This window comes from Gymnodraco acuticeps, unplaced genomic scaffold (genome assembly GCF_902827175.1).
Source record: "Gymnodraco acuticeps unplaced genomic scaffold, fGymAcu1.1, whole genome shotgun sequence".
Lineage (NCBI taxonomy): Eukaryota > Metazoa > Chordata > Actinopteri > Perciformes > Bathydraconidae > Gymnodraco > Gymnodraco acuticeps.
The window spans coordinates 286,360-430,538 of NW_022990004.1; the positions used below are offsets into that span (position 1 = coordinate 286,360).

General features: G+C 41.9%; 2 protein-coding genes across 2 annotated transcripts; both read left to right on the forward strand.

The window, feature by feature from the left end:
• Positions 1–5,384: 5,384 nt before the first annotated feature.
• slco4a1 (solute carrier organic anion transporter family, member 4A1) lies at positions 5,385–115,029 on the forward strand. The gene is given in 13 exon segments (XM_034213001.1): positions 5,385–5,535; positions 82,671–83,786; positions 103,502–103,592; positions 104,886–105,007; positions 105,146–105,257; positions 106,352–106,506; positions 106,925–107,195; positions 107,294–107,453; positions 113,009–113,184; positions 113,938–114,002; positions 114,128–114,276; positions 114,543–114,587; positions 114,589–115,029. Coding segments are annotated over 12 exon segments (2,316 nt in total). The 5' UTR covers positions 5,385–5,535; positions 82,671–82,942; the 3' UTR covers positions 114,715–115,029.
• Positions 115,030–124,942: 9,913 nt separating this feature from the next.
• Positions 124,943–127,852, forward strand: LOC117544193 (zinc finger BED domain-containing protein 1-like). Its single transcript, XM_034213035.1, has 3 exons — positions 124,943–126,132; positions 126,476–126,814; positions 126,938–127,852. Exons 1-3 carry the CDS (start codon positions 125,664–125,666, stop codon positions 127,645–127,647), a joined length of 1,518 nt encoding a protein of 505 aa, XP_034068926.1. The 5' UTR covers positions 124,943–125,663; the 3' UTR covers positions 127,648–127,852.
• The last annotated feature ends 16,327 nt before the right edge of the window (positions 127,853–144,179 follow it).

Below are 144,179 nucleotides of genomic sequence, written 5' to 3' on the forward strand. Positions count from 1 at the left end.
AAGTCTAACCGGACGCGAGAGAGAGAGATCAGAGATCCGATCAGCTGCTGCTGACGGAGAACACGCAGCTCTGCATGATCACAGCTCCGCCGCTGTGACTGACCGTTGAGCCGAGCAAAAATAGACTAAGAGTTAGACCTAACACACTTAGCTAGTTTATCTACTCTGGAACTAGCTAAACTAATTATATTTATTTGTTACTGTCGGTCACTTATGAGAGGTTCAGCGGCTGTCAGGAGAGGAAAAGAGAGCACCCGTTTATTTTTCCCATTTTATTATCCAGAATTACTGTAAACCTTTGAATTAAGTAGTTAAACTACTATTCGTAGTTTGTGTAAATGCATGTGCATAAAAAATGTTTTTTTTTTTCATTAACATAAAATAAATCTCACGTACCCCCTGCAGTACTCCAACGTACCCCTAGGGGTCCGCGTACCCCCATTTGAGAACCACTGGTCTAAAGCATTTATTATTTTCATTTTCCCCCTCTCATATTCAGTGTGGACGGATTGAGACAGCATGGTGTCCAGAGAGCTGCAGAGACTTCAGGGAGAAACCTCTGTGTGATGGACGTCCTGTCTGTTGGTTTGGAGAGGACTGAGGGTCTTTCCTCTGCGAGGAGGACCAGGGCTGATGGAGGAGCCCATGCTGGGCAAAGCTGATACCAACTGCACAGGCCTAGTCGGTCACTTTATTTGACTAAATGTGTTTAATACATTTAATAGGTTTACACCTTCTATCCATATGTGCTTTTTATTTAAAACATTTGATTAACTTTTGGTTCACATTTCAATAAATTGTATTTGTATTTGCACTCCTTTTGTCCATTATTCTTACTGAAAATGTTGGATTACACATTCACATCTGACTGAAGATTGGCCCCATTTATTTGTGACGTTGCAAAACAAGGTACATGTTGTGAAGCTCATAAAGTGAGGCAAATAGAAATAATCAGCTGATGGAGTGTAGATGTGGAAATAGCTGCATTCGATCAGCTGACTGTTTTTACAATAAAAGTAGTTTCTTAATGAATGTCCTGTACTGGTCTTAAAATCTCATAACATCAGCTTTTAATGTTCCTCTTGGATGTTCTTCTTGACCCTCAGAGAAGGAGAAAATGTTGTGTCTTTCAGGCATGTCCTTTCCTAACAAAAATGACAGGAAACATAAAACATATTATTGCAGAACAAGTGTGTTATTTATGAAAGCAGTGTGTTTGTGTGTTTAGGGGCTGTAGATATAATTATTTTGTAATTGTAATGTTTTTTTTTTATTTCAACAGTGAGCTACAAAGACAATCAGATTATGAATGAACAGTATGAAGTTCATCAACATTGAAATATATGTTATTATCAAAATAATATTTAACTGTTATCAAAACGTAGTGCAAATGTAGAAGCTTGCTCTGCTGTCTCACTGAAAGAATAACTTTTACCACGTTTTTTACAGACAATATTGAGAGATAAATAGTAGCAGTTCTCACTATGTGTTAAATATTTGTGCCTTCAATACATTCAATTAGAAAGCTGACAGTCATATTGCTTGTTAACATCTAAATGTAACTTTTTGCATGGAAAAAACACTCAACTTAACTGATGTGTAGGTGATCTAGTATTTAGTATTGTTTAATGGAATGTATATCAGTGTATTCAAGTCAATACTTCATTTATTTAAACCAATATCTTTCTTGATTCTTTGTACAGTATGAAAAAAGAGTCTTTGTACCTGAGCTGAAGTTCACTGCTGTGAGGAGTCCAGTTCTGTCTCTCACTCTCTGGTCCAGCCTGTCTGCATCACCTGGACACCTTAAACAAACAGATATATATGTAAAGTACCATGTGTACAAACAATATAACTGATTCTCTTCTGTTGAACATGTTGGATTGTGTATTGTCCGAGTCAGGGGCCTTTTTATGTTACTGTAACTTTGGAAGTTGTGTTACCAATGCTTACTGTTTATTTGATACCCATTTGGTAATGCAATTCATAAAAACAACAAGGTTCGTTCGTTCTTCAGATGACTGTGACGTTAACGTGTAAGCTCAATAATGAACTCCAGCTCAACCAACTATATTGTAATATCTAAGTAATCATCTTGAAATATGACATTAATAATTGTAATATACACACATCTTATTGTGAGGTTGATTTCACATACACTACTTCGACATTAGCTTGTCTACATACTTGAGCATAGCCAATTTAAATTAACCTTAGCGATGCATACAGTTCCTACCTACATAATAAAATATCTCTAAGTTACAAGGATGTAACCTTATTTTATCAACCTCAAACAGAAGCCGTTTGTTCAACAGTATTATCCCACTTAACACTTGTCTATTTCGTTTTAACCTTTATATATACAGTCTATGATTTTAACTTGGAGGCTACGATTACAATCGTTAGCACCGATGTAGCTACCACTAGTTTACATGCTAACCCAAGCCTTACCATTCATTACGTAGCTGATTAAAATCATTAACACATAAATAAAGCACTAGAATTTCACTTACCGCAAAACCGCATTCATGCACCGTCTGTTTTAACCGCAGAGCGAGTCACAATAGTCCGATATATAAGCATGAAGAACAAACAACCACGGCCGGCTACAAGTTGTGTTTCCTGGATGAGCTGAGCAGGCAGAGTCCCTGTAGCTAGCTTCACGGAGCAGCTAGCAGAGAGACAAGAAGCTAGCAGCGGACAGAGCCGTCACTCAATGTGACCACGCCCTAATTTATGCACAAACTTTAAGACCTAATATAAATAAAAGGGTCGCGTTAGAAAACAATTCACTCACAGATCCATAATCATGAAGGTGGAATCTAACTATATCGATAATAAAAATGTATGGAGCCTGGGGTAGAAACATGTTTTTTTCTGCTGTAAAGTTGGGCATTTTAACATGGGGGTCTATGGAAATTGCTCCTTTCTGCAGCCATCGCCTATCGGCCAATATATGAACTGCAGTGTGTGGCACTTCCGTATTGGCTTCCCGGCTCTACCCCACAGTTAAACCCATAGTTTCAAAATTCTATCATAAATCTAATCTAATCAATAGATTTATGATTCGAAAATTATAAAAGTAGGGTAGACATGTGGATATTATCCAGCTGAACAAAACATGCATTTATCTAACAGCTACGTTTTCCACAGACCTTATTTGGAGCTATTTTCTAAAATTCTATGGAGAAATCTCATTGCTTTTTTGTCCATGCGCAGCTTACTTCCGGGTTTTAGGACGCCTCACTGCAGCTCTCTCGTCTCCTCTTCACACACCACACTTTTCGCGGCACACATACTTACAGCCAATCAGCTCGGAATGATGTGAGATGACGTATGGTGGGGATGGCAGCACTATGCCCCTATGGTCATTATTTTTTTGCCACACACATTAAATAGGAAAATATTCTGAGCATGCGCAGTGTAGTTTTTACAGTCACCGTTCACTTAGACAGAGAGAGGGAGGGGCAGGATCGGGTTTTGTCCCACATGGCTCTAAACAGCTCAATAGGCACACACTGTAGACACTAATTAGAAGAACACAGACTAAAACAGCAATGTACAGACGAATCAGATGATTAAACGTGATCTTAAAATATATTTTATATATTTTTTAATTTATTTTTTGCATTTTGTTGTAATCATTATTTTTAATACTTTCTGCTGACACTAGGTGGGGCACCTGCCCCTAATGACTAGTCGCCACTGCCTGTACTACAGCAAAAGTATTCTCCGTTGGGACTTCCTGCAACAACACCACGCCGTTATCTTGATTCTGATTGGCCAGAAGACATTATCAAAGATGTTCTATTGAGAAGACGATCACTACGTGACAAAAGTTTTCAAAACCATTTCTGGTCTTCGGTATTTCCAGACAAAGTGGCTACTGGAATCAATCTTACTAACTGCTGTCTGTGCAATTCTCGGCGCGAGTTGGCGGACTTTATTTTGCGGACTTTATTTTGCGGACTTTATTTTGCTTACTCTAACATCATTTTTCATGGTGGGGCTAAGCCATTTCTTGGTATGGGTGTAGCCTACCCCAGCCATACCCTGGCGCTGCCACTGGTGGGATGTATGGGGCGGGCCATTCTGCATATGCGTTAAATGCGTTAAATATTTTAACGCATTTAATTCAAAAAATTAATTGCCGCCGTTAACGCGATCATTTTGACAGCATTAATATATATATATAGAGATATATATAGATATATATATATATCTATATATATAGAGATATATATATAGATATATATATATAGAGATATATATATATATAGAGAGATATATATAGAGATATATATATATAGAGATATATATATATATAGAGAGATATATAGAGATATATATATATAGAGATATATATCTCTATATATATATTAGGGCTGTCAAGTTAACGCGTTAATAAAAAAAATTAACGCCACTAATTATTTTAACGCGATTAACGCATGTGTTTTTTTTTTCCTCGGCCGCCCCGTAGTTTCAGAGTGCATCTAGTTTAAAATACCATCTACAAGCTGATGCTGACAGCCCCCGCTCCTGCCGTCCGCTTGTGGCAGACCACACCGGCAGGCACCGACTGGCCATCTGGAGGACCGGGAGGGTGTGTGTATGTGTGGCCCGAGCGAGCGAGAGAGAGACCTTACGTGTATTGTTGTTGTTAGCATCTGGTGCTAGCTAGCTGCGCTAACGGATATAAGGAGCTGTTTAAATGAAAACAGAGGAGCGACATTTCGCCACAACTGCGCCGAGCACTTGACTTTATGCAGGAAGCCAGACAGTGGGACATTGTACGGAAAGTCAGCACACTCAGCACGGATAGTGCGCGCAACATGATTGCAGCATCCAGGCAGCTCCCGTTCAAGCATATGCCTTGAGTTGCACATAGCTCCAACGAACACACACACACACACACACACACACACACACACACACACACACACACACACACACACACACACACACACACACACACACACACACACACACACCATTTGTATTGTATTAATGTATGAGAGATGTTCCAGGTTGAGTTGAGGCGAATATTTGTAATGTTCAGAGGTTGTTATGTTTAATATTCATGAGAATATTTGTCATTGTTCAAATGATAATAAACATTAGCATAAAGCATATTTGTCCACTCATATGTTGATAAGAGTATTAAAAACTTGAAAAATATTCCTCTAAGGTACATTTAGAACAGATCAAAAATGTGCGATTAATTTGCGATTAATTGTGATTAACTATGGACAATCATGCGATTAATCGCGATTAAATATTTTAATCAACTGACAGCCCTAATATATATATATATTGTTCCTGATCTGAAGCTACTGCTACCCTCTGTGGTGGCACTAATCACCTTCCATACAGAGAAGGCTTTGACCGCGGTTACTACTCATCCGCTCCATAAAAGAAGGGCGCTAACCAGGGCTGCAATTATTGCCAACACATCTGTAGCCTTCCAGCACGACCCCCAGCTCAGATGGCAGAGCATTCTGTGAGAAGAGAGGAGTGATATACGTGTGTTCGAAGGTAAGCATGTTTATTTCCCTGTGGAGGATGCGCTGTGTGCGGGGCTGCTCAGCATCATGTGGGTTTAGTCACATGTTCAAACTTGATACTAAACATACATGTACTGTGTCATCTGCAACATCTTTACCATCCGTGGAGTAACGGGCACAGCTTCCCTCCACTGAGTCTGTCGACTGCTCGCTGGCTCACATGAACAAAGGCTTGTCTATCATCTGTTCATTAATCCTCACATGGAGCTTCCTCTCATCCATGCTCTGCTATACTGCTGTGTAGCAGGGACACCCATGTAGCCGCCCCAGCCTTAAAATACGTTTCAGTGTGTCACGATTATGTTTTAAATGTCTTCTGTGTCATTTCAGTGTTATTTTTTGCAATTGAGAATATAAACCTCCGTGTCCTTATTGAGCCTCAGATTGATTATAAACCTACAGTGTTCCAGACCCTGCCATGTGCTGTGATTTGTTCGATAATCGATAACTGTAGCTCCAGCTATCTGCAGCTCCACTCAGGGAGGTGCCCTGCTGGGTACATGCTACCGATGTGGACATCATGTGACCATGTGTTTTCATTTCTGATCAGGAGACAGCTGAACTGTGTGTTGGGTCCTGAGCAGCAGGGTGTGTTGCATCAGCTTCCTGAAACACCTGCTCAGTGTTGTGGTTTCCTACCAGTCATACACAGCTTCATGCTTTGTTTGCTACATGATGATGCCCACCGCTGTGGCCCCGGACCCCCCCGCGCGCCCAGGGGCCTGAGCACGCGCTGCGTTATTCCGGGGGATTCCCGAAGTGCGACCCTCTGACGCCTGATGCGTCTAAAATAAGTTACATTTAATTAAACAATTATAATCGTTTTGTATTACTATAGAGCTTGAAGACATTATTGTTGCTTTGTACTTGATTATACACCTGCTGGGTGTTATGATGTCCACAGGGACAGTCTACATCCAGCAGTGGACGAGTTATTGGGCTACTTGGTTCAGCTATTATGAATAAATATACAGCTCTGAAAAAAATTAAGAGATTTCAAATTGTTCTTGAATCTCAATATCTACATGTATGGCAGCCATTCCATTCCAGTGCATTCCAACACAGAGAAATGTAATTAGGTTATTGAATACAATAAAAAATCATTCATTTAACTCAAACACATAACTAAAGATATAGTAAAACCAGATAAATTGATACGTTTGCAGTGTTCTCTTCATTTTGTCCAGAGCTACATATGTTGCATTATGTATGTGGCATGAATGTGTTCATAACATTAATGTTTCACCTGTTAATGCCATTCAACAAAATGGGCACTTCTATTTTTGGTACCTTAAGAATGTATGGATCCTGATAAGTTTTGAGTACACACATTACTTAATTACATTGTAAATGAGTACTTCTTCAGCCTCTGTTTACGTATCTGAAGGTTAAGATCATTTGAAAAACCTAAAGATGCCCTCTAGACATGCTATAAGATATGAAAATGATCTATTAGTGGTGTTTCTTTCAGAATATATTGCCTACACTTGAAATGACATTTACTTCTTCCTTCTCCAGTTATCTTCAAAGTTCAGCTTTTCATTTCTAACGTTTAACTGCTAAAATAAAAAAAACTCTCCTATACTTAATAAATGGCTCCACATTACATACATTCACAGGTGAGAAATAGAGCTGCGGTGATTATTCCACTAATCTATCAACATAAAAATAATAACAAACTTTTTTCACAATATATTAAGCGTTAAAAGTTATTGCAAAACCGACAGAAAAATCTGTCTTCAGACTCCAATTATGGAGATTGACTACCTCATTTGGACTGACAGAACAAACCATTTAAAAACATCACTTTGGACTTTGAGAAACTGGATATTTTACCCTATCTTCGGACATTTATGTCAATAAATCCAGAAAATAATCAAAAGATTCATTGATAATGAAAGTAGTATTTAGTTAAAGCCCTATTTTGCACAGAAAAAGCTTTCCCTTTCAGCAGCTGAACTTTAAAACAGCCTTCTGTTGTCTGTGAAGAAAGACAGCTGGAGAAACAGAAAAGCAAAACCATTTCTAATAAAAGAGGGTCTGTAAGAAGCTCACCAAATCCAACCACGGTTTGAATAGTTCCTCTGTGCCCCTCTATAGTTTTCTGTACTGTGTAGTAGTTTTCATTGTTGGTGGGATATAATGACCTACACAAAGCTTTGACAGGAAACAAAGCGCCATGTAATCCAGCTTCACTGATTGTCATGTAATCAGCCGTTTGTCCTGACCTAGTTTCACATGTGTCTGAGGTTACTTTGCACCACATTGCATTTGTCTTGCAGAACATGGGGTGACCATCAACATCATCAATAGAAAATGTATTTACTGACAGCTGTGAGAATGTGTTGTCATGCACAGAAGAGAGTGAGGGGTGAGTTAGCAGGGAGCTATTCAGATCATCATGCATCCCCTTCTAGCATTCTCTTATCTGATAATGTGGTGAGAGCTACAGAATAAAGAATAAGCCTTCTCCCATTAGTGAATAAGCATATTCCCAAAACAGGAAATGACTCATGTTTTGCTTCTTAATGCTGCAGCATGAGGATGCTCTCTACTGGCTGACTGTGGGGATAAAGGCTTTTATTCAGATTCAACTTTAGTGTCATTGCATAGAGTACAACGAAATGCAGTTTGCAGCCAAAAGTGTCACGATCTGTCTGTGTTGTGTTTTGTCTTGTCTAGATCTGTCTTTGGTTTTCTGCCTGCGTTGTGTTTTGTCTGGTTTAGATCTGTCTGTGGTTCCCTGTCGTTAGTTTCCCTGGTGCATAGCCGCGGGAAGTCATTTTTCTCAGGGGGTGCTGCCAAAAGTAATGACGGAGCAGCTTAAAAAAAAAAAAAAAAAGGCTGTGCCGGGCCGGGCCCGGCTGTCAGCGATACGAGCCGCATAAATTGTTTGTTAAAGGCGAGACACGGCAGGCAAAAACATCGTTTTTCATGCACTGGTCAATTTTGAGATGTTGTGCTATTTTGATTCCATAACTTGTTTTCTTTCAGGCTTTTGGAAGGAAAACGTACAAAATACACATTTAAGTGTTGATTTTACTATAGTTTGTCTATTTGCGTCTGTATATTTCTCCTAAATTCACCAAAAGTTAGCATTCTAACATAACATAAAGTACCGCGACCGCTGTTTGCACAATGTCATCGTTGGAAAAGCTTCGTCTCTCCTGCACAATCTCATCGGATCCAAATATGGTCATTTCCTTTGTATCAGCAACCAATCGTGAAAGCACAAAGGGGTCTTAAACCAAGAAACGAAATCTCATTGGCTGGTGTCAACTTCTGACAACGTGATTCGTTCAGATGCGTCACGTGATGTGCTAAAACACTTCCTGGTTAGCTTTCCGCTAGAAATTTAAATCTCAAAATGGCAAAAGAACGGCGAAAAAAACTTTCACAGAGAAGACGACAACAATTGTCACTTGCACGAAACAAGATTATACAAAAAACAAATGACCCCAAACATGAAATACCTTCACGGAGTGCGTCGAGGCGCAAGCTGTCATCCAAAGAACAGGAGGGTTTAGCTAGCGCCTCACTGCAATCTTTAAAGGTTGTTTTCTCAAAATGAGTTTTTTCTCCTACTCTGAGTTCGAAATGTCCACTTCAGTAGCACTTACATACACCAAACCTTCCAGTTATATTCCTATCAATATTATGAAGGCTTTTACAGAAGAGTTTGTTCATATGTCATTCATAGCCTGAATTATATAACATTTTATACCTAGAAACATGGCGAAAATTGATATTTTAGGGCTGTTGACAGTATTTACTGATTTATGGAGTGATACAAAGAGATATCCAATATCCCTTCTGTGAAAGCCTTAGATGCTAATATGACTACAAAATTAAACGAGAATTTTGAACCTGGCTTTATCCAAAGTTCAGATTTCGATTCCTGAAATGTGTTAAAATATGCGCACATTTAATGAGATAATGGCTCATTTGCATATTCAGAAAACTTGTAATATAAGAAACAATTGCCTTATTGTAGGTAATTAACTGGAGAAATTACCCTATTCACCTGGGGTGTCTCGCCTTAACTAGGCTTAATAAACCATTATAGACCTACATCACTTAGCAACAGCTGCACATGCCCACATGCTAACTATGGGTCTTACAAACCTACATAACATTACAAATAGTCAGAAAATATTATTTACAATATTAATAAAACTATGAATTCAATTTTAACTGATTGACAAGGCAAAACACTGCACAGCGGCAGCAGCATTAAAGGAAATGCTTCACAAAACTCCAAATGTAGCCTGGGGTGGCACTAATGAAGACTCTCATTAGAGCAGATACATCCACATTGTCCAAAATATTACTATGGACATCAGTGGCGGCCGGCCCATAGGGGCGCTGCCCCACCTCTTCCCACATACTAAAAAAAATATAAAAAAATATATATACCAATTGTAAATATCATACAATTGGTATCAGTAACATGTATAATCTACAATAAAATCTCGTTTAAAATTGTGTTACGATGTCTAAAGTTACTGATAAGTCACATGTTTCCTGCCTGGCCTTGCCCGTGGCATTAGTTTATCATTACCGGGCGCCGTGCAAGGAGCCCCCGAGCCAAACAGCAGCAACCAGCACATTGCAAAAGTCTCAATAGTAAACTGTGCCGCCGAAACATAATTTCAGCCAATCAGCGGCGTCAAATATTTTGGTCACGAGGGCGCTCACGTTGGCGCCCACGTTGCTTACGTGCGTTGACGTGAGTTGTTTTTTAGACTCGTGAGTGACCAAGGGGACGCAGTAGTAGTTGGATGAGAATGGCTTCGTGTGCAGGTGGAGTCGCCGGACCTCGGTCCCCGCCCAATTCCGTTCAAGAGCTAATCTCCAATCCTTTCGAAAGGAGAAGTTTGGGAGATAAACTGTTGCTTAAAGACCTTGGTCCGGACCAACCCGATGTGTATATATCGCAGCAAGCTCGTGAAAAAGACAAAACTTATCAACGAGGCTTCTCACGTAGCTGGTACACCAGAAAGGCATGGCTAGCTGGATGCAAACAGGTAAATGCTGTCTTTTGTTTCCCATGCTTGCTCTTCAAACAGCCGGGGACAGATACGATCTGTTCAGAAACTAGACAAAAGTACAAACAAGTACAAACCACAGACTGTCTGTGTCATGGAGAATACAGTCGCTGGTTTATTTATGTCTGTATAGGCCGTTGTTGTGAGTGTGGACGGTCGGAGCATATATAACGTTAGCTTAGCCAAGCTCCATTTAGAAAACACGCATTTTAACCTCTTAAGCCCGAAGGTCCCCCCAGTGGACCCCTCCCACCGTTTTTTTACGAGACTATGTCTCAGGGCTTCTTAACATTTATGAAACTATTAATGTTTCATACACTTTTAAAGGTAAGAAACTCCGCTAACTGACAATAAGAACAATTGTCAGCTAAAAAAAACACAAGAGTAATACCAAGCCTTTGAATTAGCATTGAGCGAAAAAATGCTAACTAATGCTAACGCTTTTTTACACACAACACACGGTAGAAATGCCCTTATTACTATCTTAACTGCACAAACAAGATATACGATTTAAAGCTGAGACTCCACAGATTCCACACATGTAATGTCATCACTGTCCGACCTCGAATTCCTGGAGCTATCAGCCAGAAAAGAGAAAGTAAACAACATCCGGTTTCAAAAATATTACAATAATTACGTCTTATCTTTTTTGATTTGTGATCAAAAGTTGTGTTCAACGGAATAAAAACGCCGCTCAAGGTTAATCCAATGTCTTTGTGTCACGTAGAAATGTTTACTGATAATCCATCATCATATTTATGGCAATATACTGGGTATAAAGTTTTGCCGTCCAGGCTTGTACTTTCAGATATGTTTCGTTTGCTTCTCTATTACGTCCGCAATGGTAATGTTTACGTGGATTCTGGAACTGCCCATCGATTCTATTGGATGTAATGGTTAAGAAAAAGGTGTAAATCACCCAAATCGACCAATGGGTTCCAGAGATATGGTCCTGCGTAAAGTATAAAGAATGCCAGCCAGCTTAAGTACATTACGCAGGAGACTTTACTTATTGTTTACTACGTAAGGAAGCAGGAATTGCAGCAGGACCCGCTCTGAGCACGGAGCGGACAGCAGATAACGGAATTGCAGTTTTATTGCTTATAGATTATCAGAACATTTCAAAGGGGACACAGCCACATTGGATATTAACCTATGGATTAACTACATCGTTTTTATCGTTTTAATGCCATTGAAGACCAGTTTAGACCAGACAAAGAGGAAGGTAAGCCATGTTAGCCTAACGCATTAGCTCTAGCGCCATTTGTTTTGATGTACGTTTTTGGTTATTAACGTCGCGAGTTTGTATCTTTCAGTGTTGAGGTGGGCACCGTTAGATTCTGTGTCTTTACGATCATAAACAATGTGTTGGATGTGCAGCTAGGATAAGTAATAAGGGAGCTAGGAGTGATTTTCGGTGCAGTAATAGGTTAGCATTTTTCGCTCTGGCCTAATTCAGAGGCTCAGAGGATAATAGAGTAGGCCTATGTTTGTTTTTTTTTTTCACAACAGTTATATTTGGATGGAATGAATACCTATAGTGATAATTCAAAGTAATAAAATGATTTTTACAGTGAAAAAGTTAAAATGGAACTGATGGTTCCCAAATTACCCAGAGGTGAGTCCGCTTGGACTTTATTTTTCTAAACCTCTCTAAAAAGGTCAAATTTCACTTGTTTTGCATCAATATTGATACAGGGTACTTATTATATGTTATAGTTTGGATTCCTAAAGCTTTTAGTCTACTAGCCCATCATTCAAGGGTGGTTTTCACTATAAGTAATGTTTTTTTTTTAGGCGGACATTAGAATTTACATGTTTTTACTGTGTTCCATCTGAATTTACTTTAAAATAAAAACATCTATATTGATTCTGACACTTCTACATCCAACTCACAGATGTAACCTTGCTTTGAGAGAAAAGATTATTAATTTACCCCTTTTAGAAGTGAAGATATAGTCTTTGTTGTGTTAGTGGCATTTTCGAGCCTGAAACCTGAAAAACAGGCTCAGGGCTTAAGAGGTTAAAAGGGTTTTTCGCCTGCCGTCTGTCTGCAGACTTGTCAAAGCATTAATTCATGGTTTTTACTAACCGGTATCAGTATGTTGTTACTTCGGCATCATTTTGAAACGTGTAATTAATTACAATTAAATCACGGTCAAATATGTTCATCTTGTTGTAGTTGTAGCCCCCTTGCCAGCGATTCTCTCTCTAGTTTAGCATACTCAGCCCGACTCAGCCTGGTTGTTCCTGGTCCTAGAACCACGATTTTATGGGGCCAGAAAAACTGTGAATTAGGACCCGCTAGCCGGTACTAGGCCAATTTGAAACGCAACCAAAAACGGGCCCCGCACGGCTCGGCACTGTCTGTGTCATGGCGAATACAGTCGCTGGTTTATTTATGTCTGTAGGCCGTTGTTATGAGTGTGGAGTGAGCATATACAACGTTAGCTTAGCCTGGTCGACCCAATCTCCATTCAGAAAACAAGCATTCTAAAAGGTTTTTCACCTGCTGTCTGTCTGCAGACTTGTCAAAGCATTAATTCATGGTTTTTACTAACCGGTATCAGTATGTTGTTACGTCGGTATCATTTAGAAACGTGTATTACAATTTAATCACGGTAAAATATGTTCATTTTGTTGTAGTTGTAGCTCCCGAGCGCGTCTTGTTTGAATGATGCGAGTAAACACAGCTGGCAGCCGCGGTGAAACTCGAGCGACTAGAGTGATGCGATAAGAGCGTTTAGAGCGAAGCGAATATTCGCATCGCGTCCGGTCTGAACGCAGCATTAATGCGAGCTCCGCGCTGCACTGGAAACGCGCCATTACATCACCAGAAGTCCTAATTTAAGGGGTCATTTCTCCCCAAATTTGTACTCACTATATCAACAGCCCCACCAAAAATATTTTCAACCAGCCGCTACTGATGGACATGCATTCAAGTCAGATGTGTCAGTCTCTTCTGTGTTATATTACTCTAGTTGTAACAGTGGTGGTCCACTATTTTTATTGGGTTGTTTGTTGGAGAAAAAAATCCAAAATCCTTTTTTGCGCCATTCTAGAAAGTTGTCACTCTGCAGTGTGTGTGTCGCGTCAATTATGTCACTCTCCCACGACCTACGACCGAGATGACTCGGATTTTATTTATTTGGAAAATAAATTCAAACCACCTGATATATACAAATATATACTATGACTATTATATGCTACTGTATACAGCTAATTTTATTTTTTAAGTAAAATCATAACTATGTTATCTAGTTTTAATCATTTTTATTTAGGTGATCACTCAGTTTGTCAAATGTACACCACTCGCCAACAGGGGGTGCTGCAGCACCCCCAGCACCCCTACTTCCCGCGGCTATGCCCTGGTGTGTCTAATTTACCCAATTGTGTTCACCTGGTGTCCCTGTGTTTTCTCCTCCCTCCTCACCTGTGTCTTGTGTGTATTTAAGTTCTGGTTTTTCTGTCTGTCTTTGTCGGTTCGTCTTGTGTTTTGACTTGTTCCTTCAGATCCAACGGCTGACGAGTGGTAGAGAACGGAGAAGTGGTGTACAGAGTACGATTTAAAGCGTTTGTGAGGGTTTCTTCACGGAGCCTACATATTCGTTGTTTTGGTGAACGGTTGTGGGGGTTTTTTTTTAACGCCCCCCCCTGGGGGTTCTTCCTCTGAGCTGGGATTTTGTTTTGATGACAGATTCAATGGCAACTGAGCCAGGAATGGACAAGACCACGGCAACACGGATCATGGACAATGAGAAAGAGGGGGGCAAAGCGGACGGAAAGGAGGATACCGACGAAGAACAAGGACAAAACAAGAAAACGGGAGAGGAGGAAACAAGAAAGGAGAAGGGGAGTGAGAGGTACAGTGTATAACTAACTGTGGAGGTAACTGTGGATGGAGGAGCCGCGGTAACAATGATGGACTTACTAAAAGGAATACAAAAAAAATGTGGGGTTGTGGACGGGTGCAGAGTGAGAGGGGAGAGGCTATATGAAGTCACCATGCGGACCTGTCTGGGGAAAATGAAAATAATGGAGGGGCTGAGGGTGAACGGGGTCATGGTGCACGCACAGGACCTCTTGAACAAAGATCTGACTGTCTCGTTCCTAAATCTGCCGGTATAAGTACCCGATAGGATGATACTCAAGAGACTGGAAGAGTGGGGGGTCGAGCCCATCTCGGCAATCAAAAAAAGAGTGTGGCCGGGCACAGAAATCACAGACGGCACCAGATTCCTGAGAGTAAGGTTCAATGACAAGGTCAGCTCCCTCCCCTATTCCACAAAGTTAGACACAGTGAGGGGGGCGGAGTACTTCAGAGTATTGCACAATCGCCAGGTTCCTGTCTGCCGGCTGTGCATCCAGCCCGGTCACTTCTTTAGGGAGTGCCCGGAGTTTAAGTGCCACAAATGTGGCCAGACAGGACATTATGCCAGGGAGTGCAGGTTCAGGGCGGAGAGAGAGGAGAAAGAGGAGGAAGAAAAGGAGGACAAGGAGGAAGACGAGGAGCAAGATGAGGAGGAGGAAGACGACGAGGAGGACGACGAGGAGGAGGAAGAGGAAGGGGCGGAAGGAGCGAAGAAAAGACCCTTTGAGGTGGTCAGCGATAAGGATGGAGGCCTGAGTGGGGGGGGAGCGGCGGGAGGTGAGGATGGAGCTAAGAAAAGTGCAAGGCAGAGCGGCGGAGGCGCCGAAGGGAGCGGCGGCGGGGGAAAGAGGTGTCGGAGTCCTGGAGTGGTGGAGGACATCTCGGAGGCATCAGAGATGGATGAGGGAGTGCTGGAGGAGGACCCTGTGGGCGCCATGATCTTCGGGAACCCTAAGGATGAGCAGAGGGACCACGGCACGAGGAGAAACGGGCGTGGGGATGAGAAGAAGACCTCAGCGGAGAACGCCGGGCGGAGTGCTAGACGCAAAGAGGACAAGGAGATGGAGAAAAGGAGAGCGAGCTCAACAGAGGGGGAGCTCGGGAAAGGAATCAGCTTAAGGTAACGATGTTAAGGACGCTTATTATAACAACATCCCTTTTGATGGCAACCATCTCCTCCTTTAACGGCAATGGCCTCAAAAATAGGATTAGAAGAGAACGTGCGCTAATTCTATGTAGGGCCAGTATAATATGTCTGCAGGAAACACATTGGGATGGGGAGTGTGTGGAGGAGGTAAAAAAGGAGTGGATGGGTGAAGTGTTTGCAAATAATGGGAGTGTACATGCTAGGGGGGTGGCGATACTTATCAACTCAGGGGAGGTAAGGAATGCAAGAAAGGTTGAGGATGATGGTGAAGGGAGAATGATTGGAGTACAGTATGAATACATGGGGGAAAAGTTCAAGTTGATAAATGTGTATGCACCTAATAGGCAAAAAGAGATAAGGATTTTCTTTGAGGGGTTGGGGGGCAAATGTGGGGGGAACTGCATGATTGTTGGGGACTTCAATGTATGGTGTGGGAGGTTGGATGCGACAGCGAGTGCTCGCTTTGGGAATGACTCCTCTAGAGCAGTGGTTCTCAAATGGGGGTACGCGGACCCCTAGGGGTATGTTGGAGTACTGCAGGGGGTACGTGAGATTTATTTTATGTTAATGAAAAAAAAAACATTTTTTATTTTTTTTAATTTATTCTACTAAAATCATACAAAAACAAAAACGTATAATTCATACACACATGCATTTACACAAACTACTAATAGTAGTTTAACTACTTAATTCAAAGGTTTACAGTAATTCTGGATAATAAAATGGGAAAAATAAACGGGTGCTCTCTTTTCCTCTCCTGACAGCCGCTGAACCTCTAATAAGTGACCGACAGTAAAAAATAAATATAATTAGTTTAGCTAGTTCCAGAGTAGATAAACTAGCTAAGTGTGTTAGGTCTAACTCTTAGTCTATTTTTGCTCGGCTCAACGGTCAGTCACAGCGGCGGAGCTGTGATCATGCAGAGCTGCGTGTTCTCCGTCAGCAGCAGCTGATCGGATCTCTGATCTCTCTCTCTCGCGTCCGGTTAGACTTCACTCGCGTCTATGTCCAAATCTATCAGATCTAGCTAGTTCTAGTTAATTATATGACTGCCTGCTTATCAAAGGACCTAAACAATAAGCGTTGCTTGGCAACGGCGTGTGGCCGCAAAGTATAGCGCAGCATTATGCATATGTTTATATGAGGGGTCAAAATCCCATGCTCATAAAATGCTACTATATGTTTTCTCTTCATTCCCCACGCCCCAAAACAAATAAATAAATATACCAATTTTAGGAAAAGTAAGGAAGTTTGAGCAGTGTGGATTTTATATTAACAGAGTTTCACATATTTCAAAACGTGAAGTGTAATAACTGCAGTTTGCCTCCCTGTCAGAATGACAAGGATCCTCAGTGAAGCTCAAGCCCATGTTTCACTACCAACCTGATCTCACCAGAATGCGTGACTCCACCACGACTCCTTAACACCGCATTGCGTGGTGGAGTCACGCATTTTGCTACATTTACGTGTCGGCACCACGCAAAAAACCCCAATGTAAAGTGAATGAGGCTCTTTTGTCGTGGTACACACACGCATTTCTACAACGTCCCGCAGTGAGCTTTTATTCTATAAAACGTTTTTTAAATCTACTTTATAGCTTGTAGTAACTCACGGGAGGCTTCTTTTATTTTATTTGTATTCATAATCATTTTTATTTTTCGTCAGAATGTAAAAATTACATTAGTTACGAATTTTTGTTCTAAAAAAACAGTGCATTGTGTGTAATACAACTGTGATTTTTATTAAATTAGTTAGTTTTTAAGGAAGGCCAGAGCTTCAGCTGTGTCAAATAGATTGTTCCCTTTAGTTAACGTTATTTAAAAGATAATGATCATGTCCCCTTTATTGTATTACGAGCGTCCATTCCCATTGGATAACAGAGAATTGTACACCCAGAAGTAAGTATTCTCCTTACTGTCGATTGATTTTACAGTGATATCTGCACTACTCATCAACTCAAAAACACAAAATTATCCTTGTTAATTACACAACATTGATTGGTTTAAATTGTGTACAATGCTTTTGTATTTTTCCCCTTCGATTCGGAGAAAGGAATATTTTTTCGGAGTTTTAGGATGGCAGAAGACACTACACTACCCAGAATCCTCAGCTATCGTTTGGGACTACACCATGTGCTTAGCTTGACAAACTCCGTGATTAGATTAGATTAGAAATAAATGAAAATAGATAGAGAGACGGGGAGGGATTTAGGAGAATATACGAGGATCAAAGATGAGCTGGAGGGTATAGAGAAGGACAAATGCAGGGGGGCGAAGGTAAGGAGCAGGGCCAAATATGCACTGGAGGGGGAAAGGTGCACTAGCTTTTTTCTAGGGCTGGAAAAAAGTAAGCAGGAAAGGAATTATTTAAAACAGGTTGAGGGAAAGGATGGTAGGAAAATAAGAGATTTAGTAGGGATAGCAGAGAGAGTAGAGGAGTTTTACGGGGAGTTGTTTAGGGCAGAAGAGACCGATAGAGAGAGTGTAGAGATGGCGATAGACACAATGGACAAGACTTTAAATGAGAGTGAAAGAGAGATGTGTGAGGGAGAGATTGGCACAGGAGAAATAGATCTAGCAATAGTAGGGTTGGGTAGAAATAAGAGTCCGTGGTTAGATGGGTTAACAGCAGAATTTTATATTACATTTAGGGAACTGCTAATACCGGTGTTGCACAGGGTGTTCAAACACATTGAGGAGGAGGATGACTTGCCGGCCAGCATGGCAACGGGCGTTATAAGCATGATCTTCAAAAAAGGGGATAGGGACAGATTAGAGAACTATAGGCTGTTGAGCATGCTTAACAATGACTACAAAATTCTGGCCAGGGTACTGGGGAATAGAATCAAGAGGGTTATCAAAACAGTGGTGGGTGGGACTCAGGCGTATAGTGTACCGGGGAGGGATATAAGCGATACGACAAGCAGTATCAGAGACGTCATAAAACACATGAAGGAGGGAAAGGGGGGCATAGTAATGAGCCTTGATTTGAACAAAGCGTTTGATCGTGTCAATCACGAGTATTTATATAGAGTGTTAGGGAAAGCAGGATTTGGAGTGAAGTTGGTGGGTTGGATCAAAAGATTATACAGTCGGGCGGTGAGTTGTGTCAAGATAAATGGGATCATAACCAACGTGTTTAGGTTAGGGAGGTCGGTCAGGCAGAGATGTCCTCTCTCCTCCATGTTGTATGCCTTGTCAGCTGAACCATTAGCCACAATGCTAATTCAGAACCAAAACATTAGGGGGGTGGAGATACCGGGGGGACAGGTCAGTCCCCTGTACCAGTATGCAGATGATACCACGGTTACGGTCAGAGATGGGGATAGTGTGAGGGAAGTGTTAGAAGTAGTAGGGCAGTATGGCAGGGCGTTAGGGGCAAAGATAAACACGGACAAATCAGAAGTAATGTATATAGGTGAGGATGGAGTGGATAGGACAGGAATAGAGCTCAGGGAAAGGAAAGATTATTTTAAGGTGCTGGGTGTCAATTTGGGTATAAAGGAAATGGAGGGGAGGGATATGGAATCAGAGAATCATTAACAGCATAAAGAGGACGCTCAGGTTTTGGAAGCTGAGATGTTTGAAGTTAAGAGGGAAGGTAGTTGTTATAAATGGGCTCATAGGGAGCAAATTAGTCTATATCATGACTGTCATGGAAATGCCGGAGAGGGTTCGTAAGGAAGTCGACACGGCAATAAATGAGTTTTTGTGGGGTGGGAGGGGCATTAGAATTGCGAGAGAGGTAATGGAGAATGAGCATAAGGATGGAGGGATGAAGCTGATCAACTTGGAAAGGAAAAATAAGGCATTAAGGGTCAAAATGATACTTAAATATATCAACGACAAAGAAGATAAAAAAGATCATGCTTGGAAAGTATTTTTAAAAGAAGCAATCAATAAGTGTGGAGGCTGTGGTGACAGCGCTTTATTCATGTCTTTAAAAAAAGAAATGCTGAGCAGTGTTTCGGAGTACCACAGAGAGGCTCTATTGGCATGGGGGAAGTTCTTAAAAGGGGTGAAGCATGAGTGTGTGAATGTTGAACAAGTGTGGAATCAGCCTGTATTCCTGAACCATATGATCGCTGTGGAGAAGTGCCCTGTATTCGATCTCCAAATGTGGGGGGCGGGTTTCAGACACATCAGGGATTTGGTTTATGAGTATGTACCGGGGTTTATGGGGGCACAGGTGATAGTGGATGAGGTGAGGGGTAGAGGGGGGAGAATGCCTTTGAAAACAGCGGAAGGGATCATGAACAGGGTGAAAAAGAGAATGCCTGGTGGGTGGAAGGAAATGATTGAGAGCGAAGCTGTAAGAGGTGGAGAGAGTGTGGCAGGAATGTACGTGGGGGAGGGAGATGTGTGTGTGAAAATAGAAAAGGTAAAGACTAAGACGATTTACAAAATACTGAGGGGGAAAAAAATAAGAAGGCCTGCTTCTGAGCGTGTGTGGGAAAAGGTTCTTGAGAAGTTTGATGTGCGGAAGATATGGGGAAATGTAAGGGTGAAGTGGAATAGCATTGAGTGTGAACATTTCAATTTTTTTTTGCGTCACAATAGGGTGTACAACAACTTGATCATAAGCCAGTTTGATGTCACAGTGAAGAGGGAATGTGATGTGTGTAAGACAAAGGTTGAAACGTGTATGCATGAATTTTTTTGAATGTAGCAAGCTGGGAGTGTACTTTGAAAGACTGAAGGAGCTAATTGATAAATGTTGGGGCGGGAGGATAATAAAAGCGATGGTATGGAAGGAGTTGTGGCTGTTTGGGGTGCATGAGAGAATGAAAGGGCTCAATGTGAATCTCTGCAATTATGTGCTGAGCCATGCCCGGTATGCTGTGAAGATCAGGAGGGACGTAGCCCATAATGAGAGCAGAACAGTAGATGTATGGGATGTTTTCAAACGGATATTAAGCAAAAACATTCACATGACATACGCATACCTGGAGAAAGAAATGTTTCTGGAGAGCTTTGTGGAAGGGTGCGCTCTAGTGGGTGTTATGGACGATGACAGCCTGGTGTTTGAGTATGATGGGGTTGGCTAGCATGTGCGGTGGGAGTATGGTGTGGAGTGTAGTGATGTGTCGGTCGCGAACGAGCCGGCTCAATGAGCCGGCTCTTTTAAGTGAACGACGGGAGCCGGCTCTCGCCCGCGAACGAGCCATTTTTGCGGAGGGATCTAGATTGGCATGAAGGCACATTATGCAATGTGCACATTATCCCGCTTATTACATGGCCACATTCTCAACAAAGTAACGACATGACTCCCAATAGTAATGGAACTGCTTTTATGGATTTAGAAAATGATTTTATTGATTTAAAAAATAGTTTTATGTATTGATTTAAATTGACATGCATCCGCTAAGAAAAGTAGTCCGTTGTTACTGTTTGAACTAACGTAGCAACAGCAGGAACTGCTTCGATAGTGTTTTTGAGGAGCTTTTTGATTACAGATTTGAAAACATCGTTGCTTGCTTTAAAAGTAACACAATTCATTATGTCAAACCTTGGAAAGTATCTAGATATCCCTGCCCTAATGCTAAAGTAACTGGCAACTGAATATGTGTCGCCGTTTGATGTCTATGTCTGGACCGCTGCGTAAAAAGGAGGGTTTCTGCCCCATTACTTATCTTCTTACTTCTATAAGAATAAAACACGGAGGACGAGATCTCTTTTTCTCCCCCTCTTCTGACAGCCCAGCAGCTGATCTCAGAGCACGCTCCCCTCTCCTGCAGGGGGGCGTGGTCAGCTGCAGCTCACAGAATCAGCCCCCTGCAAAAACAGCGCTGGATGGAGCAAATAGAGCGAAATGAGGCATGGCTAAAATGCAGGATCTTTTTGGTATTTTGAAAAAAAAACTATATTTATATACTTTATATAGGTCGATACAGTAGCCCCTTTTTTAAAATAGTTTTTATAGGTGTTGCTATCTGTTTTGTGTAGTGTGGTTCTACAAGCAAGTCAATGCATTCATTGGGTGGTATCAGAGAGTTGCACGGGTCTGTACATGCAATGAAAACAATTGGCCACAGCAAATCATTTATATTAAACATGTAATTTTTACTTTTGAATACTTCAGTACAAAGGATGTATTGAATAATTTAAGTGATATATGTGTACAAATATAAATCATTAGTCAAAACAGGGCTACATTTGATTTAATTAAAAGGTATAATAAGTGGTAAACTGAAGAGCCGTTTGGGAGCCGAAAGAGCCGGCTCTTCTTGGTGAGCCGAGCCAAATGATCCGGCTCACCAAGAAGAGCCGGAATTCCCATCACTAGTGGAGTGGCTTGATAAACATAAAGTGTGGCTTATGCAAAAATGATTACCTTATTATTAATTAATTGTGTTTTTGGCTTTTGTTGTGTTTTAAAAAATAAAAATTGTTTCTCATATTGTGGTTTTGTATCATTATTTACTGTGATTGGACTATCAAAATGAAGTCCAATGGGGTTTTTGGTAGTCTATCCCGGGCAATTGCATTTAGCTTGTTTCTCTTATCTGTCATGCGTTGCATGATTATTGTTTAAAATGTATGGCCACAGTTACGGTATGTAAAGACAAGGTATCGCAATAAAATGTAAAATAAAAAAACGTAATGACTTGGTACGGAAAAGTGGAAAACAACGATATTTAGAATACAAATAAGTTGCTGTTTGTACGATCCTCTCCCCTAACAGCTTTGCTGTCGGGGGGGCCCTATCTGAGTGTTCGTGATGGCTGAAAGAGGTGAAATAACGAAGGAAATTGACGTGCATTCAGGAATGCAGGAAGCTGAGACAAAGAATGCGGAAGTGGAGCGGGAGAAGGGGGAAATGGCGGCGGAGAAGTCTAATAACAAGACGAAAAGACGTGAGGGCGAATGAGAGAAAGCAGCGAAGGACACAGAGGCTGGAGAGGCTGTCGGGGCTGCATCTCTGGAAAGAGGGCAGGCTGGAGTGAAGACGGGAGTGACGGCCGCGAAAATGGCGGAGGTCCCGCGAGGCGGAGGTGGATGAGAGAGAGCGGAGGAAAACAAAGATTCTGGAGAAAATAATTGTCCGAACGGCGGAGTGAACGGGGGAAACAGCAGAAGAACAAGTGAAGATGGAAGTAGGAGTGAAAAGAGAGACGAAAAAGAGCAAACGAGCAACGAGGAAGAGAATGCGGAGGAGCAGGTGAGCTACTCCGCAGAACTGACTTTGAGTGTGTGCGTAGAGGGGCAAAGAGAAGAGATATCAATGTTGGACTTGCTTAAAGCAATAAGGAACTTGTGTGGAGTAATAGAGAGGCGAAGTCCCTCCCCTTCCGGGAGCCTCCATGGGACCCCGGAAGCGGAAAATTATACATTGAAGTCAATGGAGAGAGAAAGGTTATCTTTTGATCCCGTTTGAATTGTGCCACGAATGACACATATGATATTTGTCAATTTAAAAGAACATTTTGCAAGTCAAAAAAATAAAAATGTGTCGTAAAACTGTGAAGTTACACATTTTTTTGTGTGAAACCGCTCAGTGAACTACAGGTCTCTGGTCTCGCACAATACGCGTCACCATCACAAAGACGGCCGTCACGTTAGCAAATTTCACCTGTTTCTTTCAGAATGAGGCGAAAAGTATAAAACGAGGTGAACATCACTAAAAGTCTGGGCATGTTGAGAGCTGTACATACACGAAAGGGGAGTTAGTCGGTTTTGTGAGAGCCAGCATGCGGGACCGGCTTTACAAGGTTTCGGTGAGTAATATGAGTGCAATGTGTAACGTTAATGTCAGCTAGCTAACATTAGCTAACAAGGTACACTAACGTGTTTTGTTTTAGTAACTAGTTTTCTCCTTAAGAACTTTGTGGTCTCTGTGTATGCTGTGGATAACATTAGTGTTCACAAGAACAAGGTACACTCCCGTGTTTTGTTTTAGGTGCTCTTCAGATTGAAGCGGCCAGTTTTATATCGACTATACTGTATGTGTGAACTCCTTTTTCTCGTTGTGTCATTTGACTTTATTTGCTGTGTGTAGATTCAAGGATTTTGGTTATCTAGGCACAGCTGTGTGTGACTCCCTCTGGTACACTGGTATGTGTTTTCCTAATGTAGAGAGCATTGATTAATTAATAAACTACACACTGAGTCTAGATCCTGACCAAATCCTTTTTTATTGTTGATCAAATGTTTTTCAAAAATGTATTCATACACATTTAGAAAAATACAATGTACAATCACAACCAATCCAACACAAATTACAAAAAATACAGAAAAAACAAACAATAACAACAATCAGACAAGAGGACAAAACTATGGAAAAATAAACCCTCCCACCCCCAGATCTGGACCATCCTTGTATTATTGCTCATTCAATCTATTATATCATGCTAACAAATGGTACTTACTTTATATTTACAGATCTGCATGGGAGACGATGGCGCGATGCAGAGCGCTGTCTGTGATTGTGCACGGGGGATGTACAAATGCAGCCACGCTGCAGCATTGGCAATATTTGTCATGTGGCAGATCAGCTCCACAGATGTTGAGAGCCAGTGGAGGAAGCCTGGCACTTAAAAAGTAGTCCAGCCGGTGTCTCAACTTTACCAACAGCGAGAGGAGACATACAAACCACTGGCCAGAGACATCGCCAACTGTCAACTGGGGGGTTGTAAACGAGGCCGAAGGGGTGAAGGCTTTTGTGCAGGCCTATCGGGTGACAGTGTTCGAGTCTGGTCTCTTTGTGAGTGAGTCGGGTGTTTTGGGAGCATCACCCGATGGACTTGTGCAGCCATCTGCCCTGCTGGAGGTGAAGTGCACACAGCCAGAGGAACATGACCATCGCGGAGGCAGTCCAGTTACCATCCTTCTGTCTCCGTGAGGAGGGTGGGTCATATATTCTCAAGGAGAATCACCCATACTGGCACCAGTCCAAGGGCAGCTGCATATCACAGACCGGAGTCTCTGCTACTTTGTTGTGTGGACCACGAAGGAGGCGATCATCATCCCCATCCCCAAAGACCCTGCATGGCATGGAAGTCGCCTCCTCCTGGAAACATTCTACACCCAGCATATGCTCCCTGTGTTGGCCAGTAGAGAGGAGGACATTTAAATAAACATACTCTTAACACCCTCGGACTCTGCGTTGTGTTTCGTATGTGTGATGGGGTGTTATGCAGAGGGGAGGAAAACAGGACACAGCAGATTGGGATTGTGGTGGAGATGCTGAGCAGTTATTTAATTGTTGCATGTAATTATTATTATACTGCGTGCTTCTTAGTTATTCCATCTTTTGCTGTAACATGGATCTGTATGTAACTCTATATTTACTTGTTATCTACCACACTTCCTTCTACATCATACACCATCATTATACATGATGGTGTATATAGGATATCAGAGATGGGGACTCGAGTTTGTGACTCGGACTCGAGTCGCACTTAAGTCGCACACACAGAGACTTCAGACTTGACTTGGACTCCTGCTCAAAAGACTTCGGACTCGACTTGGACTCGTGTTTTGGGACTCGTGAACAATCATTGTGTTTTCTATTTTTGGCATATTAAAGGTGGGGTAGGTACATTTGAGAAACCAGCTCGAGATCGCTAGAATTTGAAAATACACAACCGGAGAAAATCTGCCACTTCCTTAGAGCCCCTCCTCCAACACACACGAACGCGCACATGACCAATGAGGGCACGAGTTAAATTTGTGCCCCGATGGAAGGCTGACAGGCAGGTAGGCCATCCTGTTACTTTAGCCGGGCCGGCTATCGGGATGTTAAGAGCATTCCATGGAATATAACAAAAAGTGTATCTCGAGCCGGTTTCTCAAACTTACCTACCCCATCTTTAACATTAACATTAACATCATGGTCACACCATGGCGACCGGCGGCACACCTGCAGCTGTACCGCTTGTAATTAGGTTCAACTATAAAAACTTCGAACAAAACGCCGGCGGCACCAACAAAAGGAGCGCACACTGCAAAGTCTGCAATATTAAAATCAAGGATGCTGGTGCAACAACGTCAAATTTCATCAGGCACTTGAAAACTCACCCAGAGAGGTCAGTTACATTAACGCATATGGACGGTTAGCAAACATGTTTAGCTCAGCATCAGCTATATAATGTTAACTTAGCTTGCTACTAGCTTTGTAACTGAATATTTGAAAAGATGAGTGAATGTTTGCTTGTCACACTTGTTTGCGTTGAGTGGCGTTGACATCCAACTCTTGACATGACATAAAAAAGGTCGGTAACGTTAATCATTACGTTCCGCTGCCACCATCTACTGGCTAACGTTAAACCTAGAAAAATACATAGTTACATACATAAATACATCTGTCGGTTTATAGGCAGGTTACAGGTTTATTGTTGTCCACGTAACGTTAATGTTATAGGTTTATCAGGTTACCATTACACTGGGTTTGAGTGAGAGGATAGAGGAATATGTTTATTTATAGTAGACTTAAAAGATGTCATTAGAGACCCAGTGTAATTAAACAATACGGTTGCAGAGGTCACATTTTAACATTTTTGCCCACTGGCCAAATGGCTAGCCTAGTGAATGTTGACATTTTACCAGCCACAGATTGCCATTGTTATTTTTGGCTGGTGCGTGCAACATACAGTACCAGCCACTTGCATGATTTACCAGCATCTGGCTGGTAAATGGTGTTAATGGTAGATATCTCTTTTGGAACAGGTCATGTTTTAATATCACCAGTTCAGTATATTTCAGATAATATTGCAGCAATAGTTTTTTAGTTGCAAATGGCACAGAACAAATGTATACTTTTAAGTACTTTTAACACAGTTTCCCTGCGGGGGATTAATAAAGTATTTGTGATACTGATTTCTGATTATGAAGTGTTTTGCTTATAAGTTGTTTGCATTTAGCTAAAGTGTGATGTTTTTCCTCATATTGCATTGCAATAGCCTGTTTAAAGTGATCATATAACAAACAACTAATCAGTACTGATACTGTATGCTAATAGATATAGGAGTGATAATAATACAGTAAATGCTTTGAATTTCTTAGATATAGCTGTGCAGTATTCTTAACAGACTGGATAGTAGCAGACAATAGAAGGCTTATTACAACCAGAAGAGACATGAGACTTTTATTTTTTAGAGACTTGAGACTTGACTTGGACTCGTGACCAAAGACTTGAGACTTGATCAAGTCTCACCCCACAAAGACTTGAGACTTGACTTGGACTCGTGACCAAAGACTTGAGACTTGACTTGGACTTGCAAAAAAAGACTTGTGAACATCTCTGTAGGATATATATATTTGTATACATATCTGTAAATTGTATAATTTTATTTAAACGTCTTTTTGATCTCTCTGTCTATAAACACAAACTGAGTAAGATTGACAATAAAGTTGATCTTGAAAAATATATATATTCTTTATGAAAATAGTTGACTGTTGTCAAATGAATCCAAATGAAACGTTGGACTGAACTACAACTACGCCTTTAAATCTCTACGGACTGTTTTTCAGTGCGATGGCAAGTTCCTATCTTTAAACATTTATTAGTTTTTTCTCAGAACAGATTTGATTTTCTGAAGTTAATTTAACTTTGCCGACCATAAGGTCATTATTAAAAGGTACAATCAATTTGTTTAGGGTTGACTAAAATAATGAAAAACATTCATTTGGATAATTTACTGACAGAATAAGAAACTCAATGATGCTCTACTCACCTGTTCCCTTTTTATAAAGTGAAACAGTTGAAACGATAGATTTTAGTAAACTTAAAAACAACCTTCTCCAAAAGCTATCAAGGAATATACCGAATACATGTTTTAGAACTTTATTACATATTTTTATATAAATAGTTTGAATGATCCATAATTGACAGAAGCTTGTGTTTACACTGACCTGTTACTCATATATTAATGTCTTTGTAACTTCAGTAAACCACTACCTCACTAATTTCTTTCATTCATCACGGTTCAGTAAACTAAGTGATACATGAACCAGTTTAATCATTATAATAACGTAGGATTGCAACTCTTTGAAACTGTAGGTGGCTCTTAAAAGAGCCGTTGTGTTTGGGTGTGCTGGTCTCAGGTCAGTCTAAGCCCTCTCTCCGCGGATGCGGCGGGCCAGCTGGATGTCCTTGGGCATGATGGTGACCCTCTTTGCTTGGTTCATCTTACTGGGGGGCAGCTACATGGATGTCGGTGCAGTCCACAATCATTGTGCAGTTGAAGGCAGAATGAATTTATTATTGACTCCGAATGAAGCACAACTTCATGTCATACATTGACTTTATTTGTAATTGTGTAAAAAAATATGAGCATTGATTAGCAAGCAGGACCTGCAGGAACAGAGAATGGTGATGGATGGAGCTGGGAAGAGAGAAGAATAAAGAAAACAGATCAACTTTATTATCGGATATTAAAAATTCAATTTCAAAACAAGTTGCCGCTCCTACAGTTTTCTAGTATGTAAAGATTATTTCACATGACCTATGCAAAATATCACACTCAATACATGTGTGTCTCTGGGGGGTGCATTGTGCCTTTGATGTATATAAATAATATACCATAACCAAATACTATTACGTACAGTGGAAATCAGGTTGCCAGAGCAGGTCAGTGTGCATGTTCCTCAACGTCTCAGCAGTTACAGGTGAGGTAAAGAAAATAAAAGAGAAAAAAGTCAGTAACAACACTTAGTTTAAAGTAACAACACTTTGAAACACTTTGAATAATTATCTCTTCTAACAATTTTCTCTCAGTAAGCACACAACGACTGTCTTTCCAACAAACAGATTGACTCACCCTCACTGTCATCACAATGAAACACGTCCAGAAGAATGTCATGCAAAGCTCCCTGCCTGCCTTCGACTCTCCCTGAACTGCTTCCTTAGCACCCGGTGGAGGGCGCAGTAGGCTACTCTTCAAAAGTTTCACAAAATACTTACCATCATGTTTGGTTACTGTTTAACATTTTGGTTTACTTCATGTAATAAAATAATAACTTCATGGTAAGGCTACTAAAAATGACAAGGCTAAGTAATGTGATGCTAACTAATGTGCTCGCTACTCGTCGCTACTAGCTAGGTAGCTAACTTAACTATGTTCCATGCACAACATGTATATTACCTATGATATTACCTGATATGTCTGATCCAGCGACTCCTGGTCCTTTCATCAGACGGGAAGCGATAGAACGAGCAAGTGGTATGATCACTTTTGTGATTACAACCTGGTACAAAGCACACAGGCATCTTGTAAAAGTGAACCAACCACTTGGAGCATTATCGCCGGTGACATCACTTACGCGACCCATAATGGGATTTGGGATTTGTAGTCTTTGTAGTCGCGTATTTTTCATAGTCTTATATTTCAACAGTTTTACGACAAAATGTGACTTTTTTGACATGGAAATTATTGTTTAAGATTGACAAACATCATATGTGTAGTTCGTGGCACAATTCAAACGGGATCAAAAGATACGTTTTCTCTCTCCATTGAATTCAATGTATAATTTTTCGCTTCCGGTGTCCCATGGACTGGAAGTAGATGGGCGTGACTTTGCCTCTCTATACTGGGATGCAGGGTGAGAGGGGAGGGGAGATATGAAGTGACAATGAAAACGCTGGTAGGGAAGAGGAGGCTGTTGGCGGGATGCATAATAAATGGAGTAAGGGTGAGAGCACAAGAGCTAAGAGACAATGAAGTGACGGACTCCTTTTTGCACCTGCCGGTGTATATCAGTGATGGGGATATTCTGTCGAGATTGAGGGAGTGGGGGGTGAAACCAGCATCAAACATTATGACGCGCTTTCTGCCGGGAACAGGAAGATAAATAATTGCTAATGGAACCCGTTTTCTGAGGGTGTTGTTCAATGACAAGGTCCGATCCCTCCCATATTCCACCAGGTTCGTCACAGTGGGGGGATCGGAGTACTTCCGAGTCATACATGGGTGTGACCCTAGATAACAACCTGTCCTTCACTGCAAACATCGCTGCTACAACCCGTTGCTGCAGATACACGCTTTACAACATCAGGAAGATACGTCCCCAGCTGACTCAGAAAGCGACTCAGGTTCTGGTCCAGGCTCTCGTCATCTCACGCCTAGACTACTGCAACTCCCTCCTGGCTGGTCTACCTGCATGTGCCATCCGACCTCTGCAGCTCATCCAGAATGCAGCGGCTCGTCTGGTCTTCAACCTTCCTAAATTCTCCCACACCACTCCGCTCCTCCGCTCCCTTCACTGGCTTCCGGTAACTGCTAGAATCCACTTCAAGACACTGGTACTTGCTTACCATGCTGCGAATGGATCTGGCCCTTCCTACATCCAGGACATGGTTAAACCGTACACCCCAGCGCGTGCACTACGCTCTGCATCAGCCAAACGACTCGTTGCGCCCTCGCTGAGAGGGGAACCCAAGTTCCCATCGGCGAAAACACGTGGGTTTGCTGTCCTGGCTCCAAGATGGTGGAATGAGCTCCCCATTGACATCAGGACGGCAGATAGCTTGCACATCTTCCCGCGCAAACTGAAAACTCATCTCTTTCGACTCCACTTCGAGCGTTAGAACTATTAACGAAGCACTTTTATACTAATAAAGGACTGGCTTACCTAAAGCCAGTTGAGTAGCACTTGAAATGTTTGGCTCTATGAAACCTGATGTACTTATATGATTCTGTTTTCTTCAAGGTTGTATCTTCCTGGTCGAATGTACTTATTGTAAGTCGCTTTGGATAAAAGCGTCAGCTAAATGCAATGTAATGTAATACATGACAATCGAGAGAAAGTCTGCAGGAAATGTTTTAAAGCTGGACATATGATGAAGGAATGCCCAGAGGTAATGTGTTATGGGTGCAAGAAAATGGAGAATTTTGCAGCTAACTGTGGCGAACAGGGCGGGGGAGGAGCGGAGAGTGGGAATGAGGAGAGGATGGATGGGGAGGAGACTGTGGGTGGGGAGGGGGAAGCAGGGGAAAAAAGACCACGAGAGGGTGGGAGTGATGATGATGAGGATGCGGGGAGAAAGAGGAATGATGAAGTGGTGGTGAGGGAGGTGGAAGAGAAGGAAGAGGAGGTGGAGGATAGTGAAGGACATTCGAGCGATGAGTGGAATACGAGTGATGGATGGGAGAGTGAGGATAGTGAGAGGGAGGATAGCGTGAATGAGGAAAAGGAGGTGCAGAGACAGAAGGAAAAGGACAGTCTTTTTGAGAGGGAGATGAGGAGGAAAAAAGAAGGACAATAAAAAGAAGCCACAAGAGCGAGGAGGGAGGAGCTCAAGGGTTGGAAGCGTATCTCAGTTAACATAGGGAAGGTCAATGATAAAGGTGTCTGGGTGGAATGCAAGGAGAACGTGCATCACCTCAGGGTTAGGCAAAGGCCGTTTGGGGGGATAAAGGGGGAAACGGTGGCGATGTGGAGGGACAAGTGGAAAAAGGAAAAAGCAGAGGCGATTGCTGTCACTCGGGAAGAAGTGGATGATGGGAGTTGGGGATGGTGAATTGAAAACAATATGATGTGTTAAAGTGTTAAACTGTTGGGAATGATGTTGGGATTAATGATGTTGGAAAAGAGAAAGGAATGGGCGATTACTGAGACTGTGAAAGATGTGGAAAATGGAAGATGGGATATAGAGTAATTGATGGTTGTGATGTGTGACAAAAGTGTGTGATGGTTTGAATATGTTTCTGCTATTTGTGGGAATGCTGCATGAAAGCTGAGATTTGGTTGAAATTGATTTGTTTGAAAGCCTTGGGGTCCTTTCTTTTTGGGGATCAGTAAGGTGGACTATTATGTTTTAAAATGTAACTTTGTTTATATTTTTCTATTTAAAAAAAAAAAAGTAATGACTTGGTATGCGGTGAGTGTTCTGTTCAGTCTCTGTTAATAGTCTAGCCTTTAAATAAAGGGGTTATTTTTGTCACTTTAAATCTGCATTTGGGTCCTGCTTCCTTCACACACCGTAACAGAACGAACCGACCCAAAGATATGGGCCCAGCAGATCCTTTTGAGCAGGAACTATTGGATTATACCTTCTCTTTGACTAACTGCGCTCATCGATGGATAGGAGCGGTCAGGGTTTAGCAGCGAGATGCTGCTCTGGCAGAAGCATTCAACCTTACAATGAAGAATCAAGATTTGGTTAAATTATTACCTGCCTGGCTTTTGGATTACCTCACGGTTTGTTTTCCCGATCCTGATAGACCCAGGTCTCCCAATTCCCTTTTTGATACCACACGCATCGGTGTGGTCCGTTTGGCGTCAGCCCCTGCTTCTCACCCAGTGTTTGCTACAGTCCAGGAGCCATTCGCTGGTACTCGTCTGGCTTTTGGAGGTCCACGGAGCCTCCAAACGGCTCCTAAAAGAAGGAGTCGCAAGACCAGGTTAGCAGCACGAGCCCAAAGGGGCATGGTTACAGACCCGGTTCTGGCCCCAGCAGCCATGGTTCTTGCTCCAGAACCGGTCCCAGCTGCCAGGATTCGGCTCCAGAGCCGGCCCATTCAGCCATGTTTCCGGCTCCTGAACCGGACCTTACAGCCATGTTTCCGGCTTCAGAACCGGACCGTACAGCCATGATTCTGGCTTCAATTCCGGCTCCAGAGCCGGCCCATTCAGCCATGTTTCCGGCTCCAGAACCGGACCTTACAGCCATGTTTCCGGCTCCAGAACCGGACCTTACAGCCATATTTCCGGCTTCAGAACCGGACCTTACAGCCATGATTCTGGCTTCAATTCCGGCCCCAGCGGCCATGGTTCCAGACCCAGTTCTGGCCCCAGCAGCCATGGTTCTAGACTCAGTTCTGGCCCCAGCAGCCATAGTTCCAGACCCAGTTCTGGCCCCAGCAGCCATGGTTCCAGACCCAGCTGCCATAGTCCCATCTCTTGTCCCTTCTCTAGTCTTTTCTCGAGTCCTAACTCAAGTCCCTTCTCTAGTCCCTTCTCTGGTCCCCTCTCTATTCTCTTCTCGAGTTCCCCCTCTAGTCCCTTCTCTAGTCCCTTCCTTAGTCCCTCCTCAGGTCACTTCCCTAGTCCCTTCTCCAGTCCCACCGCTAGTCACTTCTCTAGTCACTTCTCAGGTACCAACTTCTAAAGGGAACGTTATAGACATGTTAATACATTTTATTAAAATTTGATTATTTCAAAACTGTTTTAATAAAACAGTAACAAGTTTGTTTAAAAGCTCAATACATTAACATACATGGAGACATATGACTTGATGGTTATTCCAACTGCATCTGGCTCATGGGCAACGTATCACTTCATGCTGTGCATCACAAGCCTGTTGCACTTAGACCTCTGCTGTTCCCTGTAAATACAAACAAAACATTACATTGAGTACAAATCAGGACACACCATGTGTTTTCCTCAACAACAAAAATAAAATCCGTCTTGAAAACAAAACGAGCCAGTTTACATTAGCTGTTAACAGACGGTAACAGAGGTGCTATTCACATACATTACAAGGGGTTTAAGCCATCAAAAAAAAGGCTGGTTTGCAAGAAAATGAACCAAATAGTCATGATATTATGATAGTTTATAAAATGTCCAACTACTTATTTTTAACCCTACCTCATGCTCAGAGATTTATATAAAGTGGCACATGTGTACTAGAATAAATAAGAACAGACGATTATTTCCACTTTTATCTTGACAAGTGAGAGCACAGGCCAGTCTACATGAATGCAGGACAAGGCACATTACATTACATTGCATTTAGCTGACGCTTTTATCCAAAGCGACTTACAATAAGTGCATTCGACCAAGAAGATACAAACTTGAAGAAAACAAAATCATATAAGTACATCAGGTTGCATAGAGCCAACACATTTCAAGTGCTACTCAACTGGCTTTAGATAAGCCAGTCCTTTATTAGTATATAAGTGCTTTGTTAGCAATTCTTTGTTAGTAATTATATCGCTCAAAGTGGAGTCGTTTCTGTCCAAAGGTTCCATGATGGAGTCGATAATGTTTTAAAATATCACTTTGAGTGGTGATACTAGTGCTGCATAGTTTACATCTCCATCCCATCTGTGATTCAAAAAATAGAAATGAGTACGTTGACCTGATGCTCATGTAAAATGTAAACATAACAGATCTTGAATTAACCTCTGAAACAACAACTTTAGTCTGACACACTCAAGGGCTTACCTAATGTGAACCTGAAGTCGATAGCAGGAGGCAAAATGTCTTCAAGAGGAGGTGCGACTGTTTTCTGGTGAGGCAAATAAAATAACAAAATAGTTACATGATGACAATGTAACAATAATTTCAGTAGAATTCATTAAAACATCTTTAATTCAATTAATGGAATCAAACATAATTAAAACACAAGTATCATTTAAAACGGTATTGTATTTATATACATTTATAAGGATGGCATTTATTAAGGATGGTATTGTTAGATACCAGTACAATTCCATGATTCTCTACACAGCGGATCCTAATTACTTCAATATACACTCCTTTATCTCGTTTGCATACTGTCTAATATCTACTTTAAAGTGGACCAATCATGCTATATTTGAAATATATATTGTAGGGCCATACCTATATAAAACATGTCTGAAGTCTTTTTTTCAAAATACCAAACAGATCACCCATTGTAGCCATGTCTCATACTGCTCAAACCCCTCTTTTGAAGCCCTGTTAGAGAAACGCGAGTCTTGGGTCCTTAGCTTAAAAAAAAAGAAAGAAGAGGAGGCGGAGCTAATGCCTGATCAGAAATCTACCGGAGATAAAGTTAAATTCGGTTGTGATAAAACGCCATCCTGTTTAAACCACGTCAAGGATTATTTCTGAAACAGTATGGAGCTCAAATGCTTTTTCTCTTGCGGGTTTATCACAAGGTGAGTTCCTTTTTATATTTACTGCTTTTTAAACACATGTGCTCTACAGTACAGGTTAGCTCTGAGTGATAGCAAGGCTTGCTAATGTAAACAAAGACGAGATTACGTCCAAAACACGAGATTACGTCCAAAACACGTCAGGCATTGTTTCTGATAGCAACTTTCTGTGGGTCCGCTGCCGATTTGACGTCAGTTCGGATGGAATCTGTATCCGCTCGTTGTACACCCGTTTTTAAAAGATTTGGGTACGAAGGAAAAGAGAGAGGGTTTTATTTTCTGACGCTGCGTGAGTTCCCCGACGCACCAGGGACACAATTATGTATAAAATACATCACAAAGTGCATTTTGCATGATAGGTCCCCTTTAATTGTGGTAAAACATCTCCTTAATACAACTGTATTTATTGATATTTCTCGCTAAAGACTGCATTTTACTGGACTACATTGGACGCATCTTGCTGAAGTTATAAATGCATCCTCGCCCAATACACACTTTTACTGAATTGCGCCTGAATGCACCTTATCTGAAGTCACCTCCGTCGCCGGCTACTGAGTGCTAACGTAAACTCTCCTGCAGATTCCAACATGGATTTGCATCTATAGCGTTGCATAAGCATGAAAAATATAGTTTGCACGTTTGAGGGCGTGGCATGACCGTGGCGTTGACAAAAGCATTTTTAGGAAGTTTTCCAAAACGTATTTATAAGAAAGTTCAGAAAATGTGATATTAATTTACAAATTAATGAGTTCTTAAAACATGTTCTCATTGTTGCTTAAGTGTTACTTATTTAAACGTACATTGAAAAAAAAAGTAAAAAAGGGCAAGTAAATATATTGAGTTTTGTTGAATTCACCATCGGAACTGTTTTACAGTGTGTCATGGCCTCCACCTCCTCCCTCTGTGTCTGTGTGTGCGTGCCTGCGTGCGGGCAGGAGTGGAGACAGGTGTGTGGGAGCCAGGCTGCCAGGTGTCCACAATCCAATCACCTCTGCTATAAGACTCCGGCCCTGACTCCTCCACTTCGCCAGATCGTAGACTCTGTAACCACAGTCACGTCTCTAGCTTTGGAAAGTCTTCAATTGTGATTCCCTGTTTTGTCCTGTGCCTGCAGCTTCAAGACAGCCTGACTCCTACCTCCTGTCTCCAGACCACCCCCAACGTTGGACCTTGTCCCCGCTCCTCCTGGCTCTTCTCCCTGCGCTCTCCAACCTGGTCAGACCTCTGTTCCCCTCTCCCTTGGACTCCGTCTAGCTTCCCTGGCCCAGACCTCCCCTGCCTACAGCCCAGTATTATTCAGTAAACGTTATTATTGTGCTTGACACTCTTTCCTCCTGTCTCTGCTCTGCTCCTAGCTTCCCTGCTAGCCTTAACAGTGGCCAGATTGTACTGTTAAGGCTAGCAGGGAGTTTCAAGCACAATAATAACGCTTATTGAATATTACTGGGCAGGGGGTTCTGGGCCAGGGAAGCTAGACGGAGTCCAAGGGAGAGGGGAACGGCGGTCTGACCAGGTTGGGGAGCGCAGGGAGAAGAGCCAGTAGGAGCGGGGACAGGGTCCAAAGTTGGAGGTGGTCTGACTTTCCAAAGCTAGAGACGTGACTGTAGTTACAGAGTCTACGATCTGGCGAAGTGGAGGAGTCAGGGCCGGACTCAGGGCCGGAGTCTTATAGCAGAGGTGATTGGATTGTGGACACCTGGCAGCCTGGCTCCCACACACCTGTTTCCACTCCTGTGTACACACACACACACACGCACGCACACACACACACACCACACACACACACACACACACACACACACACACACACACACACACACACACACACACACACACACACACACACACACACACACACACACACACACACACACACACACACACACACACACACACACAACACACACCCACACACACACACACACACCACACACACACACACACACACACACACCACACCACACACACACACACACACACACACACACACACACACACACACACACCACACACACACACACACACACACCACACCACACACACACACACACACACACACACACACACACACACACACACACACACGAGGGGGGAGAAACAGACTAGGCCAGGGGTCGGCAACCCGCGGCCCACGGGCCTAGTCCTACAAAAGTATTTGTAGGACTATTTATATTGTGTTGCATGGTTGAAAATGTTTCGTATCTTGTATTTTGATGTGATACTGTGACACATAAATAAAAAACAAAACGGTTTTAATTAGGTCAACTAAAATATGCGTCACATTCTGCTACGGTCCCGCGCGAGCGCCTTTTCTTGGAGGCGAATAACCAGACCCCCGGCTCGATGAGCGAACTATGGATAAATCAAAGAAAAGTACCGGAGGAACACAGGATTTAATTATGTGTGGACAGAGTTATATGCTTTCACAGCAAACGATGCTGGTTGACCGGTATGTCTGAAATGTAGAGAGAAGTTGTCAACGGTGCTGCAGCCTTTACGTATCGAGGAACAACACGGGAGAGGAAGACAGCTGACGATCTTCAGTCATAATTCAATGGGGTATGTAATTTATTTCAGAAAACACTTTTTGTTATATTCCATGGAATGCTCTTAACGTCCCGATAGCAATGAATATATTAAATGCTTTGACAATAAATACATACAAAAATTAATCTCTGGAAGCCGTAGCGCTGTAAAAAGCACGACCAATCATCTGAGCCGGCCCGGCTAAAATAACTGGATGGCCTACCTGCCTGTCAGCCTTCCATCTGTGCACAAATTTATCTCGTGCCCTCATTGGTCATGTGCGCGTTCGTGTGTGTTGGAGGAGGGACTCTGTAAGAAAGTCTGAAGGAAGAGGCATATTTTTTCCGGTTGTGTACTTTCAAATTCTAGCGCACTCGAGCTGGTTTCTCCATTCTTACCTACCTTTAACTCTTTTTAGGGTGCAGCTATATGTTTTATTTATTTCAAAGTGGGCCCATTTTAATAATATTTGTTTTCCCTTCAAATGTGCAGAGGACTCCCCAAGTGCTGTGTTTAATTTATTTTAAAGTAGGCCTGTGTATTATTTTTAATTCTCCTTATAAGAGTTATTTGTTTCTTATTAGAGGTTAACAGTTTTATATCATGTAATAAATAGCCTAATAAATGCAAAAAAACTGTAGTTTTTGTCTGATATAACAATAAAAAACTATGCAATATGTTTTGCGGCTCCAGACAAAAAAATGTTTTGGAAAAAGGAGCAAAATGGCTCTTTTGGTCAAAAAGGTTGCAGACCCCTGGACTAGGCAGAGGTGGAGGCCATGACAGCAACAAAGTGCAGTGGAAACAGACATAGCGAATAAATCCTGACGTAACATGAAGCATGTGACTAAAACAGCTGAGGAGAATGTAACCTCCCTCACATTAAAGGTGGGGTATGTACTTTTGGAGAAACCAGCTCGAGTGCGCTATTTGAAAGTACACAACCGGATTTTTGTTGGGTAATCTATGGTAGGGCTAACCCATACAGTGGTGGGGCTCAAGTCAGTAGGCCTGTTTGCAATGTAATTACATACACGCTCCCCTTGACAGTGAAACGCCACGTGTGAGGTTTAGATTATTTCCCTGTCTCAATCCAAATTGAACTGTATGAAATAAAAAGGCACATTTGTCTTGTAGTAAATAAAAAGGGCGACCTGGAGCCAATCCTGCAATTTCCCCACAGGTGAAAGAGTTGACATGCTGAAAACCCAACCCCTGCAGGGGGGTCTGGGGGGATTCTCCCCCAGGAGACTTTTTGAAATACTAACATAAAATACACATTCTGGTACTCTCTTGAGAAGACAAATAAATAAATCTATTACTCCACGACATATTTAAAAAAATGAATGCCATTTTATTTTTTTGTTACTTTGTTCTGAAAGCTGAACCTGCTGCTCCTCACTGAAGAGGGAAGAGGCTGTGTGAATGACTTTACATTGTGGATAAGGGTGGATAGCCCCCATTGTTCTGTGTGTCAAAATGAAAGACAGCCCACACACCTACCAATCATCAAACCGTGGGGTCTTAATTCATTACGTGTTGATTTATATCAACACGTAATGTTGTATCGATGTATATAGAGATGTACTATAGCAAAAGTATTCTCCGTCGGGACTTCCTGCAACAACACCACGCCGTTATCTTGATTCTGATTGGCCAGAAGACATTATCAAAGATGTTCTATTGAGAAGACGATCACTACGTGACAAAAGTTTTCAAAATCCTTTCTAGTCTTCGGTATTTCCAGACAAGTGGCTACTGAAATCAATCTTACTAACTGCTGTCTGTGCAATTTACTCCGCGAGTTGGCGGACTTTATTTTGCTTACTTTAACATCATTTTTCATGGTGGGGCTAAGCCATTTCTTGGTATGGCTGTAGCCTACCCCAGCCATACCCTGGCACCGCCACTGCTCCCAGCATGATGGCACAAGCTCGGGCTACAGATCCAATGTTGTCCAGAATGCCCTGGGAATAGCATGAGGATGGTTACTCTTGTCTGTCCACTTGTAAGGGAATTTCTTAATGGACTCATTGAGATTTTCAAGGGTGAAATATTTTTTGGAAATGAACAAATTGAGGCAGTGTGCCAACTCGACTGGTAATATGCCTTCAAAGATGGCGTGCAATATATGGAGGGCAGCCAGTACAGACATTGAAATGAGAAAGATGTGCAGAGAAAACACAACTTATTTTAACACCATAACAAGGTTTTTTATTTTCCTGTGCTGATCTGACATGCGTTTCATGCATCTCCTTGCTTCGGAGAGTAAATGCACCTGAACTCACTTCCCTCTCCTGAATTTCAGACTTTTGTGCCACACAAAAACGGCAAATGTACCCACCTGCAAAACTCTCAAGAAATCCATCTATTCCATGTGCTCCCAAATTGTCTGCTCTGACACACTGTATTGTGCCCTTAACACAATCTCCAAGCTGTGCAATAAAAATACCTTGACTTTCCAAAATGACAAGATCCCTCAACAAGGAATCTAGGACCCCTTCATAGCCATATGTTCTCACATCGTCAGACCTGCAGAGTAAGGCCAAATAAATAGAAGATAACGAAGAATGGCAACCTGGTGGTAAATTGCTGAGAGTCCAATAAACGCCACAGATCTTGTGCTTTTTACGAGATGTGCCAAGCGGATTACAAATCTCAAAGTCATCGACATACAAATTCAGTAACACTCGCAATTTACCTCCTGACAAAAAATGGTTATCCTTGAAAAAAAACCATCTTGAAAAGACTCACTTCTTCTCCTCTATCCTCTGATATGAGATGACTGTCTAATGCTTTGTAATGTGACCATCAGTGAAAAGCTGCTTCAAAAACTTTAATAATGGAACATACTGTTGCGTTCTTGTATCTTTCTTTCTTTTCCAATATATATTCTATGGGTTCCACAACTTTAAAATGGTGTTTATAGTATTGTTTGTGTTTAAAGGATGTTGCCAAAGGATAACCTTTACCAATAGCCTTATACACAGGATTAGATGTACACAGAGCAGATGCAAGTTCTTCAATGACCGACTTGTAGATTGTAACTATAAATAGTTACAATCTACAAGTCGGTCATGGATCACATTTCTTGTACTACACAAATATGCTGTGCTCAACAAATATTGAAATTCTTCCAGCAATTCATCAACTGCAGCATTTGGCACATGAAACATTTTCCAGCTTTAATAACACTACCGCAATTTTTTTGCTCTATTATTTCTGGCTGATCCTTTGATGTATCTAAATCAACATCATCAAACTGACTTTCATCGCACAATTCCTCATTGTTTGAAACACCAGGCTCTCCAGTTTCAAGTTCCTTGTACAACACAGTCCTTCAAATCTACCAATGAATGCAAGCTGTGCTTCCGACTTTTGTGTGACTTGAAGGTGCTGTATATGTTGGATTTGTATGCACAGCCTTTAAACATGCAAGTGACTGTCTCATTGTTTCTCAGATGATGGCTTATGTGCACAAAATAATCACGTTCTGTTCCAAGTTCACTACAGCCACATAAATGACAGGAAAATGTAGTAAATATGTCAGCAGAGGGCTTTGAGGTATTAAGAGGGCTTTAAAATGCATGGACAATCAGGATACAGTATATGCACTTAATATGATGGCCACGCCCAAAATGACTGTTTTAGTCTGTAATGTTTAAGAATTTGTGATCGCTTAGACACTTCAGCACCACAGTCTTTACACTGCCACATAAACTAGACAAACAACAAAGAGATACAAAGGGGGGGGGAATCAAACATTAGTGATGGTGTTTTACAGTCACCTTTGGGTCATGGTGATCTGCATCAGCTTTGATTACACAAAGCCATGCACTGTAAAGTAACCGTGTTTAATTTAACAAATAAGATACAGATTTTTAAATTATCTGACGTCAGGAACGAGGAGCTCCGCCTATCTGGCCAACTCTCCACCTATCAGGGGAATGTGGGGTTGGGCCACGGCCGGCCATTGCTGCTCGAAAGCGCTGGAGACGCTGTAGTACATATGCCAGGCCTGTAAGTGGCGCTGTAGTCTGCCACAAAAGCAGCGAAGAAGACTTCCCTTGCATGGTTGCCATGGTTGCCCTTCTGTTTATTCTCCGCTGTGGCTCTTTTCTCCCTCCCCGAGGCAAGCGTTTGCTGCTGTAATTCAATGCAATCCCTCCCCGTCGAGGCAAGCGCTGTAATTCTCTCCAGTAGTCCACCAGCAGATGACAAACACCCACCTCTCCGCCTCTTCCAAGGAACGAGGGGACCGTGCGGCAGAGTTTCAGTTGACAAAATTAGAAAAGTGCCGGTCAAAGGTCTTCTTTGTTATTTATTGAGCTTTAAAACAAATGAATAATGACTATATATATATATATATATAAGAATAAAACACGGAGGACGGAGATCTCTTGTTGTCCCCCTCTTCTCCCCGCTGCAGCCTAGCAGCTGGTCTCAAAGCACGCTCCCCTCTCCTGTAGCTCACAGAATCAGCCCCCTGCAAAAACAGGGCTGGAAAGAGCAAATAGAGCTAAATGAGGCATGGCTAAAATGCAGAATCTGTTTGGTATTTTGAAAAAAAAACTATTTATATACTTTATATAGGTACAGTATGGCCCTACAATATATTGTTCAAATATAGCATGAAAGGTCCACTTTAAATTGACTTGGCAAAACAACATGAGGTCCCCAAAGAGTAAGGTTCTGTTCCACATCACACCAACATCAGATAGAAAAACCTGCAATAAAAATAAAGATGAGCAGAAATTAAAATAATGGTAAATGAAAAAAGGTAATTGATTGCCAATGATTACTAACTTGTGTTAGGCCAATGACTCAAAATCCTACTAACTCCTTTGTGACAAACAATATATTTTTTAAATAGAGCCTAAATATTACTGGATGTGGTGCACTTTTGCTAAATGTTTAGACAAATTGCTTGTGTTACCGCCCTGACATGCTAAACTGTTATTGCACTTGATGGCACCTTTTAAAAACAGAAAAGCTTTTCTTTCTTTCATTGTACATGTATAATGACATTAAATGATTATATTCTATTCTATAGCCAAAAGCAATACATTATTTCTCACTTTTGGCAAAGAGCATTGTCCACCTCAAGACGGGTAACTTCATTTAACCACACCTTGGAGCGCTTAGTTCTCTCTCCGCCATCTCCTCCGTGTGTGTGTGTGTGTGTGTGTGTGTGTGTGTGTGTGTGTGTGTGTGTGTGTGTGTGTGTGTGTGTGTGTGTGTGTGTGTGTGTGTGTGTGTGTGTGTGTGTGTGTGTGTGTGTGTGTGTGTGTGTGTTGCATGCATGTAGCAGCCACATGTGTATAAACTGCCCCGCCCCCTCGCACACAGACGGGGGAGAGAGAGATCTCTCGTCTGGATTGGAAAGATCGAAAATACATCAGACGCATTTTGTCTTATTGCATATTATAAACGGTGTTGGCGAAACTAAGACTGCAATATAATGTTTAAGTAGCAATAATACATATGACGTGTATTTTTTTTTAAAATGTTAAATGTCTCAAGTAGCCTACCTATAAACAGGCCATCCTGCTAGAGAGGTGGTACTTTCCTGGGGAGAAAAGGTTTGTGGGTGTGTCGGCTACACTAACAAATTCTGATTGGCTGGGCGAATTGCAAACCACGCCCGTAAAACTCTGAAAAGTTTTGTGAAGCCGCCATTTTATTTGCTCGCATTATTAACATTAGCCCAGCGCACCAACGGAGAGAGACTAACTTATGGCAACACAAAAGAAAACATGGGAGCGGTGGAGGTGTCGGCGCTTCTGGCGATTTACTCGGAAGGCTTCAGTATAAGCTGCTGGGAGTCTTAATCCCCCCCCCCCCCCTATCGGCCTAGTTCGGGGGGAAAAGTACTCCGGTATGAAAGCGCCTATAAGACCAAGATATGAACGTTAGCCGCGGTAACATTAACCCCTTGCCGCCAGAGAGTAACGTCACCAAATGCACCCTTACCAACGTGATTTCACATGTGTCTCATTGTGTCCTAATATTACCACAGTGATAAGAATACGTTTTTTTTTAAAAACATACTTACAGTCGGTTAGGAACACAGCATGGCCAGTATACAAGCCGGGGCAGCGGGGAAGGTGAAGCTACAAAAAAAAGCCATAGTAACAGGCAGTTAACATTGATTAGCCACAAACTAATAAGAAAGTCTAACAAGACAAAAATTGAATTTATCACGTATTTAACTTGAGAGCAGTATCAAGTTATCTTATAATGTTAATGATGCATGTTACACTTCAATTAGGTTACTTAAAGGGGACCTATCATGCAAAATGCACTTTTGTACGTCTTTTATACATGAATATGTGTCCCCGGTGTGTCAGAAAACACAACCCTCTCTCTTTTCCTCCATACCCAAATCTCTAAAAACGGGGCTGCAACGGATCTGATACAGACTGATACAGATTTGAAATTGTTCTGACGTCAGAAACGGGGTGCTCCGCCTATATGGGCAACTCTCCACCTATCAGGGGAATGATTGGTTGCGTGGCATGGTAACATGACGCTCGTGCCTCGCCCCCCTCCTTTGCAGGGGGCGTGGTCAGCTGCAGCTCAATTGCCACAGAATCAGCCCTTGTGAAGACAGGGCTGGAATAGAGCAAATAGAGCGAGGCATGGCTAAAATGCATGATCTGTTTGGTATTTTGAAAAAAAACCTTCACAGACATGTTTTATATAGGTATGGCCCTACAATATATTATTCAAATATAGCATGATAGGTCCACTCTAAACATTACTACACAACTAAGCTAGGTTAGCAGTAGGCTAACAGTTAGCTAGCTGCTGTAGGCCTATGTTAACGGTTGCTAATGTTAATCTATCAAAACACACAGTCGATAGCGTTAATGTTAGCTTTTAAGCTACCTGTTTAAGTATAATATAATACACCCAAGGCTATAAATTAGCTACTTACTTAAAACAGAGAGCCGTGGAGAACGTTCACCTCACGACAGCGGATCTACGCAGGCAGTCCTGTCTTTCCGAATGGAAAAGGGAGGGAAAAGTGGCGGGCTACTTGTGTATGCACATGCACAGACAGGACATGTGGTAATTAAATTGTACATATTTTGTTCTAATTACTTTTAAATGAATGAAATGAACTTGTTTTAAACAGTGACAATATATGTTAAGATTAATTAAAAAAAGATAAGAAGGATGCAATAACACATTCAAATCTATTAAAAAAGGCTCGATTAAAACATGTAACATCTTAAAGGGGTCAGAATCAGTTTTTTCAGTGTTCCTAAGAATATAAACAAATACGTTTTTACATAGTAAAAAGCAATATTTATAAAGTAAATGATCATATAAAAGTATCGAAGGAGCCGGTAATAAATGTACAACACAATGCAAATATTGCACATTAGTGTATATTGCTCATCTCAATGGAACCTAACATGTATTTACCTACCTCGCCAGCTTTACTCTTCTTTTAACTACCGATGCCTATTGCAGAACAACCAGCAGGGTTCAAAACCAGCTGAATTAAATGTAAACAAATATTAGGGACCGTGTGTTTATGAATGGGGGGAGGAGGGGGCTTAGGGTTAGGCGCTTGATTGAGTGAAGGGAGCGATGCTGCTGCTGATGAACACTGCAAGTCTTTCGCCCCACCATCAATTCGTAGCTCGGACCACTGCCAAGGCCAATGGTGCATTTACATGCTCCTCAAATGTATTCCCATGGGAAGTCATCCATCCATTATTTTTTTAGCTCGTTACATTTACCCTGTGGTTGTCTTGGGCTTTTGAGAAATTAGGCCTATTAAAAGCAGGTAGAAATAGTGAATTCTTTTTTTTCCCGGTTCTTATCTAGACATTTTAAGTGAATGGTAGCTCATTACTAATGTCTAGGAGTTTGAATACATCTTGTGGAACAGAAACAAGAAGTTCTTGTTTGGTTGTATAACCTGAGATGTGTGAGAATAAGATCTATGACTGATGTCTCCCCCCAAAAGGATATTTGTGATGTCCCTTAGACTGGTTTTGAGCCTAAGATCATCCAGCAAACCATTATTATGTATTGAAATGTATGCAATGATGCATTGATCCCTTCCACCACCCGTCATTCACTGACAAGGTATAGAAGCATTATGTTCAATAAGAGGGAAACAGTAACACTTCTGTCATTTTCATCAAGTGAAAAAGTGAGTGATACTCACCTGAATTTGTGACCTTATCATCAAATGGAGCTGACAGAGCCACATAAACCAGGGTTTCTTTCTAATTGCACTGTATGTATATTCCAGTCCATATTCAATGTTCTCAGTGTTTTCCCTCTGTGATCATTGTGACACCAAGAGGGTGCAGGAGGTGACACTTCCCTCCTGCACCCTCTTACCCTCCATGATTCCTTGAAAGCAGAGGTGCTTAGGCTAAGGCGGTGTTTACACGAGAACGAAACGGGTTGTATCTGCTACTTTTCTCTCGCGTATAGCCTAGGGTGACCAGACGTCCCCGTTTTCCGGGGACAGTCCCCGTTTGTATTGCCCTGTCCCCGGTTGAAACTGTCCCCGTTTTTTAATATGCGTTAAAAACACATAGCAATGTGAAATAAAACGTTTCATGTCAGGAAACACTGGGTAAACACTACAGATTATGGTCAAGCCAGCCCCCACTTCGGTAAACACAGTCAAGCCAGCCCGCACGTTGTATTGCGGTCTGATTGCGGTGCGCGAATATCCTATGCATTACGGTAGAGGCCTGTAAAAACTGCCTTCAAAATAAAAGCGTTTACTCGGTCAAAAACAAATATACCTAAAAAACACACCAAACATATTCATATATACTGGAGCTTAAATTAAGAAATATGTACGATATAATGTGATCAAGAATCATTTAAAACATACTACGTATATAACTACCACATTATAACTGAGTGAATGTAAAATGTAAGGATACAGTTATGAAGACATATCAATCAATCAATCAATGTTTATTTATATAGCCCAATATCACAAATGTTACATTTGTCTCAGTGGTCTTCACAGTTTATACAGAATATCAGTATGACAATACGACACCCTCTGTCCTTAGACCCTCACATCGTACAAGGAAAAACTTCCGGAGAAAACCCACAGTTTAAAGGGAAAAATGGGAGAAACCTCAGGGAGAGCAACAGAGGAGGGATCCCGTGTGTAAATTGAAAACATATCTGACATTTCCACTGGGTGACTCATTTCAATTGATGTTGACACCATCTCACAACACTCCTAAAATAACATTACTTTCTGGAGCACAATTTCAAATGTATGCTGTTTAAAATCTCAAATTAGATCTATTGTCCATCTATATTTTGATTATTATGTAACAGAAACCGTCCATAATCAAAGGGTCACTCGAAGTCAATCAAATACTTATTTCACTTCAGGGTGATAGCAGGACACCCCATCTAGTCACTCAGAGAGAATCTGGACAATCTGATGTGCAGTTTCAAAATTAAAGACCTTTGAAGTCTAATATATGAGCTATCATCCCTCTATTTTTAGATAAGAATAAAACTAAAACTATCCAGTATCAAATGCTTATTTCACTTCAGGGTGATAGCAGGACACCCCATCTAATCACTCAGAGATAATCTGGACAATCTGATGTGCAGTTTCAAAATTAAAGACCTTTGAAGTCTCATATATGAGCTATCGTCCTTCTGTTTGTATCCAACAGTTAAAATGTTCGAATTACATTGAACCAGAATTGTCCCCCTTTTTTCTTTAACAGTGAAGAAAATTGGATATGTTAATGAGATTTTGACCGCAAAACTCAAAATGTCCCCGGTTTTAATTTAGAAAATCTGGTCACCTTAGTATAGCCCGTTCGTTCACACGAAGCCGTAACGGAACCGCGGAAAACGGACCCCGCAAACGATAACGGGTCCCAAGGTGGATAGATCTGCAAACGGAACGCTCTGGGGGGCCTTACGGCTCAGTGTGTACGATCGATCACGATCGACTGGTTGGGCACCCCTGGTATAGGGATACCAGGGGTGCCCAACCAGTCGATCGTGATCGACCGGTCGATCGCGAGGAGATTCCCAGTCGATCGCGAGATGTGTCTAAAAATAGAACAACAATATTCTGTTTTATCGTTAATGTCCTATAACATAATCTTCCTGTGCCAGAATAATGCACTTGAACGCATCAAAGCTTTCTGATTGGCCGGCGTGACCCCATGTGTCGGGGCGTGGCTGGTGGGCAGTGCGCTGACGTTGTCCGTGTCAACAGGAGTGACAGTCCGCACACACACAAGACCGCAATTATGGCAGAAGCAAAAAAGCTTGTTTTTGTATACATTCCAATTCAAAGTCCATCTGTCTCATCTGCAATGCGAGCGTGGCTTTATCGAAGAAGGGTAATTTAGGAGCGGCATTTCAAAACAGTGCACAAACGCTACGAGACGGAATTCCCTCCTAATTCTGCCCTACGCTCCCAAAAGGGGAGGGGCCTGAAAGGACAGCTAAATGCACAGCAGTCCATTTTCACCAGGCCCAACAACAAGAGCAAGGCTGCTACCATAGCATCTTATCGTGTCAGTCACGTTCTTGCGAAACACATGAAGTCTTTGAAAGACGGCGAAGTTGTGAAAGAAGCATTCCTGGCTGCCAACGCGCTTTTGGGGGACATTAAAAATAACAGTAGCATTTCAACAGGTTTTTGATATAATAAAAACTCAAGTTAGATACCGTTATTAATCAGCTGTAAGTTTTTGTTTGTTTGAACTTATTCATTATAATTATTGTACACAATGGTATAAGAATGCAAACTTAAATTGATTATAGTCTATTATCAATTCAGGTTAAAAAACTAGTGTTGCTTGCATCCTATTTTAAAAACATTTATTTTTATAATCTACTAAAATGCAACAAAAAAAGGGTTTGATTCTATTGATTTTGTCTTTTTTATTGCACTTTGGCAGCAGATTCCTGTGTAGCTTCAGATCTGAGTTGTCTTATTAGTAAGCCTCATTTATACTTTTGTAGCAACACTATTTTTATATAATGGCAACGAAAGGGTTCAGAGTCTTTTCTTTTTTTCCTGTGTCATACTGTATGTGGCAGCACTGTTCAATGTTTCTTGAAGACATTACCCACTGTAGTGACGTGTGAATAAACTCCAACTCTGTATCAACAACACTGTTGTGTAACTTCAGTTAAATACTGATGTAAATGGCGCGTTCCAGTGCAGCGCGGAGCTCGCTTTAATGCTGCGTTCAGACCGGACGCGATGTGAATATTCGCTTCGCTCTAAACGCTCCTATCGCATCGCTCTAGTCGCTCGAGTTTCACCGCGGCTGCCAGCTGTGTTTACTCGCATCATTCAAACAAGACGCGCTGGCTCGGGAGCTACAACTACAACAAAATTAACATATTTTACCGTGATTAAATTGTAATACACGTTTCTAAATGATGCCGACGTAACAACATACTGATACCGGTTAGTAAAAACCATGAATTAATGCTTTGACAAGTCTGCAGACAGACGGCAGGCGAAAAACCTTTTAGAATGCTTGTTTTCTGAATGGAGCTTGGCTAAGCTAACGTTATATATGTTCCGACCGTCCACTCACAACAACGGCCTATACAGACATAAATAAACCAGCGACTGTATTCTCCATGACACAGACAGTCTGTGGTTTGTACTTGTTTAACTTTTGTCTAGTTTCTGAACAGATCGTATCTGTCCCCGGCTGTTTGAAGAGCAAGCATGGGAAACAAAAGATAGCATTTACCTGTTTGCATCGTTTGCATCCAGCTAGCCTCGTTGATACGTTTTGTCTTTTTCACGAGCTTGCTGTGATATATACAAATCGGGTTGGTCCGGTCCAAGGTCTTTAAGTATCAATTTATCTCCCAAACTTCTCCTTTGGAAAGGATTGGAGAGTAGCTCTTGCACGGAATTGGGTGCGGACCGAGGTCCGGCGACTCCACCTGCACACCATTCTAAATACTGCGTCACCTTGGTCACTCAAGAGTCTAAAAAACAACTTACGTCAACGCGCGTAAGCAACGTGGGCGCCAACGTGAGCGCCCTCGTGACCAAAATATTTGACGGCGCTGATTGGCTGAAATTATGTTTCGGCGGCACAGTTTACTATTGAGACTTTTGCAACGTGCTGGTTGCTGCTGTTTGTCTCGGGGGCTCCGCCCGGTAATGATAAACTAATGCCATGGGCAAGGCCAGGCAGGAAACATGTGACTTATCAGTAACTTTAGACATCATAACACAATTTTAAACGAGATTGTATTGTAGATTATACATTTTACTGATACCAATTGTATGATATTTACCTTGTTCATTAAAAATAAAAATATAAAATATATTTTTTTTTTTTAATTACATTTTTTTTTTTGAATGTGGGAAGAGGTGAGGCGGCGCCCCTAGCGCCCCTATGGGCCGGCCGCCACTGGCTAGCATGTATGAAGTGGAAGCCCCATGTTGGCTGGATTTCTAGGTCATTCCTTCCAGTTGGTTTCACCGCCAACAGGACACATGTGTTGGCATGTCTGAGAGAAGTAGGGCGAGGGGACGATGCTCATCTTAATGTCTGTCTGGTCTCACACAGCATGGAACTAGGGATGCCCTCAACTAAAGATTTGTTTGGTCGACCAGTAGTCGTCACTGTAGGCGATTAATCGACTAGTTTGTTCACGTTTATGATATATTATGATTATTAATATTACTTTCTGATTTTCTCACAAAATGGTTTCAGTTCCATGGCTGAGAAAGAGCTGTATTAGTAACACCACGTCTTGTTAAATGTAAGTAAATATAACAAACCAATAAATAATTCACATCAAATGGAAAAACTCGAAAATATGCTTAATAAGCCCTGATCAATTAAAAGTTTAATTAATGTTTATCTTCGGTCAGAATTATGATATATTATTGGTCCAATAGTATATATTTATACAAGACTGCTGCCTGATTGCTGCTCCTTTCCTCCGATTATGATAAAGGAACACATCTTGTCGGGATAATTAAGCTCCTTGTTTCTAATGATGCCGGCTTTCGATGCCTTGACTCTTTTCCTCCGGAGTATGTATGTCACCTTCTTGGGGTCGTCCTTACACACTCAAAATGAGCCCCCCCCCCCCTTTCGATGTCCTAATCAACACATTTAAGAACCAGGCACAGCTCCTGAATGATGTTTCAGGGTTTTCAGGCTGAAGTTTTTTTCTGCAACAAATAGACTAATAAAAAATTGCTCGACTAAAGCTTTTTTAGCCACTTAACATTTGGAACACTTTTGGAAAAAATGTACATGTCTGTGCGTTGTCTTACTCTATCCGACATAACGCATGTGAAACCAAACGTTTTAATCAAAGATTATAATAAAAACAAAGAAATATAAATAGGTGTGCACACGGACGGTTTTCATTGGGGCCCTTTATTAATTAATCTATTATTACACTTAGAAATGAAATGATCTGTTGGTCAATGGATAGGTTGATTGACAGAAAATTATCTGCTCATATTTTTTTTTAATGATTAGTCGTTTGTCTGTTCTCAAGAAAAATGCCAAATATGTTCTTGTTACAGCTTTTCAAAATGTAAGGATTTGGTGATTTTAACTGTTCTATATAATTTAAAACTGAATATGTCTTTGTATGTTGGACAAAACAAAATTCAAATTCAAAAGAGCTTTATTGGCATGACCATATCAAAAGCATAGAGTTGCCAAAGCATGTTGTACAAGGTGTTACAACAACAAATTAAATAATACAAATTCTAAGACTCACCTTGAATAGAAAATGTGATGGACATTTCCATTCACATTTTTCCTGTACACTCTTTTTTGAAAACAAGTTTAAATTGGGTGTGTATTTGTTGAGCATCTACAGTTGAGCATCAGTCTTGTCTTTTTTTTGGTGGAATCATTGAAGCGGTAGGACACAGAATGAACAGTTGAGCAGACCATTGAGATGCTTCCTCTCCCAAAGAGGTGAGGAGTAAATGAGCAGCGCTGTCTGCTGCCGGGGGGGGCGAGTTGATGTTCTCTAATCTGCAGCCAAGCAGAAGACCTCTATTGGGTCATTACCTACTTTGTCCCCATGAATTCCCCACAGTGACACTGGGGCCAGAGGGTTGGATTACTCTACTGGGAGAACTGGAAGAGTATAGAACTACAGACACTTACATGGGTGCTAGTATACTGACCTTTGATCGCCCATTTGTCTTTAAATGTATTATAGAACTTTGAGGGTATTTCCATGGGAACAAAAAAAAGATCTGTCTGTAATACCTGTGCAATATACTGTATACTTTCACTTTTACTACGGTTAGTTGGCTGCTAGCACACTACTTTATACATGCTACACCTTTTAAATACTGTTACTGGTACTTGTTGTTGTCCACCTAATCTTTATTTTTGTACATTAGAATTTGTGCAATTGCTATTTGTATCTTTTATATTTTATGCATGCCTCTTAATTCATATTTGTGGGACAAATAAAAGGTATTCTGATTCTGCTCAATGTCATCAACAACATTGTAATCAAGGAGTTGTGTTGTGCCATGGTAATGATTTTAGAGTATCTGATTTGATAGATTTCAAATATTGTAATATTCTAAGAAAAGGACTCAGCAAAGTGTACAGGCCCTTTTTTATGCCTGCAGACACATTTTGTAATGAGCATCCACCAACCCAGTACTGTTTTTGATCAGGATCACTGTTTTTGCTGCATTGGCTGTGACAATCAACCCCATCTACCTACAAGCAGAGGTGAGAGAAGTACTCAGATCTTGTACTTGAGTAAAAGTAGAAGTACCAGAGTGTAGGAATATTCTGTACGGTCATGCAAAGTCAGGGCTCGACATTATAAATGGCCCGCTGGCCCGGAAGCACTAGACCCCCCCGGGCCAGCATAACGTACTTTCCACTTGCCTGCTCAGGCCACTAAAAATATTGCTTTAAAAAAAAAAAATGGTCCTGTGGTATTGGTATTTTGACTAGCAATGTTGTTAAATTGTTTCGTTTATTAATGCTACAACATAGCGTTTCGTGAGTCGGTTGTCATTGTTGGGTGAAAAGCAAACAGCTGTTTGCTGCCAGCGCGAGCAGGCCCCCGTGAGCGGGTGCGTGCTTCTTCACTACAGAGTATCGCGCCACCTAACCATTCGCCAAAATGTTTTTGATACCAGCGGTAACCGGCCAAGCGCCGGGCAAAAAACAATCTTCAAATAAAAGAAAGTCACCGGAGGAGTTAAAGGAGAGTGACAGGGAGCATGAGAAGAAGAGAGAGAGAAAGTTTCAGCCACACTGGCTTGATCGATGGAGTTGGCTTCTATAGAGTGGTGCAAGGTGATTTATGATTCGAAAATGATAAAAGTAGGGTAGACATGTGGATATTATCCGGCTGAACAAAACTTGCATTTATCAAACAGGTTTGTTTTCCACAGACCTTATTTCCAGCTATTTTCCAAAACCCTGTGGAGAAATCCCATTGCTTTTTTGTCGAGGGAACCAGCAGCTTACTTCCTGGTTTTAGGATGTGTCACTGCACCTGTCTATATGATGCCAATATAAACAAGCTCTTTTGTCGGCTCTGTACATCAATGCCGACCTATGCTGACAAGTAAGTGAAGAGTAGAACATATAAAAGTTGTTCACTATAGGGAAATGTCCCAGCAGTCTAATCTATTACATAGCCATTACATTTCTAACTCCTGATAATGACAGGAAGGCAGAAAGTGTATGGGATTAGTTTTGTATCATAAAGATAAAGCAACACTTTCTCAGAATAAAGCAAAACTATGAGTTTAAAAGAAAAAAAACTGAGTCAAGCAAAATAAAATACATTTCAAAAATAAAACTATAAGTTGCAAACAAATCATGTAAACTATAAGTCTTTTTTCTTTGTTTTAACATAGGTTTTTGTTTGCAGTTCTTGTTTCTTCTTTCTCAATGATCAGACTTTTGCTCTCGCTGCAGCTCTCTCATTTGCGCTCCTTCATTTTTTGTTTGAGATTCTGACACAAACCTCCCAGGTGGGAGGGACTTTCAGGGGTGCGTCCCCATTGGCTACTCAGATTTTGAGTGACAGCCCAGTCCTCCAGCGATTGTATAGTGCAGGTAGCTGCGGTGCAGTAGCTGAGCGTGGATAGAACACCCCCAGAAGAACCAGCATTTCAATTATTATAATACTACAAGTGAAAATATATGTAAGTATTGATCATTTGTGTTGTTTGTGCTGTACTATACGTTCTGTTTCTTTATTGTGTTAAGTGAGAAGTAAAGCTGTGCTATGAAAGTTAGCTTGTGCTACCTTTAGATATAACAATGCAAGCTAAGTAGCCTAACAGTTAGCTACAAAGCTAGCAGTGAGTGAGCGTTCAGACACCGGCGCACACACTCAAACGGACTCGTGTGCCTGACTCTACCAACAGGCTTTCATGATTCTGTTTAGATATGCAAGTATAAGCTATGATAGCTTATTTTATTTAGGTGTGGGGAGTGTTGCAGTAGAAAATTCAACTGTAGCACCCGGTACATTCATGGGAAAACCTACATGTTTGAGCACCCTCTATGAAACGTCAAGCTACCCCACAGCACCCCCAAAAGAAAATCTCTGGCGCCGCCCATGCTGTTGTGTATTATCATATCACCATTCCCCCAAAGGGCATCTCTTTGGTGGCCCCAGATCTGGTAACTAATATCATTCATGTCTTCAGTAATCAAACATTGTAAACAAATATAACTGAATTAAATGATCACATATCTAGTTTTACAGGCAGAAGATATTGTCTTACTATGAAGAAGTATGAGAAAAGATTTCTCAGGCAGATATAACGGCTGTGTATATCTTCTGGTCAACGGATGCTGGTAGCTTACAACATGTGCTCAACAAGGACAAATGCACAATGCTGCTGGAGTTTAATTTACAGTCTGAATGCTTTTTCTAATTTAAGGTTCAAAGAGGTGGTTCCTGGCAGCACATCAGTGCTAGGTTCAAGCAGGGATACTTGTTCTCAATGACTCCCTGAATCTCAGCTCCACTCCAGTCTCACAATTTCTCATCTACTACTATATTGTTTTCCTCCAATTAAAACAGATTTTACTTCATTGTAGTGACATTTCACTGATGCTTTATTTATTATTGACAGTTGCAGACTTAGTCTTATTATGCAGTTTCTCAGATGTTAAAGAACCAGAAAAGAGGCGTCCCCTTGATGTTTCAAAAGGCTTTGTTTACCACGGAGGAGGAAGGACTCCCCAGCTCAAAGCAAATAAGTCTCTGCTATGAAGATGAAGGACCCGGTAGGTAGCGCAGAGCCGCTTGCTTATTAATAGTACTACGCTGCTCTGATCTCACTTTGAAAACAGAAATGAAAAGAGCAAGATAAAAATGTGATAGGAATACAATTTGAAAAAATAACCCAGTGAGAACCTTTCAAATTGACTCATGTTCTTAGCAGTAAGGGACAGAAAAACAAACAGTGGAACCGGAGGGTATTATCTATAGTGCATTGTTATCAGAGCGCCCGGTTTCAACTTTATAGACACTCCCACCTCTCACTCATAATCACCTGATCCACTCACTCTCCCCTTCCCCGTGTTTCATGTTATAAACTCTCAACCCCTTACCTCACCAAGGCGTCACATCAAACCTCAGACCACGGAGGACAGGAAGAAAGGTCCAACTACATTTGTCCGTCCATCAATCCTTAATTCGATTTTAGCCCTGGCTTCCCTCCCAAAGCCTATAATTTGACTTATCACACTCGATTGGCTGAGTAGACAACAGCTCAGAGCAGCATGGTTGGATAGTTCTATTCAGGGGCGGACTGGCCATTGGGAATACCGGGAGTTTCCCCGGTGGGCCGGTGATGTGTGTGGGCCAGAGGGCCTAAATCCTACCGGCCCACATTTGTAAGTGTTCCGGCCCAGCCCAGCCCAGTGGGGTGTGGCCAGGGTTGGGTTGTAATGGAATACATGTAACGGCGTTACGTAATCAGAATACAAAAATCAAGTAACTATATTCAGCTCGCGTTACATTTGAAAAACGAGTAATCTGATTACAGTTACTTTCGTAAACCTGAAGTGAATACATTTTGGATTACTTATTGGAATTATTGGTTGAAAGATTTCCTCACAACATTTAATATTCATTACTAAAGGTACAGCCGAATCATCACAACGCACAAAACCGCGGAGATGGACCAAGAAGGGTAGCGTTTGAAAAAAATGTGCGGGTCCGCTCAGTGAAACAATAACAACGAAACATGGAGGAACAAAAGTCTGCGTTTAAATCGTGTGTGTGTGTGTGTGTTGTGTGTGTGTGTGTGTGTGTGTGTGTGTGTGTGTGTGTGTGTGTGTGTGTGTGTGTGTGTGTGTGTGTGTGTGTGTGTGTGTGTGTGTGTGTGTGTGTGTAGAGGTGTGTGTGTGTGTGTGTGTGTGTGTGTGTGTGTAGAGGTGTGTGTGTGTGTGTGTGTAGAGGTGTGTGTGTGTGTGGTTAAAACACTTCAGCCACACCGCTCTTTAGCCTTTCTAATGATTCTGAAGGTAAACACAGTGAAGGCGGTGCGTGAAAGGCGGTGCGTGAAAGGCACTGCGCGCTCCTCTTTTCAGAGGCTGAGTTAACCTCCCGCTGCCTCCTGGTGCTGCAGAGATTTCATGAAGTGAAGGAGGTTTTCCTTCTATAAAACAGCTGCGGGCAGCAGATACTGTGAGTGTCACAGACATGAATACATAGATCAAGGCAGACTGGTGCACACACTCCCCTGTATTGCCAATCCGGTGCTTAAACAAATTTAGCTATACACCCCTGGCCGAAATGTCCTTAAAATTAAGTCAGAGTTCGACATTTTAATTAATGTCCTGCCAACACTGGCAAGACAGAAGGTGACACGCCCTTTCTAAGCCATGTCCTCACATCCCAAGCTGCATCCCCAAAAAGTTTATTATGTTGTTACAACAGGGTTTAGGGGGAGTGGCTGTACGGCTGTACCCGTAGGATAGAAAAGGGGGAAGTGACGTCTGACTCAGAGGTCGCGCGGCTGTGGAGAAGAACGTGTTGCCCACATTCTGTTACTGAGTTTAGGCTAGTTAGCTAGCAGGTTTATTGTTTTGGGTGCAGTCACTTTTGCCTCCACTTGCTGTTCAAATAAATGTTGAAAGAAAAAGTTAATCTGTTTACAGTTCTGTTTTATATGGGTAGAAGAAGAAGAAGAAGAAGAAGAAGAAGAAGAAGAAGAAGAAGAAGAAGAAGAAGAAGAAGAAGAAGAAGAAGAAGAAGAAGAAGAAGAAGAAGAAGAAGAAGAAGAATTGGGAGGGATGAAACCCTCTGTAATGGTCACACATGCAGAGCACACAGCACACACAGTGAAATGTGTTCTCTGCTTTTAACCCATCCTAGTACCAGGAGTCTAGTACTAGGAGCAGTGGGGCAGCTATTGTACAGCGCCCCGCGGAGCAATGGGAGTGAGGGGGGAAAGGGGGATGTAAGGTGCCTTGCCTCAAGGGCACCACGGCAGGAGGTGAACTGGGACCTCTCCAAGTAGAAGTCCACACTCCAAATGTAGGTCTGGTCGGGGACTTGAACCGGCGACCCTACGGCTCACAGTCCAAGCCCCTACTGACTGCCATAGATTTAGTCCCTAATTTGCTCTCAAAATGGACCAGATTGATGCATTTAACTTCAACATTAAAAAAAAAATCTTCCCGGGGGAGCTTGCCCCCGGACCCCCCTAGAGGAGGTGAGGTCCACCACCTGCCCACACCCCCTGTTAAATTGTCTCACCCACATTGAGGATGCTTCCTACGCCCATGTTTTATTCCGTCTGTCAAGTCAGGCAAATTGGGTCCAAATGTTATTGCATCAATGATCTGTTAACATTAAATCACTAAATATATGCTGTAACTATTTTGCTCTAGGCAACTCAAGGGCTCAGGTAATGTGATTACTATATGAATAATGGTCCAAAATAACATAAAATGCATAGGGTTTTTTGTTAAGTAACATACTTTCGTCGCCGGCCGGCCGATACATGCCGCACATTAAGTGGGCCTGTCTGTCAATTAATCCCCGGGCCACTTTTTCCCCTCAGTCTGCCCCTGGTTCTATTCATTTTCTGTTGTTCAGCAAACTACTTTGCTTGTGAGGACCCTCTGGTATTCTGTGCTCAGTGCGGATTGTGCAGAATAATGAGCTTGGTAGCTTGCTCCAGCCCTTTTAGAGGCTGCGTTTTAGTTTCAGTGCTAACATTTGTAGTCAAAGAAAAGCCTGCAGTGAGCATTTTTGTATGTGCACATTCATTGTCAGCACTAAATAGTTGCTGTCCTAACGGGGGACCTGTGTTTTCTCAAAGTTTCAGTCAAAACATCAAGGCAAGGCAAGGCAAATTTATTTATGTAGCACCTTTCAACACAAGGCAATTCAAAGTGCTTTACAAAAAATGAAAGAGATTAAGAAAATGGCATTTAAAATCAGTCATTAAAAAGAAAAGATAATAAAATAAACATTAAAAGAAAAAATACATGGATAAAAGTTACAGTGCAGTTTAAGATGTGAATAGTTCAATTAAAAGCAGCGACAAAAAGAAAAGTCTTCAGCCTGGATTTAAAAGTAGTAAGAGTTGCAGCGGACCTGCAGGTTTCTGGGAGTTTGTTCCAGATATTTGGAGCATAATAACTGAACGCTGCTTCTCCATGTTTAGTTCTGATTCGGGGACAGAAAGCTGACCAGTCCCTGAAGACCTGAGAGATCTGGATGGTTCATAATTTAGCAGGAGGTCAGAAATGTATTTTGGGCCTAAACCAGCAGCAGTATTTTGAAATCTATTCTTTGACACACAGGAAGCCAGTGTAAAGACTTCAGAACAGGAGTGATGTGATCCACTTTCTTAGTGTTAATAATAAATATATTTTTTATTGAGACCTGCAAAGACACCATTACAGTAGTCCAGTCTACTGAAGATAAAAGCATGGACAAGTTTTTCCAAATCCTGCTGTGACATTAGTCTTTTAATCCTAGATATGTTCTTTAGGTGATAGTAGGCTGATTTAGTAACTGTTTTAATGTGACTGTTGAAACTCAGGTCAGAGTCCATGACTACACCTAGATTTCTGGCTCTATCTGTTGTTTTGAACATTGCAGACTGAAGCTCAGCGCTAACTTTTATACGTTCTGCCTTCGCTCCAAAAACCATTACCTCAGTTTTATCTTTGTTTAATTGGAGAAAGTTCTGACACATCCAGTCATTGATTTGTTCAATGCACTTACTCAGTGTTTGAATTGGAGCATAGTCTCCTGGTGAAATGGTTACGTACATTTGTGTGTCATCCGCATAGCTATGGTAACTTATTTTGTTGTTTTTCATTATCTGAGCCAGTGGTAGCATGTAGACGTTAAAGAGAAGAGGCCCCAAGATGGAGCCTTGAGGAAACCCACATGTCATATTTGTCAACTCCGATGTGTATTTACCTATAGAAACAACGTTTTTTCTGTCCTTTAAGTAGGATTCAAACCAATTCAGAACTGTTTCCGAAAGTCCCACCCAGTTTTCTAGTCGGTCAAGTAATATGTTGTGGTCAACAGTGTCAAACGCAGCACTGAGATCTAATAATACTAACACTGAAGTTCTGCCACTGTCTGTGTTTAAGTGGATGTCATTGAAGACCTTTACAAGAGCAGTCTCAGTGCTGTGGTTTGGAAGAAAGCCTGACTGGAACACATTGAAACAACTATTTAAATGCAAGAAATTACTCAACTGTTGAAAAACAACTTTTTCAATGATTTTACCTAGAAATGGGAGGTTTGATATGGGCCTGTAATTGTTCATTACTGAAGCATCTAGATTATTATTTTTTAAGAGCGGTTTAATGACTGCAGTTTTCAGGGCCTGTGGAAAAATACCTGAGTGAAGAGATTTGTTTACTATATGAAGTAGATCTGAGGCCATGCAATGAAAAACATCTTTGAAAAATCCTGTTGGAATAATATCAAGGCAGCAAGAGGAGGATTTCAGAAGTTGAATAATGTCCTCTAGGTTTTTATCATTAATCTGATGGAATTGTGTCATGATGTTTGAATTGATATTAGGTGGACATAGGGACAACACATTTGCTGTACCTGATGCAGAAGCACTGACTGCTTGTCTGATTTTGTCAGTGAAGAAGGAGGCAAAATCATTGCATGCCCTGGTGGATAGACATTCAGAGGCTACTGATACTGGGGGGTTAGTTAGTCTGTCGACGGTAGCAAACAAGGCACGTGCGTTGTGTTTGTTTTTGGTAATGTAGTCAGAGATGAAAGACTGTCGTGCGTTTTTCAATTCCAAATTATAAAGGCCAAGTCTCTCTTTATAGATTTCAAAGTGAACCTGTAGATTTGTTTTTCGCCACCTGCGTTCAGCTTTTCAACACTCTTTTTTCTGCTCTCACGGTCATGGCCTTTCTCCATGGAGATATTTTCTTGCCAGTCACTTCCTTTACCTTAGTTGGAGCAATGGCATCTATAACATATAACATTTTTGAATTAAAATGATCTACTAGCTCATTTACTGAGATGTTAGCAGGGGCAAGGGTGGAAGAACAATTCTGAGTAAACATTTCCCTAGTATTTTCAGTTAAATATCGCTTTGTGGTTACCTCTTTTTGAACATTTTTGTGAACAGAAATAGAGCTCTCAAAGAAAACACAGGAATGATCAGAGAGTGCAACATCAGTCACCACAACCTTAGAGATATTCAGACCCTTTGAGATAATTATTGTGCGTGGGCTCCGTCACATGCTGAGTCAGTCCATAGTTATCAAGAACACAAAACAGTTCTTTAGCCCCTCTGTCCTGGGGGTTGTCAACATGGATGTTAAAATCACCAACAATGACTAGACGGTCAAAGTTAATACACACTATAGACAGCAGTTCAGTAAAGTCATCAAAAAAGCTTGCACAGTATTTGGGTGGTCTATAGATATTAAGGAACAGAGCTCGAGAGGAGCATTTCAGCTGAAGGGCCACATATTCAAAAGAAGCAAAGTTCCCATATATAGTCTGCTTGCATTGAAATAAATCGTTAAACAAAATAGCTACTCCATCCCAGAGGTTGCGCTAGACTTTTTCACTGCCCGTCATTTTGACGGACAGGATCGTAACATTTCCGTCAAAATTCAGTATTACCCGTCGGCCTTTACACTCTGGGGGGGGGGGGGGAGAGAGAGAGTGAACTGTCAACAGGGGGGGGGGGGAAGAGAGAGAGTGAACTGTCAACAGGGGGGGGGGGAAGAGCACGGTCGTGGACTGTCAACGGGGGCGGGGGCGCACGCTTGTGAACTGTTAGCGCCGTGTTATGCATGCCCACTGTACCTCGCGGGAGTGCGCACAGCGTAAAGCCAAAACTCAGACATTTCAATGATTTGTAGGGCAAAGTTGGGTTTGGAAACGGTATCATTTCCTTTTTGGCAGGCATGCTTAACACCGGAGCCTCGCTGCGGGGAAACTTTGGCGCTGTTCCGAGTTTGTTCTAATCCGTCAAAATGACGGACTGCTTTCAGTCATAGACGGAAAATATTCGGTTAACGCGACCTCTGCTCCACCCCCTTTCTTATGCATTATTTCCTGACTCATAAAACTAAAGTTGGGAGGGGTTGATTCGATAAGAACAGCTGCACTGTTATTTTGTTCAATCCAAGTTTCCGTTAAAAACTTAAAATCAAGATTGTGCTCAGTGATAAAATCATTGATTACAAAATGTTTTCCTGCCAGAGACCTGACATTTAATAAAGCTAGTTTAAGTTTGTTAGATACACTATCAGTAAAATGTTGTGTGACAAGCTGTGGCTGACATGGAATCACTGCTAAATTTGATAAACTCACACATCAGAACAAACTGCAAACTACAGCCACCACAAATAACCAACTTCTGGCCTGAGGATTTTGTTGTATGTATTGTGAACGCAATGCTGTCCAAATGTGGGTCTGCCTCACACAGGGTGACTGGCTGTCTACATGAAGTGGCCTGAAGGGTATATACCCTGCTTTGGCTTTAGCTGCTTTGTCTGCTGCATTGTTACCCCAAGACAAATAGTTGTCTGCCGTGCTGTGACCTTTGCACTTAAGTAAAGCTAGCTTGTTGGGTAACATTACTGCTTCTGCAAGCCTTTTGATCTCTTTCTTGTGTTTGATGGGGGTATTGGTGGATGTTACAAATTCTGCTCTCATCCACTGGCGCATTTCCACATGTATGACACCATGAACATATGCTGAGTCAGTATAGATGTTTACATCTTTTCCTTTTGATAGCTCTAATGCTGCAATGACTCCCATTACTTCTGCCAACTGTGCTGAGACTTTCCCTGTTACTTTTCCTGCTGCTCTTTCCTCAAACTGTCCCTCAGCTGTTTGACCCACCACTGCGTAGGCTGCTTGGAGCCCGTTGGTGGGGTGTCTGAAACAACAGCCGTCTGTGAACAGGTTTTCTGCATGTGGCATAGGCTCGTCTCTGAGATCTATTCTTAGCTTCACATCCTGTATGATTCTTTCCTCACACCTATGGGGTTCTCCGCTGCCAATGGTGTCTGCGCTGTTAACTCCTTCAAGTGTGTAGGTGATGTGTGCTTGTGTCAGAGTTTTCTCTAACCTGGTCTGTCTTGTGGAAGTCATTGTGAATGCACTTGAGTTCACAAAAGAGACAATGCTATGTGTTATCAGTACTGTCAAAGGGTGTCTCATCACAATGTGTGAAATCTTGTTTAAGATACGTGCTGTACCGGCTGCATGTCTTGTGCATGGAGGTTTTCTGTTCTCCACTCTGTCCAGTGTGATACTAATGTACATCAGTATTGACCTACATCCCCCCTTTTTCTGAAATAGAATACCATTTACTGTGTTTTCACTTTCAGAAACATCAAGGGAAAATGGCAATGCATAGGATGCAGCAGCGAGAGAGGTGACCTGGGACATGGATTGTTTGAGAGAAATTAATGCAGCTTCTGCAGCTTGTGTCCAGTTCAGTGTGGCAGTGAGATTGCGCATGCCTTTCTCATTGATCAGTGTTCTGAGTTCAGCTGTTCTTGGGTTATACTCTGGGATGTAGTGTCTGCTGTAGCCTGTGAGACCCAGAAAATATAGCATGTCTTTGACTGTCTTGGGTTTGGGGTGGTTTAAAATGTGTTCCTGATGTGCTGCTGACATGCCTGTACCTGCTGGAGAGATTACTCTGCCCAAAAATGTCACCTCTTTACGGGTGCATTGTAGCTTTTTCTTAGAGACTTTGAACCCTGTTGCGTGGAGGCGAACCAGTAGGTTCCTGGTGGCCTCTAAACAAGAGGCTGCGGAGGGTGCTGCAATGAGAAGGTCATCTACATACTGTATCAACACCACCCCCTCTGGCAATGGAACGCCATCTAGCTGTTCCCTGAGTATTTTGTTAAATATTCCTGGAGACAGACTGAAGCCTTGTGGTAGTCTTGTGTACTGCAGTTTCCCCCCCCCCATTGTAAATGAAAAAATAGGTCTCATACTCTCTGCTAGAGGTATGCAGAAGAAAGCGTTGGCCAGGTCCGGGTAAATGAGGGTAGACAAGATGGGAGCAGACGGGTCCCCTATAGGTCCTGCTGGAGACCTCTCCTCTGAGCTAGCCTTCTGTGCCGTGCCCTCCTCATTTACAGCACTGCGGATAGTTTGCCTCCCTATGTCTTCTCTATCAGAGGCAGAGGTTTCATCTTTATTTATATCCCTAAAAAATTTGACTCGTTTTGCAATAAAGTCAAATATTTCTCCATCCGTAGGTGCATGTGTTGACACTGGTGTTTCTTTAATGTCCTGAGGGAAGAAAAAAAGATGGCGCCAGTGTATGTGGCTTGCCGTCTGTCGCTCGCAACCTGGTTTATGTTTATACTGTTTATGTCACTTGTCACTGATACTGTAAGCTCCCTACTGGCATATGATCGTCAAACACTCCTGGATATTCGCCTCTCTGCCAAGAACCTGTGGGAGTTTGATCGTTGTGATCAAAAAACGTTCTGTCCCCCGTTCCTGTCTGGGATACCTGCTCACTTATACCGGGCTCCGCCTCAACCTCCTCGTAGGAAGCGCCGCAGGCGCCGGGGCATCCGCGGAGGCCAGCTGGTGAAGCTGAAAGCTTGGTTGGCGCTATCCTCGTCCCTCCGGACTGAAAATGGAACGGTTCAACGACTCGTTTTTTCTCGGCGTTTACTGGATCCTATCGACCCTTGGCTGGTACCTGTCGTCGGCTCTGCTGAGGAAACCCACCCCCCCCCGCCGCTGTCATTCCCGTCTAGGCAGACGTGGAGTGAATCCTCTGAACCTGCGGCCGCTGGATCGGGCCCACCGTGCGGCTATTGCTCCGGCTCCCACCAAGATGGCACTGGTTAATGCTAGGTCGATAGCAAATAAAACTTTTATTCTTAACGACTTCTTCATCTCCCGTGGATTGGATTTCCTTTGCGTGACGGAAACTTGGCTGAACGTGGGTGAGTCCAGCGCCTTCTCTGAACTGTTACCGTCAGGCTGTAGCTACCTGAATTCCCCGAGGATAACTGGTCGAGGAGGAGGAATAGCGATTGTTTATGAGTCAAACTTTTATTGTAAACAGTTGCCGGCCTCGTTCTCTAGTTTTGAACTGAACTCATTTGAGTTGGGCCGCACTGATCCGGTCCTGTGTGCAGTGATGTACCGTCCCCCAAAGTATAACAAGGACTTTATTAACGATTTTTCCGATTTCCTGACCGGTATTATGCATACATATGACCGGGTTCTTATCTTGGGGGATTTAAACATACATGTTTGCTGTCCTAACAAACCGTTGGCTCGAGACTTTTTAAATATTATTGATGCCTTTAATCTTGTTCAATCGATTTCTGGCCCCACGCACGAACACGGGCATACTCTTGATCTTGTCCTGTCTTATGGTCTATCAATATGTAATGTTGAGATATGCGACCCAATCTTCTCCGATCACATGCCTGTTCTATTTGACGTCACTATCCCTTGTGTTGTTGGTAAACAGTGTCCACAGTCTGCTCATTTTCATCGCATGCTTAAACCCTCCACCGCTGTTCAGTTTTCTGCTGCCTTCAAACGTGTTGTGGATGACAGAGCATATCCTATTACTGGTGATACAGAGGAGTTACTTTCTTTCTTTAACTCCTCTTGTCAAGACATCCTTGATACTATTGCTCCACTAAAAGCTGTTCGCCCTAAAGTTAAGTCTGAACCATGGTTAAATGAGTCCACTCGTACTGCCAGACAGGAGTGCAGAAGGGCTGAACGCAAATGGAAAAAAGACAGGCTGCATGTGTCTTATGATATCTTAAAGGGCTCCTGGCGTAGCTATCAGAAAGTTGTTAAAGCGGAAAAAACGCAGTATTTTTCAGATGTTATACGTAATAACTGTCATAAACCCTGTGTTCTTTTTAGCACTATAAACTGTATACTAAATGTCCCACAATCCATCAACTTAGTAACCTCCACTGAGACCTGTGAGGCTTTTCTTCAGTTTTTTACTGCCATCAGAGCAAACATCTCACTTCCTTCCCATGATCCATCTGTCTTGGACACTTGCTCAGCTGTTATGGATCAGTTTGAGCTTGTGTCACTTCCTGCTCTAAAGGAAATTGTTGCTCAATTGAAACCCTCGGGTTCTCCAAGTGATGTTGTCCCAGCGCGATTTTTCAAAGAAATCTGGGACATTGTTGGACTTAACGTTCTTCATATAATTAACAGCAGCCTGACTACAGGAAAAGTACCAAAGTGCCTAAAACATGCTGTGGTCCAGCCTTTGATTAAAAAGCCAAACCTGGACACCTCTGTTTTTGACAATTTTCGACCTATCTGTAAACTTCCTTTTATGTCCAAAATGTTAGAAAAAGTGGTCCTGAAGCAGTTGCAGTCCTTCTTAAATGTGCATGGCATTCTCGAGGTATTCCAGTCTGGGTTTAAACCCCTCCACAGCACTGAATCTGCTCTTTTAAAAGTTTTGAATGACCTGTTTTTAGCTACTGACTCTGGGAACAGTGCTGTTCTTATACTTTTAGACCTGACAGCTGCCTTTGACACTGTAGATCAGTGGTTCCCAAACTTTTTGTGCCCAAGGCACACCAAAGGACAAGTAAACATCTCAAGGCACACCTATTGTGCAAAATAGCCCTTCTAACACGTGTTATCACTCATATCATGTAAAATATCTGTAAATGTGCATAATTATTTACTAATGCCAAATAAAATGTGACAAAGACAACTATATTACTCATGAAATATTTATTAACGAAATATTTCAGAAATTAATTTGAAACTTTATCAAATTAGGCTTCATCAAAGCAGCAACACACTCATTTAAACCAGACAGGTCACAACATTAAAAATGAGGCAAAGGAAACTCAGCAGAAATTCAACACAGAGAACTGTCAATGCAAGGAAGCTGCATTGTCCAAGGTCCTGAACTACACATTATAAATGTAACATTTCAGCAATCAGCATTGAAACATGTGCTATTATAAATATTTTGCCGACTTACAAATTAGTGAGATACATGTGCCTGTCGGGGCGCGCATAATTTTTTAATCCTTGGTGGCACTGAGGAGAGGGCCACTCGCAAGTCCTGTTCAACAGAGAGCTGTGGCCTCCTGTTGTTCTTCATGTAAATCAGAGTAGAGAACGCCAACTCCAGAGATGGGGTCGTTACTAAACAAATGTAATATATTACATATTACTTTTTAAAAAGTAATATATTACACTACTTCGTTACTATCTACATAAAGTAACTCGTTACTTTACTCGCCGAGCACGTACGAACTGCGCATGCGTGAGTGGCAATAACTTTCCTTACCAGCAGGCGGCGGTAGTGTGTATTTGTCATTCAAAACAGGCAACAACCGGAAGACAGAGAAGAAGAACAGACTACGTGATATAAACAAAAAAGCATGTGTTCTTTGCAGGTGTTTGTTGAGGTTTGACGTGGTGTTTGCAGCAGTGGATAACAGCTTCTGGCCTGGACACAGTTTGCACCTCACCGTCACATTCCTGTCTATTCTTCGGACGAACTCAAAATAATGGGCATACCTCCACCCCTCGAAAGTTATCGCTGACTCAGCCATGTTTATGCAGCACTGCACGTGGAGATGTGGACGGGCAAGTCGCGCAGATTACGTACATATAAACCTACAAAGTACTGATATAGTAAATAAAAAAATTATTATTTTTGTGTAGTTGTATATTGCAATAATAACGTATGGTTGTCACAAAATCCCACGGCACACCCGGACTTGCCTCACGGCACACCAGTGTGCCGCGGCACACCGTTTGGGAACCACTGCTGTAGATCACAGTATTCTCATTTCTCGCCTGCAACATTTTGTGGGAATCAGTGGTACTGCTCTAGACTGGTTTAAGTCGTATCTGTCTGAAAGAAGTTTTAATGTAAATCTTAATGAATTTACTTCCTCCTCTGCTCCTCTCACATACGGGGTACCCCAAGGCTCCATTCTTGGGCCGATTTTATTTTCCCTGTATCTGCTCCCCCTGGGCGCTATCATTAAGAAATATGGTGTCTCATTTCATTTTTATGCAGATGACTCGCAAATCTACATGCCCCTGAAAATAAATGACCCAAACCCTCAGCAACGCCTGTCTGACTGTCTGCAGGACATCAGAGCCTGGATGGCCTTGAACTTTTTAAAATTCAATGAAAAAAAGACAGAGGTCATAATATTTGGACCCAGTGGTGGCCCCAATGCCCCGCCTGGGCTGGATTCTCTTGTCCCATATGTGAAACCCATTGTCACAAACCTGGGAGTACGGATTGATCGTGATTTTAAACTAGACAAACAGATTAACTCTGTGGTCAAATCCAGCTTCTTTCAGCTAAGACTTTTAGCAAAGGTCAAGCCTTTCCTTTCTTTTAATGACTTTGAGAAGATAATACATTGTTTTATATCCACTAACTGGATTACTGCAACGCTCTTTATATTGGAGTGACCAAGGCTTCCCTGTCACGCCTACAGCTGGTCCAGAATGCTGCTGCACGCCTCCTTACAAGGACATGCAGGCGTGAACATATTACGCCTTCGCCTCTTTACACTGGCTACCAGTCCATTTTAGAATACAGTTTAAAATGTTGCTGTTCGCATACAAGGCCCTGAACGGTTTAGCCCCACCGTACCTGGCAGATCTTTTAAAACCATACACACCCACACGGTCACTGAGGTCTGCTGACAGACTCCTTCTGGTAGTCCCAAAATCGAGGCTAAAGCAGCGGGGAGACAGAGCCTTTGCTGTTGCAGCTCCAAAGTTATGGAACAAATTACCCCTCCAGGTTAGACTTGCTCCAACTCTGCCTGTTTTTAAATCTCGCTTAAAAACCCACTTATTTTCCTTGGCTTTTACTGTACAGACCAGGTGACACTTGTGCTGTAAAATGTGGTTTTTATTTATTTATTTATTTTTTACCTTACTAGTGTTTTATATTGTTTTTACGTCATATAGGAGAGTTTTTTCAGTCGGTGGCTTCTGATCTGGTTTCATTGTCTCGTATTACATTTGTTTCATGTCCTGTCTGTTTTTATGTATTTTTGCTATGTTTTTATACAGTTGTTGATGTACAGCACTTTGTTCAACTCTGTTGTTTTTAAATGTGCTATATAAATAAAATGGATTGGATTGGAGGGAACAGGAGAGTGCCAACGTCACTAGAGCGTTGAAACTCCCCTCCCTGTGTTTGGGCTGCTATAATGGTTGGGGGATTTTTGGCTGGAGAGTAATAGTTTCTCCTTTCATGGCAAATCCTCCTTAATTTATCTACCGCCTCTTTCTCTTTGTTTAGTTTCTTACGGCCAAATAATCCGGGCTTTTTCCCGTTTAGGTTTCCAAGTTTCTTTACAAGCTGTCGCTCATAAACATTTAGCGCTGAGCTTAAACTTCCTAAAGTCTCATCTCCTCCTACCCTGTCCTCTTCCATCATTTTATTTTTTAGGAACCTCAGATCTGCACAAGCCTTTTTCTTGTCTCTCTGTTTGGTTCCACTGAGAATCAATCTCTCAGTCTGTTCCCATTGTTCGCGGAAGCTTCCGGGAATTGGAACGCCAAAATCACTCTTTTCAAATTCTCCTTCCATTATGACTTCGTATCTATTATCTGACTAGGTTGATATGTGTTCACTTGTATTTATTAATATACTGGACAATTATTGTCGTTACTCTTAATGTCCTTATTCTATTTATTTGAATGTCCTGTCCTTAATTCAGACGTGCACACAGTCTGAATCCAAAATTCAAAGTTTCCAGTGTGAAACAACACAGAATATTGTTACACCCTGTTCGCCACCAGAGGGCAGCAGCTGACCACGAATGAGCTTCCTCTGTCTGATGAAGCTCTCAGCTCTGCAAACTTTGTCTCCTGTCGACACTAAATGATACTTCTGCTCTTTCCTCTCAATTATTACACAGATTCTACGTAAAAAATCACACAGAGTTTATTCCCTTATACATTCTGTCCGGCTTTTTTTGTGCGATGTATTATTTCAACAGATAATTACGGCCTTGAGGGCGCTTCGACACCTCTCTTTAGAGATGCGACCCTCACACGGAGTTTAATCCCAAGCCACAAAAATCCTTTATCGTCACGTTTAGCCGTTCAGATCAACCCCACAGTAAGAGTTTGCGAGATCCGGTCATTTCAAATTGATTTTGAAAGTTGCGTATCTCCTCTTGAATACCCACATATAATATCGACTTCAGCTTTTTGTCAGCCGTGCAGGACTAGACTACCTCACGGGGACCTCGCTGGTTCACTTTACTTTCTTTAGTGAGTTAAGGTACGGGAATGCACTACCCGACTCTTACACTCTTGGTGCCTTAGGTACAGGACTGCTCTCCCTGACTCTAAGCGCTTCCTTACTTAACTAAAATATGTATTGTATTTTTTACCGTGACTAAGAACACTGAGAACGCCACTGACAACTCTAAAATGTTGTAGTATAGCCAATTACAGATTTTGGTAATCAACAGGTGTCTGCTCACCCTTTTGTATAGGACGTCCTGGTTTAGTTGTCAGTGGTATCCGGGGTGTCCTCCCCTGGACTGAATTACGTCCGCTGGCTGTCGGTGGTCCTTCTAGAGACCAGCACTCATCACGTCGGAGGTCACCAGAATTGTAGGAGCAAACACAGTGGTGGTGGCTTAAAGCCCACCTCCGCTCCGCGCCGTCCGTTAGATGAGCCTGGTCAGATTAATAAGAGAAGGAGTTCAAAACACCGGAATAAAAGTTATAACAATAATCTGATTTTAATGGTAAAAAACACCAATACAAGTTACAGAGTACTCTGGACTCCCAGTTCTACTGCCGTCCGATACAGATATCGGGACCAGCCAGTCAGAAACAGGGGGCATTTTGCATGACTAAACAACAGTATATATAGACATATTTGGGGCGGAGGTGTGTCGGCTCTTCCGTCCCATTTTACTCCTAAGCGAATCAGAGAGTCCGTTGGGAGGAGTTGTGTTGGCTGCTCACTCCCCTAGGTGATATTTACTGGTTGGATTCACTTCGGGTCGGGCCCAATACAGCGAATCAGAGTTCTGGGAAAAAGTATTTTTCTTCTGAACAGAGCGTGAGAGCATCGGAAGTAAACAAGGACAGAGTCACTTTTTATCTTGCACCTGAATTCACTCCTTTACTTTCCCAAGGAATATTTCACACAAACTCTATTCTTTCCCAGACAATCAAACATTGTACACAGATATATTGGTGCCTTACTTCTGAACAGAGTGTGACAGCTTCGGAAGTAAACAAGGACAGAGTCAATCTTTATCTTCCACCTGACTTCACTCCTTTACTTTCCCAAGGAATATTTCACACAAACTATTCCTTCCCAGACAATCAAACATTGTACACAGATATATTGGTGCCTTACTTCTGAACAGAGCGTGAAAGCTTCGGAAGTAAACAAGGACAGAGTCAATCTTTATCTTGCACCTGACTTCACTCCTTTACTTTCCCAAGGAATATTTCACACAAACTATTCCTTCCCAGACAATCAAACATTGTACAAAGATATATTGGTGCCTTACTTCTGAACAGAGCGTGAAAGCTTCGGAAGTAAACAAGGACAGAGTCAATCTTTATCTTGCACCTGACTTCACTCCTTTACTTTCCCAAGGAATATTTCACACAAACTATTCTTTCCCAGACAATCAAACATTGTACACAGATATATTGGTGCTTGAGATTATATTGGCCCCAGAAAGAACCTTGAAAAGAATATGTGTGTGTTCTGGTATCTGGGCCAGTGAGTGTGAGTGAGAAGGTTATATATATATATATATATAGGATTACTTGAAAACAGTCCTAAATAATACATTTTCACTTCAATACAGATTAAAATAATACATGTTTACTTTAATACAGTTTAGAACAATATCTGTTTACTTTAGTAACCAAGGCAACGTTAGCCTAACATGTATATGTTAAAATGTAAGATAGCTGTTTACAATATGTATATTTTCTACTTTTTGTAATGCTATTTTATTTCTATTTAAGATGTTTACATTTTCGATTGTTTAACTCTTGTCTTTTAACTGTCTAATGTACAATGCCTTGTCTTTTGCTGCTGCAGCGTAAACATTTCCCCAATTATAATAATAAAGTACTTCTTATTTTATCTTAATCCTCAAATATTAGCACATTTTACTTTAAAAAAAACAAAACACATTGATGTAACTGTTAGGGATTAATTGTGTCTTACTCCTAGGAGTCTAACCTTTTCTGTGTGTTGACATTTATGACCAACCCTGAGTCTGTTATTTGTCTTAAGGAATGGGAGGCGTCAGCTATTGTTGATATTACCAGGTCAACTATCGGGCAAGAAGGGTTTTATGACTGTGAGAACGCTGGCTTCTAAGCACCACAGACAGGTGATCCAGTGTTTCCAGATGTGGGGGCTATCTCCAAGTGTTCCCAGAATGTTTACGTCAGCCCCCCAATATGTGGATTAACTCTCTGTAAACTAGTTAAAAGGTCTATTCGAGAGAGAGGCTATTCAGATTTGACATGGCAACCCACCAGTGCAGTCAGAATCTCTGGCTGCTGTGACTTGTGATGTGAATTTCTCCGGCCGTATACTTGTAATAAACATCAGTGTTTGACATCAAAGCTCCAACTCTCCTTGTGTCTCTCTGAGTCCTGACTCTCCATTGCTGCAGAAGTTTCCCTTACAGTAACTACATACACATATCAATATGTTGTATAAATATTGCAACTCAAAACCTTTATTGACCACTAATTACCAAAAATTGCATTTATATCCTGTTATTAATGCATTCAAATCGTGATTCAAATGGCCCGCCACAAAATTCCGGGAACTTTCTGAGTCTCTCTGAACCACGTGACGATCAAGCATTTTGGACTTCCGCTGTCACCAGCCAATCAGAATTGACCTTCTCGAGTTCTCCGATTGGTTGATTTTGTGGCACATTTGTAACGCTGTGACAACTTGAGCGAGCAGGCAGGCAAAGCTGAGCGCGCACAGGCTGGAGAGGTCGAGCGAGGGAGAGAGAGTGCATGCAGCGGTCTGCTTGCGCACGGAGCAGGAGTTTTATGAGAGAAAATATATTTCAACAATTGGCTAACCTGCTACAGAGACCCACCTCCGTGGGGCGATTTCTCCATCGCCCCAGCACAGTACTTCAGTCATACTCATACAAGTGTATAGGAAAAGCAATTTAAATAAAGTTTAAATTTAAAAAAAAATAGAAAAGCATTTCCTTGTGTGTGTGTGGTTTAGGGAGGGCGGTGCCCTATCGCCCCCTATGGGCCAGCTGCCACTGATAGGAAGGTGGAAGACTGAGAGGCTCTGATAACTACAGCTCAGTGAGGTAAAGGACTCTCTCAGTTTTTAGATAGTTAACTTTAGTCTAAGTTATCTCAGTGGGTCTCAAACGGTTTGGTCACCATTTATGTAAACACATATTTCCAAGACACAGCTGTTATATAATTTGTATTATAGTTATAAAAAATAACAGAATAAATAAAACAGGTATGAAATCATTCTAATTCATACTATAGGACAGTAAAACCAAAATACAATTTGAAAGGGGAGTGATTAGTCAAATATGTTAACTAGGTGAAATAAGAAAAGATAAACTTTAAAACTTGTTGAGAGCAAAAACTAGTCTTTACTTCTGCGTCACAGAGGAGCAGAGGGAGAGGAAGGAGAGGATGGAGGAGAGGGGAGAGAGGAGGGAACATATTCTTACAATTTTATGATTATTGAAATGTATACAGTTCTGTTTCATATGGGTGTTTCCATAGATCTAGTCTCTTTATTTTTAAGTGCACCAGATTGTTGCATTTAACTCCAAAATTGTATATACAATCATGCCCCCGGAACCCCTAGAAGATTTGAGGTCCACCCCCACTTGAAACATGTTCACATGGATAGGTTACCACACTTTTTTAAATAGTAACCTATGTCCATATGTTTCTGTTTGGGTAGTAGAACCACCAGCACAGAGGGACTGGAAAGTACAGGGCAGACAGTCCACAGCAAGACACAGTATTAATGTTAGGGAGATTTAAACTATAAGGCTATCACTAGGGATGCGTCGATCGATCGGCCGCCGATCATTATCGGCCGATATTCATTCATAGTTTGATCGGTGCTCTCTATAAAGGCCGATCAGGAGAGCCGATCAGATGACGCAAAATACATGAGACTTTTCTCTGTGCCTGGCAAAAGAAGCTCGCCAATATTGCTTCAACGGTCTTTCAATCAGTTTTTCTAGGTGTCCGAAAAAGACAATAAAATAGCTATATGCAACGTGTGTGAAGCAGAAAGAGAGAGAGATCAGGATCAGCTGCTGCTGACTGAGAACACGCAGCTCTGCACGATCACCTGCAGCTCCGCCTGCTGTGACGGACCGGTGAGCGGAGCAAAACACACACTTCAAGTCAGACCTAACACACTTAGCTTTTTTATCTACCTCTGGAACAACCTAAACTAGTTATATATGTTTATTATTTACTGTTGTGTTTTACTCATTCACTGGATCAGTGAACTGCATGAGACTGATACAGACGGGCTGTCAGGAGAGGGAGAGAGAGAGAGGAAAAGAGAGGCTCCGTTTATTTCTCCTGTGTTATTATCCAAAGTTAATGTAAACTTTTGAATAATGTACTTCATCTACTATGAGTAGTTTGTTTGAATGTAATAATTATGTTGTTTGTTGTTTGTGGAAGCGCATCATTTATTGAAAAATGAATCTGAACTTTTCGATCTGATTATAAACTGAAGCAATTTTAAAATGAGCCCCATTAACTTAGTTTTAAACTGATGTTTTTTAGGACACAGGTCCTATTATATAGTATATAAGGAAATGAGGAAGAGGAACAAATTAAATGTTTCAAAAATGATATCTATGCGAGTGCCGACGCTGGTGCAGTAGGGGGGCAACATTACTCCCCTCGGCGGTTCTAGGGGAAATGGAATGTTTTAATACACTTTATATGGCGCTAAGGGGAAATTATTTTGACCGGAGAGATTTAGATTTGCCGGTCTTCAGCATATATTACCAGTCATAGTCCGGTAATCCGGAAACTCTGCTACACAATACAACACTTTAAATGGAAGATCCCCATTGCCCCCACCCACCCTATGATCGGTGATCGGCCGATTCTGATTCCGGTGATCGGCCCCAAAAACCTTGATCGGAGCATCCCTAGCTATCACTATGGGCAGCAACGCTGTAACTATAAAATGCATTTCCTGCTGCAAATGTGTGTGAATGCTGTAAACTGTACATGTTTTGCTGAATTTTGTTGAAAATGCAGAAAAAGCTGAATATGTTATTAGCTGAATGGAAGCTGCTTTTAGCTACAGAGACCAAGTCAGTGTGTTGCTGAACTTAGCAGAGAAATGCAGAAAAGTGAAATGATTTGAATCAAATTGTTACAACTCAAATGCATTGCAATGACTTTGTTGAAAACTTGAAAGTGAAATGTTAAACTGGAAGAGTAGGAAACATAGTGAAGAAGTTTAATATTTCAAAGAAAAGGTTTAAAAAAGGTATAAACAACAACATGTATAGCCTCAATGTCCTGAAATAGCTGAATAATGTAATAGTTGAATGGTTTCTGCAGCTTAAAGTAGGCTGAAGGAGTTAGATATTAAAGGTAAGTAGTAGTGAATGAATGTGTATTAAGAAGAGAAAAGAAAGTAAATATTTTAACTGCAATCTTTTGAACTAACTTGATGGCGAGTGATCTGTAAAAAGAGTTTAAAAAGCTGAATATTTCAAAAAGTATACAATATTTTGAAAAAGTTGAAAGTTTCCCATCATGTGCTGAAAAGGCTGAATATGTTTGATATTTGAATGGTTTCTGTAGCTGAAAGTATGCTGAAGTTATTGAGAGCCAAACTATTTGGTTGAAACAAGAAGAAGAGGAAGAATAAAGATTTGAAGAACTAATAGTGGAATGCTAATAATAACCCTAATTCTAGGAAGCTCACAGACTAAAGTCATACCGTTTTTTAAAAGTTATTGTTGATTAAAGTACAGATAAACCATAACCATACCCCTCCTTAATGATCAGTAGCCGTGTGCTCCTGTTTGTTGGCCTCATTAAAGATGCTCTGAGAGCAGTTACACCGAAATCTAAGTCAGATGAACGTAGTGATCGAGACAAACAGAGCAAACTGATGCAGATGTGGGCTGTAACTCAAAAAAATATTGTTTAAATGAATGTGAAAGAACGTGTAACATTTGGCAGGTAGCCTGCTCAAACACATTGTAGCATTCTAACTATGAATAAGTGAAGACAAATACAATTGCATACTATACTGATATTCATTTATTTTCCGTTCAAAAGTTATTGATATGATCACAATAATATAAAAAATGCATATAACAGCAGACTGTGTTTGCTGTGTGTAAGCATGGAAATGGGGGAGCAAAACACTGCAGTCTACCTCCAGTAGGAGGCAGCAAATCTCCCATGAGCGGTTTCTCTCAGGTGGGTGGGACCTCCCCCCCATCAGACTGCCTGCAGGACTCTCCTGATGGGGCGTTTGAGTACTGATCTGCTGCCTAACTATAAGAGGCTTTCAGAGACTGATTTCATCAGGCACTTTCCATCTTTACTTTCTCTCTTCCACTTCGTCTGTATAATTGTTCAATTAAAATATCACCTGACCTGTGGATTGTCATAAGCCGGAATGGAGGTAGGAGGCAAGAGAGTATTTTTAGAATTAGATTTCTTGTTTTATATTTTGAGCCTTGAGTTGGTGATGAAGTTGAATGTTTGTGGCTAAACATATTATATTGACCTGATTGACAATTAATGTAATCTTAATTGTAAGGCCTGCATACTGTTGTTAAGTGGTTGTTGTTGTTGTTGTTATTGTTGTATAAAACCGAGCGTGTTATCTCTGTTGAGAGAAAGGGAGTTTGAAGTGTGGATGCACATAAAGGCTTGTGCCAGGGGTGTCAAATTCAATTTCATCACGGGCCACATCAGCATTATGGTTGCACTCGAAGGGCTCCTTGTAACTAGGGGGGAAATATTGCTAGCAAATATTCAACAATTACACTAATAGTACCATTTATTTAAAAAGGTTTTTTTATTCAGTAGTTTACTTATATGTTAAGGTCAGATTATGTGAGGCCAACATTAACAGACTGTTACTGGAGCTTCATTATCCAGCTTATGTGTCAACTTCTACTCAATGTAACAAACTAATGTTTTAGGTAGACAAATGGCTGAGACCACTGCAAAATTATCAGTTTCTCTGGTTTTACTTTGTATAGGCTTGTGTTTGAGTTAAATGAAACATATTTAATTCTATAAACTACTGACATCATTTACTGGAATAGCTGCCATACATTTAGAAATTGAGATTTAAGACAAATTGAGTTGCTTTATCTGGCATTAGAGCTGACGTGTGAGTTAATAATGTTCTTAATTTATTATTATATGAGATTGTTTTGAAGTAGAAATGTGGATAAACTGCACTAATTAGTCAAACTAAATGTAGTACAAAAGCCTGATCTACACAATGGTTTTTAATGTTGGTGTTGCTGTGATCTGTGTTAGTGCTTGCTGGAGCAGAGAGTGCATCTTACGCTTCATTACACACTTGTGATTTGAGCTTTTATAGCCTGTAATTGTGTAACTTCTGAACATAATTTCTTGGTAGTTTGTGTTGGGGACTCAAGCTGTTCTGAGTCTATTCTCTCAGCAGCACTGTGGCGTCTCCTGTGAAGGTGTGTGTATGTATTTGCCTGAATTGGCATCCATATGAAGCAAAGACAAATGAGGCAGCAACCAATAACTACTGGTGACACAAAGAACACTGTGGTATTACTACTGTTACTTAAGTAAAATGTAAGAATAATGCTTGTTATTTGAGTATAGTTATTGCTGCAATATGTAAATGATTTGAAGGTTTCTAAAATTCCTTGGAGTAATCATAGACAATAAATTAAGTTGGAAACCTCATATAAGCTATATCAAAGCCAAAATATCCAAATCAATAGCAATTCTGAATAAAGCCAAATACCTAATTAATCAAGCTTCTTTGTTTATGCCGTACTGCTCCTTCATACTTCCATACATGATGTATTGTGTGGAAGTTTGGGGGAACACATATAAAACAAATACACATCCTATCTTCATCCTGCAAAAAAGAGCCATACGAGTTATACATAAAACTATGTACAGAGAACCAACAAATACATTGTTCATCAAACTAAAAACACTAAAACTACAAGACCTGGTTGCAGTGGCGGCGCCAGGGTATGGCTGGGTAGGCTACAGCCATACCAAGAAATGGCTTAGCCCCACCATGAAAAATGATGTTAAAGTAAGCAAAATAAAGTCCGCCAACTCGAGGAGTAAATTGCACAGACGGCAGTTAGTAAGATTGATTTCAGCAGCCACTTGTCTGGATCAGTCGTATTTATCTTTTAAAGACCTGGAAAGGGTTATTAACGCCTTTGTGACCTCAAGACTGGACTATTGTAACGCTCTGTATGTGGGTATGGACCAGGCATCAATTAAACGCCTGCAGCTAGTCCAAAACGCAGCTGCACGTCTCCTGACTGGCCACAAAAAGCGTGACCACATCACCCCAATTCTGGCCTCACTACACTGGCTTCCAGTCCGGTTCAGAATTGATTTTAAAATCCTTTTATTTGTTTTTAAAGCACTAAATGGGTTGGCTCCGGCCTATATAGCTGAACTCCTCCAGCGCTACACCCCAGGCAGAGCCTTAAGATCTGCTGACCAGCTGCTGCTGGTAGTACCTAAGACCAGACTTAAAACCCGAGGGCACCGAGCCTTCGCAGCAGCTGGCCCCAGGCTCTGGAACACTCTTCCCCTCCATGTGAGGTCGGCCCAGACCCTAGGGGTTTTTAAATCCACACTGAAGACACACTACTTCTCTCTGGCCTTCTAGTTAGAGTGGGGTCACGACTCCTGACTGTTCCATGTGTTGCTTTATCTGTTGTGATTTATTGTCTTTTATTGTGATATAATGTGTTTTTTATGTGTTTAAATGACATGTACAGCACTTTGGCTCGACCAAAATCGTTTTTAAATGTGCTCCACAAATAACATTTGATTTGATTTGATTTGGAAATACAGAAACGGTTTTGAAAACTGTTGTCACGTAGTGATCATCTTCTCAATAGAACATCTTTGATAATGTCTTCTGGCCAATCAGAATCAAGATAACGGCGTGGTGTTGTTGCAGGAAGTCCCGACGGAGAATACTTTTGCTGTAGTACATCTCTATATACATCGATACAACATTACGTGTTGATAGAAATCAACACGTAATGAAATGAGACCCCACGGTTTGATGATTGATAGGTGTGTGGGCTGTCTTTCATTTTGACACACAGAACAATGGGGGCTATCCACCCTTATCCACAATGTAAAGTCATTCACAGCCTCTTCCCTCTTCTCTCTGTGAGGAGCAGCAGGTTCAGCTTTCAGAACAAAGTAACACAAAACTAAAATGGCATTCATTTTTTTAAATATGTTGTGTAGTAATAGATTTATTTATTTTTCTTCTCAAGAGAGTACTAGAATGTGTATTTTATGTTAGTATTTCAAAAAATCTCCAGACCCCCCTGCAGGGGTTGGGTTTTCAGCATGTCAACTCTTTCACCTGTGGGGAATTTGCAGGATTGGCTCCAGGTCGCCCTTTTTATTTACTACAAGACAAATGTGCCTTTTTATTTCATACAGTTCAATTTGGATTGAGACAGGGAAATAATCTAAACCTCACGCGTGGCGTTTCACTGTCAAGGGGAGCGTGTATGTAATTACATTGCAAATACTGACTTGAGCCCCACCACTGTATGGGTTAGCCCTACCATAGATTACCCAACAAAAATACTCTGGAGCCGCCACTGCCTGGTTGACTATAAAACTATTCAAATTATGTTCAAAGCCGCAAATCAACTATTACCTCATAATATCCAGGGACTTTTCACACGGAGAGAAAGCATGCACATGTTGAGAGGAAACTGCATTTTCAAAAAACCACCCGTACGAACAAATGCCAAACTTCATTGCATCTCATCAAAAGGTGTTAGTCTGTGGAATAACTGTAATGATGCACTGAAATATTGTACAAGTCTATCTAAACTGAAAGTATTATTTAGGAGTCAAATCATTAATGGTTATGAACAGGACCTGTAAAATCCCATTTGTTGTTATTTCTTGTAATTGTAAAAGTAATTTCTTTCTGATTGTTTTGTAAAAAAACAAAAAGCAAACAAATTAACAAGACAAACATGTCGCTGATGACGATGACCTAATATTTTATTTATAAGAAAAATATATGCTAAACGTTTTTTTAAGCTTCTTCTTGCCCCTGTTGAACATGACAGACTATCTGAGAATTATTATTGTTTTTTTTTGTTATTATTTGTTTTTTGTACTTTGTTATAATTATTAATTTGAGTGAGAAAAAAAAAAGAGAATATATATATATATATATATATATATATATATATATATATATATGTATATATATTATTGTTGTATGTTTTTGTTTGACATGTTCAATAAACTGAAAAAAAAAAGGTTTCAGCAGGTAAAGACCTATTCATTTTTACGTTAGTAACTACTTGATGAATTTGAAGGGATTAAAGGGGCTCTATTCTGCTCATTTTCAGATTCATATATCTGTATCATGTGCTTCTACTGTGACATGTCAACATGCTTTGATGTTTAAACAGTTTTTTATTTTCCTGTGCTGCTCCACCTCTTTTCACCCTCTGAAACGCTGCGAAATAGCCCATGCTCTGAAAGCCCAGTCTGCTCTGATTTGTTGACGGCCAACTCTGTTGTAATTGGTCAACCACTTAAAGATGTTGCTAAAGCCCCCCCTCATTAGCATATCACGTACAATGTAAAGACAACCGCACAATAAGCTTGTATTAAATGCATACAGAGATTTGCAACGTTTAAGTGAACAACCTCGAATTGAAAATGGCTCCAAGCATAAGCCATGTTGTACATTTAAGCTGGGGGGTATACTACAAAGCAGGATTTTCGCTTAGCCGGCTAAATTCAGGGAAAACTCCGGCTTTCCGGTCCTACGAAGCTGATTCTCTTTTTAGCAGGCTAGATCTCCATGGTAACTTATGCTTAGCGGCTAACCTGGTCGGGACCAGGTTAGGTTGCAGGCTAAGAGATCAACTCAGTGAAGCACTGCCTGCTGACCAATCAGAGCTCAGTGTGCGATCAAGTCATATTACAGGAGAAAGGAAATACAGAAAAGCTGCCGTCGCAGGAAAGACGGCCGGCAAAAATCACCGACTGTGTGAACGTGAACATCAATAGAATATCACCTCCATCTTCAGAGCAATCTGACTATTATAACATTAGCGTTAAGAAAGCTTACTTAAATATCTGCCACAACATAAGTAACCGGATCAAAGTAACATTAAGTACAGTCCGCGGCACTGAGTGCAGACGTCGATGTGTCCCATTATCATTCATATCACATCATAATGTATCATATATTTCCTTATCTGAGTCAGCTGAGCCGTATCTGGCCGTGCAACACTCACAGTGTCACATACTGTATGCAGAAGTATTATTTTAAGCAACACATTAAGTTGACGAAACACTCGAGACAAATGTAATTAAAGTCAAATCGTGTTTTAGACGGGGCAGTGATATCATAACCCTGTTAATGTACGCATTCAAACACTTGTTCTTTTACCAGCTGTATTCACCTTGCAGGTGCAGCTATGTGGCTTTTATCCGGGATCAAGTGTTTAAGTCATGGATGTTTAAAGTTTAACTTCTTCATATGTCTAATATTATAGTTGACTTTTCATTCAGGAAGTATGACGCTGCGCTGTCAGTGCGCTTCTCCATGTTTGTGAATGGTCGAATGCTCCAAATACCACCCCTTTCATGTGAACGCGCACCTAACTAGATAGGACACGGCTGGCTTGAGCGATCCACTTGATAACCCGCGTCGTAGTACAGTTTAGCGAGAGCGCGTATGTTTTGGATTAGGCCAACCGGCTAACTCAAACATATCCAGGTTAGGTTGAACCAGCTTCGTAGTATAGGCCCCTGGTCATCTTTAGCTTGGCTGATTTGAATAATAATAATAATAATACATTTGATTTATCAAGAGCTTTATCAAATGCTGAAATACGCTTTATAGAAGTAAGAATAAATAAGATAAGATAAAAAGTCGAATTTAAATCGAGAAATAACACCACATTTATCAGAAGGACATCAATCACACGTTAAAAGCTAGTCTAACAGGTGAGTTGTGGTCAGAGTTCTGAAGGTGGGGGGGTCAGTACAGTCTCTGATTTGTTGTGGGAGTGAGTTCTAGAGGGTGGGGGCAGCGATGGAGAATGACCTGTCACCCCAGGTCCGATGCTTGGTTCGTGTGGGGATAGACAGGAGGTTGGCTTCTGATGAGCGAAGGCTGCGGGAGGGGGTGTGGTGGTGAGGGCTTTTGTGGGGATGTAAAGTTGGATGTCATCAGCGTAGTAATCTGTAGTAACACAGATATGACATTTTAACAGTGACTGAGTGCTTCAACAACAACGCTGGAGATATTATCAACTTACATGTAGCTTGTGTTAGCAAGTTAGCCAAACTAAGTTACAGTTTGTCATCTCTTCATTACACCCATGTGATATATTTAGCCAAGGCTACAACTGTGTTTGCAACTAAAGTCAGTGGCGAGCCGTGACTTATATACCTAGGCCCTCTGACCCCGGTTTTAAGATGCGTCACTGCACCACTTTATACACATGTATAAATACAGTCATTAGGCGAGTTCACACCGCAGTACTTTTCCCACTTTAGTTCCGATATAGTTCCGAAATGTTGCGTTCACACCAAAAAGAGCCGGAACTAAAATGAGTTCATGATAACCTTTTCACCCCCTTTTGTCTGCTAGAGAGCAGGGACTTTCGTGGGAGAAAAAGGTTCCTATTTCTGATTGGCTGGGCGGATTGCAAACCACCTCCCGTAAAACTCCCAAAAAGTTTTGTGAAGCCGCCATTTTATTATCCTCGCATTAGCATTATTAGCATTAGCCCAGCGCAGAAACGCAGAGAGACTAACTTATGGCAACACAAAATAAAACATGGGAGCGGTGGAGATGAGGAGGTGTCGGCGTTCTGGCGATTTACTCGGAAGGCTTCAGTAGAAGCTGCTGGGACTCCCAGCAGCTTCTACTGAAGCCAGTCCCCAACTCCGGGGACTTCCGGCCGGGGACTTTGGGCGGCAGTATACGCCGTGAAGTGGTTTGCGGCCTGCCAGTAAACCCAAAGCAGAAGAAGAAGAAGTGACGTCAGCGGCTTAATTTGCCTAATCCTCCCCCAGGGACTTATTCCGATGTGAACGTGATCTGTACTTAGTTCATGAGAACTAAAGAGTTCTCATGAACTAAGTTCTCATGAACCTTTGTGGGAAAAGTACTGCGGTGTGAATGCGCCTTATGGTATAAACCTCACAGCGGGCGGAACTTGTCATAAAGTCCGCGAAATAAAGCCCACCCATTTAGAGGGAAGATATGATTGGTCAATTGTACTGTCACTTGACATTACTCTCTCATTGAGTTACTATAGCTGGCCCTCTGTGAATGTAGAGAGGGACCAACAAGCCCTCCCGTCTTCACAGTAACTCGCAGAGACGGCATTTAACCCTTCACATTCCAACAGAAACTGAACAGGCAGATTCGAAGGATTTATTTCTTTGGAAATGTTATTTTAAAAACCCAGTATTTAATCAGTAACTGTTGAGAATATCTGACGTTAGTCTGTTGAATATAGTATGGTAGTCCAATAAAAGGAAGGTTCCGTTCCCATAGCAGTAAACGGCATATTCTCAACATTTGTTTGCAGGTATACAAACAACTCAACCTGTGCTTGGGTATGGCTCCGATGGAGCTTTATTCATAAGAACACAATACTTGAGTAAATACACTATGTGACTTTCCATCACTGCCAATACCTTGACTGATGACTAATCATACTTTCAGTCATCCAGGTTTCTACTGTTCTGATTTCTTGATGTTAGAATTACATCTGAAGAACATGTTTACTTTGTGATACTTGTTTTCCCTCATTCTTTTTTCAGATGTACTGTATATGCATCATCCATTCCTGCAACCATTTAAGTCTTCAGTGCCTATTAAAACTGCTTCATATTGCTTTATTAAATCCCTGTTTCTCTTTCTTCATAGGATGCCATTACTCAACATGAGTATGAATGACCTGTACAACCTTGTACAGATACGTGAACTAACTGGAGAGCCTTAGTAAATATCCAGCACTGTGGACACACGCCATACAAGCCACCAATAGATGATTTCAAGGACAGAGATCCTGACCACACTGCCCTCACCTCGAGCCTCAGCTAATTTTCCTTTTTCTACAATATTGTTGTACAATTATTTACCCAGTTAAGAGTACCCCTCCACCCCCTCCTTCTGACACAGTACCCCTTGAAGGGGAAATGCCTGTGTTGCTTAATGCCAATGCCACCTTCAGCTCCAAGCAGGAGCTCCTGGACGTTCAGGACTGCCCTCTCAGCGGAGGCCCCTCTCTGGACACCCCTAGCCCCCCAGACTCCCAGACAGGCAGCCCAGTAGGCTCAGCCCCGAGAAGTACTGGCAGCCCCGAAGATGTCCCCATTCGGCCCCATATTTTCACAGTGGCTTCCACAGCACCGGGGCAGCTATACAGGGTCGACACGAGACCCACCCCGGAGGCTCCCTTGGGGTTAAAGCTGATCTCAACCAAGGCGGATCAGCTATGTGGTTGGGGGGCCCTGACGCCCACAGCCATCCAAGGGTTCAACACCCCTCGCTGGGTGCTGTTTTTCCTGTGCGTGGCTTCTTTCCTCCAAGGGATGATCATCAACGGTTTCATTAACACGGTGGTGACCTCCATCGAGAGGCGCTTCGACCTGCGCAGCTACCAGGCAGGCCTCATCGCGAGCAGCTACGACATCGCCGCCTGCGTCTGCCTGGCGTTCGTCAGTTACTTCGGCGGGACAGGACACAAGCCTCGCTGGCTGGGGTGGGGGGTGCTGATCATGGCTGTGGGTTCTCTTGTGTTTGCCTTGCCTCACTTCACCACCCCCCTGTACCAAGTCAGTCTGACGGAGCCAACAGTCATGTGCTCGGACAACCGCACCAGCCCGTGCCGGGACAAAGAGGGCGGGGGACTGTCCAGCTATCGGTTTGTGTTCATGCTGGGGCAGTTTCTACATGGTGTGGGGGCCACGCCTCTCTACACACTGGGGGTCACATACCTGGATGAGAACGTCAAGTCCAACTATGCACCTGTTTATATTGGTGAGTTAGTCATTCAGAACAGCGTGTTATTTTGCTTTGTTTGTAATTATGTTATTTCTTACTAACTGGACCATCTTTTCTCTGTATGTCTTTGACTCGTTTTCATCCTCAACGACTTATTCCCGAGATACTTAACAGCACATTGGGTCAAGTCAATTTACACGTGGACATATTGATTAGTTGATATATCAAGATTTGTGAAACTAAGAATAACATTTTTTAATGGCAACCTTACGCACACTGAAACATTTGACACATTGAACTTGGGCTGACCAGTTCATTTAATTAATCAAACATTTTAATTTAAAAATAGTTTATAGATTTCAAATTGCATAAATAGTATATCATATAGATTTTCTCTTGCAATTTGTTAATCTCCTTCTTTTAAATGGCAATTGGATTTAAATAAATTGTTCAAACCAAGGTCTTAGGTGTGAATATATCACCTAACACACTGATGAGACACTAATGGTGCATTTCCACTACAGCGCGGAAGTCACTTTAAGCGTGCCGAGCCGTGCGGGCCCGTTTTTGGTTGCGTTTCCACTAGCGTAGTACCGGCTAGCGGGTACTATTTCACAGTTTTTCTGGCCCCATAAAATCGAGGTTCTTTCCGGGCCAACAACCAGGCTGAGTCGGGCTGAGTATGCTAAACTCAGGGTCGGCTCTAGAACAAATCGAATGGGGGGGAAATCATTTACCACGGGGGGGCACACGTTGCCATCAACAACCAACACACAAACACAACTTCAATTTAAAAAAACATGCTGTAAAGTCTATTGTCTTTCACACACATTGCATGGGTGTAGTGCTATTTTATAGCGCACCTATGACTTGTGCATACATGCACAGTTGTGGCACGACCACCAAAACAGAAACATATGGACATAGGCCACCATATAAAAAGTGTGCAAATATATTTAGCATCCTATCCATGTGAACATGTTTTAGGTGGGGGGTGGACCTAACCTCCTCTAGGAGGGTCTGGGGGCATGCTCCCCCAGGAAGATGTTTTTTAAAATATTGAAGTTAAATGCATCAATCTGGTGCACTTTGAAATCAAAATTAAGAGATCTATGGATAGCCTACATCTCTCAACACCCATATGAAACAGACCTGTACACAGATTTTCTTTATGATATTTTACAAATCACTCCCCTTTTAAACTGTATTATTGTGTTACTGTCATATAGTATTTCATACCTGTTTTCATTTATTCTCTTATTTTTTAATAACTATAATGATCATATAAAGGTGTTCCTCGCAAATACTTGTTTACATAAATGGCGACCAAACCGTTTGAGACCCACTGAGATAAATTACATTACATTTAGCTGGCGCTTTTATCCAAAGCGACTTACAATAAGTGCGTTCGACCAACAAGATACAAACTTGAAGAAAACAGAATCATATAAGTACATCAGGTTTCATAGAGCTAAAACATTTCAAGTGCTACTCAACTGGCTTTAGGTAAGCCAGTCCTTTATTAGTATATAAGTGCTTTGTTAGTAATTATATCGCTCAGTGGAGTTGAAAGAGATGAGTTTTCAGTCTGCGCCGGAAGATGTGTAAGCTATCTGCTGTCCTGATTTCAATGGGGAGCTCATTCCACATTGCAGTAGTTGCAGTAGTCTAGGCGTGAGATGATGTATCCTCCTGATGTTGTAAAGAGTGTATCTGCAGCAGCGGGTTGTAGCAGCGATGTTTGCAGTGAAGGACAGGTTGTTATCTAGGGTCACACCCAGATTCCTTTCAGTCTGAGTCGGGGAAACAACAGAGGTACCGATGTTGATTGTCAGGTCAAGAGAGAGAGAGGAAAAGCAGTTCAGTCTTGTCAAGGTTGAGCTTGAGGTGGTGAGCAGACATCCACTGAGAGATGTCAGCTAAACAAGCAGAGATGCGTGCGACGACCTGGGTCTCTGAGCGGGGAAAGGACAGAATTAATTCAGCTCAGCATTCAACACCATCATCCCCCAGCAGCTTGTAAAAAAACGTACAGACCTGGGCCTCAGCCCCTCTCTCTGTAACTGGTTGCTGGACTTCCTTACAGAGAGACCACAAGCTGTACGGGTCAACAATAACACCTCAAACACCCTCATACTGAGTATGGGGGCCCCCCAAGGATGTGTGCTCAGCCCCCTTCTCTTCACTCTGCTGACCCACGACTGCAAACCCAACTTCAGCGCCAACCACATCGTGAAGTTTGCAGACGACACTACTGTGGTGGGTCTCATCAGCAACAACGATGAGACTAACTACAGGAAGGAAGTGAACCAGCTGGCCCTGTGGTGCCAAAATAACAACCTCTTCCTCAACCTGGAGGATACAAAGGAGATAGTTGTTGACTTCAGGAGAACCCACCGTCGACCCCCTCTCCCCCTGACCATCAACGGTGCTGCTATGACGCAGGTGACCAGCACCAAATTCCTTGGGGTGACCATCACTGATGACCTCACCTGGAAAATCAACACCACCGCACTAGCGAGGAAAGCCCAGCAGTGCCTGTACTTCATCCGGAAGGTCAAGCGAGTTGGAGCATCACCCCCCATCGTGCTGTCCTTTTATCGAGGCGCCACCAAGAGCATCCTCAGCAGCTGTATCACGCTGTGGTTTGGAAGCTGCACCGCAGCCGACCGCAAGAGCCTGCAGCGCATAGTGAACTCTGCCCAGAGGATCATTGGTGCCTCGCTCCCCTCACTACAGGACATATACAACACCCGCCTCACCCACAAAGCACTCAGCATTGTGGGTGACTCCACCCACCCCTCCAACAGCCTCTTCATTCTCAGGTAGAAGGTTCCGCAGCCTCAGCTCGGGCACCGTCAGGCTGAGGAACAGCTTCCTCCATCAGGCGGTCAGGATGCTGAACTCTCCTCTCCCTACCTCCCTCTCTCCCCCCCTTTGACATCTCTCCCCTGAACTCTCCACCCTGCCTCCAACCTTTCTCCCCTGCCCCAAATGGACGGACGGACACACACACATAGTAACACACACACACACACACACACACACACACACACACACACACACACACACACACACACACACACACACACACACACACACACACACACACACTTCCTCATCCAGCACCAGTCACTTTTCTGCCATCTCCGCTGAACACTTTAACATATTATTAACATTTTAAACTGTATACCCCGGTTATCTAGACCCTTTTTGTTTTATTGTTGTTGTTTGATGTATATATGTCACACTGTAGGACCTCGAGAAACAATATTTCGAGATTTCTGGATGTACAACATGTAGAATTATTGACAATAAAGCTGACTTTGACTTTTTGACTTTGACTAATTGGGTGTCGTCAGCGTAGCAATGGTATGAAAAACCATGCGGGCTAATGACAGATTCGAGCGAGTTTGTGTACAAGGAGAAGAGGAGGGGACCAATAACAGAGCCCTGAGGGACCCCTGTAGTTAATTGACAAGGGTCGGACTCTGACCCTCTCCAAGTTACCCTGTAGGTACGGTCTTTGAGGTATGAGGTGAGGAGGGAAAGAGCAGAGCCTGAAACTCCAAGTTCTTGGAGAGTGCGAAGGAGGATCTGATGATTCACCGTGTCGAATGCAGCAGACAGGTCCAAAAGGATGATGACAGAGGAGAGGGATGCTGCTTTGGCAGTGTGCAGTTCCTCAGAGACAGCAAGGAGGGCAGTTTCTGTGGAGTGACCTGCCTTGAAACCAGACTGGTGTGGATCCAGAAGGTTGTTCTGATGGAGATAACAGGAGAGTTGTTTAAAGACAGCGCATTCAAGTGTTTTAGACAGGAACGGGAGGAGAGAGACAGGCCTGTAGTTTATAACATCAGACGGGTTGAGAGTGGTTTTTTTTAGGAGAGGGTTTACTCTTGCCTCCTTGAGACTGGAAAGTGACCAGAAGTTAGAGAAGTGTTGATTAAATGGGAGAGAAATGGTAGATCAGGAGCGATAGTCTGAAGGAGGTTTGAGGGGATATGGTCCAGAGGACAGGTGGTAGGGCGGGCAGAGGTAATGAGGGTAAGAACCTCACTTGGAGAGAGAGGGGAAAAGGAGGTTAGTGTGTGGGTGAAAGGTGGGTCTGGTGACCCAGTGGTGGGTAAAGGTGAGTCAGAAAAAGAATAGCGAATATCATCAACCTTTTTTCAAAGTGGTTAACAAAGTCGCTTGACAGAAGGGAGGAGGGGGAAGGGGCTTTGGGGGGGTCCAGGAGGGAGGGGAAGATGGAAAATAGTTTTTTGGGATTGGAATGGATCTTATCTTGAAAGAAATTGCTTATTGCCTGAGAGATCGAAGCAGAGAAAGAGGAGAGGAGAGCCTGAGGTTAGGAGGTCGTCATGGTGTTTGGATTTCCGCTCTGCTGCCCGAAGGATGGTTCTATTAGCACGCAGTGCGTCATTTAGCCAGGAAGCAGGAGGGGACTGACGAGCCTGCCGAGATGTGAGAGGACAGAGAGAGTCCAGAGAGGATGAGAGAGTAGAGAGGAGAGTTTCTGCAGCAGAGTTTGGAGGCAGGAGTTGGAACGAGTCAGAGGAAGGGAGGGCTGAGAGCACCGATGAGGCAAGGGTAGAGGGGGAGAGGGAACGAAGGTTGCGGCGGACAGGTGCAGGATGAGAATAGATTAGTTTGTTATGTTTGGAAAGGGGTAGAGAGAATGAAATGAAGAAGTGATCCGAGGTGTGGAGCGGGTTTACAGAGAGGTTAGAAGTAGTGCAGTTCCTTGAGAATATGAGATCAAGGACATTTCCAGCTTTATGAGTTGGTGGGGATGGAGACAGTGAGAAGGCAAAGGCGGTTAAAATAAATATTAATTCAGATGTCTTCCCTGTCTCGAGGTTGAAGTCTCCGAGAAGTACAGCGGGAGGGCCAGTTTCAGGGATGTGTGAGAGGAGATGATCTAATTCCTCCAAGAAGTCCCCCAAGGCGCCTGGTGGACGGTAGAGAACATCAATGGTTAATTGTATAGGATGGGTTACAGTGACGGCATGGAATTCAAAGGAGGAAGGAGTGAAGTTAGGTAGCTTGAAGAGGGAAAAGCTCCATTTGGGAGAGAGCAGGAGACCAAGAACAAGATGAAAATATTTGACCGTGATTTAATTGTAATACACGTTTCAAAATGATGCCGAAGTAACAACATACTGATACCGGCAGTGGCGGCTGGTGGAAAATATGTTTGGTGGGGCTGTTGATATAGTGAGTAAAACAATTTTTTTTGGGAGAAATTACCCCTTAAATTAGGACTTCTGGTGATGTAATGGCGCGTTTCCACTGCAGCGCGGAGCTCGCTTTAAGCGTGCCGAGCCGTGCGGGACCCCACTTTTGGTTGCGTTTCCACTTGGCCTAGTACCGGCTAGCGGGTCCTAATTCACAGTTTTTCTGGCCCCATAAAATCGTGGTTCTAGGGCCAGGAACAACCAGGCTGAGTATGCTAAACTAGAGAGAGAATCGCTGGCAAGGGGGTTACAACTACAACAAGATGAACATATTTGACCGTGATTTAAATGTAATACACGTTTCAAAATGATGCCGAAGTAACAACATACTGATACCGGATAGTAAAAACCATGAATTAATGCTTTGACAAGTCTGCAGACAGACGGCAGGCGAAAAACCTTTTAAAATGCGTGTTTTCTAAATGGAGATTGGCTAAGCTAACGTTGTAAATGCTCTGACCGTCCACACTCACAACAACGGCCTATACAGACATAAATAAACCAGCGACTGTATTCGCCATGACACAGACAGTCTGTGGTTTGTACTTGTTTAACTTTTGTCTAGTTTCTGAACAGATATGAAGAGCTGTGAGCTCTGAGTGCTAAGAGCTAATGGCTGTGTTCATTGAAGATGACGTCACGGCTCCGCCTACACTGCGTTACTATAGATTTTAGACAAGACGTGCCTATTCTTGTCCACTTCTTCATTGTGCTTTTTCAAAGAGATCTTGTACCCTTGATCTAGCTGCGCGGCTATGTTAGCTTTGCCTAGCATGGCTAGCTTGACATAACTTGTCATATGTAACTTCGTGCACTCGTGCTTTTTAATTTTTTCGGACAAATGCTTCATATCATTTACCCCCGTCACAGCACATCGTATCTGTCCCCGGCTGTTTGAAGAGCAAGCATGGGGAAAAAAAGACAACATTTACCTGTTTGCATCCAGCTAGCCATGCCTTTCTGGTGTACCAGCTACGTGAGAAGCCTCGTTGATACGTTTTGTCTTTTTCACGAGCTTGCTGCGATATATACAAATCGGGTTGGTCCGGTCCAAGGTCTTTAAGCAGCAGTTTATCTCCCAAACCTCTCCTTTCGAAAGGATTGGAGATTAGCTCTTGAACGGAATTGAGCGGGGACCGAGGTCCGGAGACTCCACCTGCACTTGAAGCCATCCTCATCAACTACTGCCGTACTGCGTCACCCCACCGGATACGAGTCACTAGTGTCCAAACTACTCACAGACTGGACCGGGCGCTGACATTGGCTCCCGGTGATCATCAGATTTGACGACGCTGATTGGCTGAAATTGTGTTTCGGCATCATAGTTTACAGATAGCAACAGTCAGCTGCTAGTGGCTGCTGCTGCTGCACTGGTTGAGGGCTCCTTTCTTAGCGCCCAGACGAGAGAGGGTAATGACCATAGACTGTATATATAAAGCTAATGACACATGGGCAAGGCCAGGCAGGAAACATGTGACTTATCAGTAACTTTAGACATCGTCGTAACACAATTTTAAACGAGATTTAATTCGTAGATTATACATTTTACTGATACCAATTATATAATATTTAAATATTTAATATTTATTTATTTTATTTTTTTGTATGTGGGAAGAGGTGGGGCGGCGCCCCTAGCGCCCCTATGGGCCGGCCGCCACTGATACCGGTTAGTAAAAACCATAAGTTAATGCTTTGGCAAGTCTGCAGACAGACGGCAGGCCAAAAACCTTTTAAAATGCGTGTTGTCTAAATGGAGATCGGCTAAGCTAACACAGTATATGCTCCGACCTTCCACACTCACAACAACGGCCTATACAGACAGTGTTGTCAAGATACCAACATTTTGGTTTCGATACCGATACTTTTTCGATACTTTTCTTAAAAAAAGGGAAACAGTCCTAAATGTAATTATTGTGCTTTATATTTCACACCAGAACCATAACCACATTGGTAAGATAGCCATATTAGACAGTTATCATTGCCATTAATTGCCTCGGCAAACTACGAAAACGTTAATTTGTCACAAAATAAATTACACTGGTTTGACTTGAGCATGATGTAATTATGTTATCTATCATATTCGCTAACCTGTCTGGATGCCGGTTGGCGAGGTGCTTAGCGATGTTTGATGTGTTGGCTCCCTTGGTTTGCAGGGATCTAAAACATGTCTGACAGACAGGCCTCATGGTGTCCGTAGGCTTGCCCTCACTGTCAGAGATATAGCTAAAATACTTCCAAATGTAGCTTCTGGCATCTTTTTTGTCAACAAGCCGAGGCGCAGCGGCAGTTGCACTCCCACTTGCAGCCATGCTTCTCGCTTTCTCACATGCTCTGGCAGCTAGCGCGTGCACGAGAGAGGGGAGGGACTGCAGGCACGGCTGCAGTGCAGGGAGTGGAAGCAGAGCGCTGAACACACACGGCTCTTATTAAAACGGCGCTTTCTCACCGGAGTACTTTTCCCCGTCATTCTTAAAGTACGGATACTAATGAAACGGAGGAATCGTAACGTTTTTAACGGCAGGGTATCGCGGTACCTTTCAAGTATCGGTACACCGTGCAACACTAATACAGACATAAATAAACCAGCGACTGTATTCGCCATGACACAAACAGTCTGTGGTTTGTACTTGTTTAACTTTTGTCTATTTTCTGACCAGATATGAGGAGCTGTGAGCTTGAGTGCTAACAGCTAACGGCTGATGTTGTTTTTCTGGGGTTCTCATTGAAGATGACGTCACGGCTCCGCCTACACTGCGTTACTATAGATCAGCGATGGGCAAATGGCGGGCCGCATGAGGCCCGCGGTCCGCCATTTGTGACCCTCGGATCAATTTAGAAAACAACGTAATTTAAAAAAAATTAAAATAAATTAAATATATTTTTTTAACTTATAGTACCGATCTACGTGACTTCGCTCGGCAGCCAAATACCGCGAAATTATCTGTGACGTGTTTGCAGTGGCGGCCGGCCCATAGGGGCGCCGCCCCCACTCTTCCCACATTAAAAATAAAAAATAATTTTATTTTTTTTATTTTAATAAACAAGGTAAATGTTATAAAATTGTTATCAGTAAAATGTATAATCTACAATAAAATCTCGTTTAAAATTGTGTTACAATGTCTAAAGTTACTGATAAGTCACATGTTTCCTGCCTGGCCTTGCCCGTGTATCATTACCCTCTCGTCTGGGCGCTGTGCATAGCGCCCAGCAAGTGCAGCAGAAGCCAACTGTTGCTATCTTTAAACTATGGCGCCAAAACAAGATTTAAGCCATTCAGCGTTGTCAAATTTGATGGTCACAGGGCGCCTACGTCAGCGCCCGGTGCAGTCTGTGAGTTGTTTGGACACGTATCCAAGGAGACAAAACAGGAAGCTGTCATTCACTCTGGAAGCTATCATTAGCAGCAAATGAAAACTCAGTTTTTGACATAAAAATGGAATTATGGATTATCAACACTTTTTCAAAGTGACAGACACATTGAATTAACCTATGGATTAACCTTCAGCCGCGTTTTTCTCGTTTTTGATCAGAATAACAGCAAGAGGTGAGCATATCTCCGTGCTTTGCTACCTAAAGCTACGTCGTGTGATGTCTGTATTTGCTTCCCCTGTCGCGAGTTCTGATCGCTCAGTGATGATACTTATATTTCTAGAATCTGTGGAATCTCAGTTTGTTAGCTAAGCTTGTTTGTGCATATCCGATAAGTATATCGATTGATTTATTCCTAGAGTGTGTTAGCATTTTTTTGCTCAGGGCTCATATAGACGCTTCTTGTGAGATTTGTGTTTTGTTTCGGTAAACATATAATCAGTTAGCTGAGTTTCTTCCTGTTAAATGAGCAGGACACATGAATAGTTTATTACATTTTAAGAAGCCTTGAGACACAGTTTTGTAAGAAAGAAAACGGGGGGGAAAAGTCCCTTAACAGGTTAAATGGGAATTAAATCATTTTAAGTAATTTTGAGTGTTCCCAAAGCCCCGGTGTTCTGCAGTTTGTGTGGGCCTACTGTACTGTTGCACAGTTTATGCTGTAGAAACTATGTCCAGGACAAGGTTTTTGGAAGTTTTGGAAGATTCATAGCTAACCACACTGAAGATTATGGAGGTATTGATCAGTCTTCTCATATTTTTAAGCCTCAATTTGTTGTTTCCCCCCCCCCCCCCCTATAACATCACCAGAAGTCATAATTTAAGGGGTCTTTTCTCAATTTATTTTACTGGGGGAGCATCCCCCTGGACCCCCCTAGTATTGTTTGGTCACCATTTCCACAGCCCCACTTAATATATTTTTCCACCAGCCGCCACTGCGTGTTTGTGTGTATTGTGTTTGTTTCCCGGGGAAAACACAAGAAACACCGGCTGTTGTTATGCCTGCTATGACGTTAAATTACTCCGTTCTCCGCTTGTAATTATGCCTTTACAAGCTTCAAAGTTGTATTCATCATGAATTTGAATTTGGCAAAACGAGTTTAATATTCTAAAAGTCAAGACTGTATTTATTTGAAATCAGTTGAAAACAAACTGTAACGAACCCCGAAAAACTAGTTTTTTACACAAATCCACTTTTATTTTGAAATGAGCTGTTGCGACTTCCGACTGATTTCGATAGAGCGGGTAACATATCAACACAGTCCTATGTGGATGTCAGCATGAGCAAGAGAAAGATATTTGAGGGAAATCGTGTTTTCCAAGAAAAGTGGGAGAAAGAGTATCTTTTCACTGAATTCAGGGGTAAACCACAATGTTTAATATGTTTGCAGACCGTTGCTGTCATGAAAGTAAGCAACTTGAGCCGCCACTACAACACTTCACACAAGAACAAATATGACAGGTACACCGGGGCCGCCAGAGCAGCGATCCTAGCGGACCTGAAAGGGAAAGTACAAAAACAACAGTGCTTTTTCACCCAGGTCACAAGTGTCCAAGAATAAAGTCTGAAAGCATCATATGCTGTCTCACTCCAGCTTGCCAAATCAAAGAAGCTACTATCAGAAGGAGAGTTGGTGAAAACATGCGTGATTGAGATGGCTAACGCCTTTGGAGATGAAAAAATGGCTAAACATTTTGAAACTGTGTCCCTCTCCCGACGCACAGTGACTCGCAGGATTTTTGACATTCAAAGTCATGTGGAGGGAAAGCTGAAACAAATCATGTCTGACTGTTCATACTTTTCGTTAGCGTTAGATGAGAGTACAGACGTTACCGATGTTAGCCAGCTACTGGTGTACGCAAGATCAATAAATGCGTCATTTGATGTACACGAGGAACTATTAAAACTTGTACCACTGCACGGCACAACAAAGGGAAATTCACGGCCTTTCTAGAGGAGGTGGATGCTGCCAGGGCCGGCCCTTGGCATAGGCAGTATAGGCGAATGCTAAGGGCGCATCAAGCCAGGGGGGCGCCGAATTGGGGGAAATATTTTTTTTATTAAAAAATGTTTTTAAAAAAATTGTGATTTTTTTTTTTTTTTAAATAAAACAATTTCCCGATTTTGGATCAACAAAGTACATCTTATTATCTTATCTTAACAGAACTACGCCTATATTGCATACAGCGCCCATACACTATGGCGCCCCACCCCCCCCTAAATCAGGTAAATTGAACCCCGCAGGCTGTTTATGTCCTCAAGGAGCGAGGGGGGCGGGTCAAGTGTCACTGACTGACACTTGACCCGCCGCCTTTGACCTGCTGTGACTCGGGAGAAGAAAACAAAGACGGTAATTAGCATGTCGAAAAGAACAAAGTTATCTGGTGCCCGGGGAAGAAAGAAAATAAAAGAGGAGGAGGAGGACAAACGGGAGAAAGACAAAGGTACAGTAACGTTAATGTGATGATGATTAAACAAAGTCAAAACATTGATTGTAGTTACCGTTGATGGAACAGTTTTAACTTGCTAGCTTACGATAGCAAGGTTGTTTGTTTGCTAATCAATAGTTACATTTAGAGTTAACGTCAATTATTACCGTTACTCCCACCTTAAATTCAGGGACATTTGGAAAGATTTACATCACCTGATATCATCTACTATATCTGTTGAGGTGAGCCAATGATTGCCCTGCTTGTAGTAATAGGCTAGTAGTAATAATGATAGTCATTAAAATGCTATTCCTTTTACATCCCCTCAATCATTTATAGTTGTAGGCCTTTAATTGTATTGCCTTACAGTTTATGCTGTCTAAAGTATGTTCAATAATCAATACTGTAACGTTTACATCAGTGTTAAAATGCTTGTCACTACTGTAAATACTGCATACCTTAGCCTTTATCTTTAATATGCTATATTACAATGTACACTGAACAAAAATATAAATGCAACACTTTTGTTTTTGCTCCCATTTTTCATGAGATGAACTCAAAGATCTAAAACATTTTCTATATACACAAAATAACCATTTCTCTCAAATATTGTTCACAAATCTGAAAAAATCTGTGATAGTGAGCACTTCTCCTTTGCCGAGATAATCCATCCCACCTCACAGGTGTGGCATATCAAGATGCTGATTAGACAGCATGATTATTGCACAGGTGTGCCTTAGGCTGGCCACAATAAAAGGCCACTCTGAAACGTGCATTTTTTCTTTATTGGGAGGGTCTGAAAACCAGTCAGTATCTGGTGTGAGGGTTAGGGTTAGGGTAATGTTGTGAATCGAGTGGCCCATGGTGGTGGTGGGGTTATGGTATGGGCAGGCGTATGGTATGGACGACGAACACAGGCCACTCCCTAAAATCGTGGTCAGAGACCAGATGGGAAAGCAGGATAAAAAGCGTTGAGGCAGTAAAGTACCAGGCTGGGCAAATCAGAGAGGCTCTTCTGGAGGTGAGGGAAACAACTGCAGACCCTGTGGTGAGAGTTGAAGCCCAGTCTTTGGCTGAGGAGATTGGATCTTACCGTTTTGCCATGTGAGCAAACTGATGCAGTCACCCTCCATGCAGTTAGATGTGGCTGTCGACCTGCTGAAGAAAACAGGAGATTTCCTCACCTGCTACAGAAGGACTGGATTTTCTGATGCACAGACAACTGCAAAGGGGATGTGTGAGGAGATGAACGTGGAGTCTGTTCTCAAACAAAAGCGGTTGAGATCCACAAAACGGCAGTTTGGTTATGAGTCTCCAGATGAGCCTATTGATGACGCACTTAACATTTTTTAATGTGGTTGTGGATACAGCCCTCTCTTCGCTTGATGAGAGATTTCAGCACCTTGAAGAGGTAAATGACAAGCTTGGAGTGCTCATCAACTTTCCCACCACATCAAACGAACTGCCAAAGCACTGTCAAACCCTGAGCTCTGCTCTGACCCATGATGGACAACCAGACATTGATGGCAGGGAACTTGCTGCAGAAATGCAAAATGTTCCACATTTGCCATCAAAGAAGATGACAAACATGGAACTATTGACCTTCCTTCATGAGAAGAAGCTGACAGAAATGTACCCCAATTTGTGGGTTACTCTGAGAATCTCTGCCACTCTTCCTGTTACAGTGGATGCTGCTGAAAGAAGCTTCTCAAAGCTCAAACTGGTCAAAACTGACCTGAGAGCTTCTATGGGACAAGAACGTCTCAGTGGACTATCCATCATAAGCATCAACCATGTAGTCTCAAAACAGCTGTCTTATGATGATGTCATAGATAATTTTGCTTCAAGAAAGGCAAGGAGAGTCAGGCTAAGGTAAGGTGTTGAGGTGTGAGATTGAGGCCTGTAGTATTTTAATGGTTGGATTTTGGCTAAATCTTGCTTTTAACCAAGACTGAAGTGATTGATAGCAAATATTTCGCTACCCAGAAGAAGTATGTTTAAGTGTTCAGCAAAGCAGCTTTTGTTTGTAAATGTTTCTGGGTTGTACTTCTTACACATCCAGCTTTTAAGCTGAGGCAATTAGTCTCTCACGGACTGTATATCAGTACAGGTGGATTGTGTGCCTGTCAGCAGAGGAGCAACTTGTTGCCCTGTCTGACCTCAGCAGGGAGCAAGTGGAGGGGCCATGTGTGAATAGGCCTTTAGAAAGCACTGGTGTGTTGGCGAGGCTGCTGACTGCAATTATAGGTTTTAATGTTGTATTTGTCAGTGGCAAAAGCCCCGGGGGTGGATGAGATCCGCCCGGAAATGCTGAAGGCTCTGGGTGTTGAGGGACTGTCATGGTTGACACGTCCCATTAACGTTGCGTGGAAGTCGGAAACAGTACCGAAGGAGTGGCAGACCGGGGTGGTGGTTCCCCTTTTTAAAAAGGGGGGTCAGAGGGTGTGTGCCAATTACAGAGGCATCACACTACTCAGCCTCCCCGGGGAAGTTTACTCTAAGGTACTCGAAAGGAGGGTCAGGCCGATTGTCGAACCTCAGATTGAGGAGGAACAATGCGGATTCCGTCCTGGTCGTGGAACGACAGATCAGCTTTTTACTCTCGCAAGGATCCTGGAGGTGGCCTGGGAGTACGCTTATCCGGTCTACATGTGTTTTGTAGACTTGGAGAAGGCGTATGACCGAGTTCCCAGGGAGTTACTGTGGGAGGTGCTGCGGGAGTATGGGGTGAGGGGGTCTCTACTCAGGGCCATCCAATCTCTGTACTCCCAAAGCGAGAGCTGTTTCCGGTGAGGGTTGGCCTCCGCCAGGGCTGCCCTTTGTCACTAATCCTGTTTGTAATATACATGGATCGGATTTCTAGGCGTAGTCATGGGGGAGGGGGTCTGCAGTTCGGTGGACTAAGGATTGCACCACTGCTTTTTGCAGATTATGTGGTTCTAATGGCTTCATCGGTCTGCGACCTTCAGCACTCACTGGATCGGTCCGCAACCGAGTGTGAAGCGGCTGGGATGAGGATCAGCACCTCCAAATCTGAGGCCATGGTTCTCAGCAGGAAACCGATGGACTGTCCACTCCAAGTAGGGAATGAGTCCTTAGGCCAAGTGAAGGAGTTCAAGTATCTCGGGGTCTTGTTCTCGAGTGAGGGAACAATGGAGCGTGAGATGGGCCGGAGAATCGGAGCAGCGGGACTGCAGTCGCTTTACCGCACCGTTGTGACGAAAAGGGAGCTGAGCCAGAAGGCAAAGCTCTCTGTCTACCGAGCCATTTTCGTTCCTACCCTCACCTATGGTGACCGAAAGAACGAGATCGCGGATACAAGCGGCCAAGATGGGTTTTCTCCGCAGGGTGGCTGGTGTCTCCCTTAGGGATAAGGTGAGAAGTTCGGTCATCAGGGAGGGACTCAGAGTTGAGCCGCTCCTCCTTCGCGTCGAAAGGAGCCAGTTGAGGTGGTTCGGGCACCTAGTTAGGATGCCACCTGGGCGCCTCCCTAGGGAGGTGTTCCAGGCACGTTCAGCTGGGAAGAGACCAAGGGGTAGACCTAGGACCAGGTGGAGGGATTATATCTCTTCGCTGGCCTGGGAGCGCCTTGGGATCCCCCAGTCAGAGCTGGTTGATGTCGCCAGGGAAAAGAAAGTTTGGGGCTCTCTGCTGGAACTGCTACCCCCGCGACCGGACCACGGATAAGCGGGAGAAGATGGATGGATGGATGGAATGTTGTATTTGTGTTAAAAATAAATAAATCTCCCAAAAAACGTATACAGCTTCTGTGTGATTTTATTAACATCTACAGCTGCACACAGACATCAGGTGGATGAGCCGCGGTAAATGCCTGGAGAGGTTTTACGCACTGCGCCTCGAAATTCCCGTGTTTTTGGAGCCTTACTGCGGATACAAGTGCGTACTATGACACATTGAGGGATCCACACTTTCTCTGTGACATGGCCTTTCTCACTGACATAACTGGACATCTCAATTACTTGAATGAACTCGATGTTGGATCTAGATCCCTCCCCTTCGCGTCGGGCTCCTGATCAGCCTGTCGGTGTTCTTTTCCCCATAATGACCGCGTCGCTGCACATTATCCCTTACATATGATTATATAGAGTCATTATTCATTTGTTTTAAAGCAGGAGGCGCAAAAGCTTGCCTCGGGGAGGGAGAAAAAGAGCCACAGCGGAGAATAAACAGAAGGGCAACCATGGCAACCATGCAAGGGAAGTCTTCTTCGCTGCTTTTGTGGCAGACAACAGCGCCACTTACAGGCCTGGCATATGTACTACAGCACTTTCGAGCGGCAATGGCCGGCCGTGGCCCAACCTCTCATTCCCCTGATAGGTGGAGAATTGACCAATAAGCGGAGCACGCCTTTTGTGACGTAGGAAATAATTCAAATCTGGATCAGTCTGTATCAGATCCGTTGCAGACCCTTTTTTAGAGATTTGGGTATGGAGGAAAAGAGAGAGGGTTGTATTTTCTGACACTTGGTGACTTCCCTGACACACCGGTGACACATATTCATGTATAAAAGACGTACAAGAGTGCATTTTGCATGATAGGTCCCCTTTAAGTTTGCATTATTATACCATTTTGTACAATAATTATAATGAATAAGTTCAAACAAACTAAAACTTACAGCTGATTAATAACGGTATCTAACTTGAGTTTTTATTATATCAAAAACCTGTTGAAATGCTACTGTTATTTTTACTGTCCCCAAAAGCACGTCGGCAGCCTCCATGAATGCTTCTTTCACAACTTCGCCGTCTTTGAAAGACTTCATGTGTTTCGCAAGAACGTGACTGACACGATAAGATGCTATGGTAGCAGCCTTGCTCTTTTTGTTGGGCCTGGTGAAAATGGACTGCTGTGCATTTAGCTGTCCTTTCAGGCCCCTCCCCTTTTGGGAGCGTAGGGCAGAATTAGGAGGGAATTCCGTCTCGTAGCGTTTGTGCACTGTTTTGAAATGCCGCTCCTAAATTACCCTTCTTCGATAAAGCCACGCTCGCATTGCAGATGAGACAGATGGACTTTGAATTGGAATAGATACAAAAAATAATCATCCTCCCACTCGGAGTGAAAATTATATATTTTGGGCTTTTTTGCTTCTCCCATAATTGCGGTCTTGTGTGTGTGCGGACTGTCACTCCTGTTGACACGGACAACGTCAGCGAAATAGTGCCCACTGCCCACCAGTCACGCCGGCCAATCACAAAGTTTTGATGCGTTCAAGTGCATTATTCTGGCACAGATTATGTTATAGGACATTAACGATAAAACAGAATATTGTTGTTCTATTTTTAGACACATCTCGCGATCGACTGGTTGGGCACCCCTGATCTATAGGAACGCAGTGTAGGCGGAGCCGTGACGTCATCTTCAATGGGAACCCCAGAAAAACAACATCAGCCGTTAGCTGTTAGCACTCAGAGCTCACAGCTCCTCATATCTGTTCAGAAACTAGACAAAAGTTAAACAAGTACAAACCACAGACTGTCTGTGTCATGGCGAATACAGTCGCTGGTTTATTTATGTCTGTATAGGCCGTTGTTGTGAGTGTGGACGGTCGGAGCATTTACTGCTTTAGCTTAGCCGAACTCCATTTAGACAACACGCATTTCAAAAGTTTTTTCGCCTGCCGTCTGTCTGCAGACTTGTCAAAGCATTAATTCATGATTTTTACTAACTGGTATCAGTATGTTGTTACTTCGGCATCATTTTGAAACGTGTATTACAATTAAATCACGGTCAAATATGTTCATCTTGTTGTAGTTGTAGCCCCCTTGCCAGCGATTCTCTCTCTAGTTTAGCATACACTCAGCCCGACTCAGCCTGTTTGTTGGCCCGGAAAGCATAGCCGTGGGAACATGTTTCAAATGGGGGGTGCTGTGGGGATGACACCAGGGCCGGTATTGACCAATTTGCTGCCCTAGGCAAGATTTTAGCTGGCAATGAAAAACCTCTACAAAAGACCACTACACTACAAACAGAGAAACGTATTGATATGGACAGCTTATATAAAAAGGCTTCAAATGTATTTAGTATTACATGAACATGTTTTAATTGGGGGGTGGACTTCACATCCTCTAGGGGGGTCCGGGGGAGCCCCCCCGGGAAGATTTTTTTAACATTTGAAAGTAAAATGCTTCAATCTGGTGCACTTTGAGCGCCCAATTACTAGAGACTGATCTAGGGGATACAACTCTAAAACACCCATATGAAAAAGATTGGTTTGCATTTTAATAATCAAATAAGTATGAACATAACCGATAACCTACCATAGCCAATAACAAATACATGTAGGCTAACTTGTTTTATTTTTGTGGTTCATAATATCTTATTTTATCAGTTAACATTTATTTATGCATATTTTTAAATCTCTCCAGTTTTAAACAATATTTTTGGTTTACTGTCCTATAGTATACATTGGAATGATTTCAAACCTGTTTTTATTTATCCTAATAATTAAGGAGTGCCTTGGAAATATGTGTTTACATAAATTTTGATCAAAACGTTTGAGACCCACTGAGACAACTTAGATTAAAGTGAACTATCTAAACACTCAGAGTCCTTTACCTCACTTACCTCATTCACACCAACGCAACTCCGGTTCAAGCTCCGTGCTAGAGCTTTTCAGGTTCAGAACCGGTTCTTCGGTTTAGCTCCGGCTCTTTTCACACTGCCCAGAGTCCGACTGCTGCTGCGTCATTGCGTCATCGTTTGCGTCATGACGTAACCGTTAAGCCTGCTTCATAAAGCCAAACCGCGCAGAAACCCCTCACAGCTGACACCGACAACAACAACAATGGCCGATTGTGCTCCAGCTTCCTCTGTACCTCTTCAGAAGACCAGATTCCCAGTAGGTAGCTAGTCTCTTCAGTGGACCACTGCTGCTTGTTAAGTTTCTTCATCGTTGTGTACAAACTGGATAAAACGCTGGCTTTTTGTTGTTGTTCAGGAATTGATCTGCCCCTGCCCCCGCCTCGACGTAAGCGTGACGTATGTGGTGCTTTTGCTCTGGCCGGACAATTTTTTGGTGCTTGAAACGAACCGGATTACGGAGCTAAGAGGCTGCTCCGCTGCGGTGAGAAGAGGAAAACCCGGTGCTTTTCAAGCTCCAGCTCCGAACCGGCCCCGAAACACCGTTGGTGTGAATGAGGTAACTGAGCCTCTCAGTCTGACAGGAGAGCTCTCCCTCCACATTATTGAAGAAACAGCTTCTTATATCCGTTAGAGCAGCAGAAGCTAACAACATTCCCCGCCGGAACCGGTGCACTACCGATACTCTATCTATCTATCTCTCTCTCTCACGCTGGCTGTGAGCTACGGGCGCCTGATAAGCCAACATCCCCCACTTTCATCACTTACAGCGCCCATCGTACGGTGCAAAAGGAAAATGTAACCGGGGCGAACAGGGTGTTATCTTTACTTAATTATGAATGTTGTTACATCAAGGCTGAAAATTCTTTTTTTTTTTTATTATATTTGTATTTAATCTTGTGGAAGTGCAGATCCCCTGTCCTCCACCAAGGGGTGCTGCAGCACCCTCAGCACCCCTACTTCCCACGGCCCTGCGGAAAGAACCTCGATTTTATGGGGCCAGAAAATCTGGAAATAGTACCCGCTAGCCGGTACTAGGCCAAGTGGAAACGCAACCAAAAACGGGCCCCGCACGGCTCGGCACGCTTAAAGCTAGCTCCGCACTGTAGTGGAAATGCGCCATAAGACTTGTGAAGCTGACTTTTCTGTTACCGGATGTTTATTTTAGTTTTTTTAAAGCGCTATGATTTCATAGAATAATAAGCACACATGCATATTGCAGGTCTTGTGAAAATTCCCAACTTGATCTTTTTGTAATAGAAGCATGTTCTGTAGCAGTTTCAGTCTGTTGTGGCATTAATGGTATCTAAGTTTGAGCATGATTATAGAAATTCCAACACATCAAAACGGGTTTCATCACACTTTTTTCCTCCTGTTTTCATGGCGTCCAATTTGAATCAAAGCATTTTATGTTGTAAATTAAATGAATATGTTCAACACTTTCCTTCTATAGTAACACTTGTTTCTCTCTAACGGCACAGTACCGATCCAGAAGTCAATCGCAGCACTTTTATTAGCTCTATTACTGAGAATTGAAAACAGATAAAGATTGTATTGTAGATGTTACATTACATTACATTGCATTTAGCTGACGCTTTTATCCAAAGCGACTTACAATAAGTACATTCGACCAGGAAGACACAACCTTGAAGAAAACAGAATCATATAAGTACATCAGGTTTCATAGAGCCAAACATTTCAAGTGAAGTGCCTTTTTGCTAAACACAGAGATAGAGTCAGTAAATCTGCTTCAAATGTCACATCCTAGTCATCGTCTATGATGCTCATTGTTGTGTTACCTTTTACAGAGTTTTAGTGTTGGCACTTTCATTTTTGAGGGTTTCAGGCTCTTGAGTTTTGTAATATTCACCATTCAACATCCACTCTTCCAAAATATCACTTTGTGCATTTCAAACAGAATCAGAGGACAGTGTAACCCATCGAGGAAATCCTCTCACCTAATCACATGCTCACATCAAGTTCCTTCTTTCTCATAAAACACTCACTTTGAGAACAAACTCAGAAACTCAGCAAAGAACAATGGGGCTCTTTTGACCTGTAGGAAACAGGAAGTAGACAGTCAGTATTCTGACTCTCTCTCTTTCTCTCTAGGGATCTTCTACACGGCAGCCATTGTGGGCCCAGCAGCGGGCTACCTGTTGGGGGGATACTTCCTCAACATGTACACTGAGATCCACCTGAAGTGAGTCTGCTTTGGATGATAGGATTAGAACTCATTAGAATGAACAAACATATGCATATTAGAATAGAACAGTCTAAAGTGGAAAATGCATGAAGAGATCAAACTACAGAGTAACTAGAGTACATTAAGTAAGGGATAGTAGGCAGCGATGGTGATTGGTTCCTCGGGCTATAATGACTGGCTTGCTGCATATTATCCCAATTATAAAGGTTATAAAGGAAGTATTGAAGCTCCTTTCCTATCATCTAGAGAATCTGAACAGCTCTTATCATGGCTGCTACTGAGGTACTGCCAGGTCATTTCACTCCGTTAGGAACCTTCCTAAGCTAAATTGATAATATAACCGCAACCCTTGTCTGTCTGTCTTCTGCTGTTCCCTTTAGTGTTTACTTCCTGTCTGTCTGTCTTCTGCTGTTCCCTTTAGTGTTTACTTCCTGTCTGTCTGTCTTCTGCTGTTCCCTTTAGTGTTTACTTCCTGTCTGTATGTCTGTCTTCTGCTGTTCCCTTTAGTGTTTACTTCCTGTCTGTCTGTCTGTCTGTCTGTCTTCTGCTGTTCCCTTTAGTGTTTACTTCCTGTCTGTCTTCTTCTGCCGTTCCTTTTAGTGTTTACTTCCTGTCTGTCTTCTTCTGCCGTTCCTTTTACTGTTTACTTCCTGTCTGTCTTCGTCTTCTGTTCCTTTAAGTGTTTCCTTCTTTTCTGTCTTCTTTTGTTGATTTCTCTGTCCTCTAGTTCTCTCCCTTTTAACCTCTTCCTTCTCTTGTGCTGTTTTCCTGTTCTCTTTTTCTTTTCTATACAGTTCTGTGCTGTTCAAAAATATGAAAATGTATTTTCAAAAAGTATTCCATGGTGTTTTCTGATGGAGGAATTATAAGGTTTTTTAGGCCGTGTAATAACGTTATTTTCAATAATGTTATTTGAATTAAAAACATTTAAATCTTTATTTCAAACTGTCAACATAGTATCAAAAGAAAACACCAACATACAGATAAAGCTATAAGACAGCAGAACTAAAAGCAGTACCGAACAGAAAAAGTCATGACAGTTGTCATCACTACCACATTGCATTGTGGGGTATTATGCCAGTGTAGTGTAAAGTGTTAACCAGAGAAAGTATGCAGTTGGTTTTCAAACAAAGTTTTTGCAATACAAGAATCTCACACAGAACAGGCTGGAATAGAAAAAACTACACTATTAACAGACTAGAAATGTGAAGAATATATAAAATATATAATATAAATTTCACAGCATTTGATGTAATAATGTGTCTGTGTGTGTGTTTTGTTTTTTCACAGGACAGAGATGACTCCAGATAACCCTCTGTGGGTGGGGGCCTGGTGGATTGGATTCCTGGCAGGAGGAGCAGCAGCTCTGCTGGTAGCATTCCCCATCCTGGGCTACCCACGACAGCTTCCTGGTACAACACACACACACACACACACACACACACACACACACACACACACACACACACACACACACACACACACACGATCTCTTTTGTATGGGAATGTCATTTGTCACTCAGTCTTATTTTCTCTTCCTCTCCCTGCAGGCTCTCAGGAGTACGTGGCCATGCGGGTTTCTGAAGCCCACCAGCTGAAGGATGGCAGCCACACCACAGCCGCAGACCCTCAGTTTGGAAAATCAGTCAAAGACATGCCAAGGTTAGGCATTTACTGAATAAGAAGAGGACATTAGGGGAGGAGTGGTTTATACTGTAGACAGACATGACATCACCATAATGTGTGTGGGCATGTATGGGTTGTAATAATGGCCAAGAGCATTCACATGAAGAGCTGTTTTTGTGCAATAAATCACAAAAGTATTACATGGAAAATATTCAGAGAAAGAACCTAGATATTAAGAAAGGAGGAGGATATTTAAGTGTATGGTGGCTGACAGGGGTGAACACGCATGCAGCTTCAGAAAGGATGCAACTGTGACAATGATAGTGATTGTTGGCCAATTTAATAATCAACAAGTGCTCCGGTCCCAGCTGTGTGCGTCACTTTTTAGTGTCCCCTAGTTTCCGTTGGGTTTTCAGCTTCTTGCAGCGTTCTGTATTTGCAGCGTTTCGTTTATGCAACGCTTTAGGTAAACCCTCGCATGTTTCCTCATGTTGGTGTATGTTCTCTAAATGCTACACATGTTCTAAAGTTGGTGAAGATTTTGCTTCATTTGCATGAGTTTTGGCACATTTGTTATTTTTTATTTGCATCACTTTTGAAGCTGCAGCTCGTTTCTCCTTGTGGAAGTGTTTTTGGCGCGTTTGAACAGGTCAGTCACAATTTAAATTAGAAACTGGTGAGGAGGAAACATCTTGTTGATGAATGCTTTGTCTATGAAGCCAAATGTCCATATATTAGACATTATGAGTTATTGTATGTTTTCTGGCCCCGTGCTGCAAACATTCTAACCATTTAAAATCTGGACAATTACGACTGATGTAAATAGGCAGGCAGGTAACAGTTATTATGTTGTTGATTATGTGGTGGTTGAAACAATCTTTCCAACAAAATAATAAACATAGAGAAAATAAATTGCAGCAGCCAAAGTGTGATGTCACCGCTGGAGCACTGAGGATTACACTCACAAGTAGGCGATAATCATGGCACATTATGTAACAAGAGGAAATATCCCGTGCCATGTTGATCTGCAGTAGGAGCGTCTCCAGGCTGTTGAGATTAGCACAGCCGGCTTTAATTAAAAAGGAAAATTACGTTTATTAGACTCACCACTCCTCTCTTTCTCTCTCCAGGTCCGTGCTGCTCCTCTTAAAGAACCCCCCCTTCCTGTTCCTGTGCCTGGCCGGGGCCACGGAGGCCACCCTCATCGCAGGCATGTCCACCTTTGGTCCAAAGTTCCTGGAGTCTCAGTTCAACCTCAGTGCATCAGAAGCTGCAACATGGTTCGGTGAGTGACCAAGGGTAAAATCAGACGACGCATCATTCAAGTCTATTGGAGTTTTGGATAAAAGGGCAAAAACTATTGCATGGCAACACTGGCCAATCCTTAGACACCTTTAATCTGATAATGTATCTTTAGTGTAATGGAAATGTAGACTCAAATCTTCAGCTGCAGGAGAGCCAATAACGTATCCACAATGACAGGAGAGGGAGCATTAATCTGCGCAGTATATTTTTAATACAATTTACCTAATTGTAATACATGAGGTCTACAAGTACACTTGATGACTTGATGGTGGTGAAGGATCTTTCTATGATCATCACTATCATGTCAAAAGCTCTACTATAATGGATAAAAGCATGAGTCCTTTGGACGCTATATTTACAGCAATGCAGCATTACTGAAAGTGTATTTGTCTTCCCAGGATACATGGTGGTACCAGCAGGCGGGGGGGGCACCTTCCTGGGCGGCTACATAGTAAAGAGAATGAACCTGCGCTGTCGAGGCATCATCCGTTTCTGCATTGTGTGTGCCATTGTAAGTCTCCTCGCCATCTTCATCTTCCTCATCCACTGCCCCAACGTGCCAATGGCCGGTGTCACAGCACCATACAAGTACGACCTGATGGAGAAACACCAGCTGGACCAGTACAGAGACTTGTACGACGAGCCCAGCCAGCTGCACCTCAGGAACAGGTGGGAAGTGTTCCTGTTAATTACTCTTTTGACTAAAATGTGTTTTAATCATAGCCTTCCTTCCTTTCATCTCATTGCTGTCTTCCCTCTGCCTGCAGCTCTTTGGAGGAGACCCTGACGGTGGGCTGTAATGCCGGCTGTGGTTGTGTCAGAGAGCTTTACAACCCGGTGTGTGGGGCAGACGGTGTGATGTACTACTCCCCCTGCCACGCTGGGTGCAGCTCCGTCAACCACACCGACCGCCTCACAGGCAAACAGGTACACTCCACACACTGGAAACAGGTACACTCCACACACTGGAAACAGGTACACTCCACACACTGGAAACAGGTACACTCCACACACTGGAAACAGGTACACTCCACACACACACTGGAAACAGGTACACTCCACACACTGGAAACAGGTACACTCCACACACACACTGGAAACAGGTACACTCCACACACACACTGGAAACAGGTACACTCCACACACACACTGGAAACAGGTACACTCTACACACACACTGGAAACAGGTACACTCCACACACACACTGGAAACAGGTACACTCCACACACTGGAAACAGGTACACTCCACACACACACTGGAAACAGGTACACTCCACACACTGGAAACAGGTACACTCCACACACACTGAAAACAGGTACACTCCACACACACACTGGAAACAGGTACACTTCACACTAGTGCTCGGGGGAAACGATTATTTTGAAAACGATTAATCGGGCGATTATTTGATCGATTAGTCGACTAATCTAACGATTATTTTTCTGTTGTTCAATTCATAAAAAACGTAATGTAAAAACAATTTTTTTCACGATACTGTGTCTCAGGGGATCTTAATATTTAAGAACCTATTAATGTGTTATACCAGATTAACGGAAATAATCTCAGCTAATTGACGATACAAACCATGTTTACCAAAACAAAACACAAGTCTCATAAGAAGCATCTAAATGACCCCTGAGCGAAAAATGCTAACGGACATTGGCACAGAACTCAAGATAAAAAGTACCCTTATTGCTTATCGTAGCTGCACATACAATATATCCGATTAAAGCTGAGACTCCACAGATTATGTAGGTATATAGTATCATCACTGAGTGATCCGGACTCGCGACAGTCATCACAACACGTACCTTCACAGAGCTTCTAGGGAGATCGTCTCACCACCGTAGCTGTCAATCTGATCAAAAGACGTGTTCAATGGCATTAAAATGAGAAAAAACGCGGCTGAATCGGTTAATCCATAGGTTTTTAACGTCTATGTATAAAAAAAATGATTGAATTTATAATCCATAATTCCATTTTATGTAAAAAATCGGAGAGCAAATGCTAGCTGCTAATGGTAGCCACCACAGCTAGCTGCTGCTTCTGCTAGGCTATGCAGCAGTCTCAGTGAGATATAAATATATAAATATCTTTGCGTTTTGGACTAACTTTAAAATATTCCCATGCTTTTGAAGACCTAGGGCGAGATGTTTTCGTTAGGGGGCTTCGTGCGCAATCCTGTGAGGAGGAGGTGGTAGCCGTTTCAGTCTCCATTGTGTTTGAAGTGCGATTGCGAACTGCTTGTTGCTTTGGGTGACCCACGTGTGTGTAGCGACGCGTTGACGCGGAAATATGTCGTCGACGATATTTTGAAGTCGACGCGTCGCTACAGCACTACTCCACACACACACACTGGAAACAGGTACACTCCACACACACACTGGAAACAGGTACACTCCACACACACACTGGAAACAGGTACACTCCACACACACACTGGAAATAGGTACACTCCACACACTGGAAACAGGCACACTCCACACACACACTGGAAACAGGTACACTCCACACACACACTGGAAACAGGTACACTCCACACACTGGAAACAGGTACACTCTGCACACACACTGGAAACATGTACACTCCACACACTGGAAACAGGTACACTTCACACACTGGAAACAGGTACACTCCACACACTGGAAACAGGTACACTTCACACACTGGAAACAGGTACACTCCACACACTGGAAACAGGTACACTTCACACACTGGAAACAGGTACACTTCACACACTGGAAACAGGTACACTCCACACACTGGAAACAACTACACTCCACACACACACTGGAAACAGGTACACTCCACACACTGGAAACGGGTACACTCCACACACACACTGGAAACAGGTACACTCCACACACACACTGGAAACAGGTACACTCCACACACACACTGGAAACAGGTACACTCCACACACACACACACCGGAAACAGGTACACTCCACACACACACTGGAAACAGGTACACTCCACACACACACTGGAAACAGGTACACTCCACACACACACTGGAAACAGGTACACTCCACACACACACTGGAAACAGGTACACTCCACACACTGGAAACAGGTACACTCCACACACACACTGGAAACAGGTACACTCCACACACACACTGGAAACAGGTACACTCCACACACTGGAAACAGGTACACTGCACACACTGGAAACAGGTACACTCCACACACTGGAAACAGGTACACTTCACACACTGGAAACAGGTACACTCCGCACACACACTGGAAACAGGTACACTCCACACACTGGAAACAGGTACACTCCACACACTGGAAACAGGTACACTTCACACACTGGAAACAGGTACACTTCACACACTGGAAACAGGTACACTCCACACACTGGAAACAGGTACACTCCACACACACACTGGAAACAGGTACACTCCACACACACACTGGAAACAGGTACACTCCACACACTGGAAACAGGTACACTCCACACACACACTGGAAACAGGTACACTCCACACACACACTGGAAACAGGTACACTCCACACACTGGAAACAGGTACACTCCACACACACACTGGAAACAGGTACACTCCACACACACACTGGAAACAGGTACACTCCACACACACACTGAAAACAGGTACACTCCACACACACACTGGAAACAGGTACACTCCACACACACACACTGGAAACAGGTACACTCCACACACTGGAAACAGGTACACTCCGCACACACACTGGAAACAGGTACACTCCACACACTGGAAACAGGTACACTCTGCACACACACTGGAAACAGGTACACTCCACACACTGGAAACAGGTACACTTCACACACTGGAAACAGGTACACTCCACACACTGGAAACAGGTACACTTCACACACTGGAAACAGGTACACTTCACACACTGGAAACAGGTACACTCCACACACTGGAAACATGTACACAGAACATGGAGAAGCTGGTCAGGGGGACAGCATTTCCTCCTCCTGTTTCATATGCTCAGGATTTCCTGTTAGCAGAAACTAATCTTACTGTGTCTCAAAACATGTGGTAAGCTTCCCAGAACAAGGTGCCAACAAGCAGTAGTGCATGTAAATGACCTACAGTTGTAGAAACTGAAAATACAGAATTGTGCATCACAGGGCTTGACTGAGACATTTAAATGACTTAAGGTTTTTAAGAAAAGAAATAAAAGATACATGTACATCATTCCAAGGACAATAGCCTTGTGTTAGACTTGCTACTCATGAAATGATAACCTTTATAATTTAATGATTTGTTATGTTACTCAGATGTATATGTAGATTAAATACACATAGCCAATGCGTTTTTAGGATGTACACACGTGTGGTCCTGGTTATAATTATAGGGATCAAATATATAAAACTTAAGATGAAGGAAGATAGGTGAGAAAGTGTTGCAATTAAAGATATTCTGTCATATTTGTAGTCCTCATTGGTGGAAATGGGTGCCCATATACATATAGAAGTATATATTCAGCAGTAACAACGAGATCTTGTATGAATCGTGTATGATGTGAACGCATGCTTGGTCTAGCTCCCCCTATACTTACCTGGGCAGTTGGTGGTTTCCAGTTAGCTGAGAAGATAAAAAGCTTTTCACCGGATCAATGATGTACGGTACGTCCACACTGCAGCTTTAAACAAATCTTCCAACGCTTCCAACGCTTCTCTGCCCATTGACTTTGAATGGGGATGACGTCACTTTGCCTCGCTTTTCGCCGAACTGCATTGTCGCGAAGCGAAGATTTCCAGGATTTCCAGGATTTAAAAGTTGAGCAATGTTCTACTTTTGAAGCTGAGCTGGAAGCGTCAGCCAATCAAATCCCGTTTATGCAAATCTGACAGTAGAAGCGCTAGCCAATCAAACCGCGTGTAAGCAGGGAGAACCAGACCGCAATTCATTTGATTTATTCCGGAAAATGGAGGAGAAGTTAGTTATTGCGGTAGAAAACCACCCGATTCTTTATGACCAGTCCCTATTTACTTACCGGGATACAAACCGGAGGAACCAGGCATGGAGGGAGGTGGCAGAGGCAGTGTGTGAAACTGGTAGATTTTCGCTTGTTTGGGGATTTTATATCCAGTTTACTTCGTTTTATATCCAGTTTACTTCGTTGCTAGTTTACTTCGTTGCTAGTTTACTTCGTTGCTAGCAAGCATAGACAGTATCATTAGCCAGCATGGAATGTAGCATAAAATAGCACTGGCAATAGTGGAGAAGAACCGGGGTTTTTTGCTTTGTATGTCGGGGGTGGGATATTCATGTGATTGGTTGTTGCTCGCAAAAAATCAGACACGCCCAGCTCCAAGATTTTCAATATTTTTGAAAAGCTGCAGTGTGCAGTGTAAGAGAGGAGTTGGAGGCCTGCTGTGAGGCTGCAGGTCTATTTGGTGATTGTTTTTGCTTTAGTTAAAGCTAATTAGTGAAATTCCCGGTTTTATTTTTTCCCTTTTGTTTCAGTTAACATTTTGTTAATATGACAATTTCATAGGCTCTTGGTTATGTACCTGGTACTATAACTGTTTAACCCCATGTTGAGTTCTCTGATCCCAAACCTTTTTGAGGCAATACCACAAAGCAATTTATTTTTCAGTTAACTGAAACTCAGTTGAGGGGACACTTTCACATAGCATTATCCAGGTTATCAGTCTGATCTCAGTTTTAAACACAGTGAGGATATGCTGTGTGCATGAAGCATAAATTAGTGGCTGGTTATTTTTCCCTTAACTCATGATTGATAGGCAGCAGCAGTGAGCTGTTAGCAAATGAACCCTGGGTCCCAATGAGCTTTCAGTTAATGGTGCTGTATGACCTGTATTTTACAATATGTCTTTACAACTATACATATGTTATATACTGTTTGAGTTTTGAGCTAGCATTATTGCAACAATTTTCATGACCACTGAAGAAGCTGACTACAATGCTGCTTCAGGATGCCATTCCAATGAGTCTTTAGTTTGTGTTTAACTGAGTGTCCCCAAGAGACAGAATATAACACATTGTGCACTTTTAAGAATAATCTGAGGAGATGTTGGAAACATTGCTTTATATCTGTGCACATTATTTCAACAAAAAAAAGTAAAGAAGTGTTTCTTAAAACATATGGACTTTGGATCTATGAGAAAATAAGAATCAAATTGAGCTGATGCTCTCATTTTATAGACGAGTGCTTCAGTATGTGTATATGCACTGTGTATTGTACACAAGAATATTTCTTTCTTTCAAGAGAGCAGCATATTAGAACTAATTGTGTGTGTGTGTGTGTGTGTGTGTGTGTGTGTGTGTGTGTGTGTGTGTGTGTGTGTGTGTGTGTGTGTGTGTGTGTGTGTGTGTGTGTGTGTGTGTGTGTGTGTGTGTGTGTGTGTGTGTGTGTGTGTGTGTGTGTGTGTGTGTGTGTGTGTGTGTGTGTGGTGTGTGTGTGTGTGTGTGTGTGTGTGTGTGTGTGTGTGTGTGTGTGTGTGATTCAGGTGTACTCAGGATGCAGCTGTGTGGTGGGAAATGTGTCGAGGGCCGAGGAGGGCTTGGCTCTGAGAGGGAAGTGTGTAAGCTCCTGCCACCACATGCCAGCCTTCCTCTCCTTCCTCTTCATCATCATCTCCTTCACCTTCCTCTGTAGCATCCCAGCACTCACCGCCACGCTCAGGTGGGCGCCACAGTGAAGCCATAGAGGAAGAAGATTGCTTGTACTGTATATTCTGAAACTGTTCAGTTTGCTTTTGTAAACTAACAGAAAAAAAACGTACTGACACTTACTTCACTTTCAGAACACTCAGAGGGACCACAGTGGTATTTGATTAAACTACATGTATATGTATAGTACCAGTCAAAAGTTTGGACACACTTTCTCATTCCAAGGTTTTTATTTATTTAATTGTTTGTACATTGTAGATTAATACTGAAGACATCAAAACTATGAAAGAACACATATGGAACTACGTAGTAAACAAAAAAGTGTAAAACAAACCAGAATATGATTTATATTTTAGATTCTTCAAAGTAGCCCCCTTTTGCCTTGATGACAGCTTTGCACACTCTTGGCTTCCCTCAGTCAGCTTCATGAGGTCGTCATACTACATAATTCCATAATGTGTTCTTTTATAGTTTTGTTATTAATCTACAATGTAAAAAATGTAAAACAAATTTAAAAACCTCAGAATGAGAAGGTGTGTCCAAACTTTTGACTGGTACTGTATATATTTAGTTTCTTTGAAGAAGGACATTGGGAAAATAGAGCCTGAATCTTAGATTCAATCACTGTCATTGCATGTTCTCAAGGAGCCTCAGAGCCCTTCTATTTTTTTGGGGAAACGCTGCTGTTTCAAACTGTTAATCAACTTGATTGTAATGAAGTTTTAGATCCATGATACCAGTGTGTCTGACTAAATGTTTTGTGTAGGTGTGTGCCGGACAGCCAGAGATCCTTTGGACTGGGAATCCAGTGGATCGTAGTGCGCACCTTAGGTAGGTCCTCTTTTTCCTTAAGTTCCTTTTACTGTAAAAGAATCCCATCTAAATGTTAGAATTCTCTCTACTTTCTTTCAACCCAGAAGCCATGAGATTGAATCTGTGCTGTTGTCTCCCCACAGGTGGTATCCCAGGACCCATAGCCTTTGGCACTGTGATCGACATCTCCTGCTTGCTGTGGCAGGACAGGTGTGGCGAGCAGGGCTCCTGCTACCTATATCACAACTCAGCCATGAGCCAGTACACACTGATAGCTGGAATTATCTATAAGGTAATTTACATAGCTACATGCCATTTTACATTCAACCAACTTTTTTGTATTTGTACAAGTTGCATGTGAGGTAAAATACAGTATATCTGCTCACCTCCAAGTCAATAACAATGCATTGTGCTTTAGGGACTGCTAAGCTAATCACCTGTGGGCTTTTTCGGTAAAAAAGCAAATAATGTGCTTCCTAAAATGTAAGTGAATCAGTTTCTGTGTACCATTCATCTGGCTTCCCCTCATCACTTCTATCATCTGCTCTCTGTCTTTAGGTTTTAGGGATAATCTTCTTCTTGTTAGCCAGCATCCTGTACCAGCCCCCCCCCTGAGTCGCCTCAGAGCAGCTGTGAGAGCACGGACCACGGGGGGGGGGAGCTGAGTGACCTGCCTGTCAAAGACCTGCCTGAAGACGGCGTCATTGTCAACCTGCACGCCAGGTTATGACCTCAGAGCCCCCCCCACCCCTGCGTCTCTGCCTGACTGTGTGTATGCTTGTGTGTTTCTAGGTTCTGCAGTTTGTGAACGTGTGTTTGGGTGGTGATGGGGGGTGCTTCCTTTGTACCAACAGCCTTCTCTCAGCCATAATGTCACCCCCCCAACATACACATGTGCATGCAAACACATGGAATCACACAAATGTACAAGATAACTGAAATACAGACACACAAACCACAAACAGCCCCAGGATGCCTTCATGCACATCTCTCTCTCTCTCTCTCTCACACACAAACACACACACACACACACACACACACACACACACACACACACACACACACACACACACACACACACACACACACACACACACACACACCCATTCCCGTTAGAATATTTTTTCGCCGGTCAACATGTCCGTTAAAGTTTAAATCTTCCGGACAAAATGAGAAAAGTGCCGGTCAAAGGTCTTTGTTATTTATTGAGCTTTAAAACAAATGATTCGATATTAAACAAACTAATTATAGTAGATTAACTACATTATTCAAAAGTGAACAGTAATTTACAATAACACTGGAATAATAAACGGAGCGCTCTCTCCCTCTCCTGACAGCCCGTCAGTATCATGCAGCTCGCGGATCAGTAATGAGTGACCCGACAGTAAAACTAAACATATCTATAACTAGTTACGGTAGTTTGAGAGGTCATTAAAATAGCTACGTGTGATATTCTAACCTGAAGTGTGTTTTGTCCGCTCACCGCTGCATGTGATTATGCAGAGCTGCGTGTCGACTCGTCAGCAGCAGCTGATCTCTCTCTCCCGTCAGATTAGACTTCACTCGCGTTTATGTCCATATCGATCAGATCCAGCTAGTTCTAGCTAATGATAGGACTACCTGCTTATTAAAAGACACCTAAACAATAAGCGTCGCTATGCAACTGGGTGAGGCCGCAAAGTATAGCGCAGCATTATGCATTTGTTTACATGCCCACCGGAACCCCGAGGCATTACCAACAGATCAACGCACAATCAACCCATACAGGACATCTCTTTCTCCACATTAAGTGTTAGACATTAGAATTGACTATTCTTGTCTGTCACATACTCTTTTGTCTGTCACATAAATGGTGCAAGTTGCGCAACTGATGTGGTATTGCGCTAAGTGGAAATTATTTTGAACGGAAACTTTGACCGGAGAGATTTAGATTTACCGGTCTTCAGCATATTTTACCGGCTAACAGGAACTCTGACACACACACACACACACAGTTAGTTCTAACATGCTGCTCTCTTGAAAGAAAATGTTTTTCTTTGACAAAACTTGTGTATGTACTTGTGTATGTACTTATGAGCGTTCTCACTCCTACTTTGTCAAATACGACAGCTTGGTAAACGGCCTAAGGAATAAAACTATGAGGCTTCTCTTACTCCCCTAGCGTCAGTTTTGCATGTGCAGGGCTGCATGTAGTGGCCAAAGAAATGATAAAACGATCGAAGGAGGTATTATAATAATTATCATTACAAAATGTTATTAATGTACTTTCACATAAAAACAGAACACATTTATGCACACAGAGAATGAAATAAACTAAAAACCAGCAACTGAAACATACCTAAACAAAAACAGAATAAATGTAAATTCTAAAAAAAGAGGATTCTAAAAAGTGATTAAAAGGACGTGACAGAGATTTCAGCTCTGATCTCCTCAGGCAGGCCGTCAGAGGCTCTGTCTCCTGTTTGGACCTTGATCGACCCGGAGCGGCGCTTCTGAGGATCTCAGGCTGCGGGAAGGGATGTAAAGCAACAGGAGGTCAGATGAATAACTGGGGCGAGGTCTCTCTTGGGTTGTGAGTAATTAATAGAAACTTCAAATAGATTCTTAAAGCAACAGGTAGTCTGTGTAGCAAGGCTCCGTGCGAGGAAGTCAGTAGGCCCCGTGTGAAAAGTGAAAACGTCCTTGTTTAGAAGGGGTGGATTGGTCAAACAAACACAGAACTGTCACCCAAAACACTGCTGTTCATTTCCAAGGCTTAACAGAAATGTTGTCAAAATGCACTTGTTTTATACTTATGTAACCCACATTACTTACTTAACTTACGTACATTACTTATATGATATATGACTCCAACCATTATAACAAAGTAGTAACATCGTGTACTTATGTAACAAAAGTACTTTATTTTAAGTCGAACAATGATCTTTTCCTAAACCTAGCCAAGTAGTTGTGTGGCCTAGTAATAACGTAATGTATTTAACTTAGATCACATACGTGACGTCAAGTTTACTACCTGTTTAAGTCAATCGTATTGCCCTGCACGTTTAAAAAGAGGTTATATAAGTAGCAATTTAGTACAATTGTTGAATTTACAAGCGTTCGTATTTGACTAGTTGGGACTGAGAACAGGTTGCAATGCCACTCAAGTTGTTCACAACGATTCTACAGATAACTGAATACTATGTTCAATCATTTCAAATGACTTTTCAGAATGTAAGTCTGATGGAAAAAGACATGAAACTGACACACGTGTTATTGTATGCCATGTGTATGAAGCATTTATGAAAAAAAGGTTTTTATATCAATCCACTTTTTCTGTTCTTTCCCCATTACTGGAAGATAGTTACACTGCTTGATTCCCCCCCAGAGATAAAGCTATGGTATACTGTATGAGATCTCCAGGCCAGTCATAGTGAAAGCCAAATCATGTCATATCATATGTTATATTTTAAGCCAAGAGTATCTAAAATTACTAATATTAGTATAATGTGAATACCAGGTCACAGTACAGCAGCAAACAGATACAGTAAGCACATGTGTATTTTTGATTATCTCTTGGACACATGTAAAAGAGATGTATGACCACTAATTGGCTTGCATTTATTAGTAGTAATACAGAGAAGAAGAAAACTACAATGCGTTGAAAAAGATCTATATACTGACATACTGCACTGCTCGCTAGAGTTTAACAGAAAGAGCTTTGACGCTTCTCTTTCATAGAAATTGCACAGCTGCACTTTAAAACAACACAAAAACACTGAGAAGCTTGGAAAGTACGTTTGGACACGATAAAGGCTTGTTCACACCAGCGTTTAAAATGGCAATTGTGCACCAAAATAAAATAAGACCTATGGAATATCAGCAACTGGTTCGCTGGGCTGAGTTAAAGTGTTGAGGAAACAGGAGGCTGAAGGATCATGACAGGAAAATATGTTGTCCTTTTTCATACCTGCAGTTCCAAAAGTTGGAAAGTTAGTTGTTCCAAAACAAAAGTAATTAGGTAAGGATGGCCTTGAGTGAGGTGAGGGTCCGAAGCAATACCATGTAGTTCTATGTAGCTATCGTAGTGTTGGCTTTCACACAGAGATGAAGCAAAAACAGAACTGTTCCAGAAGTAAGAAAGCCTTATTCAAAATGCCGTTGACATTTTTAATAGAATAAATCAAATGGGGACCTCTATCCACTGTGGAAAAACCTAACCCTGATCATAGCGATTCCATAAGTGACACAATTTGAACATTTGAAATGCTGTGAACGAGCCTCTGAGAGGGATATTCTGGGATTTAGCTTGAAGTTTGAGCTGCCAAATGCAATGCACAACTGGCATGAGATGCAGTTTAACAGGTGAGCAGTTATTTGGACCTAATTATCACTGTACTGTACTGAAAGTACACAAATGTGCCAAAGCAGCCTTGCCTAACAACTCTTGTGTTTTATCTTTTTAACCATTAACTTTATTTATGCAAATTATGTATTTATAATATTTCAGCACATATTTGTTTTGTTTTTGCATTCACTGTGCGATGATAAAAGTTGATGCTGCCGTCGCTCTCCTCCTGCCGTCCTTTGCCCACTAAAGTCTTTATTGTTTCTGTGATAGTGACAGCCTACTGTATGTTCCCTGTGTTGTTGTCATGAACTCTGCTCATGATGGGGACAAGTTCCTCCATGTGAATTTGTAAATGCAGTCCTCCCAGTTGTGCTTTTTAACCAATCCCGAGCTTTGACGAACCACTCTGTAAATTGGTTTTTATTCTTTTTTATTTTGTTTTTGGTACTGTATATATATTTTTTAAAGCAGTGGACTTGAAATCAATGACCTTTTTATGGAATGATTCAAAGATGTCAAGTGTTTTTTAAATACAATAGCTGAACAGTGGATTACAAAGTGTGGAAAATCTTTTTTTATTGTGTGTGTGTGTGTGTGTGTGTGTGTGTGTGTGTGTGTGTGTGTGTGTGTGTGTGTGTGTGTGTGTGTGTGTGTGTGTGGTGTGTGTGTGTGTGTGTGTGTGTGTGTGTGTGTGTGTGTGTGTGTGTGTGTGTGTGTGTGTGTGTGTGTGTGTGTGTGTGTGTGTGTGTGTGTGTGTGTGTGTGAGTGTGTGAGAGAGAGTGTGCACAGAGATCTTTGTGAGAACAACAAGGGTAAAATAACATGTGACAATAACAACATGCAGGAACTACAACAAACTCAATTTGAGCCAAGTAAACACAACAACACTGCAGGAGCCAGCCATTGTTCAGAGCCACAACATGTATTGTATCAAGTACAATTATCAAGTTATTTCCTTCCTTCTTCCTAAAATCAAGTTTCTCAGTTGATATTAAGGGGGAATTGAAATAGAAATCAGGGATCAGTCAAGTTATATGTGAGGTTGTCTCAGGGCCGGCCCTTGGCATAGGCAGTATAGGTGAATGCTAAGGGCGCATAACCTATGGGGGGCGCCACATTTTTTAATCTAAATTTTAAAATAAATAAATTAAAAAAAATGTTTTATTTAAATTTCATAACAAAACAATTTCTCGATATTGGATCAACAAAGTACATCCTATTATCTTATCTTAACAGAACTACGCCTATATTGCATACAGCGCCCATAAACTATGGCGCAAAGGACCCTGACTCGGACAATACACAATCCAACATGTTCAACAGAAGAGAATAAGTTGTATTGTTTGTACACATGGTACTTTACATATACAGTGGGGCAAAAAAGTATTTAGTCAGCCACCAATTGTGCAAGTTCTCCCACTTAAAAAGATGAGAGAGGCCTGTAATTTTCATCCTAGGTATACCTCAACTATGAGAGACAGAATGGAGGGAAAGAATCCAGGAAATCACATTGTAGGATTTTTAAAGAATTTATTTGCAAATTATGGTGTAAAATAAGTATTTGGTCAATAACAAAAGTTAATCTCAATACTTTGTTATATACCCTTTGTTGGCAATGACAGAGGTCAAACGTTTTCTGTAAGTCTTCACAAGGTTTTCACACACTGTTGCTGGTATTTTGGCCCATTCCTCCATGCAGATCTCCTCTAGAGCAGTGATGTTTTGGGGCTGTCGCTGGGCAACACGGACTTTCAACTCCCTCCAAAGACTTTCTATGGGGTTGAGATCTGGAGACTGGCTAGGCCACTCCAGGACCTTGAAATGCTTCTTACGAAGCCACTCCTTCGTTGCCCGGGCGGTGTGTTTGGGATCATTGTCATGCTGAAAGACCCAGCCACGTTTCATCTTCAATGCCCTTGCTGATGGAAGGAGGTTGTCACTCAAAATCACACAATACATGGCCCCATTCATTCTTTCCTTTACACGGATCAGTCGTCCTGGTCCCTTTGCAGAAAAACAGCCCCAAAGCATGATGTTTCCACCCCCATGTTTCACAGTAGGTGTTCTTTGGATGCAACTCAGCATTCTTTCTCCTCCAAACACGTCTAGTTGAGTTTTTACCAAAAAGTTCTATTTTGGTTTCATCTGACCATATGACATTCTCCCAATCCTCTTCTGGATCATCTAAATGCTCTCTAGCAAACTTCAGACGGGCCTGGACATGTACTGGCTTAAGCAGGGGGACACGTCTGGCACTGCAGGATTTGAGTCCCTGGCGGCGTAGTGTGTTACTGATGGTAGCCTTTGTTACTTTGGTACCAGCTCTCTGCAGGTCATTGACTAGGTCCCCCTGTGTGGTTCTGGGATTTTTGCTCACCGTTCTTGTGATCATTTTGACCCCACGGGGTGAGATCTTGTTTGGAGCCCCAGATCGAGGGAGATTATCAGTGGTTTTGTATATCTTCCATTTTCTAATAATTGCTCCCACAGTTGATTTCTTCACACCAAGCTGCTTACCTATTGCAGATTCAGTCTTCCCAGCCTGGTGTAGGTCTACAGTTTTGTTTCTGGTGTCCTTTGACAGCTCTTTGGTCTTGGCCATAGTGGAGTTTGGAGTGTGACTGTTTGAGGTTGTGTACAGGTGTCTTTTATACTGATAACGAGTTCAAAAAGGTGCCATTAATACAGTTAACGAGTGGATGACAGAGGAGGCTCTTAAAGAAGAAGTTACAGGTCTGTGAGAGCCAGAAATCTTGTTTGTTTGTAGGTGACCAAATACTTATTTTACAGAGGAATTTACCAATTAATTCATTAAAAATCCTACAATGTGATTTCCTGGATTATTTCCCCCCATTCTGTCTCTCATAGTTGAAGTGTACCTAGGATGAAAATTACAGGCCTCTCATCTTTTTAAGTGGGAGAACTTGCACAATTGGTGGCTGACTAAATACTTTTTTGCCCCACTGTATCTAATATCCCCAAAATGCAGTTTCATGCCACATTATTATGTTTATAGCACCAGGATAATTGTTTACATGATTTAAGGTATCACTCCTTAGATGTTGTATCTGGAAGAAGCCAGATATGACACTTAATACTTTTTTGCCCCACTGTATATCTGTTTGTTTAAGGTGTCCAGGTGATGCAGACAGGCTGGACCAGAGAGTGAGAGACAGAACTGGACTCCTCACATCAGTGAACTTCAGCACAGGTACAAAGACTCTATTTTTCATACTGTACAAAGAATCAATAAAGATATTGGTTTAAATGAATGAAGTATTGACTTTAATACAGTGATATACATTCCATTAAACAATACTAAATACTAGATCACCTACATATCAATGAAGTTGAGGGTTTTTTCCATGCAAAAAGTTACATTTAGATGTTAACAAGCAATATGATTTTGTCATCTTTCTAATTTAATGTATTGATATTTAACACATAGTGAGAACTGCTACTATTTATCTCTCAATATTGTCTTTAAAACGTGGTAAAAGTTATTCTTTCAGTGAGACAGCAGAGCAAGCTTCTACAGTTGCACTACGTTTTGATAACAGTTCAATATTATTTTGATAATAACATATATTTCAATGTTGATGAACTTCATACTGTTCATTCATAATCTGATTGTCTTTGTAGCTCACTGTTGAAATGAAAAAAAACATTACAATTACAAAATAATTATATCTACAGCCCCTAAACACACAAACACACTGCTTTCATAAATAACACACTTGTTCTGCAATAATATGTTTTATATTTCCTGTCATTTTTGTTAGGAAAGGATATGCCTAAAAGACACAACGTTTTCTCCTTCTCTGAGGGTCAAGAAGAACATCCAAGAGGAACATTAAAAGCTGATTTTAAGACCAGTACAGGACATTCACTAAGAAACTACTTTTATTGTGAAAACACAGTCAGCTGATCCAATGCACCTATTTCCACATATACACTCCATCAGCTGATTATTTATATTTGCCTCACTTTATGAGCTTCACATCACCTGTGCCTTGTACCGCAGAGTTTGCAACGTCACAAATAAATGGGGCCAATCTTCAGTCAGGTGTGAATGTGTAATCTAACATTTTCAGTAAGAATAATGGACGAAAGGAGTGCAAATACAAATACAATTTATTGAAATGTGAACCAAAACTTCATCAAACATGTTTTAAATAAAATGCACATTATGGACAGAAGGTGTAAACCTATTAAATGTATAAGTAAACACATTTAATCAAATAAAGTGACAGACTAGGCCTGTGCAGTTGGTATCAGCTGTGCCCAGCATGGGCTCCTCCATCAGGCCTGGTCCTCCTCGCTGAGGAAAGACCCTCAGTCCTCTCCAAACCAACAGACAGGACCTCCATCACACGGAGGTTTCTCCCTGAAATCTCTGCAGCTCTCTGGACACCACGCTGTCTCAATCCGTTCATCACACGGAGGTTTCTCCCTGAAGTCTCTGCAGCTCTCTGGACACCACGCTGTCTCAATCCGTTCATCACACGGAGGTTTCTCCCTGAAGTCTCTGCAGCTCTCTGGACACCACACTGTCTCAATCCGTCCACACTGAATATGAGAGGGGAAAAATGAAAATAATAAATGCTTTAGACAATAAGAAATATAAAGTTGACTGTTGAGTTGCTCAGTTTTTTTAGATCGTCGATACTGTATAACTAATATATCAGGTTAAGAGGCACATTCAAATAAAGATTGGTCTTTAAATACATGTTGTCTTTTGAATTGTTTGTCTAAAGTCAAGGATCTAGAACTGGTACTTCTAGTTTTAATGATACAGTCTGGTTATAATGATGTTTGGAGGAGGCCTCACAGGTAAGAGTAGGCCTGTCGCGATAATCGATAAATTAACTTATCGTACGATAAATAAAAATGGACTCGATAACTTTTCTGAGCTCGATAAATTGCCGTTTACATAAGGATGTGACCAGCATTTTAGCTACAGCGCTGTGGCTGCCAGGCACGCTGTGGCTGCTGGTGTTCCGGATTAACTTGTTTCCCGATCAACTTGTTTCCCGATCAACTCGTTTCCGTGGGGTGCGTGGCTTTCGACTGAAATACACATTTCGATCGCTTTCTTCTGTCGTTTACATACATCTTTTGGTATATTTGGCTTCTTAGGAACACGTTGATGCACATCCAGTACCAGTGTGTGAGGTTGTGATTACGATGGCGATATCCGGACGCGAACAGCGAGGACTACAACAAGACAAACGAGTTGCTCGAATAAATCATTTAAACCAGCTATTGTTGCCAGACTTATTACGGAATATCGTTGTTAATGTCCAAGTCCATCTGTGTATACCTTCAGACAGCCTCCAAGTGAAGCACACGGTGTTTACTCACAGTTTGAAAGCAGCGTGGAGAAGTCTTCATCTGTGTTAAACTGTGATCCTCCCAAGGAACTGGGACCCGCCCAGGTTAAAATGTGACCCGCCCAGGTTAAATTGTGTTACGATTTATGTGGCTATCTACCAGCGATCATGTTTAATATGAAAGACTACCCACACATGTATCCCTTATAAAAACGGTATTGTGCAGCACTCATCCAGATAAGATGTGTCTGTTACCTCGTTTTGCAAAGATAGCAGCAGAAATGTCATTGGGGATATTTAGACTTTAAAATGCTGATTGGTCGTGACTGTTGGTGTCGGCAAACAATATTACGAATCCTCTATTCAAACATAATATTCAATGCGCATCGACATGAAAATGACAAAAAAGTTCATGCTGGACTCAAACCCGAGTCCCAACAGTAAAAATCAATCATGCCCTGTGCGTTATGAGTGCGCCACGAATCATCACGTCCTAACAGATCACCACAGCTCATTTTGTTACATTAACATTGTCAACAACTTCTAGAAAAATGCAACCCGACATCATATTGATAATAATATATGATACAAATGTAAGATTGACAACAATAATAGTTAGTAAAGGATTTATTGATGTGAATGTTTTGAACAGTGAATACTTATTGTAATGTGATGTAACAGGCATCAACACAGCGACTTGATTTATTGTTCTCTGGTGATCTGTTAGGACGTGTTGAATGGAGAAGTCTTCATCTGTGTTAAACCGATCCTCCCAGGGAACTGGGACCCGCCCAGGTTAAAATGTGACCCGCCTAGATTAAACTGTGACCCGCCCAGGTTAAACTGTTACGATTTCTGTGTTAAGTGTTCACTGTTCAAAACATTCACGTCAATAAATCCTTTACAAACTATTATTGTTGCCAGTCATGGGGCGAAGCCTGCGAGCTAATTCAGGCAGTCAACTCGAGCACTTATGCTGCATTCATACATAACGCCCCCTTGCCACTCTACAACCAACCAAACAGAGTCTCCTTAATATGCCGCTCTATTTAACCTGCCAGATCTCTCTCCATGCATTGCTTGCTGCTGCTATTGCTGCTGCTATTGCTGCAGCTACCTCTACGTCGCTGCTGCTTGCCTGCTGCCACTGCTTGCTATTGCTGCGTTCATGTTCCTGCTGCTGTGTTTCATGTTGCTGCTGCTTGCCTGCCGGTGCTGTCCTTGCAAATGTCTATTGCAATTAGGGGTGGGCGATATGACGATATATATCGTCGTGACGATATTAGGTCTCCACGATATGCTTTTTCAGAGATATCGTCCTATCGTGATAAAAAAAAAAAAAAATTGAAGAAAAAAAATTGGAAAAAAAAAATAGCGGGAGGGGAAGAGGCTCTCCGTGTGCGGCGCAGGGGGCTATGACAGCGGACGGAGAGCCTCTTACCCTCCCGCTCCCCCAGCCTCACCTACTGATTTTAATTTCACCATATATCAAGCCCGATCGATTTCACAATGTCAGCGCACCTCTGCTTTCGTTCAGTCCGAGTTGTTTGACACGTTCCCAAAGTCCCCGCCCCCTTTCTTTGCAGCGGGAAAATACACTGTTGACAGTCTGCACACACAGCAATAATGGACGGAGAGTCAGATTCTGATGTAGAACAATTAGATTTAGTCCCCAAAAAGAACTCTACGTCTGTGGTATGGAAGTATTTTGGCTATAAGACAACAGACACGGAGCAAACAAATGTCATTTGCAAAATGTGCAAACAAGGACATTTCAAAGCGACAGATGGCAACACGTCGGGCTTACGAGACCACCTCAAACGCAAGCACCAGAAAGAGCATGCAGAGACTGTAAGAGTGCAAGGTCCCCCGCGTGTGAATGCACAATCTACCGCAGCGACTGCACCAAAACAAACTACCATAGGTTAGGCATTTCATAAAGGGGCTCCTTATGAAAAGACTAGCAAACGGTGGAAAGACATAACTGACGCGGTGGCGTTTTATGTGGCCAAAGATATGCAACCAATACAGAGCGTGGAAAACAAAGGTTTCGTGAGGCTGATGAAAACAGTTGACCCACGGTACCAGGTGCCCAGTCTAAAATATTTTTCTACAAAGGCCATTTCACAAATGTACACTGAATGCCGAGAGAAGGTACAACAGGAAATTCAAAATGTCCAGTTTTTTGCTACAACCAGTGATTTATGGTCTAGCCGCACGTCAGAACCGTATATGAGTCTGACCATTCATTTCATTCACAAGTGGAAGCTGCAAAGTGCATGTCTCCAAACGATATACTTCCCGGTAGACCATACAGGGGAACTAATCGCACATGGCCTAAGGGACTTACTTCAAGGCTGGGGACTGAAAGAGGAGAACATGATCTGCATGACCACAGACAGTGGAGCCAACATGGTTAAAGCTTTGGATCTTAACGCCTGGACTCGCCTGCAGTGCTTTGGTCACAGACTTCACCTGGCCATCGGTGAGTGAAACAAGTATTATATTAATATATGACTACAAATGATACGTTTCTTCATTTTGTGTGTGTTTGTGTGTGATGCATTTCAATAAAATATATAAAAATCCATATCTACAGAACAAGAAAAAAAATAGTAGAATTAAAAATATAAATAGTTTAATGAAAATGTGAATCAAAATGTATTGTGTGATTAACCAATTAAGTCCTATTCAAAATATATATATATATTTAGTAGTGATAATAAATATTGCATTCTACAAGCTAGGCCAAACTTTGCATTGTTATGCAAAATAGTTGGCAGAGGAGGTTAAACCAGATTAATAAATCTTTATCTTCTATTTCTTAGAAAAAAGTGCCAAAGACCCTCGTGTTGATCGCACAGTGTCCATCTTGAAGAAAATGGTCAGTGCATTCTCCTTCAGCTGGAAGAAAAAGAGGGAGTTGGCTAGGCTTCAAACAGAGATGAAGCTACCTCCGCACAAACTCATCACCGACTCACCAACTCGATGGGGCTCCAAACTCGCTATGATTGAGAGAGTGTTGGAACAGGAAAAGGCCATTTCTGAGATCCTTAAGGCAGACAAGAAGACAAGGTGTTTGGTCGCTGGATACAACGAAAAGGATGTGATGGAGTCTGTAGTGAAGGCCCTGGGTCCACTACGGGACTTCACAGATGCACTCTCGGGTGAGTTTATTTAAATGTTTTATTATTTATATATTTTTTAATTAGAAAAGTGGCAATACAATCAATACAACTCAATATACAAACATAATTACTATTTGTCCTCTTTTTTTCTTTTCTTTTTAGCTGAGGACTATGTGAGTGTGTCTTATGCAAAGCCAGTGCTTCACCTGTTCAAAGAACACCTCTTAAAAGTGGATGATGACGACACTGACCTCTCAGGAGAAATGAAGATGACCATTCTCAACTACCTCACTGACAAATACAAGGATCCCAAAACTGATGAACTGCTGGATATGGCTTCACTTGTTGATCCAAGGTTCAAAATAAAGTACATTGACAGTGACAACTTAGAGAAGATACAAGCCAGAGCTGTGTCTGAGCTTGAGTCCTTGCTGACTGTCACTTTACAAGCACAGTGTCCCGCAGCATCTTCATCTACCTCCACATCACAGAGCCTTGAGGCAGAAGCAAACCAGGGCCCCCACAAAAAGAAAGCTAAGAAAACACTGGCCAGCTTTTTGAAGACCTCTGTAACTTCAGCTGGCACATCTGCTGCTTCTCCATCCCTAAAAGAAGCAATAGATGCAGAATTGAAGTCCTACCTGTCCGTACCAAATGCAGACAGTGAAATGGATCCTCTGGAATGGTGGCAAAACCATGATGGAAACTTTCCAAGGGTTAGCCAATTAGCTAGAAAGTATCTCTGCATTCCGGCAACTAGTGCTCCCTCAGAGAGAGTGTTCAGCACTGGTGGCAATATTGTCACATGCCAAAGGGCAACTCTCAAGCCAGAGAAAGTTGACAAACTGATTTTCCTGGCAAAAAATCTGTGATTGTGTTCTGTCAACAAGAAAATAAAAGTAAAACAAGTTTAAAAAAAAGAAAACTATACAATGTGAAGACATGCTCTAAAGCTGTCTAGTCAGGATTCAGACAGTTTTGCACTTTATTTATTGTCTTGTTTGATTCTGTTGGCTTATATTTGTTATATAATAATAATATGTTTATTGATGTTCATGTTTATTGATGTTCACTGCTCACTTGTTCATTTCTGAAATAAAACCAGCTTGAAATGCTATTTTGGTCTGTTACTCCTTTTTGTCTTAGTTTCTGTTACCATGTAGGTGCTTGTACTGTTAAGTAACTTGAAAAATAACCATAATAACCGACATGAAAAAATATCGTGATATATATCGTCTATCGTGATACTGCTTGAAAATATCGTGATAACATATTTTTCAATATTGCCCACCCCTAATTGCAATCTCCGACTCTGGAACCGAATCATCATACGCAAGAAACCGTAAGAAATGCCTCATTCCCGAAACACAGGCTAGCTCAGAGCATGGTTCAGACGCCGCTGGAACGACCCACAGCTCCCGCACGACACACATGCAGGTGTCCCACTCCCTTCCGTCCTTATCTGGAGTAGCTTTTAATATCCTTTGGGCCAGAGGAAGTCCCGAGTTCTACGCCAGCTCCGGTAACAACCCCTCTCTTGTGTGTCAGCTAAGAGTCGCACTGTCTCTCGGTCGGTGGGTATTTAAACAACAAAAGGCAGGAGCAAGCTGACTCCGGCATTCCCTGCCATCCTGTCCTACCTTCTCGAAGTAAAATCAGCGCCTGAAGCCTTTAATTCCACGATATTCCCGTGAACAAACTCGATTTCCTCTGCCTGCAATGTAAACAAATGTTTCTACTTCCGCGTTCAACCACGTTGTGCCGCTGACGTCACACCCCCGAGGATTCTGGGAATTGGAGTCCCAGATCCAGTCACAAGTTCTAGCTTCCTGCCCTATGTTCCTGCCCCCTGCAGCAGCAATTCCTTGTGCGAACGCAGCATTAGGAATCGCATCTTGGCAGGTATATAATACTATTCTGCATAAGCAATGTTTTATTATGGAAATATTTGGCATGCAGTAGGCCTAAGTCATATTTGAGGCAATTATACAGAAGTTGTAACCAAACAAATGAGAGCACCACAGACCGTGGAGGCTTTTAAAAAGGCCTCAAAACCCATCTCTTCAAAAGAGCTAGACCTAGACCTTTTTATCACCCTTTTATTTATTTATTTAATTAATTCTACCGTGTTGTGTAATGTTTATTTATATTGTTTATGCTCACTACTTGTAGCACTTCGGGATTTGAAATCAAATATGAAGTGCTTTATAAATGGAACTTATTATTATTAAGTGTACAAGTATACTACTATAAATGGAAATAAATTAATCATTTCCGTTACGTGAATATGAAGGGAAGCACGATACATTTTTGACCATCATTTTAGATTTCAATCAGCTGTGACTTCAGGTGTTCATGCTGCCGACATACCCGTTTCAGATCCTCGTAGCAGATATCAAGCAAGAGCGAGAGGAGAAGACCTCCATCCGCGGAAACACGGGTATCAGAACCGAGTCGAGGCCCCTCGATCAGCCGATCCGTGAACACGGAAGTCGCATTACGCACAAGCCGACCGCGTGCAGGCCCTCTACGCCGCATTCAATCCCTCCCAGGAAATTCAACAAGCAGATAAATGACGTTTATCCGTGTTCACAGCACGTTTAGGCATGATCGCCTCCGTGTCTCATCAAATTTGTATCTCGGCACAACCCTGTCTCCTAAAAATTACGTTCCCACAGAACTAAACTGCATTCTGAATTACGTTTAGCTTGAAACGTATTTACTCCCACGTTACGTTCGTTATGAACGTATCTAAAATACGTTTATTTTCTACATATCTTCTAGAAACATATTTTCTCCCACGTTACGTTCCTTATGAACGTATCTTAAATACGTTTATTTTCTACATATCTTTGCCATTTATTGTCTTGCTTATGATAATGATAATAGTCATTTATAAATATCATTTTAGAGTACACCTTTGAAATCGAGAATCAGGCTCGATATATGGTTACATTAAAATCAGTAGGCGAGGCTGTAATTTCGCCAGCTGTTACTCTCATGAGCGAGGCAGAAAATAATAGTTTTAACATGACAAAAAGCTGCTGTGTCGTTTACCTCAAACATTAAAACAAATCCAGAGTTACGTGTTTCTGTACTTCCTCTAAGAAGAAAAGACAGTAAAAGAAGCCTGTGGCTTCAGGCTTGATCGCCGTTCAAATGACAGCGTTGGTTTCCCCAAAAGTGGGCGGGGCTGTAAAGTGACGTAGATTTTACTATCATCTATTATTCAAAACCATTCTATTTATTCTAACGTAAATTACATGCCAGTGTTTTATCTTTTTATTTATTTGTTTTTATTTTAAATCGTATAAACGTCTGTGAGGAAAATAAATGGGGTTTAGAGCCTCAAAATACTGAAATCTGTATTTTTTAAAATCTTTTCCTTCTAATTTATTATTCTTTTCTAAATAACACACTGTTATTTACTCAACAATAACACACAATTATCCTTGTTTTTATTCATTTGTTTAATTCTATAATCTTGGGCTTTTTAGCCGTAAATAAAGTCACCAGAAACAGACGGGACATTTCGAGATTTAGGATGGCCGAAGACACTACACTACCCATAATCCCCAGCTATCGTTTGGGACTACAGTCCCGTTGACTAACCCTGTGATGTTGGAGTGGCAGTGCGCCAAGGTTACGCCGAGCGTCAAGCTCTTTGAAATGGAACGAAACCACGGCAGACTATTCAAAACTGGACTCGAACGCCCCCCGAGAAATACACATGCTGGCTATTGTGTTTCGCAACATGTTCTCTATGGCACGTATCTACTGGGAATTGTAGTTTTAAAAGACGTTTTTTCCCAAAATTAGAAGTTGCCAGTATTAAACTGTGTACAGCCCTGGAGGTTTAGGCGATAGGAAACACATTGGTGTGTACACATTTAAAACATGTAATTACTAAATGGGTAAAAATCGCTTATATCCATAATGGGCAGCATTAATATATACCCACACGACAGCTCATTGTTACTTTGTAATTCTACTCCACTACAATTCAGAGGTTAACCTGGTATTTTTACTCCACTACATTTAGTTTAGTTACTTTGCAGATTCTGATTAATGATGTGAAATATAAACAACCCTTAAAGCAGACTTTAGTTACACCTGAGTAAAATTCAGGGAAGGTGATTGTCAAGTGCCAACAATCAGGAGAGATATTTGATAGGTGGTGCTTGAGAAGACGAAACATTTATCTGCAGATCTCTATAAAGTATATTCATTACTCGTTATTCTCTACTAATAGTTAATTAAAAACTGTATAATGGCTATTTTGCACATCCCTTTCAAGATTTCAAGATTTTCTAAGGTTTCTTGATCATATACACAACTTGGGTCGCAGGTTCCTCAACAGCGCATTACAAGACATCTATCAATATGTGTGTACCTCCACCATTAAACTGTCATATTCTGCACATTTATTATTCTATCTACATACATAAGAGTATAATTAATGTGTATAATATCAGTTAAAATAAGTGCTTCAACATAGTTAACATTGCAGGAAAGCAATATATTAGACGTTAAGTACTTTGTCAGGCTTAATATTCATCGGTAGATAGATACCCCCAAAGCTTTTTTCTTGTTTAAAATAAGACCTTAACCTAAAGTATTCTTTAATGTGTTAATAAAGGTTAATTCGTTTTTCTGTTTTGCACATCCTCCTATTAATATCTTTGTACATCCTGCACTAAACTGTTTTATTGTAGAGATCACTTATAGTATCTTCTTGACTTTTTATATTCTATATTTCTATCATTGACCTTCTACTTTCCCCCTATGAAAGTATGTACTCTTAATATTGTTTTCATCAAATAACATTATTCAACAAAAATAATTCAATAACGTGCTTTAACCACTAGGCGGTGCACACAAAGTACACACAGCATACTAATAATAACTTTGTATTATTAGTGTAGAACACTTATGTATGTATAACATCTGAAGATGTGTAGTTTTATTCATGTTTTTACATAATTTTACAGGATATTGCTATATTATTTCACATTTTACTTCTACACATTAATATCTGATTTGTAAAACATCACAGACAGAAAGGTATATCCGTCATTTAATGGTAAGCTATTGAAATTCTGAATCCATAGATGTGTCTCCCATCACCCAAATCCCCTGACTATTCTCTCAACTCAGTATTTACATTCTTATATTCAAAGAAATCAGTAATATCTTTAAAAACTACAAGTCCTTTTCTATCAGCTGTGCACCGTTATGGTGTAAATATAACCTATTATCTACCAATTGGATCAAATATAAAAGTCAGCCGAATTACTATTGATACTGCAAGGAGACGTATTTTGTGAAAAGAAATTGAAGATGTTGTTTAATTGTTGATATATTTATGATCCACATCAAGTATTCAGTTTTGGCGGCAGTTCCTCATGTTTGTCTAGAAGTCTTCTCATCAGGGCTCTATAAATAAAGAACTACGGCAGATGTATAATATTTAATGCAGCCGAACCGTGTATTACAATGCCGTTATGTGATGACTTCCAAAGAGAAAAGCAAGAACACTCTGAATTAGGTATTATTTTATTTTTCGTTTTCGGATATCACAACTTATTAACACCATATACCAGCGTTTATTGCGGCTAAAACATCCAATCAACGAGCTTCAAGCTGAGGATCTTGGGTAATCAGTTCGGTGGGTTTGTGGTGTGTATCGCTCGAAATGTCCCGCCTGTTTCCGGTGACTTTATTTACGGCTAAAATGCCCAAGATTATAGAATTAAACGAATAAATAAAAACAAGGATAATTGTGTGTTATGGTTGAGTAAATAACAGTGTGTTATTTAGAAAATAATAACAAATTAGAAGGAAAAGATTTAAAAAAATACAGATTTCAGTATTTTGAGGCTCTAAACCCCATTTATTTTCCTTACAGACGGGAAAAAAGTCCGACATTATACGATTTAAAATAAAAACAAATAAATAAAAAGATAAAACACTGGCATGTAATTTACGTTAGAATAAATAGAATGGTTTTGAATAATAGATGATAGTAAAACGTCACTTTACAGCCCCGCCCACTTTTGGGGAAACCAACGCTGTAATTTGAACGGCGATCAAGCCTGAAGCCACAGAGCTCTTCTTTTACTGTCCTTTCTTCTTAGAGGAAGTACAGAAACAAGTAACTCTGGATTTGTTTTAATCTTTGAGGTGCAATAAACGACACAGCAGCTTTTTGTCATGTTAAAACTATTATTTTCTGCCTCGCTCATGAGAGTAACAGCTGCCGAAATTACAGCCTCGCCTACTGATTTTAATTTAACCATATATCGAGCCCGATTCTCGATTTCAAATGTGTGCTCTAAAATGATATTTATAAATGACTATTATCATTATTATAAGCAAGGCAATAAATGGCAAAGATATGTAGAAAATAAACGTATTTAAGATACGTTCATAACGAACGTAACGTGGGAGAAAATACGTTTCTAGAAGATATGTAGAAAATAAACGTATTTAAGATACGTTCATAACGAACGTAACGTGGGAGAAGATATGTTTCTAGAAGATATGTAGAAAATAAACGTATTTGAGATACATTCATAACAAACGTAACGTGGGAGAAAATACATTTCTAGCTAAACGTAATTGAGAATGCAGTTTAGTTCTGTGGGAACGTAATTTTTAGGAGACAGGGTTGCTCGGCACCCCTTTGGGTTGGGGGAGTCCGGATAAAATAATTATATATTTAAAAATGAATAATATAAAAGAAAGAAAGAATGCACAGGTGCTCCTTCATACTTTCATGCATACCGTGCTTGCTTTAATGATCGTACGATCCCTCTATCTGGTACCTCAATAGCATACCTCAGCTAATGTCTCAGTGCACACGTCAAGCATAAGGAATGGATGCAATATAAACAACTCATGCTCAATGTAGTCTTGCAGTGTATGTCTCTCACAGCAATGAGTCACTCACTCGGATCACGTTTTAATCATCTGCAGAATACCTTCATTGCATTACTCATTAATCAGCACTTCTCCAGAACGGTTTCATCTGATTGCATCCCTGTCCTGTCATTCTGTTTTATAATGATTGCTTATTCTGCCCTTGTGCGTGTAACCACACGTATGCCCTATCCGACCTGATATCCGCACCGTACTGGCTAATCAAAAACTGTTAAACTCCTACGGTAAGCTATGCATATAACTGGTGGTGGTGGTGTATCACATCCTTCCAAGATAATGTTTTACCACATGCTATGCCTCTCTCACTTATTCCAGCAGACTGCCTGAGCATCAGAAGTCTCTCAATAGCAGCAGACTGCCTGAGCATCAGAAGTCTTGCAATAGCAGCAGACTGTCTGAGCATCAGAAATCTTGCAATAGCCAGCAGACTGCCTGAGAGATCAGAAGTCTTGCAATAGCCAGCAGACTGCCTGAGAGGTCAGAAGTCTTGCAATAGCCAGCAGACTGCCTGAGCATCAGAAGTCTTGCAATAGCCAGCAGACTGCCTGAGCATCAGAAGTCTCGCAATAGCCAGCAGACTGTCTGAGCATCAGAAGTCTCTCTATAGCCAGCAGACTGCCTGAGCATCAGAAGTCTCGCAATAGCCAGCAGACTGTCTGAGCATCAGAAGTCTCTCAATAGCCAGCAGACTGCCTGAGCATCAGAAGTCTTGCAATAGCCAGCAGACTGCCTGAGCATCAGAAATCTTACAACAGCCAGCAGACTGCCTGAGCATCAGAAGTCTTGCAATAGCCAGCAGACTGCCTGAGCATCAGAAGTCTTGCAATAGCCAGCAGACTGCCTGAGAGGTCAGAAGTCTCGCAATAGCCAGCAGACTGCCTGAGCATCAGAAATCTTGCAATAGCCAGCAGACTGCCTGAGAGGTCAGAAGTCTCACAATAGCCAGCAGACTGCCTGGGCATCAGAAGTCTTGCAATAGCCAGCAGACTGCCTGAGAGATCAGAAGTCTCACAATAGCCAGCAGACTGCCTCAGAGGTCAGAAGTCTCACAATAGCCAGCAGACTGCCTGAGAGATCAGAAGTCTCACAATAGCCAGCAGACTGCCTCAGAGGTCAGAAGTCTCACAATAGCCAGCAGACTGCCTGAGAGGTCAGAAGTCTCACAATAGCCAGCAGACTGCCTGAGAGGTCAGAAGTCTCACAATAGCCAGCAGACTGCCTGAGCCATCAGAAGTCTTGCTCCATGCAATAGTCAGTATCACAGGGAGCGCAGCTCACGCCATCCTATTTTCCTTCTCTCTCCATGAATGTTATGTTCATTCTTTTATAAATGACCTTGCGGTGTCCTCAGATCCTCTCTAGTTACTTACAGATGCTGCGCCTTCTGCTGGTTCGGGGGATTTCACAATGAGTGGTTGCCCCACCAGCTTGCCATGCCCTTCGTTCAACCAAATGACTCTGGATCTACACGTCAAGCCCTCAAGGATTTCCCATATTCTGCCTCCAACCAAGAGCATGATTCAAAGCATACAATTCAGCTTGGTACTTTATCTTCTTCTGTCCCAACCTCCTCTGTGTACTTATGCAATAGATATAATAGTTGTTCATGCATTAATTGTATTTTCATTCAAATCCTGCAATCTTCAAGTGCTAAATATTAAGCCACGCTAGAGTTCATTCATTTGCTCCTCAAGGGCCTTAAGAAGGCACGTCCTCCACGCAATGATAAAGACTGCCTCTTAACTTTGCACCCGTGCAAAGGTTAATGTATAAGTTCAGGCAAAGGGGTTTCACTATACATTGATAAACGTCAGATGCAGTTGTTACAGCTTTCTATTGGTTTCTCAGGTGGTGAATATACACAGACCTCTCACCTCTTAATCCTCAGCATAATCTCTCCCTTACTGAATTAACTTTGGAGATCAAATATACACACTGTTTTGAAACATTCAATGTCTGACAGTTCTGTCTGGGGAGTCAAGGAACCCCGAATAATCATTGCTAAAACTAACACTGTTTTCTTTGTCCTTTATCTTCCATGCTGAACTTCTCGCATCATTGCCCTCTGACACATGGGTCGGCACCCATGTTTATTCGATGGCTGCAAACCCAACGACGAGGGTTCTCCTCCAAGCTGCGTGATCTCTGCCTAAGCTGCGACCTGCCCCCAGATCGCTATTCCCACTGTTTAAGAATCTGCACAGCCACAACCGCAGTTCAATATCCACCTACCTCAACCCTGAGTATCCTGGGCCGTTGGTCATCTTCTGCCCACCAGCGCTATATCATGCCTCACATGAATGAGATCCTTTCAGCACAAACAACCATGAGCTCTTGCACTACTCGATGATGAGTAACGTTCAAAGATGTATATCTGTAGAATTCTGTTATTGCATACCAGGTGGTTGCTGGGTTAGATTATATTTATTTCATTATAGTATATTCCCCTCATTGCTGCATGCTTGGGGGGGGAAAGCTCATTGTCGCTGCCTCAAAGACCTAGACACAGCAGTCTTGATAGGTAGTATATTCCCCTCAAAGCCGCGGTGCTGGGGGGGGGTCGGCACTGGTCACTTCCAGGCCTACACATAGCAGTCTCTCTAGGTAGTATATTCCCCTCAAAGCCGCGGTGCTTACGAGGGATGGCTTTTCTGGCTGTTCCCGGGCCTTCACATAGCAGTTTCATTAGGTAGCATATATAGGTAGTATATTCCCCTCAAAGCCTCTGTGCTGGGGGAGGATGGCTTTCGGGTGTTCCCGGGCCTTCACATAGCAGTCACTAGGTAGTATATTCCCCTTAAAGTCGCGGTGCTTAAGGGGGATGGCTTTTCAGGCTGTTCCCGGGCCTTCACATAGCAGTTTCAATAGGTAGTGTATATAGGTAGTATATTCCTCTCAAAGCCGCTGTGCTCGGGGAAGAATCGGCTCTGGGCTATTCCTCAGGCCTACACATAGCAGTCTCACTAAGTAGTATATTCCCCTTAAAGCCACTGTGCTTAGGGGGAATGGTGTTAGTGTATTCTATAACCCCGAAGGCAGGAGAGACTGAAAAGAGTCAAGGGAAGCTTATAAAAGTTAACAGCATTTAATTACACAAAAGATGCGGTGGTGTACAGTACAAAATGAAATGTGCGAGTGGAGGCGCTCTCCTCATCTGCCCGGTCAGTCCAGGTCAGCCGGTAGAAAGAGGTCAATCCTTGGCTTGCTCTTCCTGTTGTCATCGGAGGTCTACTCCTATTGGCCGGCGTAGTCGGGGGGGGCGGGTCCAATGCAATTCCTGCCTTTTTCTGTTGTTAAATTATATCATTCTGGTGTCTGTGGTTATTTAAACATTTCCAAATAAACGTTATTCAGCGGTAATAAACGAGTGCTAAACCCAGTGTGCTCGGTGTACAACATCACATGTCATTTCACCTTTGATTCACGGTCTGAAAATGCAGCATTTCGCCACATGCTAATGCTAACCGGAAATGAATAATTTTCAGAATAAAAGTATTAAGTTAATAGTTAGTGAACTTCCGGTTTTTCAGAATAAAACTGATTTAAATTAAATAGTGTATTTAATTCAAATTAAATATCAACATTGATTTTAATTTCTAACAATGGCCACATGGCAGCTCGCCAGGCCCTCTACTTATCAGATTTACATCACCAGCGTCAGGTTTTGGGGGATAGTATCTAATCTCCACGCAGTTTTGGGGGTTAGTTATTTGATCATCACTCATCGTGCTATGTATATCTATGGAGTGATGATGCCCGAGCCTAGTCGCTAAACTTAACTATATGCTGCTTCTAATAAACATGTTAAAGAAACATGTGAGTTGTCTGACTGAAATGGGGCGAAGCCTGCGAGCTAGTTCATGCAGTCAACTCGAGCACTTATGCTGCATTCATACATAACGCCCCCTTGCCACTCTACAACCAACCAAACAGAGTCTCCTTAATATGCCGCTCTATTTAACCTGCCAGATCTCTCTCCATGCATTGCTTGCTGCTGCTATTGCTGCTGCTATTGCTGCAGCTACCTCTACGTCGCTGCTGCTTGCCTGCCCCACCACCACCCCAGCTTCCACCCCAGCTTCCACCTGTAGGCTCGGGGGTTAGTTATTTGATCATCACTGTTAGAAATTAAAATCAATGTTTTGATGGCATAATGTACCTTAAATGTACCTTTAGTTTAAATGCTGTTTTATACTGAAAAACCAGAAGTTCTTGTGCACAACCAGTTAGACTTTTATTCTGAAAATCCTTCAACTCCGGTTAGCATTTAGCATGAGGCTAATATACCATTTCCTATAGAGGTGAATTTAGCAGCGATATGATATGATATTGCACACCGAAACCTACTGATTTCAACACTACAACTATAGACGTCGAGATATTATTATTGTTGGATATTAAATGAAGGTACAGTTTATTTGAGTACGTTATCGTTTACAGATGTGGGTAGCATGTCACAACATTCGGAACGACCGGAAATCAAATTGCTGTGAAGGATTTCCTGTATTTTTTGGAGTATTGATTACAGCGTTTAGAATGTGTTAAATGAAAAGTCATGAAAGAGTTAAGGAGGAGAAAAGGCGTGTTTAGATATATATATTGAATGTACAATGTCTGTATCCTGTGATATGCGTAACAACGGACATTAAATACGCGGAGAGCCGGCCCCCAGGGAGGAGCCAGGAGAGGCTATATAAACAACGAAACCTGAGGGGTTCGGCCTCTTTTCTATGCTAGCGAGGGCCAGAGACAGCTGCTTTTCTGTCAGAAAATATCCTGTTTGTGACTTTACCACGCTTTTTATTAATTAAAGTACCAATTTGAAAACATCTCAGAGACTCCATTTAGTCTCCTTTTTAAGCTTCTCTTTCCTGGACGCGAGAATAACCATCACAGTTAACATCACTCATCGTGCTATGTATATCTATGGAGTGATGATGCCCGAGCCTAGTCGCCAAACTTAACTATATGCTGCTTCTAATAAACATGTTAAAGAAACACGTGAGTTGTCTGACTGAATTACATTTGTATCATATATTATTATTAATGCTGTAAAAATTATCGCGTTAACGGCGGTAATTAATTTTTTGAATTAATTGCGTTAAAATATTTAACGCATTTAACGCATGTGCAGAATGGCCCGCCCCATACATCCCACCAGTTGCAGCGCCAGGGTATGGCTGGGGTAGGCTACACCCATACCAAGAAATGGCTCAGCCCCACCATGAAAAATGATGTTAAAGTAAGCAAATTAAAGTCCGCCAACTCGCGCCGAGAATTGCACAGACAGCAGTTAGTAAGATTGATTTCAGTAGCCACTTGTCTGGAAATACCGAAGACCAGAAACGGTTTTGAAAACTTTTGTCACGTAGTGATCGTCTTCTCAATAGAACATCTTTGATAATGTCTTCTGGCCAATCAGAATCAAGATAACGGCGTGGTGTTGTTGCAGGAAGTCCCGACGGAGAATACTTTTGCTGTAGTACAGGGATGCACTAACTGGTACGCAGGTTATGTGCGTAATCTGAAATGCGTAATCTGAAATGCGTACTGTCTATCACTTGTGTCTCAAAGCGCATTTGCGTACGTACTTGTGAAGCTTTTCCAGAAGGCGGTTAGATCACCGGACGAAAGAGTCGGTCTCCGTGTGCACAGACAGGGCTGCTGTTAACGTCGGTCTGTACAACGGAATTGTGCCAAAACTACGCCAACCGGCTGCGGAGGGAGACTCCCCCCCCCTTCACTGGAGAACTGCGCTAAAACAGCTGATCACAACGTTCACACTCTGTGGTCACGAAGTACTCCACTAGCCCCCCCCGTTGACTTTCCTGAAGTACTCCCCCGTTGATAGAAATCAACACGTAATGAATTAAGACCCCACGGTTTGATGATTGATAGGTGTGTGGGCTGTCTTTCATTTTGACACACAGAAAAATGTTATAATAAACATAGATACTGTATGTTAAATGGATATATCTGCCTTCTTTCATTTATCTTTCCATTCCCACAACAATGTACATAAAGAAATGGCATATTTTGGACATAGTTCGAATGGTGATTAATTAATTTTTAAGCTGTGATTAATCTGATTAAAATTGTAATCGTTTTACAGCCCTAATTATTATTAATATGAGGTCGAGTCGATTTTATACCCGTTTATACTTTCATACGGTCTGTTAGTAAAACATACAATTGAACAACAGGTGTACATAATTAATTAATTAATTAATTAATTAATTTGCGCATGCGTCCAGTCTATATACATTGGATTAACATTTCGCCATGTTAGGAGGTTAGTGAGGAGATAGCGAGAGACAGAGAGATACAGAGATACAGATATAGAGATAGAGACAGATAGAGAGATAGATAGCGAGAGACAGAGAGATACAGATATAGAGATAGAGACAGATAGAGAGATAGATAGCGAGAGATAGTGAGATACAGATATAGAGAGATAGATAGATAGAGATAGATAGCGATAGATAGTGAGTGATAGTGAGTGATTGAGCGTTGCCTGTGATAGAGTGATTGTCCTGGTGAGTGATAGTGGGTGAGTAATTGAGGTGCGACTGTGTGTATTTGAGAGAGGCTGGTATTTTAGGTTTGCGTGTATTTGTCACTTTGTTTGTTTGTCTTTGTTGTATTAATTTGTTTGTGTGTGAATAGGTGAGGGTAAGTAGGTAGGAAGTAGTAGGAGTTTAGGCGAGACAGGTGGAAGTAGGTGGAGTAGAGTAGAAGGAGGGACAGAGAGTTGAACATGGATCCCAGAATTGTGAAACAAATTCTGGATCTAAAAGTCCACCACCAGTATCCTGAAGGGTCAACAAAGAGGGACAAATATGTCATTAAGAGGAGAGCTGACACCTTCAGGATAAAGGGTAAGGATGCATGCCATATGGAGTCTAGAACACAATGATAATATGCTATGGTAAAACTAATACATCTAATATTATGACATATAAACACCAGATGGAGAGCTGTACTACATCTGCAAGCGCAGACAAAACAAGACTGAGCACCTTGCCAAAGTTGTCTCTACTGCCGAAGAAGCAGACCAACTGTTCAAGGAGTTTCACTCCAGTAACATTGGTGGACACTGTGGAGTGGAGAAGACACACTGTGCGCTTATTGCTCGCTACTATTGGCCTGGCATGGAGAGTGACATACGCAAGTGGGTGAGTTGGTATCTTCAAAATAATGAGGTGGAATACACATTCAGTTTCAAAAGTAGAGCACAGAGGAGTGTAATGTCAAGTGTATTTCAAAATGGCTTATTCTGTATGTGCAAACATCCTATCAGCAGGATGATTAAGAGGTATGACTTTCAGGTGTTAAGCCATTATTGCTCTTAAGACCTGAAAGTCATACCTCCTGCATGTGAAATAAATGTGACTCTGTATATATATTTATATATATGTGACCCGCTCTATCGAAATCAGTCGGAAGTCGCAACGGCTCATTTAAAAATAAACGTGGATTTACGTAAAAAACAATTTTTTCGGGGTTCGGGTGTTTTGTTTGATTTTAAACAAACAAAGTCTTGGCTTTCAGAATATGAAACTTTTATTTCCAAAATCACACGATAAATACATTTTTGAAGCTTGTAAAGGGACGAAGACAGGCACCTCTCACTCGCCGCCCCCCCTCCCTCCGGCTGACATTATGAATGTAAGAGTATAGTAATCATAGATAACACGGCAGGGTCCGTTACAGTTTGTTTTAATCTAATTTCAATTAAACAAAGTCTTGGCTTTCAGAATATTAAACTTGTTTCGGCAAATTCAGATGATAAATACAACTTTCAAGCTTGTAACGGCATAATTACAAGCGGAGAACGGAGTAACTTAACGTCACAGCAGGCATAACAACAGCCGGTGTTTCTTGTGAGGGTTTTCCCCGGGAAACAAACACAATACACACAAACGCAAAATTACACAAACACACACACACACACACACACACACGTATACACACACACACGCGAGCTTCCCCTCCAAACGAAAATATCTTCCCTCCGTAGTATTTTGATCATTTGCTCCGCTAATAATCAATCAGATCGATGGATTCCAGAGAAGAGAAAACTTTGAAGGCCTTTTTCTCAAAATGATGACTCGGTGACAGTCATTATATAATGTGACATATTTCGCTTAATATTTGGAGTACAAAAACAATCCAGATATCATTAGAAAGCTAGGAATATCCTCTTTCCGACAGTGTATACAACTCAAAATGTGTCTTCGGGTCAATGCGACTGATTTCAATGGAGCAGGTCCCATATCATTATTATTATTATAAATACATACCTACTATTATTATTCATTACATTTTCGATTGGATACCCCTGCAAATAATTACTGCACTGTATTCCTTATATGCTGCGTGTTTTGTTTTGACTCCACCTTTTCAAAGGGAGAAGCATTTCTTTCTTTATTTTTCTCTATTCTAGTTTAAAATATAATATAGCACATTTATTTGCACAAAATATTAGTCATAACTTTGAAATGATGTTTGTTTGTTTTAGATTCCTCAGTGTCCACAGTGCCAGGCCAAGAGAGCCAACATAAAGGAGAAGCAGGAGTACAGTCCGATAGAGGTAAAATAAACAATGGCATACTGGTATTGTCAGTGTAGAAACACGTCAACAGTGATTTACTGTAATGCTCATGTATTTTTTCCCCCCCAGGTTACGGAGCCTTTGGAACTGGTTGGGATGGACTTAGTGGGTAAACTCACAGTAACAGATGGTGGCAACCAGTACATATGTGTAATGGTTGACTATTTTACCAAATGGGCAGAGGCCTACCCACTAAAGCAGTGGTCACCAACCAGGATCCCTGCCAAACTACAAAAGTTGTCCGATCCCTCTCCTCTGGCTGGTCAACACACAAAGACACAGACACACATCCACAGCACACAAACACCCACCACACAAACACCACAAGTGGCACCTCCATCTATGGACTGCGAGGCCCAAATGGCACCAAAAGATCCTGAATTTTGTAAGTAAACAGACAGAAAGTACACTCCAAATTATGCATTTCACAAATAACTGCCATTGCTATATTTACAGTAATTCGACAAATATGGACAGGGAGGAGAAAACACACGCTCTGGTGCAAGTTTGGGCCATATACAGATGTAGCGCTTCATTTCAGACGCCTACCCGTGCGGGTCCGTGATCGGCACGGGGTGGGCCCCTGCTGAAAAGGAAAACCCCCCCGCAGGACTTGAAACGCCCCCTTGATAAATACATTTAATTATAATGAAACCAGCTGCAATGGATCATGGATCCACCAGGGGGAGCCGTGATTAAAAAGCTGCCACACTGGAACTCATGTGAAATAAACAGCTGATCTACAGGTATCTGATATAGCGGATATTTGTTAAGATCCATATGTCACGGATAGGATCATATTCTGTGCTAAATAAGAGACATGTAATCATTTACTAAACATCCCCATGTTTTTATTTAACAAAATAATGTTTAATTCACGTTGGCGTAAGTACAAAACCATCGCTATGTTTTTAGATCAGGAAATGCAGCCCGGCTCAAACAAACGATTTTCAATCATCATCCTCACGATCATTTAATGTATCATATGTTCGCAAATTGAAATGAATGCACTAATACATGTAGTTTAATCCACGTGAGTTTACAACAACAAAAATAATCGCTTTGTTTTTATATCACATCCGACCGGAGGAAAACAGACTGTCGTTTATTTTAAACAGTCTGAATGAAACGGCAGCTCTCAGGTGATCAGCTGTGTGTTTACACAATAAAATATGCATAGTAATTTAATACCTTCCAACACACATTGTAAGAACAGTTCTGTTTCATATGAGTGTTGAGAGCTGTATCCACAAATCTCTTAATTTTGCCCTCAGTACACCAAATTGATGCATTTAACTTCAATTTAAATAAAAACATCTTCTGTTGTAACAACAATAACATTATAAATAGTAACATAGCATGGCATTGCACATTTAGCTTTGAGTGTTACTGGCCTGAGATTTTTTTATTACATGAATTAAGGTGACTGAGGCTTTTTAACATAGACTTTTCAGTGTCCCACATTTTGCACAGAACTGTCCCACATTAGGAAAAGCAGATTGTCTGAGACAACTTGACACTAAGAGTACTAATATGTCTACCATTTCTTTTATGAGTTTAATATCTGCATTTTCTCTTTTGGTTTGATTAGGACACATCCTGGGGATTTCAGAATGGTACTGGATTTTGATGTATTGTATCGGCTTCATGTCGCAATATATTCCCGAAGTCTGAAATGCAAAAATGTCCCACATTAGGGCAATTCAAACTCTTGACGGGAAAATAGGAAGGTGTAAATGGTTGGGCTATACTGTACTGTATACATACAAAGGCCATTCAATAGACGTTCAATATATAGTATTCGTTTATTAGTCCCCGAGGGGAAAATGGGTAGCAGCACATCACAGA

Coding starts and splice junctions, on each gene's coding strand:
- LOC117544193 (XM_034213035.1), top strand. CDS start 125,664: ATGCAACCAATACAGAGCGTGGAAAACAAAGGTTTCGTGAGGCTGATG. Junction 126,133..126,475: donor CAGACTTCACCTGGCCATCG/GTGAGTGAAACA, acceptor TCTATTTCTTAG/AAAAAAGTGCCAAAGACCCT. Junction 126,815..126,937: donor CTTCACAGATGCACTCTCGG/GTGAGTTTATTT, acceptor TTTTCTTTTTAG/CTGAGGACTATGTGAGTGTG.